This window comes from Oreochromis niloticus, linkage group LG23 (genome assembly GCF_001858045.2).
Source record: "Oreochromis niloticus isolate F11D_XX linkage group LG23, O_niloticus_UMD_NMBU, whole genome shotgun sequence".
Taxonomy (NCBI): domain Eukaryota; kingdom Metazoa; phylum Chordata; class Actinopteri; order Cichliformes; family Cichlidae; genus Oreochromis; species Oreochromis niloticus.
In genome coordinates this window covers 43049298-43158343 of record NC_031986.2, presented here as the reverse complement: position 1 = coordinate 43158343, position 109046 = coordinate 43049298, and the positions used below count along the sequence as shown (strand labels likewise).

The 109046-nt window shown below is 40.6% G+C and overlaps 6 protein-coding genes and 2 long non-coding RNA genes across 20 annotated transcripts; 2 read left to right on the top strand and 6 right to left on the bottom strand.

Moving 5' to 3' along the window:
• Positions 1-9602: 9602 nt before the first annotated feature.
• On the bottom strand, positions 9603-10796 carry LOC106097067 (uncharacterized). The gene is made up of 2 exons (XR_003216457.1): positions 9948-10796; positions 9603-9697 (listed from the first exon to the last, which is right to left on the bottom strand). It is a non-coding gene; the product is annotated as an uncharacterized LOC106097067 (long non-coding RNA).
• Positions 10797-23142: 12346 nt separating this feature from the next.
• LOC100712174 (vitamin D3 hydroxylase-associated protein) lies at positions 23143-33841 on the bottom strand. 3 transcript variants are annotated; one of them, XM_019351496.2, is made up of 15 exons: positions 33164-33836; positions 32193-32306; positions 27999-28139; positions 27687-27820; positions 27078-27284; positions 26953-26993; positions 26693-26817; positions 26452-26577; positions 26274-26371; positions 26002-26101; positions 25834-25877; positions 25699-25738; positions 25508-25616; positions 25067-25212; positions 23143-23547 (listed from the first exon to the last, which is right to left on the bottom strand). In XM_019351496.2, the coding sequence occupies exons 1-15, from the start codon at positions 33341-33343 to the stop codon at positions 23425-23427; spliced, it is 1728 nt and encodes a 575-aa protein (XP_019207041.1). In that variant the 5' UTR covers positions 33344-33836; the 3' UTR covers positions 23143-23424. The 3 variants fall into 3 exon arrangements, with proteins under 3 accessions (XP_019207041.1, XP_025759020.1, XP_019207042.1); XM_025903235.1 differs by lacking the exon at positions 33164-33836 and adding an exon at positions 32700-32771; XM_019351497.2 differs by lacking the exon at positions 23143-23547 and adding an exon at positions 23919-24649 and having other exon boundaries at positions 33164-33841.
• A 3279-nt stretch (positions 33842-37120) lies between these two features.
• Positions 37121-38772, bottom strand: LOC112843906 (uncharacterized). Its single transcript, XR_003216458.1, has 2 exons — positions 38065-38772; positions 37121-37975 (listed from the first exon to the last, which is right to left on the bottom strand). It is a non-coding gene; the product is annotated as an uncharacterized LOC112843906 (long non-coding RNA).
• Positions 38773-47715: 8943 nt separating this feature from the next.
• On the bottom strand, positions 47716-50325 carry uqcrh (ubiquinol-cytochrome c reductase hinge protein). The gene is made up of 4 exons (XM_003439817.5): positions 50155-50325; positions 49813-49848; positions 49269-49430; positions 47716-47946 (listed from the first exon to the last, which is right to left on the bottom strand). The coding sequence occupies exons 1-4, from the start codon at positions 50194-50196 to the stop codon at positions 47914-47916; spliced, it is 273 nt and encodes a 90-aa protein (XP_003439865.1). The 5' UTR covers positions 50197-50325; the 3' UTR covers positions 47716-47913.
• Positions 50326-51480: 1155 nt separating this feature from the next.
• On the top strand, positions 51481-64329 carry LOC106097068 (cytochrome P450 2J6). Of its 3 annotated transcripts, XM_025903114.1 has the most exons (10): positions 51482-51788; positions 51876-52038; positions 52284-52433; positions 52516-52676; positions 54268-54444; positions 54565-54706; positions 54903-55090; positions 55187-55328; positions 55539-55720; positions 63369-64329. In XM_025903114.1, the coding sequence occupies exons 1-9, from the start codon at positions 51585-51587 to the stop codon at positions 55715-55717; spliced, it is 1506 nt and encodes a 501-aa protein (XP_025758899.1). In that variant the 5' UTR covers positions 51482-51584; the 3' UTR covers positions 55718-55720; positions 63369-64329. The 3 variants fall into 3 exon arrangements, 2 of the variants coding, with proteins under 2 accessions (XP_025758899.1, XP_025758898.1); XR_002058272.2 differs by lacking the exon at positions 63369-64329 and having other exon boundaries at positions 51481-51788; positions 55187-55458; positions 55539-55677; XM_025903113.1 differs by lacking the exon at positions 63369-64329 and having other exon boundaries at positions 55539-57121.
• Positions 57566-64162, top strand: LOC100690091 (cytochrome P450 2J6). Of its 2 annotated transcripts, XM_025903112.1 has the most exons (11): positions 57566-57584; positions 58049-58207; positions 60069-60310; positions 60398-60560; positions 60656-60805; positions 60888-61048; positions 61904-62080; positions 62201-62342; positions 62552-62739; positions 62836-62977; positions 63187-64162. In XM_025903112.1, exons 1-11 carry the CDS (start codon positions 57581-57583, stop codon positions 63363-63365), a joined length of 1707 nt encoding a protein of 568 aa, XP_025758897.1. In that variant the 5' UTR covers positions 57566-57580; the 3' UTR covers positions 63366-64162. The 2 variants fall into 2 exon arrangements, with proteins under 2 accessions (XP_025758897.1, XP_019207044.1); XM_019351499.2 differs by lacking the exons at positions 57566-57584; positions 58049-58207 and adding an exon at positions 58893-58969.
• Positions 64330-74680: 10351 nt separating the features above from the next.
• si:ch211-221n20.8 (fibrillin-2) lies at positions 74681-88709 on the bottom strand. 7 transcript variants are annotated; one of them, XM_005479095.4, is made up of 22 exons: positions 88227-88703; positions 87650-87781; positions 87491-87557; positions 87183-87356; positions 86730-86855; positions 86447-86587; positions 86144-86269; positions 85294-85416; positions 84996-85118; positions 84778-84900; positions 83108-83230; positions 82677-82799; positions 82181-82306; positions 81532-81660; positions 81329-81421; positions 81049-81144; positions 80030-80125; positions 79749-79844; positions 78053-78154; positions 77870-77975; positions 75781-75897; positions 74681-75442 (listed from the first exon to the last, which is right to left on the bottom strand). In XM_005479095.4, exons 1-22 carry the CDS (start codon positions 88317-88319, stop codon positions 75364-75366), a joined length of 2514 nt encoding a protein of 837 aa, XP_005479152.1. In that variant the 5' UTR covers positions 88320-88703; the 3' UTR covers positions 74681-75363. The 7 variants fall into 7 exon arrangements, 6 of the variants coding, with proteins under 6 accessions (XP_005479152.1, XP_005479151.1, XP_005479153.1 ...); XM_005479094.4 differs by having other exon boundaries at positions 87183-87359; positions 88227-88702; XM_005479096.4 differs by having other exon boundaries at positions 87183-87359; positions 88211-88701.
• Positions 88710-90267: 1558 nt separating this feature from the next.
• On the bottom strand, positions 90268-108846 carry ghrhrl (growth hormone releasing hormone receptor, like). 2 transcript variants are annotated; one of them, XM_005479091.3, is made up of 13 exons: positions 108687-108845; positions 101741-101846; positions 101103-101210; positions 99381-99472; positions 98431-98534; positions 97396-97528; positions 97063-97216; positions 95762-95822; positions 95381-95450; positions 94948-95039; positions 94070-94199; positions 93728-93769; positions 90268-91354 (listed from the first exon to the last, which is right to left on the bottom strand). In XM_005479091.3, exons 1-13 carry the CDS (start codon positions 108732-108734, stop codon positions 91253-91255), a joined length of 1242 nt encoding a protein of 413 aa, XP_005479148.1. In that variant the 5' UTR covers positions 108735-108845; the 3' UTR covers positions 90268-91252. The 2 variants fall into 2 exon arrangements, with proteins under 2 accessions (XP_005479148.1, XP_005479150.1); XM_005479093.4 differs by lacking the exon at positions 101103-101210 and having other exon boundaries at positions 108687-108846.
• Positions 108847-109046: the final 200 nt, after the last annotated feature.

The window sequence follows — 109046 nt, the reverse complement described above, 5'->3', positions numbered from 1 at the left end:
GAGGACACAGATGACGCGCAACAATAAATGCATAAAATACACTTCCATACCATTTGCTCCTTTTATTCCGCATGCAGCTGTTCAACATACAAATCAGCACATGGGATTAACAATTACACAAATGCACAGACCACACAAACAAATAACTGCAACTCACCACCAATTGGTAGTGATGGCCCGCTTGAAGCTGACGCTCCGGAGCATGTGTCGAAAAAAAACAACACACTGGTTCAGAAGCACTGCGTCGAGGTTTGCTTCGTTTGGCAAAAGTCACGTGACCAGTGACGTCCGAAGCTTCATTACGCACGTAACTGCTTCGGTACCTGTTTCAAATGGAACGAAGTGAAGTTTGTGCGTCTTTATTTTATCTGAAAACGGGAAAAACTTGAAATGTCAAAAATCTGCTTTTCATTATATAAATATCATTAAATAACTTCCATTTGACTCATAACATTTAATGTTATAAAAAGATATATTTTCTTTAAAAAAAATAATCTTAAAATGTTAGTCTACAAAATGTGCCGCAATTTAATTTATTTATTCTCTTTAGCTGATAGTTTGTGGAGCCATAACTGCATCTCTACCAGTTTCTCTGCACTCCAGCCTCTTCTGTGCCATGTGAAGAGATTTTCCTTAAGGCAGGAGAAATTATCTCCACGAAAAGGAACAGATTTGGCCATCGCACAGTGGAACAAATTCTCTTCTTAAATAAAAATGAAAAAGGGTTACCTTAAATGCATCATGTTATTAATTTGCAAGTTCATAAGCATTTTCCCTTTCCATTTCACAATCAATTCTACCCCCAGGTCAAAAATATGTACAGGAAAATTTCCCTAATATAATATTATTTATAAATATACCCATCTAGCGATTAACTGCACAAGTACATGGAGGCAGGACCTCACAGCAGATGCATACTCCATAATGTGTTGTACATTATTATATGTATATTATATGTAACGTGGTATTTTTCAATTATTGTATTTACCAACATCAAGAAGTCACAAGCAAAGAAAGACCAAACCATGGTGCATGTTTAAACAAGGAAGGTTTACTGGTCAAAATTATTTATTAAAGAAATAAACAACATTTTTGTCACCCCAAAAAATACACGTTTAAAGCAACACAACGGCGACCCAATATCAGACAGAACTCCACTCTCTAGAGTGAGCAATCATTATGAAGCAGTCGGTTTTATTTTGTGGCCACTAGATGTCACCAGAGAGGACTGTGTTGAAAAGCTTCAAGTAATGAACCGTTTTTCAATACAAGCTTCAGTGCTTCAGAAAGCTTCATTTGGCCATCACTACCAATTGGCACCAATTAGTATGCCAAATAATAACTTGGCCTATGGCATCAAATTAGTGGATACATATACAAAACCATCAAGTTACAGTCAAACTCTATCAAATCATTCAAGCTGCGTTCAAGCTGCGGTCAACAGAAAGTTTTGCCTCATGCTCACCCCACCTTTCTGCTCATCAACATCAGGTGCTGTGAACAGGTGAGTGCAACCACATTTATCCTCTACCACACCCGTGCACCAATACAGTGAGTCCATTTAAACCAACCCACTTAGACAGAAAAAGAGCAACTCATATGGCTCCTACATATGTATTTCATCAATTCATATTGGTACTCAGGCACGTGTGGGGTGGGGGGGCTTGAGCACCTGCCCCTTTCCTGCTGGGTGCCCAAAGTGCCCTTTTGTTAAGGCAATTTTTTTTTTTTTTAAATTTAATAATTTTTTTTTTTTAAATGTGTGTGTGCGTGTGGAGTTTTGTGCCCTTCAACAATAATATTTAACTATTCTACGTTCTACGTCCCTACCCTCACCTATGGCCACGAGCTGTGGGTAGTGACCGAAAGAACGAGATCGCGGAGGCCCCGGGGCAGACCCAGGACACGCTGGAGAGATTATCTCTCGGCTGGCCTGGGAATGCCTTGGTGTTCCCCCGGATAAGCTGGAGGAGGTGGCTGGGGAGAGGGAGGTCTGGGCTTCTCTGCTTAGGCTGCTGCCCCCGCGACCCGGCCTCGGATAAAGCGGATGAAGATGGATGGATGGTTTTTTTTTTAATGGGATGGTCCATTTGGCAAAGTAAATCCGTTGGGCATTTACACAATAATTCTGATGGTAAAAGAGCCAAACGGGACAGGCAAAAAGAACCCCCAAAAAACGGTATAAACAATGAAAGGTGGTGGATTGGCCAATTGGTCATGATCGACTCTGGGCTGGACCAATTACAGCCGAGGAGGTCGAACTTTAAAGTTCCATATTGAGGTGAAAAGGAGCACGAATGGTCCCGTACTTCAGCCAGAATGGAAAAAAAACCCCACAAAGCTGGAGCTATTCTGTGTCTTTACGCTGCACAGCTGCCTCCTCTTCTCTCATTCTCTCCCCCTCCCGCTCCTGCTGCTACTTCAATCATGAAACTGATCAATGATCAGCTGATTGGTTTTACTGTCTCTCTTGTTTGTTTATCGCCCACTTTGCGCCAGAGAGAGGAAACCAGCGGATATTGCACTAAACAACAGCAGCACGTTTAAGCTTGAGAAGCTGTTGTTAGAATTTATTTAATATTACTTTCTAGTATCAGCTGATGTTTGCTGGAGCCACAGCTGTAAAAGCTGCTGGTCATGATATCGGTTTGGTGAGAGGGAAACATGAAGATGAAACCAGGAGATGTCCTTACTGAATCATCAGAGCTGAACAGGTGATGCAGAAACAGGCTTACCGTTTCTGTGACATGAATGAGTTGAAGGGAAGTTATGAACAGTTTCTGAGAGACAAATAACACCAGGATCCTTTTCTACGTGGCTGACAGCTGGTAACTGTGCAGGGGCGGGTCTAGTAAAGTTTTGCCAGGGGGCCTGGTAGGGCATTAACAGGGAAAGGGGGGCACAAAGAAATACTTTTCTTTCTTATTCTCATTTCATTTCCAGTAAGTACTGTTTAGAATACCAGAATAGGGAGGATGGTGTAGGTTTAAGTTTATTAGATTGATACATATTGAGAAGAGATATTTTACTGTTATTTTATCATTGCATCAGAATCATATAATAAGCATTGCATTAAAGCATTTATTGAAGCTATTGGCATTACATTAACGTTTGTATTACAGTGATTGTTATAACCTCATGTTAATCTTCTATTTACAGGTGTTGGTATAATCATATAATCTTTCATTGCAGGTGTAACTATGATCATCCTTATACATATTGCAGTTTGGTGCTTATTATGGAGTTGTGCTCAAGTCAGTAAGGGTTAAAAGCTACAGTCAGCGGGATGTCTGACTGATCTGGCGCTTACAAAACACATACTATGTCAGTTATCATTATCCTTTATTCATTTATATTCTTTGATTAAGCTTTGAGTAGTGGCATTTGATTAGAACATTTATTCAACATATTACATGTATGGTTTCAGTTAGGTTATTGCACACATGAAGAGTTGGCCTCTGTCCTTATAGACAGAGTGAATGCTGAGGTCGAGGCACACACGCACACACACAAGCAGTAGTTAAACTCATGTGTAGGGGAGAGTTCAAATATTTAAATAACAATCTGCAAAGCCTTGTAGCTGTTTGATTATGCTTGCAGGAGAGACTGTTTGTTCCAGGGGATAAGCAGAGTTAGAAGATTACTGGGAAGGATGTGGCCTCGGGAAGAAGAAGATGTTCTTTTAATGTGTTAAAAGTTGTCAACATTGATTGTATTGTACCTACTTTACGCATGAGGGGGGCGTTCCAATACCCTGATTTTCATAAAAACTATTGTTGTGTGGTTTTCGGAGAGAGATCGATGCTGTCTGCGTGCAGTGTTCATCTCCCACACGTGTGTTCATTAAAATCATCGTTTGACTTGACCGGACCAGTGTTGTTATTTTGGTTTTCCTCCTGTATCCATCCCCAATATTTTGAACCCGTGACAATATATACCAACAAGGTAGTGTTCATCACTGTGACAACAGTGTTTGTTTTCATTCAAAGGCTTTATGGCTTTTAATACCTGGTGGGTCGGTCTCTAGTCAAAATACTCGGGCTGATTTTTTTGTCCCAGTCCAGCCCTGGCTGTACAGCATACTATCCAGTCTACAGCACACAGCAGTATTAGGTTATTATGTACACGTTGGTAAACTGTTTTGTGACAACTGATGAAATGAAACAAATGAGCCTGCTGTATGTGTTACAGCGTGACAAACATTGCCTGTCTTTTTATTAACTGCACAAGTAGTGCTAGTCATAGCTGCTAGCTAACTGGGTAAGGATGTCATGGGTCTGTAGCTCTGTCCACCGTTCTAGGGAACATATTTAGTTTTAAAGTAAGTTACAGGGCTTGTCCTGCCTTTTGGAGGGCTTATATTTCACTTAAAATGATCTAATATGCATATCCACATGATTATGGATTATTGTAATTAAGATATTATGAAAAATCAGTGTTTTAAAGAAAAAACATTAAGAAACAGATTATATTAGATTTATATTTCAAATAGGACAGAATGCTGATTTTACAACAGCAAAATGATTGTATCTCTACAGTTTAAACATTTAATAAGCTTTCTCATACATCAGCTTCTGTAAGCCTACTGAGAGCATAACAACAACAAAGACTGTTAAAGTGTTCCCGAACCAGAAGCCATGGCTCAACAGTGAGGTGAGAGCCCTACTAAGAGCACGTAACAGCGCCTTCAAATCAGGAGACCAACAAGTCTACAAAGAGGCACGCCGATCTCTGGTTAAAGGCATAAAAGAAGCCAAGCGCAAATACAAACAGCGCATCGAGGAACACTTTAACACAAAGAACTCCAGAAACATGTGGCAGGGGATCAAGACACTCACTGGCTACAAAGACAGTTGCACACAAACCAACTCCTCAGACATCACCTTACCTGACACCCTAAACCATTTCTTCGCCCGCTTTGACCAAGAAAACAGGGACACCATCACCCATCCTGCCATTACAGAGAGGGACGACGCTCCCATCCAGCTGGAGCAGCACCAGGTCAGAGCCACACTGCGCAGAGTCAACGCGAGGAAAGCAGCTGGTCCTGACGGTGTGACCGGTAGAGTGCTTAAAGCATGTGCAGACCAACTAGCAGAGGTTTTCACCACCATCTTCAACCTCTCACTGCTACAGTCTGTAGTACCATCCTGCCTTAAGTCAGCCACCATCGTTCCAGTGCCCAAGAAGAACACAGTGAGCTGCTTGAATGACTATCGTCCAGTTGCTTTAACACCCATAATTGCCAAATGTTTCGAACAGCTCATCATGTCACACATTAAAGCTGCCATCCCTGCAAACCTCGATCCATACCAGTTTGCATACAGGGCAAACAGGTCGACAGAGGATGCCATAATAACAGCTCTTCACACAGCCCTCACACACCTGGACTGTAGTAACACCTATGTGAGAATGCTGTTTGTGGACTTCAGCTCTGCCTTCAATACAGTTCAACCCCACAAACTGGTTAATAAACTAAGCAACTTAGGACTCAGCAGCTCACTGTGCAGCTGGATACTGGACTTCCTGAGCAACAGACCCCAGAACGTAAGAATGGGAGAGCACACCTCCTCCACCCTCATTCTGAATGTGGGTGTCCCACAGGGGTGTGTCCTCAGTCCCCTCTTATACTCACTTTTCACCCATGACTGTTCACCAATCCACACCAGTAACACCATTATAAAATTTGCTGATGACACCACTGTCATAGGACTGATCGACAACAACGATGATTCAGCCTACAGAGAGGAGGTTCAGCATCTGAAGCAATGGTGTGACGACAACAACCTGCATCTGAACACAGCCAAGACCAAGGAGATGGTAATCGACTTCAGAAGAACAAAGCGATCTGAGCACTCTACCCTCTACATTGATGGGGAGCAGGTAGGAAGGGTAATAAGTAGGGATGCACCAATACCACTTTTTGGAAAACGAGTACGAGTACGAGTGCTTGCATTTCAGTACTCGCTGATACCGAGTACTTAATAAAAACATGATTTAAATTTACAGGTAACAGCTTTAGTCATATAATTTAACAAAAAAACAAACAAACAAGGCACTAGTTTGGAATTAAGAACATTTATTTAAAATGAAAAGCATGTTGTATGCAACATATTACAGAATAAATAATTATAAAAAACAAAACAAAATTTAATTTTAAATTTGTTCGTCTGTTTCTCTGTTTAGAAGTCTCACTAGCACAGTCACAGCTGGGATGACATCAGAGGCTAGTGCGTCGTAGCTACTCACTTTTTTAGTGTTTTCCTCAAAAGTGGCGAGGATGGCAACAGTCTTCTCCATGCGTGCTGTTCCAGCGCGTCTGTACGTCCTGCTGCAGTCTCTTTATTGGCTGGTTGAGCTGTCCCTGAATGTCCTCGAGGCGGGAGTAGGCTAAGGCGGAATGTTTAAAATGCCCAACTATTTTCCACCCTACTGCATCAGCTATGCTCCTCTGTGCTAATAAGCCCTCGTGAACAGCCAGTTGGAGCGTGTGCGCGACACACGGCAGACTTGGGAGCCCTGCGTCATTCATGGCTTTAATCATGTTTTTGGCATTGTCACGAAGCACAACATGTACTGATGTTTTATGTATACCCCATGTCTGGAGCATTTCCTCAAACACATGCACTATAGCCTGGCTGGTGTGCGAGTTGAATTGTTTGGCATGTAATACGTTGCGGCGTGAAACTCGTCTATCCACTGGGAGGTTAGGCTAATTAGCGACACGGGGCTAACACTGCTGGTCCAAATATCCGTGGTGAAACTAAACGCAGAGGAGGCTTGCAGTAGGCTGTGGATGGGTCATTCCTACTATTCGGTGCCATTTCAGTGTGATCACTCTTCATCAAAAAATACAAAATTTTGAATTATTTTAACATTTCATCTAAAAGAGGGATTTTCAACCTATAAGAAAAATGTATTGGTCCAGCTAAGGATATTATATTATAATATTTTTTAAAATCAAAGTCTTTACCCATGGCGTGCCAAATGTCCACCCTGTTACAGGACATTCAATTTTCTATTAATAACTGTTTTGAATACACAGTTATAGTAATATTTACATTTTCTAAAAGCTACAATGTCCCTTTTTAAAATCTGCAAGGAAATTTCAAGGAAGTATTTTAAACAAGCATTATATTGAAAGAAGACAGGTTCAGTTTTAAGACACAGTGTAATTTCAAAAGATTGTTTTTAGATTCAAAGGGAATATAAAAAAAAAATTGGCTCCATTTTTAAGTAACTTAATTTTGCTGATTCATTCCCTCCCAATAACCAAAGAGACATGCATTATGTTTGTTGATTTGATTTAATTAACAAAAGAAACACACAGGTAACAGGGTGGACAGAGGAGAAACAGGGTGGACAGGAGGTAACAGGGTGGACATAACATCAGTGACAAAAAATACCACCTTAAAGAAACTTTGAACACCTTCACCATGCCCGTCCAACCAACACAGGTAGATACATGTCCACATTAAACAAGCAAATTTTCACTGTACACCCAACATAATGAACATTTTTCTCACACCTTTTACCTATGCAACAGACCAGCAACTCCAGTTTTTTTCAAGGAAATCCCACACTTTCCTCTCCAGCTGAACTGACCTCTTATTCAAAGGTGTTGGTTCTTTCATCAGACACACAACCTGGTCATCCCTATACCAGGTTATGTCCTCACGTGGACTTGGCCAGTGGAACTTGTTGGTCCCGTTCTTGTGCATGCATTTCACTTTAACATCCTCTTCAACCTCCAGAATGATTCCTGGGTAGGGTTCACCATCGTAGTTGATAATGCACCACTGACCAATATGATCTTTTGTGATGTTCTCAGGCCGGGTTGGTCCCTCAGTGCAATGTGGACTTGCCTCTTGACTAAGGCTTATCTCCTTCAGGCCATAGCATTCACAGTCCAGTACACCTTTGTCTGCCTGGCAAAGGCAGGTTATGTCCCTGTATTTTATTGTTCCTGGAGAGAAACTGAGTACTTGGTGGATTTTCATGGTTCCTTTGACAGGCACAAGTGTCGGTCCATCAATAATTTCTTTTACTTTCCTCTCAACATCATCTTCTCCCACAAAAAAAAGTTCCACTGAAGTGCCCATGTCTCTCAGCTTGTGAAACATAGCTTCTGCGTTGGGGATATCTCCTCCATGGCGGACAATTGTGTCAGCTGACCTTTTAAGGGTGGCTCCAATACCATCTGGAGCCCCCTTTCCATGGCTGGCCTCAAAAAAGTTCCAGCTGATGTTTTTGAACCCTTTTTTGAATGGCTCTTTTGAGAGCAGGTAAAAGTTGCCCTTTTGTTTGTATTGTGTAGCTGGACCATCGCTGAAGACATGGAGGTGTTTGATAAGAGGGTATCTTTCTCTGATCATGTCTAACACAGGGTCAAGATGGGCTCATATCGCAGGGGGATCATGCCGCCTGGAAGGTGAGATAGAGCAGAATGTTACTGGTGACTGTTCAGCTGCAGTGTACAGTACTCCAGTATGTAGGGTTGCCTGCTGGTGTGACCCTCCGAAGTGGACTGCTTGTACTTCTTGAGAATACTTACAGGAGTAGTTCTCACTGAAATCTACATGTAGCAGACATTCATCGTTTCTCAAATTTTCTCTCAGTTGTCTGTAGGCCCTATACTGCCATCGGATATTAAAGACGTGCCGCCTAAATCTGAGTAGTCCGTCATGAAATTCCCCTGCAAGTGCATCCTCTGTTGTCATGACAGTTGTCTTCACTGTAATTGTTGACTTTTTACCAGATACCTCTCCATCATTTAATTTTTCATTCTCTTCTAGAGACCACTTGGTAAAGGCTATCTCTGTGTTGTTAGGAGGTCTCAAGAGTGTGTGTGTTGTACTGAAACAGTCTTTGCACTCACCGTATGCACAGACTTTGGATTTAGCATCACACATTGTTGCATCTACCATCTCTTCAATGTGTTTTGTTGCTGATAGACCTTGGACGTACAGGGCATTGGCCATGAACTGTAAGTTCTCAATGTGTCCTGCACTGACAGGTTTCACGATCAGCTTCTGTGGGCACCACAACCCAAAATGGTCTTAAGGTGCAGAAACAAGAATATGAGACCTGATGCTCAGTTTCTGAAAGAAACTTATGGTGCAGATTCTTCAGTGAATCAGTTAGCAAACGTTTCTGTTTTTTTATTTTCTTTTGAGTTACAGTTTGCTTTCGTCCTGTTGTCATCCGACTGACGTCATCTCTTAAGAAGAAGGCCTTTATTTTCTGCTTGCAATCAACTGGTAATCTATTGCTTTCCTTTCTTTCAAAGGTTATGAGCCCTCCATCTTGTCTTTGAACACGCTTTTTTGAAAAGCCTAGAGCTGTCTGTGCAGCCCTCTGTAGCCTGTATTTCTTTATAATTTTTCCTATTGTCGTTTTTGCAATAATTTGCCTCTCTCGTTCCTTTTTGGTGTTTTTGTATTTATTCCTGATTTCCTCAATGATTGATTCCTGCAGTAATAGTCTTTTCCTAATTGTGTTGCTAACTGTTTCATGACGCAGCAGTGCATCCACTTTAGAACGTGGGGATTTTTTTTCCCCACCCAAACGCTGGCACCTCTTCTTGTATTTTTCTTTTTTTCTCTTTTCCTTTTCCAACAAGGCCTTTAGCTCTTTAATTTCATTCTTGAGTCTCCTTCTTCCCTGTCTAATATTCCTTCGTCCAACTATGTATTGCCTACAACACAGGAAATATTGTCACAATTATTATATATATATGTTTAGATAAATGTTTAGATACAGTATAAGATAGACGTTGGATATTATATGTTTATAATGTATTAGGCAGGTAGACTCACACACACACACACACTCTCTCTCTCTCTCTCTCTCTCTCTCTCTCTTTTTAGGGCAAAATCACGTTTTATCATTCAAATACAAAATCTACCTAATCAGCAAAGCATTGAACTGTCAACTCTTCTTCTAACCTTGAGGGTCCTGGTTGCGGGGCATTTTCTGGCTCTAGGGAATATTCTGGACTTAGGGGAGGAGTATTCATAGCCTCAAATTCTGTCCTGCCTTTGGCACTAGCCCTCTGCTTTCTTTTCCTTTCTCGCCACTGCTTTCTCTGTGCTCTCTTCTGTCGTTCACTGAGATCTGCCACTTTCTTTTTTTTCCCTTCCTCTCTGTCCTTTCTCCACTTCTCTTTCTCTTTATTGAGATATATCTGTCTTCTCTCAGGGTCAGCATCACGACGTGCTCGGTAGCGCCGCTGCTTCTCCGCAGCAGACATTGGTGCCATTCCCTGAAAAATGTATACTATTCAAAATCTTCTAAAAGTATATATATACAGGTTAATAATAATTACCAATACACACTTGTATAAATAACCCTAAACACTAAACTTCTATCATCTTACGTCCCCCCTGTTACCATGTGTCCCCCCTGTTACAGTGCATAGCAATAACAGGGGTGACGGTAACAGGGGGGAGATTTTATGCTAAACTTAGCCATTACTACTAGTATGATGAACAACAAGCTAGTACATGGTGACCACTAAGAACCATTTTTAACATGTTTATTAGCCATATTATAAAAATTACAAAAAAAAAATTGTTTCCACTATTAATAAGCGTAACAGGTTGGTAACTTCAAGGTAACTTCAAACACCCCTTCCACGAGTGAAATATCCACTTTACAGAACGCCTCCAACAGCATTTCGGTTATTTTCCAGCTGATTGTTCCCTATGTAAACCTCAAGTCCAGATTAACACTCTTCAATTTTAAACCTTATTATTTCAACCAACCAACCCATTTTTATTTTATTTTATTTTTTGTTTTTTGCTTTTACTGATAAATTAACACCAACTCCCCTCTATTGTATAATTCTTCTACTCCTAATAAGTCCACTTTATTGCGTGCTCATTTCACTGTGATTTTTTAACACTCAATCCTGTAATTTTATATCTATTAATCTGTCACGCTTATTAGTGGCTCATGATTGCTTAAGGCTTATGTCTGAACTTGACCACCGAGCCGGAGTATCATTCGATCCTAACAGGACGACCACTCCATTTTCTCTGCGTCAAGACAGCTCATTCGTCTTTAACAATTCTCTACTGATATGTCAGCATGCTACAGCTCGATATTATTATATGGCCATGTGCTTAACAAACTCAAATCATCCTATTAAACTTTGTGTACTTTATCTTATCTCCACAATTTAATCTCAAAGGGTCATCAATTTTTATAATCAGTTCTATCACCACAGCATAGGCCGCAGTGAGTTATACTTAAATGCACCATGTGTTATTATGCACAGTAAAATTTGACCGGGTTTCTCAAAGGTACTTATTTGTTTATTTAAGCCTCAGGTAAAAACACAAAAAACTCAAACGTCAATATCACCCGTTATGTATTGCCTAAATTAAAACAGCTTTAACTTCAAACCATCCAGCTTTGCATCACAACAACAATATTCCAAACCCAGCTCATCAATAACATCATTGCAGCAATGAAACAAAGCCCCATGTATATCCCCATAGCAAACAAAGCAACGTAATATTTACAGTCAATTAACAATATGTATAAATCATGCTTATGACCTCAAAAACACTTTAAACCAAAACAGAGATCCTTGTGCGTTTCACAGCAGCCAGTTCATTTACACATGTTCGTACTTTCACCGTCCGTTACCCGGTCCAGTGGTACTCTATGTCAAAGGGACTAAAGGCACGTTGGCAGAACGATAAAAACACACTGGCAGCTTCACCTGGGTCTCTTTCGTGTGTCTCAATGTATTTTTCCAAGCACCGGAATATCAGGAAACTACGAAACAGAAAGCTAAATAACTCTAACTCTGACCGTCTTATATCTGCAGCCACTGTAAAACCATAGTGGTTCTCCGGCGTTTCAGCCCAACAAATGCATCTCATATGAATAACACTCCCCGTACGTGAATATTCAATCTGACAAGATCCAGAAACAAACATCCTTTTTATCTTAAGAAAAATCAAATCACAGTTCATATATTCTGTCTCAAAACTCAGCAAAACAGTCATACACTCATGTCAAAAATTAAGACTTTACTCACAAAATGATAATAAACAAAACCAGCATTTTAAATACACGCATTCAGCGATACATAACAATTTCTATAAACTCCCCAAAACTCTAGGGATTTCGCAGCCACGTTCTTTATTAAACAGCTGTTCAAACCCCTTTGTGCACTCACGGTAGCAGCCGCTTCATTTACGTAAACACAGGTTATCTGAAACTAACTCACAGACCTGCAGCATTCTCTCCCTCAGTCAAACTCATCCCGCACTCACACACTTAAACAGTGACCCTTAAGCTCGGTCACTGATCACACATTCACCACAATTACTTCAACTCTATTTATCCTCTCGTAATATGCAAAACCAACCTCTTAGTTACAGACATTTTAGCAAAATTTTTCAAACAACAGTTACACATTCAATCCACTCGAAACCGAAAGCGATAGTCACTATGAGCGTCACCGCTCCTCATACATGAACACACACCATCTAAAAATAGAAGTCAGCAGGCAGTGCTTCTGATACAGAGACTCCCTTCAGCCGAGGATTACTTATTATTATATTATTATTTTACAGAGACGTCCTTATTTTTACAACTGCACAGATTTTTTAGGCCTCTTAGCTCCTACCAATTTCGACAAATTTACCCATAACGGTCCGACCGATAAAAGTCCCTGACTTTTTTGCGACCAATTTTAGCCAGTATTCCGTCCCTGACGGTGGCCCGATTGCTAATACCCTAACCAAATTTATCATAGCCAAAAAAGCGCAAATAGGGGATTCGATCGATCCCCTAGCAATTTCGGAGTTTCCCAACTTCTCCCCCACTGTCGACGGTACTATCCCTACTGTCCAGTAGGTCTAAGGTCAGCGTCCTGCCTTAGCGCAAGCGTTACCAAGGAGGAAATGCGCTTCTTAACAGACGCCGCTGTCGTTCTAGAAAAATTTATAATAATTTGAAACAACAATCTACACCCGAAGCCGGATGAAGATTGAGGCAGATCTCCCGTTGTGGACATAAGGGACTTGAACCCACGAACTGACCATCACACGTAGATCAAATGACCAACGGGGCTTCCCCCACACAATAATCAAATTCCCTACCACACTAAATTAGCAGCTCCCACCGCTTTTAATTCTCTCAGTACTGTACTTTATTACTTTTCATTATCCTTATTCCAACCAGTATACTCATGAGATTACAATCAGAATTAAATCAAAACAGACATTCATCAGTAACTTTCAGTGAGTAGACTTTCTAATTTTGTCGTATTCAATCTGACACTTTTTGGAAATTCACTTCAACAGGTAGTGTCTTACCTTTTTTTAATTCGCCGGCGAATGTCCCCTCACTTCCACCACTGATTTCCGTCTGTCCGCCTGACCACCTCGGACCCTGTCCAGCGCCTCCCTGGTCTTCTCCTGTCTCCAACCACCGGAACGAGCCCCCAAATGTTAAGGTTCAAAAGTTGGAGAAAAGGAGTACGGAGGGCTCACAAGCAAATAACAACTCTGGTCCGGAAGATGTGGTCAAAGCAAAGATTTATTGATAACACGCGTGGAGTCCGAAGCTGGGCAAAGTCAGCAATCGAACTGAACTTACAACAATTAGACAAAGGTTTTATATGGGTACAATAACAAAGCCCCCTCTTTTGCAAAAATAGACAAAGTACAGCTTACATCACTGTAATATTTAAAGAAATTAGGTCACTGCTGAACTGTATATAACCACCATCCTTAACATTGTATTAATTATCATTTCATCAAAGTGTTTATTGAAGCTGCTGGCATTATGTTATAATTTATATTATAGGGGTTATCATAATCAAATATTAACATGTTTATTACAGGTGCAGTTATAACTACTTTAAAATGATTGAGTTAAATATATATGTATCATAACTCATATGCTGAGTATATTGGTACAGTAAAATAGTAGCTGAGCAAAGGCCTGAATGTATTCAGCTTCTTGTGGTATTTGAGTTTGCTTAGTTACAGGTGACGGAAGGATGTCCAGTCCATGGTGACCTCAAAGGCCTTAGGTCATCACCATATTCGGAAGAGTATGCCACAAGGAGGAACCTCTATGTTGCATTTAATTCTTAAAATACATGAATGTTCTGTACATGCAAATTATGTGCTTGTAAACGCAAGAAGGGGCGTTACAATACCCTGATGTTATAAAAGCAATCTAGAGTGTATTTTGGGCAGAGATGTACAACTGTTTTGCAGTTTACACCTCTCCACGCTGCGTGCATTAAAATCAATTGTTTGAACCACCTCTTCTGGACTATCATTGTTTTACTCTCATCCTCAATTTCGAACCCGTAACAATCACTTAAACCACAAAATGTTCCTGCTAACTTTAACATATTTTAAAGAACATCACGTCTCATCTCCATCCCGGTGTCGCCCCGCGTACGCTTCCTTATCTTCCTGTAGATCAGGTATACTTCCTGTAAGCATCTGACAATCTGCCGGCACAATTTGCAATTGCAGCAAAAACACATCTTCACTTCTTACCTACCAAAATAGATCTGTTATGGTGTGTGTGTGTGTGTGTGAGTGTGTGTGTATGTGGGTGCCTGCTGTGTAGGCTATGTATGTGTCATGACCCCGTCTGCACCTCTGCTAACCTCACACCTCTCGTCTTAACCTGACATAAGGCCTGTGCACCTACACAGCTGAACTCTGTGTAATTTCTAGGCTAAATGTCACACTCGAACCATGAAGGAAACTTACTCAAACTGAACATAACTGAAACTTAAACTTACTTAAAAGGATATAAATGATAAATGATACAAACTTAACTCTTAGCTCTCAAGGATATAAGGATATAAGGATATAACTCCAGGCATCTGACATGTAAGCAGGTGTGTTGCCATTCCTTTCAGAGCTCCTGTCCTCCTCACCGTGTATTGGCTGATCCTTAACGCCTGCCAAGAGTTTCTGACCTTCACTTGACCAGGAGCCACAGCTCTTTAATAAGCTCAAATGCAATCATGTGTAAAAGATTAAAATCATTTTCATAACAAAAGTTCTCTCTTCTCAGATCTACCAATATGTTTGCTCGTCTCTACTACAGTTCAATCATTGAAAATCACACTGATCAGCATACTTTGTGGAAATTACAGGTTACATCATGGCAAAAGCATTTGTCAGACCCCTCAACGTGTTATGCTTTGCCACATTACAAAATCTTGCTAAAACATTGAAAAAAGGGTTGATTAAAGAGTGGTACTTACTCGTCTTCTTCTTGAAAGTTTTCCCTCCAAAATATGTTACATCCAGGAGTGTCATGTGACTAAAAGAATAATCAGGTGATGTGTTCTATGGAATTCTTATCAGAGTAACAGGGGTGACAGTTGATTCAGGGACACAACATTTTTTAAAGATTTTAAGTATTAAACATGCATTAATAATAAAAAAGAACATTTGATGAGGAACATTAGAAATAAGCCAATCCAGAAATGATGAAAAATCTAGATTTTTTTTTTTTTTTTAAGTTATATTTGTAACTGAAGTCGAGCAAGCATGACTGGGGACATAGTACTTTAGTGACTTGTGCTAAAATAAAAGTAATTTACTTTTAATGTATTTATCCTGTGTATATATCAATGTGTTCTATGGTAGAGGGGGGTTAAACATACAAGAAAATGGTTTAGAAATAAGCATTAGACAAGTTTTACACTAAATATACCATATTATGTCACTAGGACTCAAATGGCACTGAATAGTAAGAATGACCCGGATATGTTTTTTCACGGACTCGTGTAGTTTAGGCAACTCCGTGTCAGTCATGTAGTGGCGGCTTGGGGCATCATATCTGGGCTCCAGAACATGGAGGAGACGCAGGAATCCAACATTTTCTACCTCCGAGAGTGGCTGGTCACTCAATGCAATGTATTCGATAATTGCCTGTGTTATTTTCACAGCACGTGGATTGTCTCTGGACATTTTCTCTCCTCTTGCAAGAGTTTGCTGCAGCCGGGGCCTGGGGGCGGGCACTCGACGCCTGTGATTAACCCCTTACACGCCGCTCAAACATAGACATTTCTCAGACCGTGGTATCGGTCTCCGGTATCGGGGGACTTTTAACGAGTACGAGTACTTTAGAAAATGTGGTATCGAGGCCGATACCCGATACCGGTATCGGTGCATCCCTAGTAGAAAGCTTTAAGTTCCTCGGAGTCCACATCTCGGCCGACCTTACCTGGTCCACAAACATCTCCCACCAGGTAGGGAAAGCACAACAAAGGCTGTACTTCCTCAGGAAACTACGTCAGGCCCAATTACCCCAAAGACTGCTAGTAAACTTCTACCGCTCCACCACTGAGAGCCTTCTGACTTACTGCTGCACACTGTGGTTCAACTGCTGCACTGTGGAGGACAAGAGGAAACTGCAGCGGGTGGTGAGGGCAGCAGAGCGGGCAATCGGCACTTCACTAACCCCCCTCAGAGACATTTATACTGGCAGACTTCAGCAGAAAGCCAGCATCATCATCAAAGACCCCTCGCACCCTGGACACTCACCCCCCCCCCCCCCCCCCCCCCCCCCCCCTTCCCTCTGGTAAACGCTACAGGTCCATCAGGTCAAAGACAGACTCAACAGAAGTTTTTACCCACAGGCTGTCAAACATGCCCTACCTCCACCCTGATTGGAGGATAACTGCACTGCCAACACTCATGGACATTACACCTCATTTATAAATCGTATTTCTGTTTATACTTCAATGTAAACAACACCCTTACCTCTTTAAACTGTATTTATTATAACATTGTTTAGTATAGTTCCAACAGCACCCCCCACCCCCACCCTCACTCAATGTGCAATATCATCCCCCCCCCCCGCACACTCAATGTGCAATATCACTGATCACACTGCACCTCTCAGTGCACCTGCTAGTTAGATGGCATGTATGTGTATGTATATAGATGTAAGCGTTGTAGAATTATAACAAAATTACCAAGTACGAAAATCAGGTGGGCTTTACAGAATTATAATTGATTACAATCAGAGACTGATTGGCGGCAAGTCTCTGTCTAAAAATGGATTGTATCGATTCAATCCAGTCAAAAGTGTAGAGAACTATTTTCCTAAAAAGGAAAACGAAATAAAACAAATGATTGAGCTCATTTTGCTGATGTGGAGCATCTGATGACGTGCGCGGAGGGCTGCAGATCAGCAAAAAATATCATGTGTGAATGCATTTGAGTGAATGTGAGTGGTTGGACCAAGGGGGGAAATAAATAAAAGGTTGACAAACAGGACAAGTGGAAGACTTAAATCTGGGGATGCTGATGTTCCTTTGGGTGAATTTCTGCTTTGTTGATTTGGGTTAGACCATGTTATTACATTATAGAATGCTAAATGCTAAAAGGGAAACATTGTTTGGTGTAACTTAAGTTACCATGAACTGAGGTGACACATGATTAATAACTGTTTTGTTTAGGTTTGTTTTTGTCATGACACAGACTGGATCATAGAGGGAGAGTATGAAATGTAAAGTACAGGTTTTGTTTCCAGGAAGTTCCAAGGATCCAGAGTTCAATGGAGCAACGAGTTGGAGAAGATTTGACATGATGATTAAATTGATTTTGTTCCTTAAACACAGGTTTTCAGGGCTGGAGCAAAACACCGGAGAGGAGAATTGCTGAGCTGTTCTGAGAAATGAAATGACTAACCTTTTTTCCTTTTGATTTGTTAAGCTTGGGTGGAGCATGTTGAGTTTTTTGCCACATGAGATGTGTCAAAAAAGAGAGGGATTTAAGATTTAATTTGTTTAATGTGAAAGGGGTTTTACTAGGATTTTATAATGATTGGGGTTGTTTGATAATCTAGATATAGTAAAACTGAGGACTTGTTAAAAGAAAGGATTAAAATGAACTGAATTAGGTTTAGAAGATAAATTGCTGGTGTTAATAAGAAGTTGTACACCAAACTTAAAGGGGAAATTGTGGGAATAAAGGATATGCTTTGGGGAAAATAGTGAAGATTTTATGAGTAGAAAATGTGGGATTTCTTTTTGATTTTTAGGATAAGTTGTAACAGTGACATAATGCTAGAATGTTGTTATAATGTAGGCTTTAGAAACAGATAGTAAATAGATTTATTTCTAGGGTAGAGGAGAGCTTTTTATGAGGATGTTAAAAGTCTCGCTGACTCAAATGAATAATATTGGAGATTATATATGTAGAAATGATTTTTTCTTACACATTGCAATCGTGCTCATTAACCGAGTTGAGGTTCGGTCCATTTGAAGGTCATAAGCTTCGATGAGCGTTATGTCTCAGTCGATATATTGTAGGGGACTTGGAGCAACAGAAGGATAAACAGCATTCACGCTTACAAACACATATGGTTTAAACATAGGTGAGGCCTAGGGCCTGAAATTCCTTTAGCTTTTAACTGAATTTGAGTTGGCCCAATAACAAATGACAGAAAGAGGAACTGAATAGGAGTTTTGCTTGTAACTAAACTGAGTGACATATAAAATATTGAGATAACAGATGCAGCTCTAACTTAGTCCTCTTATATAAAAAGCAGTTACAGAATACAGAAATACAGAAAACAGAAGCAAAGGGAGAAAGCTTATATATGTTGGTTAAGTCTGATAAAGTTTAAGTTAGAAGGAGTCATTACATTAAAAGCAGCAAAATGAAATAAAATGATATATTCAAACAGGTTATCACCCAGGAAATGGGAGTTCAAAATACAGTTAGAGTTCAGTTTTTAGCTATGATGAAGTTTATCTAGGAGCAATTAACTATGTGCTTACACTGAGTGATTAAAGTGATTGTTTTTCTTGGATCCTTTTAGTAGAATAAGCCCTTATAATGATTTTATGATGATTTTTCTTGTGAAAGGTGACTTTAGATGAGAGGCACTTGCAGCAGTGACAGTTTTGTGTACAGGATGTGGGTGATCAGATAAGGAGCAAAGAGGAAGCACATGCAGAGACGTGCTTCCTTCGACTCTCTTAAAGGCAGTGCTTTTAAGAGTTTTACAAATGCTGAGTACGGTTGATTAAGATTTGAAAATAAAAGTCAAAAACCAAATATGAAAGTAGGTTCATGTTTTGAGAACAATCGAGGAACAGAGTAACTTAGAGCATAGTAGGGAGAAAGTGTTTTCTATCCTTTGCAGGAGGCCCAGAAGAGAGGGACCCAGAAGAGGAGCAGAGACCACTTAAGCATGAAGTGTTCTCAAGTGGGAGCTGGCGGTTTATTACTGGACCACCTAGATGACGGGAGGTTGTTGTCTGGTTTGCTGAGTCAGGGGACGGCTAGAGAGGGTTAGAGCGAAGGCAGTAGACCTGGGAATGGTGGTTTCGGGGCCCATGATGCCATTAATGGGACTAGAGGTGACCGAGTGGGTCGAGGAGTGACACCACACACAGTATGGTGACCTCTTGTGGTCAAGAGGTCAAGAGAGGGAAGTGTAGAATTATAGGAATTATTTTAGGGTTACTGTTCATAACCATCATCTTTATCATTGCATTAATTATCATTTCATCCAAGCATTTATTGAAGTGCTGGCATTAGGTTATAATTTGTATTACAGGAGTTATCATAATCAAATATTAACATGTTTATTACAGGTTGTTCTAAAATTTAAAGGTTTTCGAATGTTTTTATATTCTTATACTGAAGTCTCCAGTGGGTGAGAAAACTGAGTTGCAGGCTGACAGGAAACGGTGTGCTTTTGCAGAAGCGAAACCGAAAGCAGAGCGAGTGCAAGCCAAAGAGCCAAAGAGTTATTATGCATTTATCTTTGATTTAAGCTTTTAGTAGAGGCTTTTGATCAAAACATTAATTCAGTAGAGTACACATATATAGTCTTGGTTCGGACATACACGTAACCACACGCACACTTAGTTAGAGGGATCACTGATAGGGGAAAGTTCAGGTTGCTTAAGTTGAGGTCAACTAAGGTTCAGAAAGCAGATGCAAACTCTGCACGCACAGACAGACAAATAGTGAGAGGTCATGACACGTACGCAGTACACAGCATGCACGCGCCCTCGCACGTGGACGCACAGACACACATACACACACACACTGTTAGGGTGTAGGTGAAAGTTGACTGATGAAGCAGTAGATGCACGATGCGAGAGCTGAGCTGGCTTACGGGAAACCACCGGGGAGAAGATGGAAGCCAGTGTACTTTTAATTGTGCCTTAAGTTGTCAAATAGAACATGTGTGGTTTTGAAGCTGATGTATGTGATGACGCAATGAGGGGGCGTCACTAAATATACTCTGATGCATATAAAACTGTATTTTGATGTTAGGAGGATGAGATTGTGGGGCTGTCTGCTTACGGAGTCCGCTCATTCTCCCACGCGTGTCATTTCATTAAAATCATCGTCTTTACCCTGTGGACCAGTGTGGTTACTTGCATTCCTCCTGTGTTTCCTTCCCTATATTTTTGAACCTTAACAGCGTGTATGTGGAAATATGTGTGTGTATGCATGTACGGATGCAAATATGTATATATACATATATGTATGTATGTGCGTGTATGTTTGCAGGTGTATGTATAACTTGTACATAGCTTTCTTGTGTAAATGTCAATTTGTCTGTTATTATGTAAATACTTACGCTATTGTGTACTCCACACACGGAGAGATGCCAAACTGCCTTTCACTGTTCTTGTAACACTGACAATAAAAAGCTATTCTATTCTATTCTGCCTGCACAGAGTGAATAGTCAAACAAATCGAATCATCATAAATACTTTATTTTATATTTATTGCTTAATTTAAAAAAAATTACTTTATTATTATAGCACTAGGAAAAAACAATAAGGGAAGGATTCTTGATCAGCACCATGATGCAAACTTGTGGCCATAGTAGGCTATGTACGTGCGTGCGTGCGTGTGTGTGTGTGTGTGTGTGTGTGTGTGTGCGTATTTTATGTATATAGATTTTTAAAAAATTATTACTCATGATATAACATTGTCCAGACATGCTGTGTGAGGCTGCTAAAGGCAGTGGATCCCTCACCAGCTGGATTAAAAGGAGCACAGGTAACATGAACACATGTACCAGTTGTTGCACTGCAGAGGTATTCCAGTATAAAAACAATAATAAACACACCTGCAATGTTTTGGTTCTATAACATTTTTCTATTATTACTTTATTATGGATTAGGTGCAAGAGTTTTAGAGTGTGGATAATTAAATAATAGATCAATGCAATAGCAAATTGTGCCTTGTTCTCAGATTCACAGCAAGTGATAGATGAGATGAGGAGATGGAAGGAGGAAGAGAGACAAAGAGTGATTCACAGGCAGAGAAAAGCTTATTTCTCACAGTTTTGTTCCCTTGTGGTTTCAAGCACTGTCACTAATCGTTGCATTTTATTATTATCTCATAACACTTGTTTAATCAGCTACCATCTCTCCTATGGACATTTTACAGTCTACAGCAGGGGTGGGCGACTCCAGGCCTCGAGGGCCGGTGTCCTGCAGGTTTTAGATGTGTACTTGATCAAATACAGCTGCTTTAAATGTCTAAATGACCTCCTCAACATGTCCTGAAGTTCTCCAGAGGCCTGGGAATGAACTAATCATGTGATTCAGGTGTGTTGACCCAGGGTGAGACCTAAAACCTGCAGGACACCAGCCCTCGAGGCCTGGAGTTGCTCACCCCTGGTCGACAGTCTCAGATCTACACAGCCCTGCCCTCCAGCACTATCAGCAACAGGAGCAGCAGCAACCCCTCAACAGCAACACTGTACCCATCACATAAAACACAGACTATGTTTGCTCTGCATTGTCCCGACCTGATGATGATATAGGATGATGCGATTCGTTATTAGATTCTTGATGAATGTGTGTTGTCATTCTTCAGCCTGTTTCTATGTGCCCCTTTTTAACTTTGAGCACCCGCCCCTTTAAACATCTCTGCACGGCCCTGTTGGCACTTCTTGCACTGCTGCTGTGTTCATGAATTAATTTCATCGGTCAACTTCACCCATTAAAATCAAAGGGGCGGGGTTAAAACTGTCACTGCAGTTTGTCAACAGATTCTAACGTCTGACTGGTTACCTAATTTACTTCAAAATGTATGATTCATAATTGTGGTAGGCGCCTCTCTGCCTGATGATTTGACATGATTTCTGTTTTCATGCTACATAGCATGTAGCATGATTTCATGCTGATCTGGATTAAATGTGAGGCACAGATATTGATAGCAAGAGAAAACCAAAACCTGGCTTTACAAAAACAAACAAACAAAAACAAAGAAACAAACATACAACCTTGATTTCAACAGTTAACATTTATTTTACCCTTAACAAACAGCCAAAAAACAAAAAAGACAGGGTAGACTGCGGTTGGCTGTCATAGTGCTTGTTATTGCCACGTTACATTACAATACTAAACTTTGAGAGGACAAAGTATTTTGTAATTTTTGTGGGTCAGAGTAATTTTTTGTGGTGGTTTTGTATTAAAACATAATAGAATATTAATCATTTAAAAAAATACACACTTAATAAAAAGCTGAATGTAATAGCTTTGATTTGAATCACTTTTTCACTACCAAGCTAAAGCCATCTGGTAGCTAGATTAAAATGTTTATAGAGGTCATACTTTTATCGAGGGGTATACATTTGTCATGACTGACTTGAGTAGCTGAGTAAGTTAAACGGTTGCTAGATCAAGACTAGCAACCCTAAAACGGAGAAACCTTTATTACCTAGCGTGCATCAAGACTTAAAACATGGAGCAGGTGAGTCAGTTTTAATTCTCACATGTTTACACTGACTTGCTCACTACTGCTCAGGTTACCTGTTAGGAAATTTTGAACAAAAGCCTGTCTTCTAAAAGCTATATGGAACTTCTAGAAGTTTTTTTTCAATAATATCAATGATACATGAGTTCAAAATGCAGTCGTGGAATGTTGAACCTGCTCTCTTCTGTTGTTTTTTTGGCTACATTATTACGTGCTGTAAATTCCTTAATTCCATTGCTCATAAAATACATTCACAATAATTATCACTGGTTCAAACTCACAGTTTAAATGCAAAGGGCATTAGGTGGTGTCCATTTATGGGCATTTAGGTGGTGTCCAACTTACAATCTGAAAAAATGAAAAAGTTCTACATTTTTTTTGTAATTTTTTTTTTTTTTTTTTTTTTTTACTGAAGCTTGCTTGATAATTACAACAAAGTGACAACTTGTTGCCCAAAACTTGTGAAAACCAATCCCATATGAGGGTTTCAATCATCAACAATGCATGCAAGTGAAACAGTGTGACAACCAACCCCAGTCAACCCTACTGGTAGTGCAGAGGATGTTCAACCCTTTGACACATTTCAATAACATTTACAGGAAATACTCAAGTTAACATGTCTCCTCTGAAGTCTGCAGCCTTTCATGTGAGACTGAGAAAGAAAGCAGCTTTACTTCTTGCTCTGTTTGACCAGTTGTTCCACTTCCTTCATGAAGCGCAGGCAGAGCTCATCCTGCCACGGCAGAGCAACACACTGCACCGCCACAGGTAGACCCTCGCCACCGGCCACTGCCTGAACACACAAACACACTCCTGTCACTTAATGCTCAGCAGCTGAACACACCACGGTCTTTTGCCTCCACCTACTGACAAACTGTGGAATTTCAGATACAGATTGTGTATAAATGCAAGGCCAGAAGACCTGCAAAAAGACTAAGATGAGACAATAAATGACAGAATCACAAGGAAAAGATACAAAACACTGACAAATATTGGAGTCACAATAGTCTGATGTGGTTCAGTTCTTGGTTCTGTGTAGGATGGATCAAATTGGGCAATGACTTTTCCGAAAGCACTGGAGGGTTGCCCATTATTGGACATTCTTTATATTCTTTCTTTTATATTTCAAGAGGCCTAAATTGTAGTGACAAACCTATTTTAACCTTTGCAGAGGCGTAATAGGACCATGACTCTGATGGCCGTGTCTACAACAGCACAATTGAAATAATCTGCTAATATTCATTCATTTATCATATTCATATAAATCAGATACATAGTAAGACTTCAACCTTACTTTCACATTTAAGTTACTTTGCAGCCCTCCTGTAGGCCCCCCACCTGCGGGAGGTGGAATGTGCGTTGGGCGAAAGTTAAGGGCGGTGGCTACAGTCTTGCTGCCTGTATGTTAGTTCTCACTGACGGATGAGACGGTTGGTACCCTCACTTGACTGATGTAGTTAAACAACTCCCGCATGACTTATTTCAATCTCATCTCTGCTTTTGACAGATGATGTGGTCCTGTTGGCTTCATCAGGTTGTGGTATCCAGCTCTAACTGGAGCGGTGGGTATAAGAATTTGCACTTCCAAGTCTGAGGCTGTAGTCTTCAGCCAGAAAAGGATGGACTGCCTACTCTGAGTCAGGGAGGACTATGGTCATAAGCTTCGGTTTGTGACCGAAAGATCAAGATCGCGGATCCAAGCCTTCTCCAAAGGGTTACTTGACTCTCCCTTAGAAGTAGTGTGAGGTGTTCAGCCATCCGAGAGAAGCCAGAGTAGATCTGTCACTTCTCTACATTGAAAGGAGTCAGTTGAGGTGGTTCGGGCATCTGATTAGGATGCCTTCTGGACACCTTCTGGGTGAGGTATTCCAAGCATGTCCTACAGGGAGGAGGTCCTGGGGCAGACCCAGGAAACATTGGAGACGTGATATCTCTCATCTAGTCATAATAAATGTATCTATAGTTTGAACTTTACATCTGGGGTTAGCAGACACAATTCCATACTGTTTCTGCCTGTTTGATATACCTCAAACAGACAGAAACATTTGACCTCACAGAATGCAATTAATTTGCATGACTGTAATGTCTTTGATACGCTGCTTAGAAATGGTGGTGACTCTGAAAGTGGAGCCAATGAGAACCCAATGAGATCAGAGAACTGATTTGCAATTGGAATCGCTAAATTCTTATCTATTCCCATCCCTACTTGGTAATATGTATGTTTTTAATCACATCTTTGTGTAGCATTCCAAATAAACTGACGAGTGACTATGTTTTCAATCAGTCTCACCTCACTGGTACATGTTGCCTACCTCTTTGAAGAGTTTGTCCCACATGTCCTGATAATAACCGTTACAGTGTTTGAGTTCCTCCTCATCCTTTGAAGTCACTGTGGAAACTGTGACTACACCCACAGGAAAGTTAAGGAGATTGTAGACAATCGTGTAACTAAGAGCAGCTGAAATAACAGAAAATATAAATATATTATTATGTAGAATATTTATTAATATTCAATATAATAATTAATATTGAAATTTATTTGTCCAGGCTGTCAGGCTGCTCTTGCCAAAGTGATGTTAAAAAAATAGCAGTTACAATCAAAGAATCAAAGTTGTGTTGTGATTCGATGCAAAATCCCCCCCAAATAATCCATTCTCTAACAGGGAGTTTATCAACAGGTGTTTTGCGGCTGAAATGGAACAAACTGTGATAAACAGAACACTATGTTGTCACTTGTACTCAGTGTATCATACTTGGAATTTTGCTACAGTAAAACAAGTTGTAGGCTGGTCCAATCACAGGGCACAGTAGCACGTCGATGTTGCAGCTCCTCCAATGTGCTATTGTCTCATGAATGTAGTCCTAAGCAAAACACAGGAAATTTCAATTTCCCCTTCATACCTTTATATATGACGATGAACAATTAGCTGAAAGCCAACAGTACCTCAACAGCGGCATGTTGTTTCCACAGATCTGGAACAGATCTAAGAATAAAGCATATCATTCATAGAACATGTATAATATGAAAATCTAACAAAGGATCAAGTACAAATAAAATATTTCAAGAATACTTTCTCACCGAACTCCACAAAGAGCCCTTATGTTGGCAGAGATACGAGGAGACTGCAGATAGACAGATAGACAGATATGCATTATTCTGCTAAACCATTGAATCCGGTGATTTAAATAAATAGACCATCTATTTGACTATTTTTATATGTGTCTGTCACAGAATTGGAGGGCTTACCTTAGGTTTGAGCAGAAATGAACGGATTGTCTTATACCACTTAGGAAGACGGTAACGATGAAACTGTCCCTTCAGACAAGGGTCCTCAGGTCCCCCCTTCCTAAAAAGAAAGGGCTCATTGGCACATAAGAAAAAAGCCTGTTTTGAGATACTTAACTAATTAATGGAATAGTTTCAAAACCAGTCAACACAATCTTGTGCTCAAGAAGACAACGGCAGCGTCTCTAGGTATTAAAAACCTATTAACTAAATTGTTAAAAGAAACAACTCACAGTTTTTGTAACAGGCTGGTACCTCCATCTGCTAAAAAACCCTTTATCATTAGTTCAGGGAAAATTTCATCAATCTTCAGTGGATGGTAAGGGACCAACTAGAGAAACAAATGCCAACATTAAAAAACATGACTTGAAAATGATTATTATATGGTTTGTGTGTGTGTGTGTCTCTTACTGTGTGTCCTGCTTGCTCTAACAGAGCTTTGACCTCTCTGACGCCTCGGGCCATGCTTGGAGATGGTTGCGTGTAGCCATCGTTTTCCAAATAACCAATCCTTAGAGGTCTGGAGCTTCTGTATATCTAAGAGGGAATCACTTTTTTGTTTTTAATGCTTGCATTTATGCATATATATGCACAGGCAATTACAAAAAAGGATTATCAATAAGTGACATGAATCCCACAGTACAGGACACACCTCCATGTTAAAAGGTAATGGTGGAACAGTGGGGTCCAAAGAAAACATGTGGTCACAAAGAAGTGCCTGCATGCACAGAGCCAGGCTGTCCACATCTCTTGCCATGGGTCCAGGTGAAGATAGCACTAATTTAACATAAAACAAGAAGCAGTAAACCAAATTTCCCGACTGTTTTTCCCCAGATTCTCTATCAGTTTCCCAATACTGATAGACAGTGGTTATATGACTCTGTATATATGCTAAGTACATATGTCACTTACCTGACTTTTGCCCTCTATAAATTGGACGAACTCCCTGTGAACTAATCATTACACAAAAGGTGAGATAAAGGTTTTCCTCAGCAATGTGCAATAATTTTCCAGGAAACTGACTGAATGAGACCCACCTGAGCCGACCTGCTGTTGGTTTGAAACCACAGATTCCACTAAATGAAGCAGGAATACGGATACTGCCACCTAGATCAGTGCCTATACCGAGGAGGGAGCCCCCTCCCCCAATGAGAGCCGCCTCCCCACCAGATGAACCTCCAGAGGTCTTCTGGGGGTTATGAGGGTTCACAGTCTGCCCGTAGATAGGATTACTGCAGTCATAGCTGTGAACAGACAAGAAGGGGAGAAGTCTTTGCATACTATGCACATGTGGAATAGCAAAGACAACTAATGAGTTTTAACCACATCAGACATAAAAGGCTGATGGGGTATTGTCATCACCCCTCCAGGTGGGCAGCGTGGATACCCAAGTTTGTGAATGTGATAACTCCACAATTAAGTGAGGTGACATAGGAATTTCAAATTGGTGTAGCTACTAAAAATCTTGGATGACTTTGAATCTCAATGACTTCGACCTAAAGGTCAGAGGTCAGCTTTTCTCAAAATTACCAGGATTTTCAAATTTATGCCATTGGTGCATCTAGGAGGCTGACGGGCAGAAATGGCAGACACCGGTATTTTTAAATGGGCTCGAGATTTATGTCAATCACTGATAAAAGAGTTACCTCAAAAGGGCTTGAGGCAAGTTGGTTTTCACAAAGGGAATAGCTCCTTGTTTCTTCAGGATTTGAACAAGCACACTGTCCTTTTCAGCAGGCTGGTCCAGGTTAATGATCACACCACAAGAACAGTCATGATCCTTGTGTTGTGAAAAAAAAAGAGAAAGAAAGAAAGAAGAAAAAAGATGACAGTGGTGCTTCAAAATGTGAGTAATAATGCTTGGGAATGCTATAAGTTAGACATAACATAGAAATTAATTAGAAATACTGACCAGAAGGCCTGCAATTGATATTTTCATCGTTTAACCTTTGTAATACCTTAAATGCAATATTTTCTTTGATGCTAACTGGAACTCCGTACAAGAGACCATCCTTGTTGGAGCCAACAGTTTTCAGCTGGTCCAAACTCTCCAGCAAAACTTCAGTGCAGCAGTTCAGCTTTTTGTTTACAGCCAGAGTCTGTTGGAAAGGAAACAAGCACAAACAGCTTGAGATGAACTTATTTACCTTGAAGGGACGTTGATCTTTGTAATCACTCTGTAAAATATTAAACTCTTGTTGGAAACATGGAAGACTGAAAATAAAATGGTTTACTTAGTGTTGTTAGGATGCCTGGGTCGTTGACCCAGGGTTTTGGGGTTTATTATATTATTTATAATTTCTAGTCTTTGGTTTCTTTGAGTTCTGTCTTATGGTTTATGTCTCTGTCATCTCTAGTTGCTCTGTCTCCCCTGTCAGCTGTATCCCCTTGTCTAGTTCGCGTCTCTGTGTATCCTTAGTTGCTATATTCCCGTGTCCAGTCAGTCTGTGTCTGTAAGTTCAGTCTGTGTTGTGTTTCCTGTTTTACTTTGAAGGTCTCTGTCTTTTCTCAGTGTGTTCAGTTTATGCTTCTTTGTCTCGTTAGTCCTGATTTGCCCCAGCTGTGTTTCCCTCCTGTTGCCCGTTCCCTGATTACTCCCTCTGCGTATTTAAGCCCTGTGTTTTCCTGTGCTCTCTGTCGCGTTCTACTGTTTACCTAGCTGTGTGTTCTGTCAGTTCTCTGGTTTAAGTTTATTTTGATTTTCCCAGGTATGTTTTGTTACCCTTTTTGAGTTCAGCATTAAAGCTGTTTTGAGTTCACCTTTTTGTCTCCGGAGTCTGCACTTTGGGTCCTTTTCCTGTCTGCACACAGCCGTAACATAACAGAAGAACGCGACCAGAAAATGGACCCCGCAGACTCTTTTTCCTCAGAGGACAACGCTGAGATGGAGCGAATGGTGAGCCTGCTTGACCGCATTGCCCAGTCACAGGATTTACGGACTATGGCAGTCGGGTTAAGTGCAGTGGATGCCATCATTCGGCATAACCCTCAGCTTTGTCAGTTTGCCAAAGATACTAAGTTGGATCGCACCATTGCTGCCTGGAGAGAGCAAGTCAAGGCTAGTGAGCTTGCCCTCTCTCTCACTAACTCTTCCTCTTCGCTGCCCCACTCCCCACCTGCCTCAACACTGCCACGGACTTCCTCTCCCTCGCCACACCATCCGGGACCTTGTTCACCTGCCTTTTTCCTGGCAGCTATGTGGTCGGAGGATGAGGAGGTGGTCTCCATGTCTCCACCAGTTCCTGTTCCCTCATCCCGGAGGAAACGGCGCCCTCGCCCTCGCCACTCCTCTCCTCCGTCGCCTGTTCTGCAGCCTGTTCCCGCTGGAGGGTCCGAGGGCCCGTCCAGCCTCCTGTTCCCGCTGGAGGGTCCGAGGGGCCCGTCCAGCCTCCTGTTCCCGCTGGAGGGTCCGAGGGGCCCGTCCAGCCTTCGTCTGCCTCGCCTGGAGGGTCCGAGGGGCCCGTCCAGCCTTCTGTTCCCGCTGGGGGTTCTGGAGAACCCACCAACCTTTGTTTGCCTCCGCTGGGGGTCCGAGGGCCCGTCCAGCCTTCTGCCTCTGCTGGAGGGTCCGAGGGGCCCGTCCAGCCTTCTGTTCCCGCTGGGGTTCTGGTGAACCAAACCAGCCACCTGTCTCCGCTGGAGGGTCCGAGGGGCCCGTCCAGCCACAGCCACCTGTCTCCGCTGGAGGGTCCGAGGGCCCGTCCAGCCACAGCCACCTGTCTCCGCTGGAGGGTCCGAGGAGCCCGTCCAGCCACAGCCACCTGTCTCCGCTGGAGGGTCCGAGGAGCCCGTTCAGCCACAGCCACCTGTCTCCGCTGGAGGGTCCGAGGAGCCCGTTCAGCCTCCTGCCTCGTCGGCTGGGGGTCTTGTAGGACCCAGCCAACACATCCTCATCTCTATTGACGGTTCCGGGAGACCGTTCAGCCACCACCTACGTTGCCGCCTGCAGCGCCCACATCGTTGCTTGCAGCATCCCCGCCTGCGGCTCCCACGCCGTCGCCTGCAGTGCCACCGCCTGCGGCTCCCACGCCGTCGCCTGCAGTGCCACCGCCTGCGGCTCCCACGCCGTCGCCTGCAGTGCCACCGCCTGCGGCTCCCACGCCGTCGCCTGCAGTGCCACCGCCTGCGGCTCCCACGCCGTCGCCTGCAGTGCCACCGCCTGCGGCTCCCACGCCGTCGCCTGCAGTGCCACCACCTGTTTCGTCGCCTGCAGCTTCGTCCTCGCCTGGTCCGGCTTCAGCTCCAGCTTCGTCTCCTGGTCCAGCTTCAGCCTCGTCGCCTGGTCCAGCCCCAGCTTTAGCGCCTGCAGCGCCTACGCCGTCGCCTGGTCCAGCCCCAGCTTCAGCGTCGCCTGTAGTGCCACCACCTGCGGCTCCCACGCCGTTACCTGCAGTGCCACCACCTGCGGCTCCCACGCCGTCGCCTGCAGTGCCACCACCTGCGGCTCCCACGCCGTTACCTGCAGTGCCACCACCTGCGGCTCCCACGCCGTTACCTGCAGTGCCACCACCTGCGGCTCCCACGCCGTCGCCTGCAGCGCCACCTTCGCCCCGTCCGGCCTCCGAGTCTTCGCCTTCGCCCCGTCCGGCCTCCGAGTCTTCGCCTTCGCCCCGTCCGGCCTCCGAGTCTTCGCCTTCGCCCCGTCCGGCCTCCGAGTCTTCGCCTTCGCCCCGTCCGGCCTCCGAGTCTTCGCCTTCGCCCCGTCCGGCCTCCGAGTCTTCGCCTTCGCCCCGTCCGGCCTCCGAGTCGTCGTCCTCGCCGGCTGCGGCCTCCGAGTCTTCGTCCTCGCCGGCTGCGGCCTCCGAGTCTTCAGCGTCGCCGGCTGCAGCCTCCGAGGCTTCAGCGTCGCCTGGTCCAGCTCCCGCTTCATCGGCATCGCCTGCAGCGCCACCATCTCCGGCTTCCGCGCCTGCGCCTCGACAGTGCCGGCCTCCTTCCACGCCTCCGTTTGCACGTCCTCGCCCTTCCGGCCTGCCCGGCCTACTCGTCCTGCCCGGCCTGCTCGTCCTGCCCGCCCTGCCCGGCCTGCTCGCCCTGCCCGGCCTGCTCGCCCTGCTCGCCCTGCCCGGCCTGCTCGCCCTGCCCGGCCTGCTCGCCCTGCCCGGCCTGCTCGCCCTGCCCGGCCTGCTCGCCCTGTCCGGCCTGCTCGCCCTGCACGTCCTGTCCGGCCACTTTCCAGGCCAATGCTGGACGTCGTTGCCGTCATGGACGGCCCCCTGAACTTTTTGTTTGAACTGTTTTTCCTGGTCGCCTGTGCCTGTCGTGAACCTGTATTTTGTTGTGTTGCTTTCCGGGCTCCGGTGTTTGCGCTTTTTTTGTTTCTTGCTCCTTGTTTGGTTTGTTTCGAGCCCTCCTTCCTGTTTCCCCCACCGCCCACCCTGGTTGGGTTGTTTTTTGTTGCGGTTTGGGCTGTCTGGGAGCCAGCCCTTTAGGGGGGGGTACTGTTAGGATGCCTGGGTCGTTGACCCAGGGTTTTGGGGTTTATTATATTATTTATAATTTCTAGTCTTTGGTTTCTTTGAGTTCTGTCTTATGGTTTATGTCTCTGTCATCTCTAGTTGCTCTGTCTCCCCTGTCAGCTGTATCCCCTTGTCTAGTTCGCGTCTCTGTGTATCCTTAGTTGCTATATTCCCGTGTCCAGTCAGTCTGTGTCTGTAAGTTCAGTCTGTGTTGTGTTTCCTGTTTTACTTTGAAGGTCTCTGTCTTTTCTCAGTGTGTTCAGTTTATGCTTCTTTGTCTCGTTAGTCCTGATTTGCCCCAGCTGTGTTTCCCTCCTGTTGCCCGTTCCCTGATTACTCCCTCTGCGTATTTAAGCCCTGTGTTTTCCTGTGCTCTCTGTCGCGTTCTACTGTTTACCTAGCTGTGTGTTCTGTCAGTTCTCTGGTTTAAGTTTATTTTGATTTTCCCAGGTATGTTTTGTTACCCTTTTTGAGTTCAGCATTAAAGCTGTTTTGAGTTCACCTTTTTGTCTCCGGAGTCTGCACTTTGGGTCCTTTTCCTGTCTGCACACAGCCGTAACATAACAAGTGTATACACAAAGTAATCTATATCATTGTATTTCATCATAGGCCAGAAAATACTGGCTTTTAAAATACTTTATTATGAAAGATCTGCGTTATTAGTGAACTTTTGTGTCATGCTGGATATTGAACCTTTTCCATGTAAGAGTAAAACACATCCTCAGGGCTCAGTGAACCGTCCTTCAGCTGCTGCGTCAGCTCAGACAGGGAGAGCGTCAGGATCAGAGCAGAGTCAGTTGTCGGATGCTAGAAGACACAGACCCACAGAATCATTATGTCATTAAAAAAGCTGCAGCAAAGAAATAAAAGCATATGGATGTAGAGATTCTAGATTCCTCATTTGGCCATTTTCCACTTCTTTACAAACTCTATCAAACGTGACAATGACAATCCACAGTGCTTAAATGGTCTCCACAATCACCAGATTTCAATCTGACAGAGCACCCTTAGGATGTGGTGGAACAGGAGATTTACATCACTGATGTGCAACCAACAAATCAGCTGCAACTGGTGATGCTATTGTGTCAATATGGACCTAAATCAAACAAACGACCTAGAACAGCTGCATATTATTGGTGTGTTTTTAACTTTTATTTTAATGCTCATGTTTAAAAGCCCTGCTGCCAGACCATGCGTTACCTGCATGGGAGGAGCATGATCCCCACATGGGACGATAGAAACAATCAGAGTGCTCATCCGTCCTCTCCTTGCTGTGGCAATTGAGAGCGTACTCGGAGAGTAACGCAGCTGCAAGCAAGTTGATGGACTTTGTACCGAACTGGACTAATGCTGGCTAGGTGAGTTCATAGAACCAAACCATATCCTTACTCGCCAGCTAGAGTGTGTGTTTGATGTGGGGTCACGATAAATAAAGTTCTCCAATATTGTAACATCATCCCAAGTCTCTGACCGGCCCTTATTACAAGGGGACAGTATGGAATTGTGTCCGCTATAACAGCTCAAGTAAGCATGTCGACAAAACAAAGTAGGTAAAGTCGACAAAAAAACCTCCGCCAGGTCTGAAGTAAAAGCACATAATTTGTTTTGATTTCTCTCTAACGAAAAAGTTAAACCTTTCAGTGTTTAAAGCTCTGAACTCTCACCGACTCTTTGTACCGGAGCACCGCCTGCTCTGCCCGCTGCAAGCTCTGCTCTCTCCTGTTTCTGGCTCTCTTGATTTTTTCCTCCGCCTGTCGGAGGCTGTTGATCTTTTTCACCAGCACAACCAGATATCCCACAATGCAGGCAACACCAGTGAGCAGAGCCGCTGTCCAGTTGTCCATCTTCACTCTCTTAATAAACAGTTCAGTGTTCCGCGTGGTTTTCGTCTTTGTCCTGTGGCTGCAAATCGGATTAAATGCCAAGTGGGCCTAACATTGCACATTTCAGTCTCCTACTTTAGCCGTGGACAGTGCCAAAATGCAACTGACTGCCTTCTGTTGTGTGATCGGCAGAGGTCTCTTGAAACGTCAGTGGGAGTGTGAGGTGAGGTAAGCTCTCTTCTGTGGGAATTTGTAACACGTGTTTTTGTACATTTTAACTTGTGTGACCAGAGGTTTTTATGCTGTGTTCAGCCCTCTGGTTCTCCAAATGATCCTGTCCCTCCACGATTTTTAAAGGAGATTGCCTAGGGCAGTTGCTCCACTTCCTTAATCACACTGCCACGGCAGAGCGACACACTGCACCGCCACAGGTAGACCCTCACCTCCAGTCACTGCCTGAACACAAAACACCCTCCTGTCATTTAACGCTCAGCAGCTGAACAGACCACAGTCTTCTACCGCCCCCTACTGACAAACTGTGGAACTGCTAATACAATTTGTAATAAGTGGAGGTCCAGAGTAGACTTGTAGTCAAGACCGCCTAATCCGAGACCAAGACAAGACCAAGACCAGAGGGTATCGAGACCAAGACAAAGACCAAGACCAGAGGGTATCGAGACCAAGACAAGACCAAGACCAAGACCAAGTTGAGACGAGACCAAGACCGAGACCGAGTCGAGACGAGACCAAGACCAAAACCAAGACCGAGACAAAAAAAGTCTTTAAACTGCAGCCAGATGCTGCTTCGTTTACAGGTGTCAGGCATATTTATGTGTTTTTGCTTTCGCACAGCCCTCCTCACCGCTGTCTACTGTCTCACTCACTTACTGAGAGGACAGACACACGCTCCACTTGACTGTCGCGTCTCTCACCCTCTCTGTTTTTCACATAATGATATTATCCTATATCCTCGCATGTGATTGGCAACAATATGGAGGGATTGGAGCATAACTGAGCCACTGTGTGAGAGCTGAGCAGCGAAAGGAAATTAAGTGAGGGTAGAAATGACTGAAAGATTATTAGGCTCTGTTTTGAGTTTTGTTCAAAAAAGAATGACTTCATATAGGAAAAAAAATAAATATCACATATGCAGGACACCTTAAACTAGTTTTTTAATTAAGCAGCAAGGCAGAACAAAGTCGGGGCTGTATCAAGACACAGGGACTAAATCCCAATTCAACCAGACCCAGAACTGATCCGGAATTAAAACAGGACTACAACAGTTCAAAATCAGGACTACTTAGGACTTAACCAAGACGGAACCAGAATCAGAACTAGATGATAGTAGCACTGAAAATCATCATAGACCTGCACTACACTTATTTTTTTAATTCTACCAAAGTACGCTATTTAGATTCTGAAAAGTTTATATAATTATTTAGCCTTGTTGTGCAAACAAGCCTGCATAACTTAATAAATATAGAATTTGAAAAGTAACAAATGGTATCTAAAAAGAAACAGGTACTAGATACATGTTCTGATGAGTTTTGGCAAACAACCATTTGACTAACATGTGTGTCTCACCTGCTCTTGTTCGATCTCTGTTCTGTCCTCATTCTCCATCTCCCTCTCTCTTCCTCTCTCTCCCTCTCTGTTCCTCTCTCTCCCTCTTTGTGCTGACAATCAAGCCAAACACCAACATCATCAAATATACAGTTGAAACCAGATATTTACATACTCTTCAGATAAAAACACAAACACTTTTTTAATTGTAACATCAAATCAGACTAAATGTTTATTTTTTTAGATTGATAAATATAAAAAACATATTTGTTAACTTTAAGAGTAAAGAGAAAAACTATATGTATTTCTTAATTGCAAATGGCACCAAATTGTATTCAAAATTGAGCCACACTTATGGAGCTCCACAATTCTGTTCCTGGTGTTTTGGTTGACATCTCTTGATTTTCACATGTCACAGAAACAGGCTCTGTGTTTTGCCTTATATGCATCCACAGCTGTGCCACCAATTTACTCACATGGACTCTACTAACCTATCAGAAGCTTCTTAAGCTCAGAATGGAATGTCTGGAGTTTTTCTTATTAATTAACAATAAACTTAGTGTATATGTTCTCCTAAATTTGATGAAAGGGATAAAAATAGACAGCTCTGTCTCTCTTTATTCTGTCATTAAACTAATTCAAAAGATATTTCAACATTTATTTATCTAAAACAAAAGTTTACTCTAAATTAATGTTTAACAGTAAAAATAGTTTTTATGTTTTCTACCTAAAGTGTATGTAAATATCTGGTTTCATCTGTGAATATACTGCTGTGTATTGAAATTTCTCTTGTTTTGCATAGATATACTGAACAACATACAAAACATAATATATAAAATAACATCTACCTGAGTTTTTTCTTTGAAAGAAGCTTCTTATGTCCATTGTTGTGTTCATCAGTACACAATTGAAACCGATTTAGAGAGTTTGTTTAGCCGTGGAGGGTAACAACTGAAAATATGAAATGTAGGCTAAGACTCTCTAAAAAATCAGCATTGTTGTTCGGCTTTTTATTTATCCATTTGTTGATTCACTCGAAGAGCAAGTAACGCAACCAACTGATCAGTTTGATATCAATCTTTTGTGATACACCGTCATATTTACATTATTAGTTCAGTACGAATGATTTGCTTTGGTACCTGGTCAAACTTAAGCTCTCCTCTGTCTGCAGCAAACTCGCAGGCAGCAGCTTCTCCCCCCTCGCTCACATGCGTGCTGTGCTCAGTCGCCTAGTACCTGAGCTCGGATCATACCAAAATTAGGGGGAATTTACGACGGTGCCCCATGCTTCTGAAAAAATGACCCGGGCTTAAGCCCAGTAAGCCACCCCCCCGCTCCGCTAATGGTTGACTCCAAATCTCCGGAACACTATGTCGATTTGAGAACGGAAGATCGAAACAGCGAGACCAAGACCGAGACAAGACAAAAGTCCGTCGAGACCAAGACAAGACCAAGACAAAAGTCCATCGAGACCAAGACCGAGACCAAGACAAAAGTCCGTCGAGACCAAGACGAGACCAAGACCACGTAAAAGTGGTCTCGAGACCGGTCTCGAGACCAAGACCGGTCTCGAGACATCCAACTCTAGTCCAGAGGACTTGCAAAAAGACTAAGATGCGACAATAACTGACAGAAGCACCAGAAAAAGACACAAAACACTGACAAATATTGGAGTCACAATAGTCTGATGTGGTTTATTTCTTGATTCTTGGTTGCAACGTCTTCCTATGGAATTCCTAAGGAATTATGGATTGGATCGACTGGTCCCTAAATGCAATTGACACCCCTTTCTCAAAGAGAAGTTTGGGCTTGGGTGAGCCTGAGTGGTGAAGATATCTACCTATTCGGAACCATGGTAACAGGGTTCTGGCTGATCGGAGCTGGCTTGGCCCTGACTTATCGAAGAATTAAGAAAGCGGAACCGGCTGTTCAAACCCCCACAAGGCTGCCCGCTGGGATTGGAACGATGGAAGAGGCGTGAGTTTCTCAAAATGGGCTCATTGAGTCAGCACGGATAAGATCTTGGAAAGGTTACGGCTGCTGTGAATACTCAGAATAAGATCTCTGACTGCAGACTGGATACATCTTGGAAGGGCTAGCCCGGAATAACATCTCTGGGCACAAAATTGGATGACATCTCGGGGAGGCACACTGCCATGAGTTCTCAGACATTGGCTCCTTGAGCACAAGAAGTGACAACATCACAGAACGCAAGTATGGCGAAGCTCGCGGCTCTCCAACGGGAGATTGAGAGACCAGTGTTGGACTGTAGAACTGCTTTGAAATTCATATGAGCTGTTCGCACTAAAGTAAAAAATAACATCACTTATGCGGATACCCCTTTGGCGCCAGCTGCAAGGCCGGAGCTGAACAAAACACCCTGATAACGACTGTATTTAGTCTGTTCCTTCCCATTCTACGCAATTATCAGCATGAATTAATTATCACTTTCAAAACAACATTAAGACATACAACACAAAACATAAAAATTGCTTACTGCAAACTAATTTGTGCATTCAGACTAGTGGTAGAAAATCTTTCACGTTTCCTACAATCACTGAAATGGTAACTCAGATGCATTTATAAACTTATGACCTTTCTCAACCATACTTTTGATCTCCATTTGAATCTCATTCTTTGACATTGCTGTATCAACTCACCCTGTGACTTCAATATAATCTCTTCCTTGTGTGCACCACATTTGTTCACTTGTATGTTGTTCTACTAATTTACTAAGGATTATAGTTTCTTGAAAAAAAGTGATAGGTGGAAAGATAATATGGTTTATCAATGGATGTTTGGTGGCTAAAAGCAGACAAACTGTAATAAACTGTAATGAGAAAGCTTTAAAATGCACAACATCAACATGTGCTAATAAAGACATTGACAGAATGGTGATGTTTAGTCTTAAGCACTGAAAACAAATCTCTATGTACTAGATGATGAAGTTGAGAAGAACATATGAAGTAATTTGTTAAAAGGATCAACTCACAGTTTTTGTAGCGGGGTGGTACCTCCATCTGCCACTAAACCCTTTATCATTAGTTCAGGGGTAATTTGATCAATCTTCAGTGGATAGTGAGGGACCAGCTAAAGACACAAATGACAACACTGAACATATACAACTTACATTACATAGCTGACTCGACAATGATAATACGTGTGTGGGAACATCTTACTGTTTGCCCTGCTTCCTCTAACAGTGCTTTCACCTCTCTGACACCTCGGGCAATGCTTGGAGATGGTTGCATGTAGCCATTGTTTTCCAAATAACCAGTCCTCAAAGATTTGGAGCTTCTGTATATCTAAGGGTGAAGCATTTTCATTTTTTGAGTCAATTAAAAACACAACAAAATTTAACTCATAAATAACAAATTAAAATCAGACATTGCTTTCTAATTTTAAATTTTAAATTTAAATTATGAACAAAAATGGTAGTACCCCTTGACCCAACTGACCGCAAACAAAAAACTAAAAACACCCATGAAATAATCGGCATTAAATCTTATACAGCTAGAAATCCTGTTTATTTCCTCTTAAGTGGTGCTACATTAGGAAGGAAAATATGTGTTAGGCAGCAGAGTTGAGTGTGTGGGCTGCGTCCATGATAAACCTGCCAAATCTTCTCTGCTCTTAACTCTTCTGTTGGTTGTTGTCATTTATTGGCAATTTAACTGTTTAAATATTTTTAAAAAAGGGGCCTCGGTAGCATGTGGAAGAACCATACACAACCACAACAACCTGGCACCTCCTTTTCATGCTGGTCGCCATCTCGGTCACACAATGTGGTTGTGCTTTAGGCTACGTGTTTGAGAATTATACCACGGAGTCAGGTACTTCGGATTTGAGGCCTTAGTTTTCACAGGAGCTACAGTATCCAGAGTCGTACGTAGTGAGGAGGTAAAATTATTAAGAAGATAATCGACCTCTGTTGGAGTAGCGTTCAGATAGCTGCTCTGCTCTATGTTGGTACAGGGCATTGAAGATGATAACAGTGGGTGGATTATATTCTTAAACTTAGTTACAGCACTTTCAGAAAGACATCTACTGTGATAAAGTCTACTCTCCACTGCTGTGTAATCAATTATTGTAAATGTAAATGTTATCAGGAAATGATCAGACAGCAGAGGGTTTTCAGGAAACACTGTTAAATGTTCAGTTTCTATGCCATATGTTAAAACAAGATGTAGAGTGTGATTAAAGTGGTGGGTGGGTTCTTTTACACTTTGAGAGAAGCCAATTGAGTCTAATAACAGATTAAATGCCATGTTGAGGCTGTCATTTTTAGCATCTACATGGATGTTAAAATCACCCACAATAATTATTTTATCTGAGCTGAGCACTAAATCAGATAAAAAGTCTGAGAAATCAGAGAGAAACTCTGTGTAAGGCCCAGGTGGACGATAGATGATAACAAGTAAGACTGGTTTCTGAGTTTTACAGCTGGGGTGGACGTCTAAACATTTACTGTAGTGTGAGAACTCAGGCTTTGTGTGTGTGGAGTATAATTGGAACAGAGGGACAGTCGAAACACCTAACATAACTTACGTGTACAACAAGTCAGAGCTCTTGTTTCTCTTCTGAACATTGGCATTAACACGCTCTCTGATCATGAGAAATGCAATAGCATCTCCAATACAAAGATATTGGCAACGTTGATTTTTCAAAGGTAAAACTGTCACCTCACCAGACCCGTTGCACGTTGAATAACTGACTGTGCTGCAGCTTAGCTCATTGCAATCTTCATTCTCTGCTCTTAAGACTGACATATATTGTGAAGTATTGCCTTTCAAGGTTGTCAGACAAGAGAAATGTGCAAGGTGGTGAATAGGGTAGAGTTGAGAGCAGTTGTACCCATTGTAGAATCCAATTAAATTGCATAATAAATTGCAACCAATAATGTTAGACCATTATTGATTTGAAGTGGTCGAACATTATTGGTTTGGAGTCATGTCTGGTGAATGTGTAAGGCAAAGAAAAACACAATTTAGTGTTTCTTCAATTTGCTGATTTGTATTTGGTTATGTAGCAATCTCTACAGCTGCAGGTGTTACATTTTTTAACCACCAATGTTGTTACTGCTGTCTGCAATTGCTCTCAACACTCTCTATGAAAAATGTCATTAAAATATTTTTAGCCCTTTGCAATTGCTGTGCAATATTTTACAAATTATCTACTATTTATTGTTCATCAATAAGTTAAATTATTTCTTGGAGTTAAATATTTTTGTTGATATTTTTTAAAAGTTAACATTTGCAATGAACTGGTTAGGCACTTTTACAGCTGTAAAACTGTATCGTGATTTTTCAACTGTACCCAGCATAGGTACAGTTGAAACTAAACTCTGTTTTTCTGTGGCTACTGGGTGACCCCCTCGTCTGGGGATCTCCTCAGCCCTTCCCAGGAAGGTGGCACGGATGCCCCTCTGGTGGTACTCCTTGGGCTCTCGCACTCTGGGGCCTCTGGATGTCTGGAGCCTGGATCTCCTCCATGCCTGCTTCATTCCCTGGGGGACGGGGCTATGGGCCTCCACACCCTCTAGCAGATCGTTACATGGGGAAACCTTTTGTATACAAGTGCGTTGATCCACACAGGTGTGCACATGGGTGTTCACTGTTCGTAGACATAAACTACACCTTTCTTAGCTGCTACTTCAAAGCACATTGTGCGCTGTCTGTCCTGCGTGCTGCACAACAACTTTCAATATTTAGTATTTACTGCTGTTCACACTTAGCTAGATTAACGTGATGGTGTTGTGTTTAGTATGTTGGTTTGTTTTTGTTTGGTTTTTTTTGCTTGTCTTCTCTTCTTTTTCTCTCAACAGGTGATCCAGGAGATTTTTTTTTTTCTCTTTGTCTTTGTAAGTGTCCTTTCTCACTGTCCCTTTTCCCTTCTGTTTTTCTTTTCCTTCCTCTCTTTCTTTCTCCCTTTCCTATCCCCCAGTCATGTCTGTCCCATCTGTAACAACTGAAAATAAAATAAATAATAACAACAAAGTTTGATCAAATGGACCAATACGGCAATGCCATGATGATCCATTTGGCAGAATAAATCCATTTGGTATCCTTGTTGGTCTTCAGACAACAATTCTGACAGCTAAAGAACCAAATGGGACAGACAAAAAAGAAAAGAAAGAAAAGAAAAAAAAAGAAACTAAACTCTGTTATAAACATATACATTCTATGTTATAAACCAACTGAGAAACCCAATTAAAGGAAAAATAATATGAAATAACTTATTTTCAGTCACTAGCTTTTGTGTGGCAAAGAAAAAAGTTAAAAATTTACCAATTGTACTTTGGTCTACCCAATTCTTGCCACACAGTAAAATCCCAAATGCTGCACTTTGAACAGAAAACTCCTAAATAATCTCAGTTTTTCGCTTTGACCACTCAGTTTGGTTTACTGATTTTCAACAATAAAATATACTTTTGTGGCGTTTGAGTTTTAACCAGATTAACTGATTGTGAACTCACATATTCATTAATGTCACTATTTCACTTGTTAGGACAAAGAAAAAAGGGATGGAGCAGAGGAAGCAGAGGTCTTGCAGATTACACCTTTGCTCCTAATTTTGTAAAACAATGAGATTTGCAAGAAAGATAGTGCTTGTCCTAAATCAACTGAATAATTTGATCACTTATTTATGATCAAATAAAAAGAAATTCTCTCAAAGAATTTATATGATGAATGGGATACTAAACAAAAGCAAATGTACTATGTACTAATTCATATATGCATACAATGTAAATCACTGCGACTTACTTCCACATGCAGTAATTCCTCGTGAGGAAGAAAGTGAACATCATTATCAACGAAAATATGTTTTTTTAATTATTATTAAAAATATCAATTTATTTTCAAAGTAGTTCAGTGAGTGCTGTTATGAAACATGTTACCTATCAGAAGGGAGCTGTCAGCAGGCAATTAGTGTACTTTAAAGTCCAAAAAGAGTAATTTATTGTTTTTATAACACAATTTCATCCAAAATACTTTGTTGAAACATATACTGTCAGGTAAATATCACAGTATGTTAATGATATTTAAAAAATTAAAGACAAGAGAATCTTTCAGAAGATTAATATCTTGCTGCAAACGGAGATATTGAAACAGACGGCTCACTGCCACTGATTAACTAAAGTACACACACAAACACTCACGTAGTTTATGTCTGTTTTGATATGTTAGTGACCTTATTTTTTAAACATTGCCTGTGAAGCCCTTAACTTTCATTTAACCTTTAGCAAATAGCCAAAAAACAAAGTGTCTAGATTAAGCTTGTAGGATACAGGATACAAATACTCAAGTTAACATGTTTCCTTTGAAGTCTGCAGAAAAGTTTATTTACAATCACCAGGTGAAATATATACAAAGTGCGGGTCGAGATTTCCAGGGATCAACGGGAAGGAGGGGGAAAGGTCCATACATGCAGTCACGATCACACACGCCACACTCCGCTTCTGCCAAAACACTCTCACCCCGCTGGCACCACACTGCCAAACTCAGGAATCCAGGGAAGGTAAACAGGAACAGGCCAAGGGGAAGTACAGCCTGTACATACCCTGGAGTCTTTGGCGGATCTAGAGGGGTGGTATGGGGTGGCAAGTGTCACCCTAAAATGATCCCTTGCCACCCTTAGTGCCACCCTCTTTTTGCATATGACAGTGTCATTCATTAAAATAAAATAGCATTAACACTTTGAGCCTAGCAGCAATTAAAATGGAATATAAATTATAACACTGAATATAAATTCTAAAACTGAATATATTACATGGTGTTACCTCGCCCCCCCATTTGACAATGGTTCAGCCCATAGCGCAGAGCGGCTTTATTTCATGTTTTCGGTAGCGATGGATGCCTATGATTGTGACAGAGCACATTTGAATCAACACCATGGACATTTCAGATTTGACACAGGTGGTTATTTGTTACACCCTGGAAATGGAATGAAGGTGAGGGTCGTTAACCGTCTGGGGTCACAGGACACGCCGCACCTCCAAATCACATGACTGATTTAAGCTGACATAACAACAAGCTGCAGTCACGTTGAGTCTCTATTTCAGATTGTGTTGAAAGTTCGGATTTCAAAGCATACATCAGTTTTTAAATTTTAATGATAGGCCACTAAATCCAGAGTTATGATAAAAAATACAATAAAAAAATAAAGAAAGGTAAAAAGCCACCTCTTTCCTATTGGTGGAAAAATGTACTATGTTGACCAATAAAAAAAATGTCAACACATGTGATTTGGTTGTTTAGGGGAAAGTTTTGGGAGTGACAGCAGCAAGAGAGAGAGGGAGAGAGAGAGAGAGAGATCGATAGCGAGTTTTGAGATGTGAGAGATTTGTGACATTTAGCATGGAGTGTATAGTTAGTGTGTTGTGTTGTCTTGTGTAGTTAGTGTGTAGTGTATTCCTTGTTCTGTTTTGTGTGTCAGTATGGGTACTAATGAATGTCACAAAGGCAGATTGGTAAACACTGTCTCCAGGTGGAAAATCGGAGGAGTAGAATTTATTGTCATTGCACATGTCACAAGTACAGGCAACGAAATGCAGTTTGCATCCATCCAGAAAGCGCTTAAGCAATTATATAGATATATTACAAAATATATATTAGCAATAATATAGATATATAGATATATTACAGAAATGGGTCTGTTATAGGTATGAGGGTACAAAATATGGGTCTATTATGGGTATGTTACAATGTACATGGTATGAAGGTAGGTTATGAATATTCTATAACTATAAGTATGTACAGGCTATGAACAGGACATAAATATGAAAACTATACAGAAATACGAACTATGCAAGTTATAAACAGTTGTAAACAGTTGTAGAATTATAATTTTCGTATTGTGCAGAATTATTGTCTATACAGCATTTACAGTAGTGCAGTTAAGATAAGTGAAATATGTGGATAATTTCTACAGAAATTAGAAAATTATCCATATAGCCTCTTTATATAGAGGCTATATAAAGTGCTAGTGGTTGTGAGTGGTGGTTCAGTCCATGTTATTATTGTGTGTATGAGGGTACAGTTGTCCATTTGTTTGTTTTTGTCCATTGTGTGTGTGTAGGTGGTTGTGGGTGTGTGTATGTTCAGTCCATGAGTTTAACGTGGGTCAGATGTCAGGAGGCAGAGTTCAGGAGTCTGACAGCTGTGGGGAAGAAGCCGTTCCGGTACCTGGTGGTCTTAGTCTGGAGGCTCCTGTAGCGCCTCCCGGAGGGCAGGAGGGTGAAGAGTCCATGTGCTGGGTGACTGGGGTCTTTGATATTTTCCCAGCCCTTTTCAGACACCGCTTCCTGTAGATGTCATTTATGGCAGGAAGTGGTGCTCCGGCGATGCACTGGGCAGTTTTCACGACCCTCTGCAACGCCTTCCGGTCCGAGGCAGAGCAGTTCCCGTACCAGACTGTTATACAGTTGGTCAGGATGCTCTCGATGGTGCAGCGATAGAACTTCACCAGGATGTCTGAGGACAGGTGGTTCTTCCTCAGAGTCCTCAGGAAGAAGAGGCGCTGGTGAGCCTTCTTGACCAGCTTGGAGCAGTTTGTCGTCCAGATGAGATCCTCGGAGATGTGGACACCCAGGAACTTGAAGCTGCTCACACGCTCCACTGTCGCCCCTTTAATGTAGATGAGTGGATGTGGGTCAGCACTCCTGCAAGCTCCCTAGAACACGCTTTGAGAACACGCCCGGGAATGCCATCAGGACCTGCAGCCTTGTGGACATTAATTCTGCTCAGCACCGCTCCTACATCAGTGGGGGAGAGAGTCAGTGTTTGGTGGTCCGGAATCACGTCTGCTTTGGTTGCAGTTGTTGGATGCCCTTGCTAAAAACGAGCATAAAAGTTGTTGAGCTCGTTGAGGAAGGAGACATCAGAGGATGCGGGAGAGGGTTTGGTTGTCCTGTAGTCTGTAATGGTCTGGAGTCCTTATCACATGCGAAGTGTTCTTCTACCTTTTTTTTGTAATGGTGTTTGGCTTTTTTGATACCCCTCTTTAGCTTAGCCCTGGCTGTATTGTAGGCCTGTGCATCTCCTGACCTGAAGGCGGTGTTGCGGGCCTTCAGGAGGAGACGGACATCCCGGTTCATCCAAGGCTTCTGGTTGGGGTACATGGTGATCCGTTTCTGGGTGGTGATACTGTATGTAGTTTTGGAGATGTAATCCAGTACAGATGAGACGTACTGGTCCAAGTCTGTGTGGGTGAACGTATTCCAGTCTGTGTTTTTGAATCTGTCCTGGAGCACTGCGTCTGTCCCCTCTGGCCACACTTTAATTGTCCTCACAGCAGGTTTCACACGTTGGATGAGTGGTGAGTACCGAGGTGTAAGGAACAGGGAGAGATGGTCCGATTGTCCAATGTGGGGGAGGGGTGTTGCTTTGTAGGCCCCAGGCTGGAGCCTACAAAGAGTGATACTCCTCCTGCTGTCAGGCCTGCAGGTTTATGCCTGTGGTGTTCTCCTCTGTCTTGTGGCAGACAAGCAATTTTTTTTACTGGCACAAGTAATTTGTGGGGCATCTTACTGTGACACTTGATTCTTCTCTCATTTTAGTTATAGTAGTATTTTTAAATGGTTGTACAAAAAAATAAATAAATAAATAAAACAATTTGAAGGTGAAATACAAATGTAAAATCAAAAGTAGTCAGAAACGGCCAATTATATTTTGGACCTCAGAGGGTTAACCCAATAAATCATGAAAAATTAGGTTTCAATTTTTGTTCATGACAGTGCAGATTTCTGACATTTTGTGTAAATTTAAGCACGTAACAATTAGATTTTTTCAAACAGAAAACTGTGTTAAACTTAAGTTAGACTTTTGTTGTGTTTGTAAATGAATGTTTTATTAACATTCCAGAGAAAACGGCATTTTATTCAAAATATTTAACAATAATATCCATTAAGTCAGATTCTTTTTGATACACCCTAGTGATTTCTGAAGGTAAAATCAAATACAAGCAGTTGAATGTGACAGGGAATGTGGGGAATGACATGAGGTAAACATGCAGCTGGCTGAGAAAAAAACTGGGCACTTCTCTGACACCATTGGTGGGTCATCGGTTATTGGACATTCTTTATATTTTCTTTATATTATTGAAACTGAAATGCAGCAGACGAACAGCTTACTATAGGTTCCCTGGTATCACATGACTATCACGGTCTTTACACATTTCTTAAGAAAATTCAGAAATGACTCTACTTTTTAAGGAAACATAAGAAGGCTAACTTCCAGCAATATGCACAGAGGAGTAATAGGAAACATCCAAGCATGAGATCTACAAAGCCTAGGGCAGATGTGCTACAGCAGCTGACTGAAACCACATTAAAGTACACGGGTACACATTTACAAGTCTGTTTGCACTGAAATGTTGTTGCTGCATGAAAAGCTTGTCTCATAGTGATTCCATAACACCAGCTTCACTAAAGATTTACTCAACAGGGCAAAAGAGCACAGTCCCCAAATAGTGCTGATAGGTGTTTGACTACAAAAAAAGATTGATTTTGAAGATCATGTATGTTTGTGCGTGTGTATATCTGTATATCAGACAACATGCTAACAATAAGCAAGGCAAAAGCCCTGAGTGATGTTAAAGCTGAGTTAATGCCGACCTCAGCCCAGCAGCCAGGCTCTGAACATCAACAGGTAACAAACTGATGAGCAGTGAGACTGCGGCCTCGTTTCTTCTTCATGTTTCTGAAGTAAAATCACTGTGGCGATCGCTTGCAACAAAGATTGCATGTGTCTTGCCTTGGTCTGCGCCTGCTGGTGTAGTCTTTTGGTTTCCTGCCCTTTAGCCTTCACACTTGATTCTCATCATACCATCAAAGACAGGTATTTAAGGTCCACGTTCTTTGGAAAGGAATTGCTAAATATTTACCAGTCATAATCACCTGCCTGTCAAGCCCCTGTTGTCTCTGCCTACTTAAGGAACTGTAAACAGTCACTCCCTTTGCTGCCTTCCTTCTGGAAAAAATCAAGTAAGAATCTAATCCAATCAGCACATTAAGGCTTCCTCTCTTCAAACCACACAGACCAACTCTTTTCTGGCAGAAGTGGATTCCTGTGTCTTGACCCAAGCCACCCCTGTCTGCAAGTCCTTGTGTGAACTTGAGTTACCTATGACTAAATTATTCAAACTATATACTTTTGGGTTCAGGTCTTGCATTAGTCTTACACCATAACTGCCTTAGTGGATATGACATTGCTAGGGTGTGACTGGATCTGAGTGACATAAATTTTGTCATCAGCTGGTGAGCATGGGGGTTCATGCAGATGTCCACATGACTACATTTCTTATCTGCTGGATACCAAAAGTGGTTCGGCATCCGCTGGTCCAAGATATGTTTTGCTGCCATTTCAAGCAGCAATGCTCCTCTAAAGTTTTATAAAGTAATATAGTAGCTGAAGACACGAGTGTACAATCATTACATTTTTTACCAGGATTTTGATATAACAATACAGAAGCTCAGACATTCACAGGCAACGCAGATAAAGGTACTGCAATAGTTTGAAAAAAACGAGACCTTCTGGGAAAAAAATGATTTCTTTGCTTCTGGTGTTGACTTCTCCTTGGTTTTGTCTAACTGGTGGAGAATACTGCAGCAAGTACTTGTGCTCTCAAAAGTGGTATTAATGGCATGGAGCTGTGGTGGCACCACTGTTTGTGTGCAACAGAACTGCTGTGGCCATCATAGTTGGGATATCAGTAGTTGACTTGTTGGTGGAGCTGGCTTGCTGAAAGAACATAGACGCGAGTATTTACCAGTGACTGTAGAAAAGCAGAGATTTGATCATATTATAAAAAAATCACCATGGGGGGGATGGTAAGATGTTTAAGCCATCATCTTTAATGAAATGTTGACTCCGACATGTTAAATACTTTTTTTTTACATGAGCAGATAATGTATACACTTCAAGTTACAACATACAGTAGATCCACAAATGGATGTATTTTACTCCAAGTTCTTCTTACGATACAATATGTGAAGAATGCCATTAGCCGGTGGTCAAATACTGAGAGCTTCATTTGACAGAATGGAACAATTTATGTGCCACCTGTAGAGAGGATACAATAAATAATTCATCAGTGCAAACAAACAAAGACATTTCATATCACTTAAGTTACTGCTCTTACATGTAGGCCATACAAATGGATAGTTTCTTGTATATGCTGCTCTTATGTTGGCAACTGCCAGATAAAAGTGTGCCCTATTGCCATGGTAAGCAAACGTTAACTTCATGTATGAGGGACTGCAGCTTTGCTTGCAAATGTTGAGTAGAAATGTAATGATTATCTCTATGATTTCTGATAAAAATCTTCCTTCAGTCATATTTATCTAAGCCTTCAGGAGATCAAAACTGTCTTTAAGAGTAAAAACAGTCCTACTTTACACATCATAATACCACTCACTTTCAGGTTTGCACTCATACAGAGCAAAACACAGAGCTCAGTCATAAAACGGAAGGCCAGGTCTATTTATTAGTTTAGTTTATTATCACAACTCAGATTGCTCAATCAACTACGATTGGTTATAGATCAACTTGACCCTGGAGAACAGCAGTTCTTGAGACAGACAGTGGAGGTGGAAACACTGTCTAAAGATTTAAAAATTGCTCCAAGAGCATTCTTAAAGTAACAACATCTTTGAGGGTTGTTATTTATTTTCTATTAAATATAAGACAGCCTAAGTAGCTATTAGCATTTATTATGATAAAAGAACAGTTTTTACAATTCTAACAAGCTTCAAAGTCAAACTTTGGTATGCCCACGTTTATTATTCAACACAGCCTGAACTCTGTTAGGCAAGGTTTTCTATAACTTCTTTAAGTAATTTTTAATAACTCCCAATACTTATTGAAAGGGCTTTGAGAACTACTGCTCAAAACCACTTGAAAGATTCTGACACCCCCACTTTGATTTATCAGACTCCTGAACACTCAGTGACTGGACTGACACACACACTTTCATACACGTCACTACATCAAGCACTTATCTGCACAATCCCATACACACATACCTTCCTCAAGTTACTGTTTGCACAATGCTCAGTCTTTTTGCACAACCCACTGTCATTGTTGCACTTTTTTATTGCACTGATTTTGTTTTGTTTTTTTGCATCTGTACACTTGCACTTTATGTAGTCCTCTGTTGATTGTCTGTTATATGTTATACATAGCGCCATGGTCTTGGAGGAATGTTGTCTCACTTCACTGTGTACTGTACCACAGCACATGGTTGAAATGACAGTAAAACCACTCGACTTGACACTGACTCTTTGAAAACAAAATATAAAGAAATGAGGGACTGAGAACACCTGCTCTTTTGTCAGGTTTTTTTAGTCTTTCTACCTGGTACAGCTGGCTAACGGCACACTTACACAGTGGTCTCGAGCATGTAGGAAGTCAAACAGCTCCTCGGTACAGTCCTCCTCCGTTGAAGACCGGGAGCCAACTCTGGTCTCACATTGCTCCAGACGTTCCCAGGTGTGAACGCAGTGTTCTGTCTCCGCACACTTCTGCCGCAGTGATTCAATAGGATCCTGAAAGAGAAAGTTTAGCACTCAAAGCAACTGGCTTTCAATAAGAGACACATATGTCAGCGTCAGTGTCCAAATGAGTGCAATGCAATATAGCTGAGAAAAAAAGGAAAGTCCATTTGGTAAAAAAAAAAATCCATGAAGTGGGTGGGTTTTTTTGTTTTCTTTTTATATGGGGGAAAACTGCCACACATTTTTTTCAAATATCAAATGAGAAAGTAAATTATCACTTTAAGAAGCCTCTTTACACCTGGCAATTACTGTCCTATTCATTTTCCTGTTTTTTAAATTGGTTTTGTTCAGTCAAGACCAAAATAAAACCATCAGTTATAATGGGATAATTTTGGCATACTTTGATTCTGTTAAGGTTATTTAATTAACTTACCACCATCTCTTCCTCTTCCTCCTCTTCTTCCTCCTCCTGAAATACACACGACCAAATGAATAACATCAATAAACCACCACCCTCGAGAAATTGCTATCAATTGCTCTTGTATTCATTCATCTTCACCAGTTAGTCCGTCATTATTATCATTGACTGCGATTTGATTCTGCTGCGTTAATTAACCTTTAATTTTGTTCTGAACAGAGATGTTTAGAGAGGTTGGCTAATGCTAATGTCAGCTAAGTCAGGATGCATCGTAGTTAGCCTCGTTGTATTAGCCTATAAGCTAAACGTCAAACGTCACTAGCTTACGAAATCATATCTGTAACAAATACTAAGAACCTCTGGCTCTCCGTTCGTGATCATTTTCTCCTCGAAAACCATGATTTCGGTGGTCTTATCCTTGAATCAGCTAGCTGTCAAATCTCAGATATTGGAGGACACAGCAGGTCATACGAGCTAATAAGCTAGCGAAGGCAAACACTTCATTTCCGGTTGCTTAACTTTCAAAATCAAACTGCTCTTCGTTCATTGCCTTAACATATTATTTAGAGGCCACCTCGAATCCAAGCGGATTATTTGGTGGCAACAGAACTTGGAATCGTTTTTTTTTTTTTTTTTTTTACTTCAGAGGCAGGACAAAACTTGCTCGATACGCAAACATGCCAAAGTTTCGCCTCGACTCACAGACGTTTTACATTGAAAGTTCCAGGTATTTTATTTAAACGGCCTATGTTTTATTTTGAAGTCAATCATCTACTTCCCCCGAGGGTCGGATATCCGAGTTGGGACGGTGTTTATCAGTTTTAAGTTGTGAGCGCAAGGTGCACATTACAAAGACACTTATTTGCTTTTAAACCCATATAACAGATAATGCAATTCATTAATTTGCAACATGAGCCAAAATTTTAATGCATGGCGATTTAAAAATTATTACACTCTATACTACCATCGTGTGCTGGAAAGTGGTACTACATTATGAATTTGGCCACGTTCTTAAAGCCCTTTTTTAGTAGGCTACGTTGTTCTTCCTTTGTTCCCTTTAGAGTTTTTTGCTTCAAATGAGCCATCTCAGCTGCTTTCCTGTTTCAACAACATGAAACAGAGTTAGTTTGTTAAATAAGGTGAAAAGAACACCACTGGCTTTCCCAGAACTCTTCTGAAATGAAAGCTTAATGGCAAATACAAACCAGGATACAGTCATTGGCCAGTCTTATCAAAGTTCTCAGAAGTGAAAACAGAATTTTAGTTTTGGTACATTTAAAAGTCAGCCTTGAAGAAACGCAGGTTTGACCATGGTTGGTTGTGCAAACATGTCTTTTTATGTTCATGTAAGGCTTTAAAAATCTCACATCTTCCACTCTGTCAAATGGCAAAACTACAAACTCATTTTCAAGATTCCAATGAGCAGTTTTTTTTCTGTGTATGTTATTGTTGCACCAAAGATAGCGGTTTTAAAGTGGTAAAAATAAGAACTGAAGTATTAAAGTTTGGCTATTTCTTATGTCTAATCACACCCTCAAGCCAAAAAGATTCTCTTCTGTTGAGCAACAATACTTGATTTTAGCATCCTAGATTAAAAATGTTTTTCACATCTTCTTTTCTCCATGAAATGAGGCCAGAGTTCAGAGTACACTTTATTTGCATTACCAAGTGATAGTAATACTGAGCTTCGCCCTCAGTGGACCGATAGCTGTTGTTGCCTACTCTCAGACTGAGTCATCTGTCTTACAGGAGAAATCGTACCCTCGTACAGTGACTGTATTTACAGAATGGATTCAATCATTTCTGTAATTGGAACCTATGTTTCCTGGGATCTCAAGAGTCTGCTGCTCTTCACTGCAGTTTTCATCATCACTGCAGACTATATTAAGAATCGTCGGCCAGCAGGCTATCCTCCAGGACCCCGGGGTCTACCAATTATGGGCAACCTATTCACTATAGATCAGAACAGGGCCCATGAGAGTATGACACAGGTACCTGTTAATCTTAAAATCTTACATATTAACTCATATTCTCATGTCAAGTCTTGTGTGTATCTTCTTTCATAAATCCTGTCCCAGTTAGCAGAGACATATGGAAATGTGTACAGTCTCCGGATGGGACAGGAATGGATGGTGGTTTTAAACGGGTTTGATATTCTGAAAGAAGCTCTAGTGACGCAGGGAGACAGCCTGGCGGACCGCCCGGACCTTCCTTTACAGATTGATAGAGCACACAGACTAGGTAAGGGTACTAAAGATCAACACAGACACAAAGTTTGAAAGTTTAAACTTTTAAGGTTTTTGGCCTTACCCAGAACCAGTTGTATTAATCTGTTTTGCCCAAAGACTCTCAGCTGTGATTGCTTCAAATTTAACTTTAAGAAAGGAGTTAGGGATAAGAATAGAGAAGTGGTTAAATAGTCCTAAAACACAACCTTCTTTTTTTATCATTGAGAAGTTTGCTGTCCCTGCTCTTCTTCTGGTCAGGTGTCATTACCAGTAGTGGAAACCTCTGGAAGCAGCAGAGACGCTTTGCACTTTCAACCCTTAGACAGTTTGGATTTGGCAAGAAGTCACTTGAATCTGTCATCCTGGATGAATTTACATATTGTGCAAAAAACATCAGAAGCTATAAAGGTACGAGCTTATTTCATGGCAACACTTTTAGAATGAACAGATTCACATAAATTTACATAAAAGTTTCTCCTCTATTGTGGAGGTAAGCCATTCAATCCACACCTCATCCTTAACAATGCTGTCTCCAACATCATCTGCTCCCTGGTGTTCGGCCATCGCTTTGAGTACGATGAAGAGAAGTTCATTAAAATGATGCAACTGTTTGATAAAGGATTCCAGATTGAAGGCTCCATTTGGGGACAGGTACAGCATTTAAAAATGCTGATCACATCCTAAATTCACGTGCCACAACTCTGCCATTTATTCCTTACTGGAATATTCTTTTTAAATGTCAGTGAATCTTTTTCATCACAGGTATGTAAAGTTTATCAATATTAAGTCTCCTCACTGCTAGAGGACCTTCGATCAGCTTCTAGGGGCGATCGTGGCTTAAGAGTTGGCAGTTTGTCTTGTAATTGGAAGGTTGCCGGTTCGAGCCCCAACTCCGACAGTCTCGGTCGTCGTGTCCTTGGGCAAGACACTTCACCCGTTGCCTACTGGTGGTGGTCAGAGGGCCCGGTGGCACCAGTGTCCGGCAGCCTCGCCTCTGTCAGTGCACCCCAGGGCAGCTGTGGCTACAATGTAGCTTACAGTCAGTGTGTGAATGGGTGGATGACTGAATGTAGTGTAAAGCGCTTTGGGGTCTATAGGGACTAAGTCAGGGGTGGGCAATCTCAGTCCACGAGGGCCGGTGTCCCTGCAGGTTTTAGATCTCACCTTGGGTCAACACACCTGAATCACATGATTAGTTCGTTACCAGGCCTCTGGAGAACTTCAGGACATGTTGAGGAGCTAATTTAGCCATTTAAATCAGCTGTGTTGGTTCGAGGACACATCTAAAACCTGCAGGGACACCGGCCCTCGTGGACTGAGATTGCCCACCCCTGGACTAAGTAAAGTACTATACAAATACTGGCCATTTACCATTTAGAAGCATATGTACTGAAGTGTCTGACATAGTAAAAGAAACACAGTCACCTTTTAGGCGAGTAATAATGTTCACAGAAAAGAGGTGATAACGAACAGGAAATTAACACTAAGCAGTGACATGCAGAGTAGGAGAGAATATCCAAAATGTATATATGAAACTATAAAGGTTTTATGTTGATGGACACATTTTTACAATAGCAATAAAGAAAAGCAATGAGCTGAAGTCACAATGCTTTAAAAAAAAACCACACACACAAAGACAAACGATTCCCCCAATCAGAACTTTATCTTTTAGGTTTTGTACTCACCAAAATCACAGACAGCAATGCTCAAATCCAAAGTCATGATGCTATATTCATCCTTTAGTCTTGTCTCTTTCTCTTTCTTTTTCTTTTGACTACCACTGTTTTATTTTGCTTGGTAAGCATGACTAGAAATCCTGCAACACCGTTGCCAAAAACCAAATTGTTGCTTAGTTAACAGCTTAGCACACATTTGCCACAAAAGGTTAGAAAGAACAAGTAATCTTTTTCCCAGCATGTGTCTCCACCATCAGAACTTTAAGAAAAAACATGTATTTTATTCAGTAAGCTGTAAAATGATTGAGTATGAGTTTGCAGTTAATATTCAATTCGTAAAAAAAAAAATTAAACAAAATTTTGGGATCTTTGGATCACAAAGTGGAAATATGATTTAATAAAACTCTTATAAAATGTCCACTTTGTTGGCTGAACCACCCTGAGCCTGGTTCTGTAGTATTAACCAAACTTTTGAATGGTGCTGTACTTTCCAGTAGTTTATTTAGACTGAGGCATGGCATTTGCACTAACATGAATGTATTGTTCCATTTTGTTTCCTTGTGTAGCTCTACAATGCATTTCCTGTACTGATGAGATGTTTACCAGGTCCGCATCAGAGTATCGGGCAGATCTGGAATGAAGTGAAGGATTTCATATGGGTAGAACTAAATGAGCACAAGAAAACCTGGGATCCCTCAGAAAAGCATGACTACATTGATTGTTACCTCAGTGAGATTCAAATGGTAGGAGATTAGGCTTAATTTGCCATCATAAATTGCCATGTATTTCAGGTAATACTGCCAATAAAGGCACTTTTTTATCATTTCCAGTGTTTTAAAATGTGTGTTTGCATGTATTTTCAGAATAAGGGGCAGGACAACAGCACTTTTGATGAGGAAAATCTGGTTATTTGTGTTTTGGATCTTTTCGCGGCTGGATCTGAAACCACATCCACCACCCTGCGCTGGGCTTTCCTCTACATGGCAAAATATCCTGAGATTCAGGGTAGGAGTATTGACCAGGCCCGGATAGCTCCCTGTTTTCTTAAGTGTAAACTTTACTATTTCCAGGTTACACTCAGGTTTTTAGATGTTTAACGTATTGTGCAGTGGTGCACAAATCTCTTTAATAATTAGCAGTGTAGCACTACGCTGTAATTTTCTTTGATGAAATACTGTTTTTTTGTGTGTCTTTGGCACAGAAAAGGTACAGGCTGAGATAGACAGAGAGATTGGAGAGTCCAGACAGCCATCAATGGAGGACCGTGCAAACCTGCCTTACACTGATGCTGTCATCCATGAGATCCAGAGGATTTCAAACATAGCTCCTCTTAGCGTGCCGCATGTCACCAACAGAGACGTCGAGCTGGGGGGATACGCAGTCCCAAAGGTCATTGCTCAAACTAGAGTCAAGTAAAACACAAACAAAGTTTATGTCATATTTCATTTTGTGTATTTTTGTATTTATTATTATTCCAATTTCCAGGGAGTTATAGTAATTGCCAATTTGACATCTGTGCTGTTCGACAAGAAAGAGTGGGAGACGCCTCACACCTTCAATCCAAATCACTTTCTGAATGAGGAGGGCAAGTTTGTGAAACGAGCAGCTTTTCTGCCTTTCTCTCTTGGTAAGGAGTGACTCCATCAGACATTTGATTAATATCTGTGCAAGTTTTTTTAGCAGCCTCTCCAAACATCCGCTGTAACGAAGATCTGCTGTTTAAGAGACGGTTGGTGAAGGACAAAAAAAGATCATAAGTAATTCTATTGAATCAGTAACTGATCTGTGCACAGTCATCCAAAGGAAATCTAGGACTAATGCCAGTGTCCTGTCTCAGGTAAGCGGGTGTGTCTTGGAGAGAGCCTGGCCAAGATGGAGCTTTTCCTCTTCTTCACCTCCTTCATGCAGCACTTCACATTCTCCATGCCTGCCGGGGTGAAGCCTGATATGGACTACCGCTTTGGGCTCACTCTGACACCGAAGAATTATGAAATCTGCATAACCCCACGTCATTAGAAACTGCCAGCACTTGCGATCTTATTACCAGTTCAGGGTTTAGAGAACATGACAAGTTTAATAGTTGATCGCATGTTTGATCTGAATTTCACAACACACCAGCGAAATTTCTCTTACCTCTTTAATAATAAGTGCATTATTTCCTTTAGTTATTTTTGTTAGTTACATCTGGAAGACAAATTTATCAATCAAATCAACCACTCCAAAAGTCAGAGACAGTACGACACCAACTGTCTGCCATCTATAATCCAGTTTGGAGATCGCCTCCCAGACGCCTTAACGCCCACTCATATTCTGGGGCATTTGACCTCAGGAAATCACACGATAGGGTGGGGCTAGGTTTCATGATGAGCTCACCCAAAACCTTGCCTGATTGTGACCCACACCCGTTTTCGCACCTTGGCTCGTGTGATTAGGTAGAGGATCATTAGGGGGTCCATTGTCCCTCTCGGTGGGTTACTCCCACAGGGCTTAAATCTGGGACTCTCCACCATTCAGTAGAACTGAAGAAGCTTCTCAGATGAGAGGTGAAACGTCTTCAAGCAACTTAACGAAGACTACGATGACCTGGATGACTGAGAACCTTCCCAGACATATCTTTCATGAATGCTTTTAGAAGGACTTGACAGTTTGCAGCAGCAGTTACAGAAATCCTGTCAATTTTATTACTCATCAAATCTGTAAAAGTGTTGTATGTTTCTAAGAATTGCCTGCATGATCTGAAGTTACCTTCTGTGTATTTTCCGTTTTTCTCGCCTTTTTGCCCCCCAGTTTGTTGTCTATGTAATAGTACTTTTGAGATCACCAGTTCATGTCTCACCATCGAGCTCTATAGCTTCTTTGTTTTTGGTCCATTTTTTAAGTCAATCCGTTTTTCTGTTTCCTTTCGCTGGACTTACATATATGTTATGCAGCTTTAATGGCCTAAAAGCAAAACCAGGAAACACAAAGTACACAAGATTAAAAACTAAACTACACACGAGGAAGCACACACACATGCAAAAGCAAACACAATAGACTCCAACAACTAAACACTAGAAAAAAGGGCAGGTTTAACAGGCATACTGACACAGAGAAGGCAGGACTATAAAAGAGGGCATAAAACTAATGGAAGCCATGAAAGAAAGAAAAAAATCAAAACGGGAAATACCACAATAGATGACTGAGGGAAATGCCTCATAGCAAGAAGGCACTGAGTTCAAATCCAGCATCTGAGTTTGCATGTTCTCACAGATTTTACGTAGGTTCTGTTCGGGGCATCCCGCTTCCTCCCACAATTCAAAGACATGCAATTAGTTGGGTTACTTTATCAGCTCACTTTCAAGACTCTGTCAAACAGTCTTTATGTGTGTATTACTACTGTCTGGACCAGGCAGAGGTGTTTGGACTTGGGAGACATGAGAACATGTATGGCATTAGGTCGTTTGAAGTTTGGCTATTTCTTTTATCTGATGAGATTGCATTTTAAATCAATCACAATAAATATCCGCTTATTTGACCTAGATGAGATGCAGTATTTACTTTATCTCGCTGTATTTGTTTCCTGGGATTTCAACAGCCAGCTGCTCCTCACGTTGGAGTCTTGGTTTTCTGTTCTTAGCTGAGTGGAATGGCACATAGTGTGGTCTTCTACTACTGTAGCCCATCCACATAAAGGTTCAACATGCTGTGTGTTCAGAGATGCTCTTCTGCATGCCTTGCTTGTGATTGGTTGCCTTCTGCATACAATTCAAAACCTGTACAATACCAGGACCATGTGGTGGGGATGAAATACTGGAGATGAACCTTTCACCAAGGGCATAAACTCCCCTGTACTAGGAGGCTGTACCCGCCAGGACCAATACCCCTGGAAATAAGAACAGAATGTGTGAGTGTGTGTGATATTACCATAACACACACTTAAACATACTTACTCCAGCTATAAAAAGTTTGCACACTGGATTCATTGCACTGATCTGTGTACTTTGCACAGATTTGTTCACAGATTTTACACATCTGTCCTTCCTAGTTTATAATGTTAATGTCTTTTTTAACCCTACTCTTCTAAATATTTCTGTTTGTATATATACAGTTGTGTGAAAAGGAACATTTTTACAGAATTTGCTGCAGACCTCTGGAAAACTAAGCACCCTAACCCTATGATTCAGGAACCTGTAGAACCATCTTTAGCAGCAGTAACTAATTTATATCTAAGAAATCATTTCCTATATATGTAATTTACAGTGTTTAGTTTACTGAGGTTGACGGGCATTTGTTTATGCACAGAATTCTTAAGTCCTTTGCATAAACACAGCATTTCACGCATTTACTTTTTCAACCATTCTGTTGTAGATTTGCTGCTGTGGTTGGGATCACTGTCCTGTTTCATAGGACTGACTTACAGAAGGTCTTACAGAGGAGTTCTTGGTAGACTCAGTGACTGTGAAGTGCACAGGTCCAATGGCTGCAAAGCACGCCTAAATCAAGTCCTCTCTACTACTGTGTTTGAAGGTTGGTATTTTCTCTTTTTGAAACATTCACTAAAAAATAGATTTAAATAACCTTTATTATCCATAATGATACACAGTTTGAACTTCAGGAAGTCATCTTGACAATGTCTGCACCCCTGAATGCATTTGCATCAACAAGGACTTGGAATGGTGCACCTTACGGTTAAAGAAAAAAACTATTTACCAGAAAATGTCAGGGTGGAATACCTTAAATAAACACTCAGTGGATTAAAGGTGGCGCTATCTATGTAGGTTTCTATTGAAAACACACAGTTTGGCCCAAATGCCTCATATAACCCATTTTCCTGTTGGTCCCCTGGATATCCAACAGGAACTAACTAAGCCTTCTTCTCAGATTTCGGAGAGTTTACGCCATTAAAAAGCACAGCAGGTCATACGACATAACAAGCTGGCGAAGGCACAAACTAAATCTCCGGTTGCTTAACTTTCAAAATCAAACTTCAGTTCGTTACCTTTTTTTTCGACATTGCCTGGGGAAAGGTGAACATAAATACGTATTGCAAATTTTTAAAAAAGTGCACGTTTAACATATTACTTAGAGGCCACCTCGAATCCAAGCCGATTATTTGGTGGCAATAAAACTTGGGATCATTTTTATACACCAGAGGCAGGACAAGAAATGCTCGATAAGCAAAGTTCCCACTGTTTTATTTAAACAACTTGTGTTTTATTTTGAAGTCAGTCCTCTACTTCCCCCGAGGGTCGGATTTCCGAGTTGGGACGGCGTCTCGTTATCTAGACGGTGTGTGAGTTTTAAGTGAGATTAACGTGAAAGCAAGATAGACGTTACAAAGACCCTGTGTTGCATTTTAATACCCATTGTTTAAACTCTGTATTGATGTTTAAAATTGCTTTATCTCACTTTTTATCAGGATTAGGCTGTTATAACCGTTCATACCAGTCCGGGTCGCTCATTAATCTTGCAGTTGATACATTGGCAACTTTAATCAAAGTTTTAATGCATTGCTTTATGAAACTGTACTTTTAATACTCTATGCTACCATCGTGTGCTGGAAAATGTTGCTACATTAAGGAAAATGAATTTGGCCATGTTCTTAAAGCCCCTGTTTTTGCACTTTGTACTTTGTCCTGCTTTTGTTCTCTTTAGAGTTGTTTTCCTCAAATTAGCCTGCTGCTTAAATTAATCTGAGTTGCTCTTCTGTTTGAACATCATGGCATGAAATTCACAACAGAAGGTGAAAAGAACACCACTGGCTTTCCCAGAACTCTTACCTCACCCTTACGCACACTATTGCCTGAAATGAAGGCTCAGTGGCAAATACAAACCAGGTTACACTGACAGATTTTACTGGCCAATCTCACCAAAGTTCTCAGAAGTGGAAACAGGATTTTAGTTTGGGTACATTTAAAAGTCAGCCTTGAAGAAATGCAGGTTTGACCATGGTTGGTTGTGAAAGCATATCTTTTTATGATCATGTAAGGCATTAAAAATCTCACATCTTCCACTCTGTCAAATGGCAAAACTACAAGCTTATTTTCAAGATTCAAATGAGCAGTTTTTTTTCTGTGTATGTCATTGTTGCACCAAAGATAGCAGTTTTAAAGTGTTTTTTAAAAAGTACTGAAGTATTAAAGTTTGGCTATTTCTTATGTCTAATCACACCCTCAAGCCAAAAAGATTCTCTTCTGTTGAGCAACAATACTTGATTTTAGCATCCTAGATTAAAAATGTTTTTCACATCTTCTTTTCTCCATGAAATGAGGCCAGAGTTCAGAGTACACTTTATTTGCATTACCAAGTGATAGTAATACTGAGCTTCGCCCTCAGTGGACCGATAGCTGTTGTTGCCTACTCTCAGACTGAGTCATCTGTCTTACAGGAGAAATCGTACCCTCGTACAGTGACTGTATTTACAGAATGGATTCAATCATTTCTGTAATTGGAACCTATGTTTCCTGGGATCTCAAGAGTCTGCTGCTCTTCACTGCAGTTTTCATCATCACTGCAGACTATATTAAGAATCGTCGGCCAGCAGGCTATCCTCCAGGACCCCGGGGTCTACCAATTATGGGCAACCTATTCACTATAGATCAGAACAGGGCCCATGAGAGTATGACACAGGTACCTGTTAATCTTAAAATCTTACATATTAACTCATATTCTCATGTCAAGTCTTGTGTGTATCTTCTTTCATAAATCCTGTCCCAGTTAGCAGAGACATATGGAAATGTGTACAGTCTCCGGATGGGACAGGAATGGATGGTGGTTTTAAACGGGTTTGATATTCTGAAAGAAGCTCTAGTGACGCAGGGAGACAGCCTGGCGGACCGCCCAGACCTTCCTTTTCAGACTGATATAGCACATGGATTAGGTAAGACTACTGTAGATCAACACAGACCCAAAGCTTGAAAGTTCAAAGTTTTAAGGTTCTTTTTTGGTTTCTTCCCCCTCTCTTTTTCTGGTCAGGTGTCATTACCAGTAGTGGAAACCTCTGGAAGCAGCAGAGACGCTTTGCACTTTCAACCCTTAGACAGTTTGGATTTGGCAAGAAGTCACTTGAATCTGTCATCCTGGATGAATTTACATATTGTGCAAAAAACATCAGAAGCTATAAAGGTACGAGCTTATTTCCTGGCAACACTTTTAGAATGAACAAATTCACATAAATTTACATAAAAGTTTCTCCTCTATTGTGGAGGTAAGCCATTCAATCCACACCTCATCCTTAACAATGCTGTCTCCAACATCATCTGCTCCCTGGTGTTCGGCCATCGCTTTGAGTACGGTGAGGAGAAGTTCATTAAAATGATGCAACTGTTTGACAAAGCGCTCCAGATTGAAGGCTCCGTTTGGGCACAGGTACAGCATTTAAAAAATAGTAATCAGATCCTAAATTAATGTGCCACAACTGTTAAATGTATTTGTTACTGTGATACAATTTATAGTAATGTCAGTGAATGATCTTTTTTGGCACAGGTTTGTAAAGTTTATCAATATTGTCCTCTCACTACTTGAAGATTATGTACTGAAGTGTCTGTCATAATCAAGGCCAGTCACCATTGAGAGGTCTTGGAGGTAACTGTAGATGGTTTATGTTAATGCACATATTTTTCCCAATTGGACAAACAAAACATGCGATGAAGTCACAATGCTTCACAAGAGTGTAGGGATCAAAATAAAGGCAGAATCTGGAGATGTTCTGATCATCTTCTAGACATATTACACACACATATTACAGTATGAGGGCATGTTTTGGACATTTAAGTTGCAACAGTGTTTCAGTCATTTACAAAAACACAAAGACAAACGAGTTTCCCAATCAGAACTTCACCTTTTGGGTTTCATACTCAGCAAAATCATTGACAGCAATGATCAAATTCAAAGTCATAGTCCTGCAGTCGTCTCTCCTGTTTTCTGTGAGCACTGCGCCAACAAACCACTATATATGATACTTGCCAAAAACCGAATTGTTGCATAGTTAACAGCTTAGGGCACATTTTCCACTTGCTACCCTGTCAGAGGTTACACCTTTGTTTTTTTAATTACTTTACACATAGACATAAACAGATTACTTTCGTTTAGACCCCCTACCGGTTACGGTAGATGACTACCCCTCCCTGAGCCTTGACTGGTGCTGCATTTTCAGACAGTGGATTTAGAGTGGGGCATTTGCACTAACCTAAATTTATTGTTCCAATCTGTTTCCTTGTGTAGCTTTATAATTCATTTCCTGTCCTGATGAGACGTTTACCAGGTCCGCATCAGACTGGCAAGCAGATGTGGAATGAAGTGTTAGATTTCATACGAGTAGAGCTAAATGAGCACAAGAAGACCTGGGATCCCTCAGAAACACGTGACTACATTGATTGTTACCTCAGTGAGATTCAAATGGTAGGAGATTAGGCTTAATTTGCCATCATAAATTACCATGTATTTCAGGTAATACTGCCAATAAAGGCACTTTTTTATCATTTCCAATGTTTTAAAATGTGTGTTTGCATGTATTTTCAGAATAAGGGGCAGGACAACAGCACTTTTGATGAGGAAAATCTGGTTATTTGTGTTTTGGATCTTTTCGTGGCTGGATCTGAAACCACATCCACCACCCTGCGCTGGGCTTTCCTCTACATGGCAAAATATCCTGAGATTCAGGGTAGGAGTATTGACAAGAGTATTGGCACTCAAGGAACACTGTGGTTATAATTTCTTAAGTGTAAACTTTACTATTTCCAGGTTACACTCAGGTTTTTAGATGTTTAACGTATTGTGCAGTGGTGCACAAATCTCTTTAATAATTAGCAGTGTAGCACTACGCTGTAATTTTCTTTGATGAAATACTGTTTTCTTTTGTCTTTGGCACAGAAAAGGTACAGGCTGAGATAGACAGAGAGATTGGAGAGTCCAGACAGCCATCAATGGAGGACCGTGCAAACCTGCCTTACACTGATGCTGTTATCCATGAGATCCAGAGGATTTCAAACATAGCTCCTCTTAGCGTGCCGCATGTCACCAACAGAGATGTCGAGCTGGGGGGATACGCAGTCCCAAAGGTCATTGCTCAAACTAGAGTCAAGTAAAACACAAACACAGTTTATGTCATATTTCATTTTGTGTATTTTTGTATTTATTATTATTCCAATTTCCAGGGAGTTATAGTAATTGCCAATTTGACATCTGTGCTGTTCGACAAGAAAGAGTGGGAGACGCCTCACACCTTCAATCCAAATCACTTTCTGAATGAGGAGGGCAAGTTTGTGAAACGAGCAGCTTTTCTGCCTTTCTCTCTTGGTAAGGAGTGACTCCATCAGACATTTGATTAATATCTGTGCAAGTTTTTTAGCAGCCTCTCCAAACATCCGCTGTAACGAAGATCTGCTGTTTAAGAGACGGTTGGTGAAGGACAAAAAAAGATCATAAGTAATTCTATTGAATCAGTAACTGATCTGTGCACAGTCATCCAAAGGAAATCTAGGACTAATGCCAGTGTCCTGTCTCAGGTAAGCGGGTGTGTCTTGGAGAGAGCCTGGCCAAGATGGAGCTTTTCCTCTTCTTCACCTCCTTCATGCAGCACTTCACATTCTCCATGCCTGCCGGGGTGAAGCCTGATATGGACTACCGCTTTGGGCTCACTCTGACACCGAAGAATTATGAAATCTGCATAACCCCACGTCATTAGAAACTCTGATATAGTTCAGAGTTTCGAGAATATGAGAAGTTTAATAGTTGATCGCATGTTTGATCTGAATTTCACTACACATCAGTGAAATTTCTCTGCTTTCTTTAATAATAAGTGCATTATTTCCTTTAATTATTTTTGTTAGTTACATCAACATCATTGTCTCCATACCTTCTTTGTTTTTGGTCCATTTTTTATGTCAGTCCTTTTTTCTTTACCCTTTTCTTTCTGCTGGACTTAGATATATATTATGCAGCTGAGGAGAGGACAAACAGGTAGTCTGGGTGTCCTTTAATGGCCTAAAAGCAAAACCAGGAAAGAAAAAGTACACTATAATAAAACCTCATCTACACATGAGGAAACACAGAAGCGCTAAAAATCCAGAATTTGAAAGTTTCAACAAGCACCAAAACTATAAATATTAAATAGGAACCAAATTGGCAGCTAAATAGGGCAGCATGCACAGTGGTTAGCACTGTTGCCTCACAGCAAGAAGCCACTGAGTTCAAATCCACCATCTGAGTTTGCATGTTCTCACAGTCTTTGTGTGGGTTCTGTCCAGGAGCTCCTGCTTCCTCTCACAGGCCAAAGACATGCAGTTAGTGGGGTTAGGTGAACTGGTGATTCTAAATTGTCCATAGGTTTTCAAGACTCTGTCAAACAGTCTTTATGTGTGTATTACTACTGTCGTACATACTGAGAAAAATGAGAACATGTTTGGCATTAGGTCATTTGAAGTTTGGCTATTTCTTTTATCTGATGAGATTGCACTTCAAATCAGTCACACCCAGTAGCAAGTTAGATTCTTTCACGTTAAGCAAGATCTTCTTAATTTTAGGATGACTGATTAACAGTCTTTGGCATTCTTTTAGAAAGAGTTCAGAGTGAACAGTAGTTCCTAAGTTATATTAAAATGGAAAACAGGAGTTATTGCTCCAATAAAAATCAGCTTACTTGACCAAGATGAGATGTAGTATTTACTTTGACTTGCTGTATTTGTTGTATAGATTCAGTATTTTCTGTAATCAGATCCTGTCTTTCCTGGGATTTCAGTAGTCTGCTGCTCTTTACTACAGTTGTCATTGTCATAGCAGACTACATCCAACACACGTATAAAACTACATACAGCACACACATTTAATTTTGGTGAGTCCATGGAAGTTGGAGTCTTGGTTTTCTGTTCTTAGCTGAGTGGAATGGCACATGGTGTGGTCTTCTACTACTTAAAGGTTCACCGTGCTGTGTGTTCAGAGATGCTCTTCTGCATACCTTGCTTGTCATTAGTTGTCTTCTGCCTACAATTCAAAACCTGTACAATGTCAGGACCATGTGGTGGGGAAGAAATACTGGAGATGAACCTTTGACCATGGGCATAATCTCCCCTGTACTAGGAGCTGTAGCCCATCAGGACCAGTACCCCTGGAAATAAGAACAATGTTTGAAAGTGTGTGATATTACCATAACACTGAGCTGTGTACTTTGCACATTATGTTCACAGATTTTGCACATCTGTCCTTCCTAGTTTATAATGTTTATTTATTTTTGAACCCTACTCTTCTAAATATTTCTGTTTGTGTTTATATAGTTGTGTGAAAAAGAACATTTTCACAGAATTTGCAGCAGACCTGTGAAAAACTAAGCGTACCCTATCATTCAGGAACTTGTAGAACCATCTTTAGCAGCAGTAACTTAGTCATTTTATCTGAGGAATCATTTCTTACAGTGCTTACAGTTGGCAGGCCTTTGTTTATGCACAGGTTTCTAAAGTCCTGTGCATAATCACAGCATTTCACACATTTACTTTTTCAACCATTCTGTTGTATATTTGCTGCTGTGGTTGGGATCACTGTCCTGTTTCCAAACCCAGCTTCAGCCAAGCTTTACCTGTTGGGCAGAATACCTTACTTTCTCATTTCTTTTAGAGCTCATTAACTGGTCAGAGACCAATAAAGTTAAATTATCGTGAAGTTAAGCAATAATTCTGCTTTGATAGAGCTGTAGGCTGGATGCAGTTGTTGTTTCCAGGATCATCTTGGAGAAGGACTTTGTAGGAGAATATACTTTGTATTGTGAAGATTGAACTTCTTCCATCAGGGGCAGGTGTGTTGTATTCATCAGTACACATTTTTATTTGCCTGTTTAAGACTGTGGGTAGATTTTCATCTATATTACACAGTAACAACAAGAAATCCAGGTCATTAAAAATATAACTGCAGTTAATAATAGTTTTATATAGCACCTGGAGCTGGACTGAACTGATATACACTACTCCTCATGGCACACCCGTCTTTGGATGAGAGGAGATAAGAGTCCCATCAAAATATCAAACAAAAATGATCAAAAGAAAAAAAGATTAAAATAAAAGATTAAATATTTGCATCTAAAATGCTAAAATGTAGTCTTGTACAAGTGATGTACAAGAAAAACAGTGAAGGAGTACATAAATATTATACATAAGCCAATGTTATTTTTACTTTCCGCTATTCAGCACCGTGAAAATCAACACAAAAAAACGCCTGCTGTACCTCCAACTTCAGTACAGCCTGTTTTTTTCTTAGCTTGTAGTAATTTAACTGGATTTTATAGCACAATGTAAATTGAAATACTAACTCTGTAAAACACACTGTCCTCAGTACATCAGACAAAACTAGGCAATCATTCTGGTACCTTCTTTGTTATCTGCACTTTGGTGCAAATTCTCAAAGCTCTCTCAGTTAAATCAAAACCCAAACTGTAATTCATCAAGCCCAAGGCTTTTGTGTCCTCAGCTGTCTGCTGCTAATAATATGCTAGCAGACAGCACAGCCTAACAGGCACAGTATGAATGTGAGTATCATTGGAGGAATTTTGCTTTTAGTGGAAGAGTGCTTTGAGTGCTCAATAAGAAAAAGCTGATGAATGCCATTCAATTTAACACAGCTGAGTTCAGTTAACTGCATCTTGACTTTGACACATAAAAATACCTAAATATATAACAAAAAACAGCCTTTAAGTAAGAGAAAAGATTGAAAATGTTAGCTGTGCTTTCAAAGTCAATATACATAGAATGGAGGTCTGAGCTGTTAAGTTTGTGTGCTGGTACCGTCTGTATGTTCAGCACAATCGTAGCATCAGGCAGATAGCTCATCTGGATGATTCAGTTGGAACAGAGATCACGGTTTGTGGAAGGAAGTGAAAGATTTGCCTTCTGGTGGACTCTTTGGTCCCTCTCGCTAATACAACACCTAACCAACTTTCACAAAGAGCGCTAGTATTTGTTCTGGTAAACAGAACATAATTATAAACATAGAAAGTAAGTACTAATAAATAAGTACTAATTTAATATGAATGAATGAATTAGGAACATGGTCAAGGTTATTTGTCAGTCTCCAATTCACTTCTTAAAAACTATATTAGATTTATTGAGAAGACAGGAAAAAGAGTCCATGTGTATTATAGCTTTAACATCGGTAGTGTTTATATTCATAAAACACTACCGATATATATTCAGCCTCAAAACTCACCTTTTTAATTTAGCTTTCACCTGACGTTTATTTATTTTATGCTTATTTATTCTATCCTGTTATTCTATTTATATTATTTATTTTATCTTTTTACCCTGTATATATCCTTATTGGGTCATATCTCCAGTGTTTCCTCGGAGGGGGCTCTCTGCACCGGGGCTGTGATCGACCGTGGCTGCTGGAGCTCTGTGGGTCCTCTCAGCCTGGCTGGGGGGCTTCTTTGCCTCCCTCCTGCTGTGTGCCCAGCCTGGAGGCTGCGGTCTGTGACCGGCTCCCGGTGCAGACAGCTCCCTGTGATAGTGTTTCCTCACTTAGCTCATGCGTACCCAGCCCCATGTTAAGCACTTTGTGCTACATTTTTTGTATGAAAAGTGCTTTATAAATAAAGATTGATTGATTGATTGATTGATTGATTGATTGATTGATATATTCACATATTTATGTTCCGACTGAAGCTAGCTATTTTCGATTAAGTATGTTTGTTGTGTGCAACATGTAGCCACCTTGTTACTTGTTACTGGTTAATCTTGAAGGCTCAAGCTGAGCTTTTTTAATGTATACATGTTGTTGTTTTAAAATTAGATGTGATGACATAGGGATGGACATCACTGAAAAGTGATTTAATCTCACCCTTTCTTTGGGGGGAAGACGGTGTATCCAAAAGAAATCCCCACAGGCCCAACACACAGGGCCCCAGGCCAAATGCAAACCCAAGAAGTTTGTGATGTGATGCATCAGTGGTAACTGCTCCATCTCTGTTTGGTGGGTATTTTTCCCTTAGATTTCTATACAGTCTTTTTAGAACCACAGGACTCTCATCTACAAATCATTAGAAGGAATGCAGGTTCAAGACATGTCTGAATTGGTTCAGCTTTTCAGACCAGGAAGTAACAGTCCATCCATCTTTTCTTATAGAGTCTATGTGTGAAGCCTGAGAAATGTTTGGCCAGAAACTATTCCACCACTTTATGTCTTTCATGAAGCCTCTGACCTTCTCGCTGCCTCTGAAGTTCTAGAGTTCTGAAGATTAGAGCAGTTAGAGAGTTTTAGAGTGATATAACTTTTCAAAAGTTAAAAACAAGAGGAGAAATGTCACAATTAAATACTGGAACACCTTATTTCAAACAACAGCAAAAGACAACAAAACCGTCTGGAAGATAATTGGCGATGGGATGTGATTGCACACACACCCTTTTATCTGCGGAGGGGTTAGAGCTCTGCAGTGTGGCATGTGACCACCATGAACTTTGTTTTCATTTTCTGTGAAAGACAGGAAACCTGACAAAAGAATTAAATGAATGAAGCAAAATAATAATAATAATAATAATAATAATACTAGAGCTTTTATGCCTTAATTACTTTTATTCCAAAATAATAAGACAATAGTTGGAGCTTTAATGTAATAACAACAAAAGAAGAAAGTACTGGATTACTGTGTGGAGTTTTGTGCTGACACATCAGTACAATAGTGGAGAGTGGTACATATCAAAGTAACATCTACACTAAAAATGGACACAAAGTTTTGAAGCAGATTTTGGAATCAAAAAGTAGTTTGAATGAAAAGAAAGAAATGCCACAAACCTTTCTAATCTAAAGAAATAAGGAGTGAAGCTTTAAAGTGATAATTAAACTGGCTTACTGTGTCTTAAGAAAGATGCATTGGGGCTGGATTGAAAAGTCTGCATAATAAGGGTCAAATATTCATTTTACTTTCTTAAACTAATTACAGTTTCAAAGTAGTTAAACAAGGTCATGAAAAAAGGGCAGCTATGGGCGCTACAGTGATAAGAGAATGATATGCAGCCACACACACTTCTGCTCTGTTTGACTTTGAAGCCACATCACAATCACATGACTATTATATAGTTACAGCGGTTTCAGGGAAGTTTCTTGGTTTTGATATTCTTATTGTGAAAACCAATTGGTAACAGTATAAAATAAAAATACATTTTGCAATGCAGTTATCTGTCTGACAAAGGGCTCCGACACTATGTGGGCTTCTGACACGCAATGGTGTCGGCTTGAGACAGAGAAGAGAAAATGGCAGTTCACAGTGGATGTCTTCAACACATAGTCTACAATCTACAAGTGAAAGACAGATCATTAGATATTGCTCCTATTTCAGTGTGGAAACTGAACTGGATTTGATTTGAATTTTGACACCAGATTACCTAGCTATTAGATTACCAGTGGACAGTGTACATATTCAGGTTCTTCTGATCTTGACTGAACTTGTAACCATGACTTGAGTGAAGCAGTTCTCTCGAGTTACACTGAAGACACTGTAGTTTCCTTTTCCACTGAAATTTATTACACTGTAACTGATTGTGTTAAACATTTATTTTATAGGAAATTTAAGTCTTAATTGCCAGGATTATTCAGATAGGGAATGATTCAGTAGCTTATAGAAGCACCTTTAGCAGCAATAATTTAAAGTCATACAGAAAATTATTACTTCATCTGTCTCTCACATGACTGACAAGAAATTTTAGGCCTGCTTTACTTTGCAATTTTGCTGGAATTCATTGAGATTTTGGGTTGTTTTTTAATTTTTTTTATGTACAGCTTTCTTTAGGTTCTGTCACAGCATGTCGCTCAGGTTGAGGTCTAGAATTTGACTGGACCCTTTGCCCCTCTACCCCCCTACCCCCATGCTTGACAGTTGGTACGAGGTGCTGATGCTGTTTTTGCCAAACATTGCAATTTTGGTATTGTCTGTCCAAAGGACTTTGCTCCAGAAGTTTTGTGGTATGTTCAGATGCAACTTTGCAAACCTTAAGCTGTGCAGCCATGTTCTTGTTAGAGAGAAATGGCTTCCTCTGACAACCATTTCAAACAAACCATATCGTTTCACTCTGCATACAGTCCTGTAAAAATCTTATCACGGGATTGTACCCAAAAAAATCTATTTCCCTATCTCTCCTATTTGGAAAAGACAGCGCTTTCAAAAAATGTAATTAGTCAATGACACAATTTTACAATTTTGCCTCCATACATCACCACAGAGAATTTGAAATCACTGTGGTGATGTGTAGAGGACATTGTAAAAAAGTGTCAATATCCAAAAACTTACTGACCTAAGTGTACTTGGCAGGTGAGTGAGTGAGCCATATGTCGATCACCAGCAAACCCAAGCAAACAAACACTATCAGTCAGATAGCTGGTAATTTAAACTCTTGCTAAAACCAGTGGAGAGAGTCTTCAAGTGACGATCCATTTTCTGTAAGAATATTATGGTCCACTTATGAAATAACAGATGCTGTAGCAGCATGACAGCATCTAACCTCTTTACATGATCATCATCCCGAAATCATGTCTGTAGGTCCTAATGTACAGTAGCATCTCATATAGAAAGAAAACCCTGACAAAGATGGGTTATGCCAGATCTTTAAAGTTGAAGTAATAAGATGGTATTTGAAACTATACAACATATGTATGATGATTATATTTTGCAACGTTACACTTCATCCTACTTTAGTCACAACGTACAACCAATTATAATTCCTGGTGTAAATGGGAATAGACATTTTTAGGATCCATTTTTCAAATATTATAGGTCATTTTATTTAGTAATTATGGAACTTCCGAGAAGTGTTTCCACAAAGACTGAAATTGCCGCCTGTATACACAATTTGTTTTCTCTGTTTTACTGTAGAACCTCAGTATTCGTGTCTTGATGCATGCTCAATCATCCAGGTAATCCCAAACATTGATTCTGTTTATCTGGAAGTAGCATTTTCTGTTTAGTCACTTATCCAAGTGACTGAAGAAATCACTTGGATGAGCAACAAAACATTTCTCCCACTGAAAACACAACGTCCAGATGAACAGAATCAACTTTTTGGAACCTCAGTATTCATTTAGCGTAACTGTATTTGCAATATGGTTCCAGACTTTTTCTGTGATTGGATCTGATATTTCCTGGGATTTCAAAAGTCTGTTGCTCATAACTGCATATTATATTAAGAACTTGCTATTTTAACTTCCAAACAGAGAGAATGGAGATTCCAGGTATCAGTGTAGCAGATTGGAAAGAGGTAGCCTGTCCTGAACTAAGCCAAGTGATCAAATGCACCAAAATGCACCAAAATGCACCATTCTTTTTTTTTATTTGTAATGTCAAATTCCAGTTTCACATCATGAATTGTGTTTATTGACTTAGCAAAGATAATTTATTCTACTTAGAATGGAAATACTAACTCATAATTTACATGCATCAAGAAATTGCTAATTATAAAGCTAATTATAAAGTTAATGAAACTAGTCTGTAAAAATCTCATCTGCATTAAATAAAACCACACTCTTCATGAAGATGGTGAAAATCACTTAAGAAAATCAGTTAGCATAAATAGCAGGAGTCTTCTGAGTGCAGAGACTTTACAGGCAGTTGATTAAGTTTGTGATGGTAGGAAAAACAACAAGTAAATTAACAAGCAATTTCATTTCATTATAGACTGTCTTTCAGTAACTATTGAAGAAATTGACATATTATTTATTATTTTTTTTAGAACAAGAATTACTATAAAAGATAATCCTTGCTTTGATGCAAGCCACTTGTTAATTGTAATGTTGTTAATGCTTGTTAAAACAGCTGACCTGATTGGCTGCCTCTCTGGACTTTTTTGGGGGGGCGGGGTAACAACAATAACAATAATAATATTCATATTTATAACAAGGTGCAATAATAATTAATGTGCAATAATAATAGTGTGCAATACACATACACTTATATAATAATAAGTTAAGTTACTGTGTCGTGTCATGTTGTTTTGTGTTGTTCGTAGTGCCGATGTGGGACAGTTTTCCAATTTCATTGTACTATTGTACCATGTATGACCGTGCAATGAGAAAGATAAAGAGTTATCTTATCTTATCTTATCTTATCTTATCTTATCTTATCTTATCTTAATGTGTCTGTAGATACTGAGGTTGATGAACAACCCAAACACAGTACTATAAAAATTCCCATACATCCATTCTCTTCCGCTTATCCTTTTCGGGGGGGCGGTGGGGAAGAACCCCCAAACATGGGGAGAAACATGGGGAGAACATGCAAACTCCACACAGAAAGACCCTGGCCTGATGGTGGAGGTGAACTCAGGACCTTCTTGCTGTAATGCAACAGTGCTAACCACCGAACCACCTACTATAAAAATTAATTACTAATATTTACCTGTCAACAGCAACAACAGCCCTCATCTGCTTCAGCCTTGCTCCCACCCTCACCTGGTTCCTGTGCAACTCCACTCACTGTAACGGAGCATGATGTCAGACGGGTCTTCCTAGCAGTGAACCCCAGGAATGCTGCCAGTCCAGACAGAGTACCTGGCAAGGTGGTCAAAGCAGGTGCCCACCAGCTAACCCTCGTCTTCACCAGAATGTTCAGCCTCTCCCTATATCAGGTAGTCGTCCCGTCTTGTTTAAAATCAGCTGCAATCATCACAGTGCCGAAGAAGTCTCCCATCACTAACCTGAATGATTATCGTCCTATGGCCCTCACTCCGGTAATCACGAAATGCTTCAAGAGACTAGTCCTTCATCAAGGACCATCTCCCCCCCAGAACCCGACCTCTATCAGTTTGCATACCACGCAAACAGATCCACAGAAGACGCCATCGTTGTAGCTCTCCACTTTGTGCTGATCCACCTGGAGCAGCGACAAAGCTACATTCAAATACTCTTTATGGATTACAGCTCAGCTGTCAGTGCAATCATCCCGGATAACCTCATCACCAAACTGGTCACTCTTGCCCCCCTCCCTCTCACATGTGCCTGGATAAATAACTGTAAGACTTAGCCCCCATCTCTCCTCCACTTGCACGCGGAGCACCCTTGAGCCCCTTCCTGTATTCTCTCTACACCCATGACTGCAGTCCCACCCACAACAACAACCTTATCATCAGGTTTGCTGATGACACCACAGTAGTCAAACTAATCTCAAAGGGAGACGAAGCAGCCTGCAGAGAGGAAGTCCTGGAGCTGGCAGCCTGGTGTTCTGAGAGCAACCTGGCACTGAACACCAAGAAAACCAAAAAGATTATCATTGACTTCACGAGGCTCAGCACTGACTTAGCCCCCCTGTACATCAACGGTGAGTGTGTGGAGAGGGTCCACACCTTCCAGTTCCTCTGCATCCTCATCTCTGCTGACATCTACTGGACGGACAACATCATAGCAGTTGTCAAGAAGGCCCAGCAGCAGCTGTGCTTCCTGAGGGGCCCCAGGAAGCACAAACTGGACCCCAACCTGCTGCTGACGTTCTACTGCTTGTCCATTGAGAGCCTGCTGACATACTGCATCACAGAATGGTGCGGACGTTGCACCAAGAGAGCAGGGTGAGACTTCAGAGAGTAGTTAAGGCAGCGCAGAAGATCATCGGCTGCCCTCTCCCCTTCCTGATGGACATTTATACCTCCCGCTGCCTGAGCAGAACAACAAACATCATCAAGAACAGCTTCCACCCTGATTTTGACCTATTCAACCTTCCCTCAGGGAAGCGTTGCAGGTGCATCAGTACAAAGACTGACAGACTCAAGAACAGTTTCTTTCCAAAAGCCATAACCGCCCTCAACTCACACATGCACTGACAACACAGTTTCACCCCCCAAGGACTTCCTTCTATACACAGACTATGCAAACTACCATCATTACTGTGCAATATTTAATTTACATGCAATACCCCACACTGTAAATACAAAACCCTATTGATTTCTTTAATATTTTTATATAGCGCCACAGAAACTGCTGATGTGTATATAGTGCTGCAGAACTGTGCACCTTCCCGCCTCTTTTTTTCTACATGTCTGTACTGGGTAGGACTTGCTCTGAATCTCATTGTACATGTGTATGAATAGTGACAATAAAAGGCATTCTATTCTATTCTGTTCTTTTTTGTTGCATAGAAAAAGTCCTTGCTAAATTCATAAATGCTCTCACAAATGCCGATCCAGTTGAAGTTCTTGTGGATAATGTCAAATGTTAACTACTGTTAATGGAATATTTCAGTAATCATCACTTGCATCTGTGTGTAAACTTCCAAAACAAATCTTTTTTTGCAAGATTTGATCAAATATAAAAAAAACAATATAAAAAATATATTTAAAAAAACACAAACATTGACCATATTTAATGCCATACATTAGTGCCATACCATATTTAAAGCAGCTTCAGCTTGCTTTTGTTAGCAAGCTGAATCTGAATCTGCATGGAACAGAATAGAGCACAGACTTCTTGGATGAGCTGTTCCTTGCAGAAGGCTTTATTACTTGCCCTAATAGACACTAATAGGCACCAAGACCACAGTCGATAGGTCCAGTTCAATATTCGCAGAGGTCAAGCTTAGCAGGTGGCAATCAACCATGGGGGTCTGTGATGACCCAGCTGTCAGTCAAAGCACTCAGAGGCCAGCCGTGTCGCTTCAGTTCAGTTTGCAGGGATTCGTTTAAGCATAGATCTGTCCCGCCTCAGCAATTCAGTCAAGTTCAGGTCTCAACATCGACTAGGCCATTGCAACACCTTGATTCTTTCCTTTTATAGCCATTCTGTTATAGATTAGTGTCCTGTTGCATGACCCAGTTTCTGCCAAGCCTTATCTGTCAGACAGATAGCCTCACATTTGACTCTAAAATACTTTGGTACACACAGAAGTTGATGGTGAACGCCTCGTCTGGGTTTATGCCCTCTCCCCACTTTCCTCTGCTACACTTCACAGATATCCCCAAAAAATTATTGATTTAATTCTTTTTTTTAGGAGTTTTGATCAGTTAGGAGAATAAAACACATGCTTTCCTTTGTCAAAAGAAGGAGCAGTAATATAGGCAATAGTTTATTTTGAATTTGTCACTTTAGGCATGTTTTATGTCGCTATCATTGTTAATCTAGAGAAAAAACATGAGTAGAGCTCAAAACAAAAAACAGGCAGGATGTTAGCTATCTGAGTAGTAACCGAGCCACGGAGGCGACTGGGTTCGTTTGAATATACGTTCAAAACAAACATGTTGGGAAAATCATGATTTTCACTTTTTCAAGCTGATTAATGTTTTACAGGAATTTCAAACTAAACACTGAACTTGTGCTTATTTCATAAAAGGTTGATTATCAGTACTACAGTGATAACATGGCTTACAATAAAACTGCTGCTGTTATGAGATCTGTTCTGAGATGACTACAGAAATACTCAAAAACTGTCCCGTTCGAACATCTACTTAGCGTGCTTGTGTGAGAGTTCATCTTCAAATATTTCTTGTCTATATTTTTATTCCATCGCTGACATGATTTCATAGACATTATAAACCTTCTTAATGACAGAAGTGTATTTTCATTTCAACACAGGGGCTGACAATCAGGTAAGACTTCTCCCAGAGAAGCTGCAACACCCTCAGCACTTTACATACGATGTTACGTCAGTCCATTTCTATCTTCCTGTGTTGGCCAAACGATTGTCTGGAGGATGACATTTTCTTATGACAAACCACTTTCACTGTATCCAGCGCTGCTTATCTGCTCTTCCCCTGTGGACACTGGATTTTGTAGCCCACCCTGTAGGCCTGCAGGTATACACGTGCCTGGTTTATCCTGGAAACACAACCACAATCACACAACTGTGTAATATTGTATTCTAATCAAACTGGATTAACACAACCTTTAACATATGTTAAATAATTTGCACCTCTTAAATTCAGTCATGCCTCACTTTTCATTGCGTTATTGGAAACCCTTTAAAAATACCTTCATGGCTTACTTAATCCAGTTAAGGGCGAAAGTAATTACATAAAGAATAGCTGACAGTAAAGTTCTTGAAAGTTCATTTCTTTGACAGGAAATTAAACCATCTTGTGATTAGGAAAAACTGCAACTGCTGCCAGATACTTCATGAATTAGTGTTGGAGAATGCAGGAGGAAAAACAGCTAACCTGTATTTAGTACAAAGCTGAACTCCGAAGGGTCCACAGCGGTCAACGTAGCTTTCCCTAAATGCTTTCCTCACCCCTCGAGCCATACTCACTATTGTAGTGACCACTGGGCACGTCCTAGGACACAAATAAACACAAGACATGTACTGCAGTAAGTTGCTGTACCTAAACAACTGAGAACAACAGATGACCTCACATTTGACCCTAGAACACTTTGGTACACAGGGAAGTTTATGGTGAAATCGTCACCTCTGCACCACTGTGCTTGACAGTATCAGGTGTTTGTTCTGATATACTGTGATTGTTATGTCAAAAGTGGTGCATTATCGCCAAATATTTCCACTTTGAAATCGTCTGTCTAAAGGACATTGTTCCAAAAGTTTTCTGGTTTGTTCAGATGCAACTTTGCAAACCTAAGCCATGCTGCCATGTACTTTTTGAAGAAACACAGACATAAAGAGGAATACATTTCTCTCTATGTAAGAAATCCTTCTCATAAATTTTAAGGGCTTGAATAATCAGGCCCCATCTTATCTAAAGACCTTATAGTACCCGTATCACCCCATTAAAGCACCCAAGATGTAGCTCTTGGGATTGTTGCAATTTCTCTGAGAAATGCACAGACTGACCTCAGTATGAATTTCTATAACTCCTGGGAAGTTTGTGGCATTGTGTTAACACATGCCTGAATGCTCCAGACAAGCAAACTGCCAAATCTTCAGCTCTTATAGAGTTGGCAACGCTTGCTGTTAATCAAGGGCAATAGATTAACAGGACCAGGCTACTACTTTTTTATTTCTGTGTCCACAGAGTCCTGTGAAAACTTTCTTTTGCATATGATTTTAGTTTTGTCCTGTTGGTTTGTTGTGTTTATTACTGTTTAATTACTTCAAGGCACTGATTGATGCATTGGGGCTAATTTGCAAGCTAGTAAAACTCAAATTTTGGGATTTCTAATCCTCCCTGAGATTTCGATTTTGTTGTAATGCTGAGTTTTATATGGGGAGGTTTGTTTTTCCAAAAAGAATATTGATAATGTCGAATTATGAAATTTGCACCAGGTTCTGTTTGGACAAATTAGGTCCCCTAAAATTAATTAATTTTAGGTAAGATTAATATTTTGTTTGTAAAGGAAAATAGGGAGGTTCGACCAACAATGTAAATCATCTTGTACCACTTTGAGTGACAGAGTTTAACTGAAGCTAAACAACTCTTAAAGTTTGGGGGAAATGTTAATCTGAGATATTTAATATTGCCTGTGTGGAGGTGATTTGGTGGCATCAAGGCTGTAGCACAGACAAGCTGGAAGAGGACCCCATAACACTGGAGGATCCGCGTGACAGCAAACAGACCCAAACCCCAGGAAGGACACTAGCCAGCATAACCAGGGCACCAGGGCACACCCCCAGGATGACCCAGCCCCACGGGGCCCCCACCCGACCAAGTTAATGGCAAGGTTTGAGTACTGCCTCAGGTATTTTATTTATCTTTATTTATTTTTTAAGTCCAGCACAGAGTTAAAGTCTCTTCCTATTGTATGATGAGTTCTGTGCTGGGTGTCATCTTTATTGAGGTCAATTAAATAAGCAATTTTGAGGGGAATGTTTTCAATATAAATGCTGATAAGTACAAATCTTCTTCCTGGGTCTTTCTGTGATTGTAGTTTTGTGAGAGAAATTAATTCTGTTGTTATTCAAAATAGCAGCAGTGTTATAATTAGCTGCGAATATGTGGGGAAATTGCAGTGACTTTAATGCTGTACTTTTTGTGTCTGAGTTTCTTGGAGTAGACATGCATCTGACCATGGATTTATTAACTCTCTGAAAAGCCTTCAGTTGATACAATAATCTGTAGCAAGAGTACTGACAGGGACTAGAAAGAGAAACCAAATTTCTCTCATATGGCTTCTCTTCGTTGGCTCCCTGTTAAATCCAGAATTCAATTTAAAATCCTTCTCATAAAATACAAGGTCTTGAATAATCAGACCTCATCTTATCTAAAGACCTAATAGTACCATATCACCCCATTAAAGCACTTCACTCTGTGAGATATGTTGTGTATGGATGCTGTAGAAGTTATTGATACTCACAGTCTCTCACAGTGCAGGCCCGCAGTGCCCTCTGGACAGGTACAAGTGCTGTGGGGGCTGCATGTGCCTCCATGTTGACAAGGTGGCACACAGGGTGTAGTCACCGCTGCAGACACAGCACACAGGATCATCTTTTGTACACGTACTGTATATGTACACATTATTCCGCACTCATGGACTAACCTTGTTCACAGAGCTCTCCAGTGAAACCTTTGGTACAGCGGCACCGGTTGAGGCCCACACACACGCCACCATTTTTGCAAGGTTTCTGGCACACAACAGGCTCTGATCAAGACAGAAAAAAAAGAATGCATAAATCCAAACACATTAAGTCTTCTTACTAAACTTGGAGCATAGATTATTTAGAGTATTTGGACAGTTATAAATTACACAATGAGCAGAACATACATTTATCAACAACAGTGTAAGAACAAAAAGCTGGACGGTGTTTCCGCTTATAAGTATGGAGCAACTTCTTCTGTGTGTTCTTGTAGGAATGAATATGTGACTATAGCCAAAGGGATGTAATTGTCACGGGAAGCGGATCAGAATCAGGTGCAGACTGAAAGTCACAAGTTAACAGTTCTTCATTCACACAAAAACACCAGGTGCAGAATATATACAGGTGGTGATAAGCCAGAGATCTATGGGAAGGTTCAGGGAAGGGAAACAGGTCCTTCTCACTCGTACGCCAAATCACTGCTCCACACGCTCAACTCGCTCGCTCTGCTCGGGAAATCCCACACACACGCCACTCCAAACTGCCAACATCCACGCTCAATGTTCCAAAGTTCGGGGTAACAGGGCAGGTCCGGAGAATCTATTTACAGGAAGACGAAAGTAACGAATAGGAAAACACACGAAGAAACTAGAACCCACATGTCAAACTCAATAGTCTAACGACGTGGAGCTTAGAGCCTCTGCCTTAAGAAGTGGCCAAGGAACATGATGATGAATCACCGGCGCGTGATTAGAAGCAGGTGCGTGGGACAAAAGCAGAAGCTCGCAGTGAGCTCCACCCAGGCAGAGCGATGAGAGAAAGAGAGCAAAACCAAAACACATGTAGCCTTGCAGGGCCGGCCGGGCAGGGACCGTGACAGTAATGACATTAATTCTCTTTCCACTTAAAAACACTGTTACTGATTAGAGAAATAAAAGCTCCAGATGAAAGTCTGGACATTAGAAACATGTTGATTATGAAGCTATGCACTGGCAGACACCATAGCATGTTGTGATTGCAGGGCTTAGCTCTACACCACTGACACAGAAGAAAAATGTGCAGATTTTCAATAATTACTGAATATGCTCTGAAATGCCAGGTGACAAAACAGGATGGAACATTAAACACTGCATATTTGTCGGTGTCTGGTTTCAAATATAAGAGAAAGAGTCCAGAAATATGTCAAATGATTGCTTCTCTCCACCCATAAGCACATTAGAATAAAAGACATTATCTCATCTTATTTGGTCAACAACAACAACAACAACGATAGAGTAGTGCAACAATGGAAACAAACAGCAAGCAACAGGGAGAAGAAGAAACCATGGGAAACCTTGCTGCATCCACAGGTGTCAACATCTAATTTCACATCCAATATCACACTTTGAAGGCCTTCGGGCCTTTAGCAGGATAAAGCCTCCTGCTGCACAGAAGCAAATCAAACTCACTGCATAGAGCAAAGTCATCCGAAGACATGAGAAGCTTTATATTACCTTTTTTTTTTTTAAATAAACATAAGTGGTTGTTAAAATTACATCCATGATAATTTGTAATTTACTGTGTAAACATGGTTTAATCATATTTTTTGAGTCTGAATATATTTTAATTATACAGCAAAAGCTACACAGAGATACAGTAACACAGAATGACTGATCTCACCTATCTGGCATCGAGCTCCTTGCCATCCACCAACACATGTGCATTTGTTGACGTCCACACATCTTCCCCCATTTTGACAGGCAGGAGTGCAAAGGGCTACAAAAAGCAAAATGATGTAGTAACACACAGTCTGTGCAGAAAAATGTGTTCATGCTTTTTTTGTTTTTCTGCCATACTATAGCCCATATTTTACCAGAAACAGTTTGGAGGCAGGTGGACGGGTAAATCTCAGTGGTGCCAACACACCTGGGATAATTCATTTATTGTATTATGTTACTCACGCAAGAGGCACTGGGGGCCAGTGTAGTCAGAGGGACACTGGCAGGTATCAGGTCCCACACAGCGACCCCCGTTAGCACAAGGCAACTCACACACAGCTGAGAAAGGGGAAGAGACATGAAGAAAAGTCAAAGTGTTACGGCTGCGGCCATATGACCACTGTGTGCTGTCTTGTTCTGTCTCTCTACTGTGTTTTAGACTCTTTGCAGGTCCATCCTCTAATGAAGAGTAGCGAGCGGCTGATTGGCCCGTGGAACACGTGCCCACGTTCAAAAGCCGCTCTGACAGCTCCGGGGAGAGAGAGAGAGAGAAGCGAGCGAGCGGTTTGACAGCCGACGCGGTCCTGGCCCTGGTTTCCAGCTTATACCTTTTGTTGTGTATTTGTGTGAGCGTGTTCGGTGAGAGCAGCTCCTAGTGTGTTAACTTAGTGCTTAGGCACTTATAGGCTGAAGCAGAAGGGGTGAGCCGCCTTTTTCTTTGGAACAGTTTTCTCCTGTTTTCCGGGTTAGGGAGCGAGGGTTAGTATTGTCATTTGTTTGTTTTATTTCTTTCATAGGGTTTAGTTAGTTTTCTCTGGTGGGATTTAGTTGGTTTTGTTTATTGTTTTGGCCTGGGTTCACCCTGGAGCTATGCTTCATCACCTTTAATAAAATCACTTTTTTACTCACAACTGGTTTTTGGATGTTTGGCTTGGGAACCAGGGCGGGTATTTGTCTCTCTCTCTTCCAACCTTTATGTGCGTCTCCACCCGCCTAGACTGGGGGCGTAACACAAAGCTAACAATCAAATCCAGAAGAAAACGGCATTGTGACACACACGTCACCTGTGCACATGCATTTATACATGCATGGATATATGTCAGCCTCTGTGTTAAAAGCATTTTCTGGGCAACACATTGATGTAAACAGTGCTTCTCTAAACACTGTCCACTCTTTTTATTTGATGTAACACCTGTCCCTCTCTTTTCACAGTCATGCCTCAGCCAAGTGGGAGTGTTTAATGATCCCCAAAGGCAGTGTACCTGTGTGGCAGCCTGCTCCTGTCCAGCCACGAGGACACAAACACTCGTTCCAGCGCATACAGGTACCTCCATGAGCGCAGGGCGGGGAGCACATGGCTGAAACATGCAACGAAAAGGGCTATAATACTCCTCTTTGCATTAAAACCTTATTCTAACCTCAAAGGACACCAAAAGTGCACAAAAAAGAGACACAAATTAACTTTAATTTAATCTGCACAGTCTATATTCCTGTGAAAAAACATTTTAATTATATATATGCTATGTGTAACGTTTATTGTACCTGAGCAGCCCACTCCAGGATAGCCTGGAGGACAGTCGCAAATGTTCGGGGCAACACACACTCCATAGTTCTGACAAGGGGGGTCGCACACAGCTGGAAAGGCAGAGAGGCTAATAAAGATAAGTGAAGGAATTGAAATAAATCTATTTTTAGATTTTTAAAAAGTCCTTAACACTACATAAGATGTATTATGTTTGACTCACGCTGACACTTGGTGGGGTCATCTTTTCTAATTATATAGCCTTCCTTGCAGGTGCAGTTAAACCCACCAGGATGGTTCACACACAGCTGCTCGCAGCCTCCATTAGTGAAGTCTTCACACTCGTTCACATCTCATGACAGAAGACAGAAGGAGGGCAATTAAACATTAAACCTACATGACAGTTGCTTAATTTATGGTTGGCTAAGGCATGCCCGCCATGTATTCATTCAAGGGAGTCATTAGTCCATAACAGACTATCAAACTATCAAATTTCCTTTTTTATGAATAGCTTCATGAAAAGAAATCACATGGCGAATGCAACGCAAATGAGAAGCCGATCTAATCTCTGAAAGCCTCTCTGGCTCTTCAGCCTTTTTGTTAATCAATCTTAAAGACTACAACAATAAATTGCTGTCTGGATAATCTACACTCATCGGCCACTTTTGCTAGTTTTGCTTCGACTTTTTTTTTCGTGTGGCAGAAACGGGCTTCCATACATAACAGTAGCTTTGCCATCAAACAAAGAAGACCAAGACATACAGAAATATTAAATATTCCGCTTAATTTACAGAGCGAAACGTTGAAGCCGATCAAGAGTAAACAAAAAGTAATGTAGTAATAAAGTGCTGGCAGTGAACATGAACTCTCACCCACACAGCTCCTCGCGTCTTCATCCAGTTGCCAGCCAGCTTGACAGCTGCACTGAACATGGCCCTCAGCCCTTACAGTGCACATATGGTCACAACCACCATTTCTCAGCTTACAGGATGTAGCATCTTTTTGGGTAAAATAATAATAATAATTTTTAGCTTGGTACACAGAAATACTGAACATTAAAGGAGACTCGTAAAATGAGTGAACTCGCTATTTCAGCTTCTAAATTGTGAAATTTGGTGCTATGCTTCTTCTTTTTGATAGAAGAAGCAATGTTTCCAGGTTTTGGACTGCTGATCAGAAGGAAAGAAATATATTCAGCTGTGTCATGTCACGCTGAAAGATTTGATCTTGACGAAAAATCTGTGATAAAACCCCAGGACAGGAGTTCTTAATAAGATTTTTTTATTCAGATTTGAAAGAAGTGCCTACCTTCTGTTTTTTTTTAATAATTATATATTTTTGTACACAAAAGACTGTAATCAAACTTACTCCTGCAGTTTAGGTTGTCTATGTCTAACAGCAGAGGAGGGGGGCAGTGGCAAGTATGTCCCCCTGGAGAATTAGTGCAGGTGTGGGAACAGCCGCCATTCTGGAGTTTACATTCATCGATGTCTATGCATACAAACCCACACACAGAAACACACAGATCATAAACATCATTTTTGGACATCTCTCTCTTATGCATGCAACAGATTCCTCACAGTCTGGTTTTCTCATCTCACTAATTCTCCAAAATGTGCCCTCAGGACAACTATTTCCAGAATGTCTGCACAGAAAATATGCACAAAAAAACAGAATCACATGCACCAAAATAATTAAGAGATAAGACATATTCATGGCAGATTCCTACTGATGCTTGGCATGTTTAAATGACTGAAAATGATTGGGTAAACAGCAGTGAGTGTTTAAGAGGGACTGACCCACGCAGGTGTGGCCATCAATGTGCAGCTGGTAGCCGGGTCTGCAGGAGCAGTGGAAAGAGCCCTGAGTATTGATGCAAATGTGCTCGCAAGTCCCATTTACTGCCACGCACTCATCCACATCTGGAGAGATCAGCAACATTTAGATTACTCTTGTGCCATGGCAAAACATGAAATACATTCTGCACAAGGACTCATTTAGACTTTTGAAACATTTGAAATTCTATAAGCACAAAATTGCACAAACCTGGAATACCAGCTAAGTGCAGAGTGACTGAATGGAGAGAGCAACAATGCCTATGTCTTTTGAGAATGATGCAGAAGCCCACAGAGATGATCTTTGCTGCCCTCTGTTGACTAGCCGCACTATGACTTGACCTTATAACCTCCTCTCTATTTCAATGCAAATTTGGGATTATTAGAAAGAAGAAATACAGCAGCTGTGTTTAGGTTTCAATTTAACTGGTTACTGTGTGTAACTGATGAAAATGAAGAGGACAGTTACATTTTAACTACTGTACTGCCCATCTGATTGGCTGGTATGGTGTGTGGTGCAGTACATTTTAGACTGCAGTTTGTTTTACTTCACTCATCAATAATAAAGGCAGTTTAAAGGTCTCACAGCCATGCACTGTGAGATTTTAGCAGTTTCATACATTTACTGCAAGCAAAACTATGATGCAAGTACCTAATAAAAATGTGTATGACATCAGATTTGACATATACAGACTGTGCAACAATAACAATAACAATAACAATAATAATAATAATAATAATAATAATAATAATAACAGAGGTCTTGATCCATAGCTGTAGTTCCTTATCTATTCTGCTGCCGTTCCCGTTTGTTTCACTTAATCTGTTTGGTTTGGACGGTGTTATGTCATCAGCCAGAGGTCATCCTAAATTTCTGAATTTTGTCCTGGACTACTTTTGGTCGCAATAACATTAAAATAAACTCCTCTGACAGTAGCAAAGCCCACATTTTAGAGTTAATGCAAACAATATACCCAATACTTGGATTATATGGAGCTTTAGAGAATAAGCAGAGGGGAACAGGTAGACACAATCATGTGGCAAATAAAATTTTCACATGACTCTATGCAGTCAAGTGAAAAAGTAAGCACACCCCATTATTCAGCAGCTTGTAGAACCACTGTTAGCAGCAATAACTTGATTTCAGCACCTCAATTCTCTCCTTTTCTCTCCATTGTTGTAGGCTTGCTGTTCTGCTGGGAATCATTTCCCTGTTTCATGACCAAGCCAAGCTTTAGCTGTGAGGTCGACTCGATGACTGAAAGGTGCCCAGGTCCTGCGGCTGCAAAACAAGCCTAAATCATCAACTCACTTATACCAACTGTCAAGCACCATCCACCATGGTGCTTGACAGAAATGTGGCACTGTGCATTACGGAGTAACATCCTAGGAACTAGCTAGTATTTACATTAAGGGTGTGCTTACTTTTTCACTAGATCCACAAAACAGTCGAATATGATTATTTATAGAACACATTTCACAATAATAAAAGTTGTACAACTGTTAACCCACAGAAAGAAGCAAGAAGCCTATTTTCTAAAATGTCAAACTACTTTTTTTTTAAAGAAACATAAGAAAAAGTCATGCTTACTCATGCCTACTTTAATAACATCCTACTACAGCCTGCCTTTTACCTGTGCAGCTGTGTCCGTCCGGGTCCAGCTGGTAACCCGAGGCACACTGGCAGCTGTAGCTTCCTGGCTCATTGGTGCAGTTGTGTTCACAGTGACCATTGTTCACAACACACTCATCAATGTCTGTAAACAAACACATGTAATGCTCGTACAGAGAAAGTAATGCTTGCATGATACAAGTGGGTAACAACAAACAAACACACACACCCCTTACCCACCAAAACAAGAGTGTCCATCGCCGTTGAAGCCCTGGTAACACTGACAGAAATATGACCCGATGATGTTACCGCACCGAGCGTTGGCGTCACACGTGTGACCACCAGATACACACTCATTCTCATCTGAAGACAGACAGAGAGCTAGTTCATTTCTATTCAGTAAAGCTTATACTACCACTTGGGATAATTTTAATGGAAGGGATAACAGCAAGCATTAAAACACGCGCACACAAGGAAGCTGACCCCGTCCACAGGAAACAGAGTTTTCCACGGAGGGACGTCAGCACTAATTGCTTACCTTCACAGTGTGTGCCGTTTCCCCGGTAACCCGGTCGACAAACACACTTGTAGCTCCCAAGCGTGTTCTCACATACACTCCGACCATCACACACCGCGGGACTCTCTATACATTCATCCACATCTGGGACAGAGACAAAAGGACAGAATAATTTAGTGACATATGGATCCAACATATGACTTCTTCTTCTATGCATTGTTGACACAATTTGCAATTAGAAATTATATCATCTAGAGAAAAGGAAATTTAATTCCTGCAAAGCACTTCCTTAATTTACTGGAAAGCAACAAAGGTACGAAGTCATTTTCATGTCAACAACCTTGTTTTAAATAACTGTCACTGAACCACTTTGGGAAGCTGTGGTAATAGATTACTTCTTTTTCTTCTTTTAATTCCCCTTTAGTCCATTTAACATTGTTACTTTCTGACAGTAGTGGTAAAATCATAGTACCTAATCAAACACAGCGCAGATGTTACTATGAAAATTTCAGCCATGAAAAGCAGGCACAGGAGGCACATCACACCTTGGCACACAGAGTAGCCTGGGCACACAGGACGTGCTGGAGGACCAGGGGTGCAAAGAAGTCGAAAAGAAAGAGAACAGACTTTTTTTTTTTCTTACAGAAAAAAAGAGGAAATCAGCCCTTAACGTTAGGGTGAAAGAGGGACAGGAGCATATGTAAGCAGGCAAAGCAGCAGAATGAAGCTGTATCTTGCTGCAAAGCATTTCTTTCTGTCAGACAAAGTTCTTACTTTGCAGAAACTCAAACGAAGTATGTTAAAAATTCAAAACACCAGATCAAATCTGGACATCAGCCTTTTTCAGTCGTGGTGATGTTTAATGATTTACCGACACAAGCAGAAGTCTCTGCTCTGAAGCCCAGCTGGCACTGGCATGAAAAGCTGCCAGGAGTGTTAACGCACACATTTCCCAGCTCGCGGCGACACAGCTCCTCAAAGCCGCACTCATCCACATCTACAGGGGAGTAACACCAATAAATTGTAAGAAAAATGGCCAAGTTTAACAGATGCAAACATTTAAATCATCCCGGGTTATGATGTAGTGTGTCAGCCTGTATTTTATGCTGTTATACGTTTGGATGTACATGCATATTTTATCAAAACGCACACCAGACTTCAACATTAACCTCACCTACACAGCCTCGCCCATTTGTAGTCATCACATATCCCTCAGGGCACGAACAGGTGAAGGAGCCAGGTGTGTTTTTGCACTCAGCCTCGCCTTGACAGGCTTGCAGGCCTGTCACAGCGGCCAAAGCGCACTCGTCAACATCTGCAAGACCCGTAAGAAACACGTAAATTATGATCGTACTAAAGAGGCTCTGTGAAAAATTTCTGAAAACCTGCATCGGACATTTCTTTTTTCCCCACAAACACACACACAAATAGATAGACACACACAGAGGTTGACGAACCCTGGCACCCCTCAGAACCCATCAGGTAACCACGGAGACAGCTACACGAGTAAGAGCCGGGGTTATTAATGCAGCTGGCATGGAGGCCACATGGTCCTGGTCTCTCTCCTTCGCACTCATCAACATCTGTCCAACAGAGATAATACGCTTAATCTAACTCAGACACCTGCAGTTTTACATGGTGCTGTCAAGCTGACAAAAAATATATGAATAATATATAACACAGCGCTGAAATATTAAATGCTAAAGTTTTGTAAATAAATTATACTGCAGTTAGATCAACTGGTAGCTTGTTTCTCGTCACTCACGCTTCTGAAAATTTGCGCAGTACAGTTAAAAGTTTAAACACAACCGTGACACAGATTAATATTTTCCAAAACGGAGTATTTTTTTTTTTTTTTGTGATATTCCAATTCTACGAAAAGCACTTTCCCAGTTTTGATGACTTCTCACCTTTACACTCGGCTGCTCCTCCCAAGGTGAAGCCCTTGGGGCAAGTACAGTTGTCACCATCCTTTACCATGATGGATGGACAGATGCAGACATTGCTGCTCTCATGCATCAGCTGGTTTCCTGGACACTGTGGAGCAAGGCTAGAGTTTGGGGAAGTTGTGGTAGTCAAAGGAGCTGCTAATGCAAAGAAAAAGAGGGAGCTGCTGAAAGGATGGTGCAAAATGCTGAAATGTAAGACAGAGCACAACAAAAGAGAGAAAAAATAAACACAACAAAAGTCAAAATGACCAAAAAAACAAAAAACTCACAGGTTGTAGGTGTGTGGCTTGGTGTTGGTTCACTGACATTTCTGAGTGCACTCTCGTTCACCTGGGTCTGCAGCAGGAAAAGGCAACAAGCTGAGACTTATTTATAGTCTGATGCTGTCAGACTAACATACATGTAAGAAGCTTTCCTAAACCACTCGCCTGGCTCTTAGTGAACACTGTGTGTTTCACTACTTCGTTGTCATTTTCCTCAGGGCTGCTCAGAGGTTCAGCCATGGACATCAGCAGCAGGCCTGCTGACAGGAGAGTCCAGAGGTGAGCCATCACCTGAATCTGTGTGGAGAGGAAGAGGAGAAGATGAGGTTACATCAACAAACCAGAGTTTAAAAATAGATAAAATGGCACAGAGCATTTCATAGTTACTGTAAAGGTGCTCACCTTTATATTGAAAACACAGAGGCACACAGACACACAGTGCGTGTCCGGGCAGGCAAAACAACAGCACGAGGGGGGAAAGAGCACTCTGTTATTAAGTTAACCCCCAAGGCTGTCTGCACTGAACAAAAGACTTGCACCAACTGCAGTTTCACCTATAAATCACACTGAAATGTGTCTAATATAAGTGAGAAGATAAGATTTGGCAGCATCTGTATTATCCTGAAACTCTTTGCGAGAACAGCTAATAGAAGGCGATAAAAACAAACTGTTTCTGTGAGTTGGTGCGAAGCAAAAGATGCGTAGAAGTCGCATAAATCGACGTACCTGGGTTTAGACTTACTCTCACGTAGAGGGCTCGGGAACACTGAGATTTCCAGATGCCACAAAGCGATCCGGTTCTACAGTGTATCTTCTCCAGAGACGAGGCGCTCATGCAGGCGCACGCCAGCTATGCCAAGAGTAGGGGGGCTGTACGATCCTGCAGTGACTCCACATCCTGTCCCGGAGCTCTGCACTTCCCATTCCACAAATCCCAAATCACCGCAAACAGGCAGCAAAAGGCTGGCCTGGAGGCTGTGTCTAGGTGGCCCTGCTTTAAACCCTGGCGTGGATATCATAAACAAGCCCCGGAACACGGGAGGCCAAATCCTTTCAGCTCAGCTTCCCTGGGCAGTTCATACAAACACGCCAACGTAGAATCAAACTGATGAGAGCGAAAGATGAAAGCTCACCTTTGGTTTAGAAATAGTTCTGTGGTAACTTGGGACTGTGATAAGTGGGGTTCTCGACAAGGGGTCTAATCGTTTGGCTTAACTGTAAGAAATACCCCCTACAGGGCATTCCACGCAGGCCACTGCACCCTGCATCTTACAGGAGAGTGAGGCACAGTCCCCCCCCCTTTGAAAAAAAACCTTTTCCTTCAGGACATTGAGTGAAAAAAAGCCTCACAAATCACAGTTCTCTGAATTTCACTGACTCATTGTTATTTTTCCCATAAAGCGTTTTTTCTTTTCTTTTTTTTCTGCGCACATTTCAGTCACAGCTTTAAAAAAATTATTTTTACAGAGCTCATCTTGTAGCTCACATCAGACCTACTACTTCAATCTCTCTGCTGTGAGTGAATAAATGGCAGGCACGCATGATAAAGAAAGCCTTTATGTTTCTGCTTCAGTAGCCACTTTAATAAAGGGTGAATCTAACTTCTCACAGAAATCGTCTCCTAGTTTCTTACTTTGTTCGTTCTTGGTGTTACTTTAAAGTAATATTTTAACTTTTTTTTTAAAAATAGAAAACTGTTGAGTTTTCTATCAAAAGAAATATCTATATATCGATAATTGGCGATAACTTATCTGGACCACCCCTCATACACCTCCCTTCTGGTTCCTTTTTCCGTTCATTCACCTTTCATTAGCCCATAGGGATCTGCCCAGTCAAGTCTTCTCTGAAGCCATTACTACACTGCAGCCTCAATTCACAATACATTATCTACAGGAAATGCTGCCAAGTGAGGATGTAGTCCCAGCTAGTGAAATTACATTTTTCTATTGTGAGTTAACCGGAGGAAGTCTAGTCCTCTTCTGCTGGCTAGTGAGCAGCTCTAATGGATGTTGCTCAAGGATGCCGTAACTGTATTTGGATCAAAGTACATTATCTGGGGTCCTCTGCACCCATTCCCACTGCGTAGAAAGGACAGCATCTTTTGTATGTAGTTGAAATAATGGAAACCATCAAAGCAAACACAATGCAGCCTGTGATAATGTGAAGCCTCTAATGGGTCATGATTATTTGAATTGTTTCTCCCAACTGGAAACCATCAGAATTTTTCTAATGGTTTCTGTTGATTGACTTCTCCACCCGCATGTGAACTGAGCACATACTCCTACACATTTTAATGGTTATACTATAGTAAAGGTGAGGACATAACATACAAGCTACACTGCAAACCAGATCTAAAATGTGTATTTAAGCAAGTGGATACCCCATCATCTTTGCAGTGGCGCAAAAGTGTTAAAACATTTTGTAGCTGGCAGCAGATGTTTTCTGTCATTATGAAAGAAATTGCAGAGTCATAATTACACAGAGTAAAGGTGTTTATGCTGTAACTTACAGAAGCTGGACATGGCACAAGGCTTTAAAAGATCACAGAAAGAGGCTCAGTTGAAACAGTAAGTAAGAGAAGCGTAAGAGGTGGTGATAAAGGAACAGTCTCACAGTTTATACATTCACTTCAAGGATAAGAGCTAATTTACATAAAATAAAATGTACACATTACAGGCCTGAAAAGTAGTGGTAATTATTATGTTTTTATCTTACATTTGATCTTTTTTTTCACTAAACAAGATGCAAAAAGCATATTTATTTGTGCAGTATTATTATTATTGTTTTACCATGTAGGTGAAAGCACTCGACAATACATTAGCATGTAAAGTTAAATATTTTATTAAAAAAGGCTTTTTTCACATTTTTGTGCTGAATAGCAGATGGCAGTGGAGATGCAGATCATTTGTTCACTTTGGTTGACTAAACAACTTGACAGAACACAACATGCTGCATTAGCTTTAACCTTCAAAGTCTGCAGAGTAGTGCATTTCAACGATGTGCCATTTAAGGTTGAGTGTGCAGGTTTTCATTCTTCAATAAAAACAGGCCGAGTGAATACATGAAAGAAAGAGGCAAAAAACCAAAAAAATCATCAAAATTTGTACAATACCTCTCGCCCATGTGCCGAATAATATTTAAATACCAATGAACAATAAGAAAGCAATCACGAATAAAACATTTGAATTGTCATTTGAGTGATGAAAGAGGTGAGTCATGTGTGCGTCACATGTAGTGTCCTGCAGGCTATCAGATTTCAATATACTTGGTCTGCTTTAAGCATCTAAAATGCAAATGCTAATGATAATATGTAGTTTCCTGGTTAAAAAAAACAACAACAACATCTAATGACTTGCTAATTGATGGTTACATAATTGATGGGCTATGCAAAATTATTATTCTTTAATTTGACCTTTGATGCCTCCAGGGATGTTTCAAATTCTAATTCAGTTGTCATAGTGCCCTTTGGGAAATGCAGATGGAAACTGACAGAGGCTCGCTCGTAGGATGTGTAAAATGTCAAGGGATTTCAGAATTATTCTCCTTTTGATAGTTCGCCCCAGTTCATTCAGTCTGACTGAAGGAGAACAGTCAGTGAATCAGTTTGAAATGACTTCCAGGCTCCGGCTTCACTGATGCATGTTCGACAACCTCTGTTATTGTGTGTGCTACGTACAGCTCGTTAGAAATTATGATGTGCACAGAAGCAATTCTCTGCAAATATTCAGCAAAGGTCCAGCAGGAAGGAGCAAAAAGCATCTCGGGCTTCTAGAAAGGCGTGTCCATCTGACTGCCTTTCGGTGCGGGAGACACTACCCCGTAACTCCTTTCCTGCCACCTCAACCACTGCATGTGGACCTCTTTCTGGACCTATCAAGCAAACACATAGACATAAATATCAGTTTAAATCAGTGTTTAGGTTGTATCATTAAAACAACTGCAGTATATTATGGTAAGAGCAATAGCTTGACGTTTTGGGAAATTAATTTATTTGTTTTCATAGCCTTTTGATACATGTGCAGTGCTTAGACTACCACTCAATGTAAGGTTTATGCCAAAGCCGCCCAAAACTAATAGTAATGGTGATAACCAAAATCATCTTTTATGTTTCTGTAAAGGTTAATCACAAGTATCTGCAAGCTCTTTAAAATTCTTAATGTTTTTCATTGTAGGTTTATTGTAGTTAACCATGAATTTTCAAATTTACAACAAAAAAACAACAAAAAAAATAGTTGGAAAAAAGTAAAGCACACTTTTTTTTTTATTGAGAAGCAAAATTACAGTTATTTACTTGCATTCCTGATTGGGAAAATATGCTTTAGTGTTTGTGTTTGACTGGTCTCTCATAGAAGTCCATATTTGGGTATAAAAATGTGCATTCAATTTGTTATACATAACATAATGTCTTGTTTTATGCAGGTTTTTCACATATTTATAAAATATTTTCCTTTTTTTATGACAGTTGGTGTAATAAATTTGTTAAGCACTATATGGCAAACTGGCAACCCATAATCTGGTATTTTGACTTAGCCTCTTATTACAACAACCGTTTTGGGGTTGGCCGTGCCCATGACTATCCCAGCCAAGACAAAAGCTTAACTGACATCAGACAATGCCGATGGCTTGAATGCATTTTGGCAAAAGCAATCCCTCATTTAGTCTCCATCAAGCCTTTTACCTGCAAGCTTTGATGGCATGTGCACTACAAATGTAAATCATGTTCAGTGCCTACAGGTTCTGCATATTCATATAAAGATATCTGTTTATTCTGGTTAAATATATGTCTACAACCAGTAATCGCTGAGCCACAGTGACTAGGCACCAGCTAGCCTGGCAAACCCTGCCTACAGCATTTTTCATATCCCATTTGTTTAATGATTAACAAAAAAAACACAAGTCTGATGGCAGTTTGCATCATTATGGAGAGTTATATGCCAACCTACTGCTGGCAAGGAGAGGCAGGTAACCAAACTGCTTGGAGTAAAAATAATTATGGATTTTTCGCTTCTACACTTACATTTTTGCAGAACTAAACAAAGCTAAATGAAATAGAATATTAAACTACGTTTTGAAATTAGTGCAAAGATAAGCTAGGGTTGCAGTAGTTTTATATAACAGAGGTGCAACTTGTATCAATTTTCTTAGTAACCAATGAAGAAAAAAGTTGTAGAAGACAAACATCTATATTTAGCAAAATGTCAAACTATTTCTTTTATACTTTAAAAGTGGAACAAAAATCACCTCACTGTCAACAGATGAAAGCTAAACAGTGTTTTAAATATATATATATATTTCTTGCTGAGAATCAACACATTCATTCTGCGTATCAGTGAAACAATTAAAGCATAGGTAATCATACAAATAGTAAATTAAATGAAATAATTCACATGACCATTTGGTGACTTTAACGTGTTTCTCGTGTCTCTAAAGCACGTGAGTCATATAGTGTACACTGTCTGCTTCTGCCCCAGTCTGTTGGAGGCTGGCCTTACATTAATCTTGCCAGTTACATAAGCGTGCTGGGTCCTTTCCTTATGCAATGACGGGAAGAGAAGTGGAAAATATTTTTTGCATTTTTAGCACTGACAACTCTAAACCAGTTATCTCCTGCTGGAATACAGATTAGCCACAATATTAAAATGCTCACTGAAGCGCCTGGGGAGCAAAGCCTTGCCACACGGCAGCTACTTTAGCACAAACTGCTCAAAATCTTAATGATGGGTATGATAGAGGTCTAGTGGATACATGGCAGCTTGCTGAATATATGAGCCATGGCCTGCCAGATATATTGTGAGAAACAGACAAGTAATGTTCTGCTGGGAAACTACCCATGTTCCTTTGTCATGCATGACATACCTAAATATTGTGGCAGACCATCTGTCACACTTCTCCATGGCAGCACTATTCCCTGATGGCATTGGGCTCTTTCAGCCAGTGAAAATGCAAAAAACTGTTCAGGAATCGTTTCAGGAACATGAGAGAGTTCAAGGTGCCGACTTGGCCTCCAAAATTTCCTCATCTCAATATAACTGAGCCTCTTTGAGGTTGCGCTAAGTATGACCCATGCTTCTAGTATAATAATAATACTACTATGCTTCTAAGACACCATGGGACCTATACAGTTTTGGGCATTGTGGCTGATGTGTATGAGTCTCATGTGAAGGCTAATTGTGCACCACAGTGTGTGTAAATTGTGTGTGCAATTTTCTGAACACTTTAGAGTAGTGTGGTTTGTGTACTGACCTCTTGATTTAGAAAGCAATAAAGAATTGCTACAAGAAGCCCCTGTGAAAGAGATGGGTTTAATCATTAATATTTATGATAATAATAAATGACACTTTCATTAATAAATGGAATATGCTGCCTAAAAGCACAGAAAGTGAAGCAGATCTAATAACCAAACTGACTTTCAATTCTAGGCTTGTAACACGAAGATCTAATCTCGTCGAGATGCTGTCTCACACCCATAATGTTCAAACAGCGGAAGCCAAGTTAACATGAAGGATTATCAGAGGATGCTGAAGAGACTATGGTACAGCATGTACAGTATGGTGCCATTAGTGTTGATGCAAACCATGTGTGTACCTGGAAGGACCCCATGCAGAGCTCGATACAAAGGCGCAGGTTAACATTGAAGTAGTCGGGCAGAAAATTGAAGAACATGTAGTGAGTTCCAAACAAAGGGATGAGGAGGAGGGTGGATTTAGTCAGGCGCCTGTTGCACAAAAGCAAAGGAAAAAGATGCAGGAGGTGAGTGAAGCTATCCGAGCGAGTCTGCTTGCACGTACCTCATTTGAATGCTGCACCTGATATCATCATGCATGCAGACACAGTAATGATCAGATGCCAATCAAGATGATCTTCGTCTTTGTGTGTGTCATTCTGTATGCAGCCTCTCTTTACGAGAGGAAAGGTAAGCAGCGGGGGCATGATTTCAAATAGGGCTATTAAAATGTAGCTGCAGAGATAATGTCTTTATGTGTCGGGGAACATGTGAACTTAACTGGTGCAATTAAGTCAAGCATCATTTAACTTACTGTACCTATGGTATTTTTTTTATGAGATCCGGATTTACGTGATGTGCCTGAACATTTTCAGTCAATTAGTGAGTCTATTTCAATTAGAAATTCTAATGAGCCTCTTGGTAAGCGGAACTGCAGACGTGGCCAGACTGAATTACTGAATTATTCATGGCCTACAATAGTTTTTTTTTTTTTTGGCACAACTTGCAATGTTCTCAGCATCAAAGAGTAACTATCAGAGTAAAAAAGTACCAGTGAGCGAAGAAAAGTATTTCAAAATGTCTGAAAAAGTTTAACAGTTGAAGATAAACACGTCTTGTATCAGAAACGAGATGAATTTGATCTCACTTCTCCAATAATGCAATAATGACTAAAATATGAGATTCTGTGTCATGGCTGAGCTCCCTTTGTCTACAACTGTGTCTGCACCTAAAGGCTTACCTGTACTGAGAGGAGTTATTGAACTGGATCAGACGTGGATTGAGCTTTTGTATTAGAATTCTGATGATATTCATGAAGAGCATAAAATTGACCTGTTGAAAGATAAAGCAAGAATGCAAAATCAAGAACAATAATAATAATAATACAAATAAAAAAAAACTGTGACCAGTATTACACCAAATGCTGCTTTCAGCAACATGATTATTGAATGTCATGGCAACAATATGGGCAGCCAAGCGTATAATTAACTTAGACTGGTGTGGTGCCAATTTTTGCACTCTACTCTGATGGCACAAAAGAAGTTCATCCCAGTCCTTTCTCAGAGGCTGTCTCTAAAAACAAGGTAAACAAATCATCTACGTAATAATCTCTAATCAGTGCGTAATTAAAAATTCATCATTATTGTTTGTTTCAGAAGAATGGGGGCATTTACCGCTATAGAGACAACAATCGGCCCCTTGATGATCCACCAATAGGGTGAGTCCTCATTGATGTCCCAACATCTGTGCAAGAAATGTGCACTTTAGAAGATTTCTTCAAGCATCGCATGCAGTAAATTTAATCGACATCCTAAAAATAACACCCCGACAATTACTGCTGAGTACAAAGTGAGTGCAAATTATCCATGTAAATGCACTTACAATGTTATGTACAGCAGACTCACGTTCACATTCCCCTCTAATGTGTTTATATATATCATTTTCATTAATTTAGCACAATTGAGCATTTCACCTTAGTTCCTATTGCTGCTTGAAGTGTACATGTAATAATAATGATTGAGGCTATAGAAGCTGTAATTCAAGTTTATACAAACTCTGTGTCCTCAAAATACACCCTGGATCCAATCCACAGGACTATGAAGAGCACCGGCACACCTGTTGCAGAAATCAAAACTAGTGTCAGTGAGATGTAATCATTACACACAAAAATGGCTGAATCAGAGTTAGGAAGCTACCAGTGTGTGAACTGACTGGACGAGTATCAATTTTTCTAATATCTGCACCATGCAGAAGGAATAAAATGTAAATGAATTATTTTAAACGCTTTGTGCACATCAGTGTACATCTTACAGTAAGTACAATGAACCCACAAAATTCTATCCAAGATCTCATAGTGTGAGAGGCAGGTACATTCAATCTATATATTCAATCAATATAAACTTTAATATAGTTCAATGCTGCAGATGCCACTGAACCAGGAAACTTTTTAGCTGTTATAATAATATGCACATGTTGGCTGATGTTACCGTTTCTGGTTCTTTTTGACCTTGAAAGCTGCTGTGAAACTTTTATTAGCAGGCTGGAAAATGGCTTCAAATTACTTCTTTGATTCTGAGGATGACACATCTTCATGTGTGCTTGTGTTACACAGTCTGACCAAAGCTCACTGCTTTTTTTTCACAGATTATTATCTTGGCTCTATCCAAAAAAAGGAAAAAAACAACTAATCAGCACTTTAGGTGTGATCCAAATAAAACCTTATGGGAAAGTAAAAGGTAAAAATGTTATTTTGGTATTTGGTATGCTATATTTACAGACACTTGAATGTTAACTGATACATTCAAACATTCTGCACGAGGCAGAAGTTTTCCAAAATGAAAGAAATGCTCCAAACTACATACAAGTTTGATGGAGTTAAAAATTGAAAATCCCCACTGCCAGTATTTGTTCACTCCAAAAGAATAACAAAAAACAGGGATTCGTATTCGTGTATTTTCTTCGATTAAAAACACGCATACAACAGTACAAACAGGTGGAGTAATTTACTGAAACATGTGCAAACACAAAATCTGAGTTTGTAGGAGTTTGTACGACTCTAACAAGCTCCAAAGTTAATATTTGGTATCTTTAAGCCTTTCGAAGACTTATTGCTCAAGACTTTTGCACAGTATTGTAAAACTTTTTTAACCTGACTCTTTCTCTAAAGTGTATTACAGTATCTCTAAAAAAAAAAGATGAGTTATAAAACTGTAATTTATGGAAAATTATAATGTTATCATACATGTGTTATCACGATAGTTAAATATGAGATATTGCAAAGTAGGGCCATGTTCTTTAATATGGTAGGCAGCTCAACGTAGCAAATGTTGGGGAAACTGTATGTCAAGGTCCTCACCCCATCCCAGCAAGCTGAAGCCCCACAGGCATCGGCGGCTATGATAGAAAGAAGAGAGCAGCAGGGAATTGAGGTAAAATGCCTCCACCAGGAGCCAAAAAAAGTTTGCCATTACACAGTAGTGACAGAAGACCACAGAGGCTTTACAGGCAAACTGACCAGAAAGAACAAGAAGAGGGGAAAGGACAGAGAGCAAAGTGTAAGAAGGAATTATTAGGGTAAGTCGTGCATAAGCAATATGTGATTATGCATAAATATGAGATCAGGGAAATGTGCCCAGAGGAATTTCTTAATACAAACAAGAAGCACTTGTCCCGAGCATCATTATCTTACTGTGGAAAGGGTGCAGTGGTTGGTGTCGTCGCTTGAGAACAGAGTAGCATCCTTTATAAACACCGCCACAGCTTTCAGGATGAAAGTAAGAAAGAGCTGGATGTGAATAAAGTTCCTGGCACAACGCAGTTTCCTGTAAAAGAGCAGGAATACATTTATAACAAATACGAGATTTTGCGTTGTACTGTATCATAAACAGCAAATGCAAAAACATCACATTTCTACAACTGTGCAAACTGGCACGGTCTGTGGTTTTAGTTCAGTTTTGATCAGTGAACAAACAAAAATGTGAGTGGCAGAGAAAAAAAATAAAAAAGAGAGAGATGTAACTGATGCCAGTGATCTTGTTCATGAAGCGATTTACTGGCAATCAGATTAGATTCATAAACAATCAGCTGGAAAGAGGAAAAAACAAACTGTAATCCACAGAACTGGTGCATAAGTTTTCAAAACGCTGTCTTGGCATTTGGTTACAGACTTGGTAAGGAGACTAAGGGACCTGTCAGGCCCACAACTGGTAACTAATCAGTAAAACACATAGGTGTTGGTCGGTGGGCTTATTTAAATGTGGAAAGAGCCAGGAAGGTTATTTCATCTGTTTCCAGTTTTCATGCAACACAAGCCTTTTATGGCACCACATGTACTGTACAGACATCACAGTGTTATCAGCTGTGTAATCTAAATCCTACAAAGAGTGTAAATTTCCCAACTCCCTTATCTCTTACACATTCCATCTGATCTAATTCCAAATGGGGACACAAAGACGTGGCAGAGTTGCAAAACTGCCATGTGCTGTGTGAGTATCGATGAGTATCAGGCACTGTTAAACGTTTTTCATAAACCCAGACTTGAAGAGAGCGCCTTGAACTCGTCAGCAATCCCACTTTATTGTTCTGTGAACCCCCACCCCCGAGTTGCATCCTTTGTAAAGCAGTTCATCTGAATTTCGTGCTGTTATTTCCATTGCTTATGTCACCCAAAATGTGCTTTTTACTGACAAAAAGCAAAATAAAAATTGGTATTTTCGGTTTATACCTGAAGAGTAGCAGGATCAACACAGCAACAGCCAACACCACTAGAGAGATGCTGTAGCCAATGGTGTATATGAGCTTCACTGAGGCAAAGTAAGACTCCTCTGTCTGGAAGCAGGATGAAAATGAAGATTTTGAATGAAAGGACATTATACTCAAATATCAAAGCTTTTCAAAATGATGTCAGGCATCAGAATGAATGTAATGTCTTAAAATGAGTCCAAATTACAGGCAAGATTGAGACTAAACTGCACTGAGGAGATGACTGTGGAATAACTGCAAGAAAGCTTTCCATATTTTGTGTCTTAGCCTAATGGCAGAAAGAGAGTGGGCTAAGCACATAGCTAAATCTACTAACTATGAAAAAAGCTACTTAATTACAATAAACTGTCACATTTTAATTACTAATGTTCTACTTCAGTCCTTTGGAACATTTAAGAAGTCTTTTTTTTTAATAATAATAATGAAAAAGATGCTCTTTTTAGCATCAAATATGGAATCTTTCCAAAAGAAAAGAATTCATGCTCTCTTTGTGACTCCAGATAATGTGAGCTATTATGCAACGGGTTAAATTAGATCCACTTATTCTGCAAAAGTGTTTATATTTGTATGATTTTTCATCTCTTGACAGACAGCCAACTATGTGTTAGCTGTACTTGAATTTCCAAAGAAGTGAAAATAGGAATATGCACAGCAGTTCAACTACAGTCCCAAATGTGTCCTGAAACATGGAATATGCTAATAATTTTGTTAGTTTCGTGTGTTTATTTCCACAATTGGAACAGGTGTGTTTCTGTCCTTCTGTTTTGTTTCCCCTTTATTGCTGTTGGTTGCCTCTTTGTTCCTGGTGCTTCTCCTCCTGTTTCTAATTTTCTGCCTGACCTCTGTGCTCCCAATCTAGTCTCACATTCCTCAGTCTGACATCCCTAGCTGCCTCGCCTCAGCAACTCTCACCTCGGGAATGTCATCATCCACATTACAGGCAACATGGTATGGTGGGAACGGCCTCGACCAACCTCCAGTTGTACAGTTTCGGCTCACTGACCCTAAAGACGAAAGATGTGAGATCAAGAGTCAGTTATGCAATGCTGAGACTGACTTTAGTAATAATCAGGGTTACATATTTATGCGTGATATTTTGATGCAGACTGAAATGTCAGAAAAAGTTCTCGTGGATTGTCATAAAATTTCTTACTTTAGTGCTGACCCCCCTGACTCATCATCTAGACTTCATCTGCAAAACTGACATTCTCAACTGTAGCTTGTGTGTAGTGGTAATCAGCAGCATGACAGTTCTGACAACCAACACCAAAACTGCAATACAAACATCTGCATTATTGTATCCCAGTGTCATTTGACCATATCCTGATACGTGCGTAGTTCTGTTGAAGCCTAGTTAAAGCATGCTAATCTGGTGAAATCAGTCAAATTTAAAAAGCATTCAAGAAATCAGTGAGCTGAAAATAAGTTTAATAGTGGTAAAAAATTCCCCATCTTTTGCTATTAATCCCCTTTAAAGAAAACTAGTACATCAACGACATAGTGGCTCATCCAGCTAATGATGATCACAGTTCACATGTTATTGTACAGTGTGAAGAACAGAACGAAACTGATATGTTTTCATTTGATGACATTTTCAAAATAAAGTAACATCAATTCCTTGAGTATTTGCTAGTGTTAAACATATTATTAAAAAATGTCATTTTCTGGGGGGGATGTATCAAATGTGTTCAAATTTCATGCAGAATGATCAAAATTCATTCACCATGACTGGCGCCACAGACGCCTGCTTTAATGGAAACAAAACAGTTTCACAGTTTAGCACCAGCAGCGTCTGTAGTTGGGACTGACCACATACATGCTCGATCCTACTGAATCCGTAGGAGGAGTTTGTTTGTTTGGGTTAGAGCATCGCTACAGGAGAATTTTTTGAGGGTCTTGGGGTGCTAAACATGTAATAAATTTCATACCTGAATGTAAAAGAGCAGTGGACCTCCTCTTTAAAATATATATATAGATGTTTTAACCAGTATGTAAATGTTTCTTTTTTCCACAGACGTGTTTTTAGGCATGTTTAGATCTTCAACTAAGCAATTCATTTTTCGTAAATAGTAATAACAAACAGATCAGACACAATGGGGCTTTCACACTGTGACTGCTCCTAATAAATCAAATTTCAGATATTGCTACTGCATGTCTGAAAATGCTGATGTTTTCAATCCTTTTAAACCTCATGTCTGTCATTGTGTTAATCTTTTTCAGTTGTTAGATTTTGCTCGCAAGTTAAAGTCCTGCTCACCGACTTGACATAAAGTTAATATGGCGCTTGAATTTTGCCCAGGGCATCAATGTACTTAAGTATGGCTTCACTGAGCTGCTGCCTCTTAGTGGTGGTCAGAGTCTGTTGAGTATGTACATCTTGTTTGCTCATTTTGGGTTTGACTATCTGTGCACACTTTCAAACTTGCTTATTTATCTGGTAGTGAAAATTTAATTGGATTGCATTCTCCTGTGACAACACAAACTCATAGCCTGCCCAAAAGATCAATTTAATCACCGAATGAAAAAAACACCCCTTTATGAAGACATCAGCATTATAAAAACACCCTTTGACGTCAGAGGATTAATAATTTAGCTTAATAATAGCCCATTTCCACCATGTGATCTGGCAGTCACCTGTGCTATTTCTGAAGAGGGAGAAGACTGCAGGACAAGCTCTGTGCACAGTTTCCCCAACAACTGCATGAGGCCAGCAGGTGACCGCATCCCAGAAGGGCCAACAACCTTTTCGACAAAGGTTTAGGAGGAGAAAGAAGGTGAGTATCAGAGTGCTGAATCAGAAGGAAAGAGAGTGAGATTCCATAAATCATATCTTAAACACACAGTTAAAAATATATAGATAGAGTGTACAAGTGGTGTATATCATGAGCTTGCTTCCAACTGCAATCTTCAACGGCCTGGCGCCCACCTCCTTGTACATTTCATAAGAACCAAACGAAGTACTGTAGCTCCCCAAGCAAGAGCCTTATCTTGTGATAGATTACATACATAAATCCTTATGTTGCTATCCTTATTGGTCTCATTTACTGATGCATCAAAGTGATATATCACCTAGTTTGTTTTCATTCTGCAGTTAGAACGCCATCAAGAATATTTCCCGATAATGGATGGTTTTCTGTGAAGCTCAGCTCAGACCCCTGCACTTAATGTGAGCATTACTATATTTCATAACACAGCTGCAACCACCCATGAATTCATATGAGCAGTTGCAATGATGAGAACAGGATGGTTTGATTTCAAAAAGGAAAACACACCTTCTGTGCTTCTGTTCTCCTGTTCTGCAATGTACTGAAGGCAGTGACGCTCCTCTTTCTCCAGCTGAAAAATGTATTCACATTCAGGATGCAGACTTGATAACGCCTAGAGGTACGAAACAAGGCAAGGGGAGAAATGTTTAGTACACTGAGAGGTATAAGCTGTGCTAACTTAGTGTCTCATTACATGAAAAAGGCTCTCCGTGTATGTGAAAAAAATTACGTCTTCTTTTAAAAGAGCGGTGACTCATTTTACTTTCTAGCTAAAAAAAACATACTTATTTCCATTGATGGCATTTACCAAAAACATCTTTTAATACATCACACAGAAGAAGTTTGAAAATGAGCAACTATGGCCTCCATCCATGCTCCGACTCAGACATTTTTCTTTTTATATGTGTCCTAATTTTTCACTGTGATTCTTTTTGGAGCCCAACAAATAAGGAAATGTCTTTTCTCGGGGGGTAAAGCGTTGATGTAAGGTAAATGTTGGAGGGTAGAGAGTGCAGGGAAGAAAGCAACAGAGTGCCATGAAACTGTAAACTTAAAGTGTATATATTTGTGTGTATTGCTGCAATCTGTTGCACTAAAAGATATTTTTATAAAAATACATTGTTGTTGTTGTTGTTTTTTTTATTTTTTAAAAAGGTCAATGCGCTCTCATGCCAGCACATCAAATAATATCCTTTCGTCAGATGCTGTCTGGGTCCAGCTGAGTCCTGCAAAGGTCAGCTTAAGAGGTAAGTCACTGTTTATCCATCAGGGGATTGTGGTTCCCATGCTAGTTTGGTTACATTTTGCTTTATAGCAGTACTCTTTAAAATCAGTAACCCTGCACATTGGGAGCCATAACCCAGTAAGTCAGGACAAAGACTCCAAAGAACAAATGCAACATGCGACCTCCTTGGAATGAGAATGCACTACATATACAATAAACCATTCTCTGTGATATGGGTAACATACAGGTAAATGCAGAAGAAAAGGGTTAGATAGGCAATACTGGGTGAAAAACATCTACTATTATTTTATAGTCTAACATCAGACCCTCCAGTTAGATTACATAAAAAACATTAATGTTGACCCTATCTTACAAAACAAGCACACGTAAATTTAACTGAACATTTTTTTAAATATTCTGCACAACAATTTCTCTCTCTGCAGGAATGCAAATGGTCGGCAGTGACTGAGGTAGATTTGGGTGGGCTACAGTGACAACTATGGGTTAAATCAAAAAATCGATATATTTTATTATTTTATGCTGCCAGCAAACTTATGTGGTCTCAATCTAAAGGTCAGAGCAGCAGAGGGGGTCTTGTTGAGCCGTTACAAGATACTGCAACAGTGTGCTTCATATTATTGCTACCCACCTGTATACAGATAGCTCAATATGGTGCCTCACCATATGAAGGCAACAGAATCGCTTACTGTAAAAGCTTCACTGACATCAGTTACTACATTCATCAGTTTAATAATCCCTCTACTAATTCCAAAGCAATATGGTTATTTCCATTTAGAAATGGAAATTATCTGCAGCATCTGCCATAAAAGAAGAAAAACATTAAAGCAGAAATATCACAGATGGAAGAGATAATGAGTCAGTCCACCTCCTCCCCTTTTAATAAGCATAAGGTCACTGACCGTGTGGCGCTTGAAGACACTGTACGTGATGATGTCAACAGGAATAACACTGTGTGACTTACACGTGTGTGGTCAAGGTACCGCTCTTGTTTTGCTGACCTTAATCTTAACTTTATGAGGATGTGTTTTCCTTATGGGGATAAAAAGCAAGTCACCATAACATAATGTTCTCTGAATTAATAGATATACAACTCATGTGTGTGCGGATTATAGTAGTAGAACTATCTTTATGAGGGCTGGTTTGAGTCTTAGACCATCAGAGAGAGGGTATTTTGGCCTATCCTCGCTTTCTCACACCCGCGTTAAAGAACTGGTTGAAGATTAAGACTTGTTTTTAGTTTATTCTAGAATTAGTTTTATATTAGAGTTAGGATAGAGGATGGGAGCAGCACTTATTTGTGATAGTTAACTTCAAGATAAGGCACTAGGAAATGTATTGTGTCAATGAATGCACTCATAAAGATAATCAAACAAACGTGTGAATGTTTAAAACATGGCACAAGGACAAAACCAGAAAACAGAGGCAAATATATCATAACATCCCTCTAATTTTAACATTTTGAGGCTATCTTGCAATTTGCTTCCCAATGCTGAGTAGTTACAGGGCAGCTTTTTGAGCTGTTTCTTTACTTTTAATCCATTTAACCTCCACAGATTAAGACAGCAGGTCACACAGCCCTAAAACACAAAACATCTGTTACGGATACACACATATTGCTAAGACTTTTGTCCTTGTTTCAGCTCATTTCCATCTCAGTTTAAAAATCCTTGAGGGGAAAACAAGTGTCTTTCTGACAAGATGCTACCAAGCTCTTAATGAAACAAACCCTCAGAGGCTAAATTCCTGTGGGACGACAAAGACTTCCTGTGGAGAGCTCTGATTAGTCACCACCTTTCTGAGTGCCATCCAATAGGATGAACTGTTTGTGCGCCACAAGCATTTGCCTTTAAAAAGACGAGTTTCTCTGTAGGGGAAACAGCCTCATTTGAAAGGCCACCATGAGTGATTTCATGAAATTAAATGCGCATAGTCTTGCACAAATACAGTGTTTTTAATATCATAAACCTGTGCTTTGATTTGAATTCAGTGAAGTGTAAAATTATCGGGGGAAAAACACCGCAGTTTAATTCTACTGAAAAATATTGGTTGACTTTCAGGGTTGTTGCACCAATCCTGCTGAAAGATATGAAAATTGGTTTGGAAATGGAAAATAAAATGATGAATGTGTAGCAAAAAACCTGATGTTTTTTTTAAATCAAATATATACGTGTTATTCTAAAGTTGTCATTTAAAGAAATGGTGAAATGGTGCGGTTATGAATCTCCTGACTATCAAACACTAAATAAGTGTCAGTTTTACATGTTAGATAAGATATTTATGATCAGGTCTGCCTTTGAGATTCTTATCAAAAGCAAACAGAAACATTATAATTCATAAGGATTTATTTAGAAACAGATATCTAAACTTGGGGAATGAGACTGTTCATTTCTATTACTAATCTCAGCCATTTTCATCTCACTGTGAACAACACACACACACACACACACACACACACACACACACACACACACACACACACACACACACACACACACACACAGCTAATGATAGTCTTACAAAAAAAGCCGGAGCTTATGTCTGTGGAAAATAACAGACCGCTTTATGTCAAAAACACCTACAGAATAAACACATACAGGAAACTCGCTGGAAATTAACACAATCTCACTGACAATTGTTGGACACAGAAAGTGTTTCCTCTTCATTTTCTTTAAGTAAGTGGAAACAAACATGCAAGCACTCAGTACTATCTCCCCTCCATCAATGATATGTGCAAATGTTGGAAACAACCAGAGCATGCATATCCCTGCCAGTCCTCTTTGTTCCTAATGCAATGCTAATAATATAATGAGAGGTGTTATGGTGAATTTTACCCAACAATTACTACTCTTCTTGTTCAAAGGCTGGCAGGGGATTTTTTTTTGTAAAAAGGCTTCCCTTGTCTTCTGCAGATATAATGAATGCAAACAGAAAGACTGTGCAGTGTGTTGCGCTTCAGTTTGTATAGCGCTAAATTGTTTCCTTCTGAACCAGGGGTAATTCGTTGTAAAATTTGTTCTAGGGCATTTATATTCATTGTTGAAAAATCATAAATATGACCAAATAGCTGTTTCTCATGCAAAAGGATGCTGTGATGACATTTATTCTATAGGAGTAGGGTGCAGGTTAGGGGAAGTAAGACCCGTTTTGAATGGCAGGGGGTGAGGAATACAGCAAGTCAAGGCTGGATGGTTACAGGCACCAAGGGTGCACGTCGTGCTCATGCATTTCAAGAGCATGATGGAGACAGTATGCTGCAGTTAAAAGGCAGAAACAGTGGGAGATTTAAAGATGGGTGGGTGGCTGCACAAGGTAAGTCTGAACAATATGAGCCTTGAAACTAAATGCAAAGGCAGTGGCCCATTTGCGTTGCCAGGTTAGCATGCTGCCTGCCATAAAAAATGTTCTCTGAGAGGTGAAGCCTATTATCCACTAACTACCCAAAAAGGGGCCATAGGAATGGGCTCACTTTGCAGATGCTGCCATCTATTTTCAAAAGCAAACGGGGTGCACTTTTATGCTGCTTTACGCAGTACTCAGGCACAGTGCAAAAACATAACATGGTCATTCGATCAGAAAGATAGAACAAACAAGGTCAGCCTCTAAAGTTCAGATTACGTCAACAGAAAGGAACAGTTTGACTTTTTTTCCCTTTTTGCTTTCTTACAGGTAAGATGGATACGAACGAAAGAGCTGGTGTAGTTTAGCATAACTGCATCAAGCAAAGTCTGTTCTAGATTTTCTCTTCTCTTTCATAGAATGTAAATCTACTCATTTAAGCAACACAGTGTACATGTAAGCAATCGATTTAATAGCAGAATAAACATGGTTTACCTCAGAAGGGATTCCATACATTTTTTATGTGTATATGTAACTATGCAGCCAAAACTAGATTTCCTTTCCACCCTTTTGTCTTTCTATTTGTTTTTCACTCACGTCCTGATTAAAGTGCAAATTTTCAATCATATCTGAGCTTTCAGCAGACTACAGACCTCCCTTACAGTACTGTAGCACCGGTCTTGTTTGTCGTGATTGTGTGCGTCTATGTGTGTGTGTGTAGTTCATTATGATTCTCAGCAGTCCTGAGTAGCGAAAGAGAATGAAGAGGCACACGGGGATGAGTGTTTGCTCTGTTCCCATTCTCTCTTTGCCACACTGATCATCGCACCACCCGTTTGTCTGCTTTTCATATTTCTAGTCCGTCATGGAAATTAGTGAGGTGGCCGTATAATAATATCCCCATAAAATCTGTTGGTTAGGAAAGAAAAAGTGTCGGCATATGAATGTGCACAGATGTGTGTATGGTTTGTTGCCTGTATTGCTCCTTCACAGTTGACCGGACAAAACAAATTGAGCACTAAACACAGAGTAAATAATTTATAGTAATACTGGCAAACAAAAGTCACTCAGTTATTTTGATCTCAATAGATAATTTTAGTGGTGACTATGATAAATCAGATAATATACTGTACTCCATCCCTTAAATACACCAGCAACACAATATATACATGTTTCCATCAATTACTGCCTGACTGTTTGTTATACCAAAAACGGTGCAATGGTACACTATTATTTTCATTATCATCATCAATCTATTTTTTTCTTTAATCAAATTAAGACTGAATTGTTTTATGCAGAATATATAGAATGTAAAGAAAGCTATATTGTTCAATATAGTTTGGAAAAGCTGAGCAACTCCAGAATATGGCATTTTGTGGCAGACCAAAGACAGAGAAAACTAAGAAAACTGGCAAATATACACATTTGGAAAAAGAAAAGGTTTAACTTTCTCGCCCATAAATACATGTACAACATCCACTCATATACAAAGACACACAGAAATCCTCCATCTTATCCATATTAAACCCATAATCGCACATAAGCACATATAAACTCACTGGCCACTTCAGTAGATACACCTTGCTAGTTCTGTGTTGAGGCAAAAATGTGTGATGTCATGACAGCATCGCACATATGCTGCAGATTTGTTAGCTGCACATCCACAATGACAATCTCCCATTCCACCATATCCCAAAGGTTCTCTACTGGATTGAGATCTGGTGACTGTGGAGACCATTTGAGTGCAATGAACTCACTGTATTGTTCAGGAGACCATTCTGAGTTGATACAGTGCTTTATCCTGCCGGAAGCAACAAGAAGGGGATGGACAAGGTCAGCAACAATACTCAGGTAGGCTATGTAGGGGCCCCAAGTGTGCCAAGAAAATACCCCTCACACCGTTACATCAGCACCATGAGCCTGTACTGTTTGATACAAGGCTGGATGCTCTAATGTTGTTTATGCCAAATACTGCCGCAGAAATCGAGAATCATCAGACCAGCAAATGTCGTCCGTTGTCCAATTTTAAAGAGGCTGTTGAATTGTAGCCTCAGTTTCCTCTTCTTCAACTGACCATTCTCCCCTGACCTTTGGCATTGACAAGAATCTTTCATCCAGGGAGCTGCTGCTCACTGGATATTTTCTCATTTTTGGACCATTTTCTGTAAACCCTAGAGACTGTTATGTGACAAAATACCAGCAGATCAGCAGCTTCTGACATACCCAGCCATCAGGCACCAACAACCCTGCTTCCTCAGACACTTAAATCACCTTTGCTCCTCATTCTAAAGCTGGGCTTTAACTTCAGCAGGTACATGTCTACATGCCTAAAGACATTGAATTGCTGCCATGCGATTGGCTGATTGGATATTTGCATCAGGCACCTAAAACTGTACCTGACTGTAATCCGTAATGCTCACTGTAATCTATAGTCTTATAGCAACAGCAGTACATTAACATTATGACATTATTTCAACTCCTTCAGTGTGTAGCTGAAACGCAGCATATCAGTGTGTGCATTCACGTCAAAAAATAAATACTTTAAACCTCTTTGAAGAACAAGTGTGTGGAAACAGACACAGAAGCTCAAAAAGGCGGATCGATTTGTTTCCCATGTGCTTATCTTTGCAGTCCAAATCATGCAGTCTACACAGTCAGAGAAAATCTTTAAAAACATGACCTGGAGCTGATGCGCTTCAGCTGTGTAATTACACAGCTGCTGCTTTGCTTCAGACACATTTATTTAATAATAGAATTATCTCTGGAAATTCGGCGACTGATAAGCTTTTCAGCTCATTATTACTTAAATAAAATAGTTCATCATGACTTTTCATTTTTTTTAAAAAATGCAGTCAAAGTAAAGACACTCACAGCTGGAGCCAAACACAGAGTGAGGAAAATCCCTCGGACACTGCACATCTCGTCCGCTCAGTAGGTTTCTCTCCACTGAGTCCAAACTGCTTTCCTGAGACACTCTCCAGCAGGAGGACGGGATGCTGCGCTCTTTCCAGGTGTAAATACTTTTATCAACATGGCAACAATATAAATGTAGGGGTTCCGGGATGCATTTTCACAACAAAAGCTTCGCCCCCTGGGCTTCTCTTATGTAATGCTTGTGGATAAACAACTTTTCACACATCGCCATGAAAACAACAACAACACCAATAACGCAGGAGTAGGGGAGATTGACCTGTATCAGGTACGTGTGGCGAATTTGGACCATATCGTTCT

What these genes read in the sequence shown, in the direction of transcription:
- LOC100712174 (XM_019351496.2), bottom strand. Translation starts at nt 33,343, where the DNA reads ATGGACAACTGGACAGCGGCTCTGCTCACTGGTGTTGCCTGCATTGTG. An exon ending in TGCTCCGGTACAAAGAGTCG is followed by an intron (nt 32,307 to 33,163) that starts GTGAGAGTTCAG and finishes TGTGTCTTCTAG; the next exon opens with CATCCGACAACTGACTCTGC. An exon ending in TTTACTCTTACATGGAAAAG is followed by an intron (nt 28,140 to 32,192) that starts GTTCAATATCCA and finishes CCTTTCCAACAG; the next exon opens with ACTCTGGCTGTAAACAAAAA.
- uqcrh (XM_003439817.5), bottom strand. Translation starts at nt 50,196, where the DNA reads ATGGTTTTCGAGGAGAAAATGATCACGAACGGAGAGCCAGAG. An exon ending in AGGAAGAGGAAGAGATGGTG is followed by an intron (nt 49,431 to 49,812) that starts GTAAGTTAATTA and finishes TTTCTCTTTCAG; the next exon opens with GATCCTATTGAATCACTGCG. An exon ending in TACATGCTCGAGACCACTGT is followed by an intron (nt 47,947 to 49,268) that starts GTAAGTGTGCCG and finishes TCCTCTCTACAG; the next exon opens with GTGGCACATAAATTGTTCCA.
- LOC106097068 (XM_025903114.1), top strand. Translation starts at nt 51,585, where the DNA reads ATGGATTCAATCATTTCTGTAATTGGAACCTATGTTTCCTGGGATCTC. An exon ending in CCCATGAGAGTATGACACAG is followed by an intron (nt 51,789 to 51,875) that starts GTACCTGTTAAT and finishes ATCCTGTCCCAG; the next exon opens with TTAGCAGAGACATATGGAAA. An exon ending in AAACATCAGAAGCTATAAAG is followed by an intron (nt 52,434 to 52,515) that starts GTACGAGCTTAT and finishes TCTATTGTGGAG; the next exon opens with GTAAGCCATTCAATCCACAC.
- LOC100690091 (XM_025903112.1), top strand. An exon ending in TGATATAGCACATGGATTAG is followed by an intron (nt 60,561 to 60,655) that starts GTAAGACTACTG and finishes TTTTCTGGTCAG; the next exon opens with GTGTCATTACCAGTAGTGGA. An exon ending in TTTTCTGCCTTTCTCTCTTG is followed by an intron (nt 62,978 to 63,186) that starts GTAAGGAGTGAC and finishes GTCCTGTCTCAG; the next exon opens with GTAAGCGGGTGTGTCTTGGA.
- si:ch211-221n20.8 (XM_005479094.4), bottom strand. Translation starts at nt 88,319, where the DNA reads ATGAGCGCCTCGTCTCTGGAGAAGATACACTGTAGAACCGGATCGCTT. An exon ending in GGGTTCTGAGGGGTGCCAGG is followed by an intron (nt 86,588 to 86,729) that starts GTTCGTCAACCT and finishes CGGGTCTTGCAG; the next exon opens with ATGTTGACGAGTGCGCTTTG. An exon ending in AGGAGCTCGATGCCAGATAG is followed by an intron (nt 78,155 to 79,748) that starts GTGAGATCAGTC and finishes TGTCTTGATCAG; the next exon opens with AGCCTGTTGTGTGCCAGAAA.
- ghrhrl (XM_005479091.3), bottom strand. Translation starts at nt 108,734, where the DNA reads ATGTGCAGTGTCCGAGGGATTTTCCTCACTCTGTGTTTGGCTCCAGCT. An exon ending in ACCACTGCACCCTTTCCACA is followed by an intron (nt 97,217 to 97,395) that starts GTAAGATAATGA and finishes CTTTCTGGTCAG; the next exon opens with TTTGCCTGTAAAGCCTCTGT. An exon ending in AATAACTCCTCTCAGTACAG is followed by an intron (nt 94,200 to 94,947) that starts GTAAGCCTTTAG and finishes TTTGTGCAACAG; the next exon opens with GCGCCTGACTAAATCCACCC.